General features: G+C 37.1%; 2 protein-coding genes and 2 pseudogenes across 7 annotated transcripts; 3 read left to right on the top strand and 1 right to left on the bottom strand.

The window, feature by feature from the left end:
- Positions 1–6,168: 6,168 nt before the first annotated feature.
- Positions 6,169–27,317, top strand: LOC129521338 (UDP-glucuronosyltransferase 2B31). Its single transcript, XM_055342668.1, has 6 exons — positions 6,169–7,055; positions 12,149–12,297; positions 20,201–20,332; positions 22,248–22,335; positions 23,183–23,402; positions 26,808–27,317. Exons 1-6 carry the CDS (start codon positions 6,332–6,334, stop codon positions 27,085–27,087), a joined length of 1,593 nt encoding a protein of 530 aa, XP_055198643.1. The 5' UTR covers positions 6,169–6,331; the 3' UTR covers positions 27,088–27,317.
- Positions 27,318–31,282: 3,965 nt separating this feature from the next.
- On the top strand, positions 31,283–44,916 carry LOC129521214 (ubiquitin-conjugating enzyme E2 D2-like; annotated as a pseudogene).
- A 93-nt stretch (positions 44,917–45,009) lies between these two features.
- LOC129521206 (UDP-glucuronosyltransferase 2B4-like) lies at positions 45,010–57,933 on the top strand (annotated as a pseudogene).
- Positions 57,934–78,187: 20,254 nt separating this feature from the next.
- Positions 78,188–117,520, bottom strand: YTHDC1 (YTH N6-methyladenosine RNA binding protein C1). 6 transcript variants are annotated; one of them, XM_055342516.1, is made up of 17 exons: positions 117,157–117,520; positions 107,050–107,151; positions 106,376–106,707; positions 105,827–106,259; positions 99,941–100,030; positions 99,416–99,469; positions 98,776–98,870; positions 97,183–97,291; positions 96,985–97,102; positions 89,054–89,138; positions 87,508–87,674; positions 84,950–85,032; positions 83,614–83,650; positions 83,478–83,541; positions 83,309–83,371; positions 81,671–81,805; positions 78,188–79,198 (listed from the first exon to the last, which is right to left on the bottom strand). In XM_055342516.1, the coding sequence occupies exons 1-17, from the start codon at positions 117,182–117,184 to the stop codon at positions 78,974–78,976; spliced, it is 2,220 nt and encodes a 739-aa protein (XP_055198491.1). In that variant the 5' UTR covers positions 117,185–117,520; the 3' UTR covers positions 78,188–78,973. The 6 variants fall into 6 exon arrangements, with proteins under 6 accessions (XP_055198491.1, XP_055198507.1, XP_055198498.1 ...); XM_055342532.1 differs by having other exon boundaries at positions 83,478–83,517; XM_055342523.1 differs by having other exon boundaries at positions 106,379–106,707.
- Between the last annotated feature and the right edge of the window lie 9,839 nt (positions 117,521–127,359).

The following is a 127,359-nucleotide window of genomic DNA, read 5'->3' as shown; positions in this document are numbered from 1 at the left end:
CAATGTATAAAATTTCTTCACACCATTCCCTCATAGAGTAATGTTTCATATCTCATTATCACTGAAAATTCTAGGCCGCATAACAGTTGGGAAAACTATGGAAGAAATGCAAGATAATGTGGATATAGACACTATAAAACAGTCTCTCCCAGTCTCTCTCAGTTGAGGCAAAGTATTGCCTTGTTGCATCTCATACTGTAAACAAGTGTCTCTTTCCCAATATATTTTATGACACTTTATTTTTAATTTTTGTGCTTTTTCTCTGTGATTTCACTGTGTAGAATGGCCCCTGACGACATGGCAGAATACTTTCTAGAGTTCCCAAGAAGAAGCAAAAAGATGTGCCTCAGGGAGAAAACATAATTGTTATCTAAGCTTACTCAGTTCCATTAGTTGTAGCACTATTTATTGGCTATGAGTTTAATGACAATAAATCAATAATACATATTAAATAAGGTGTCTTGAAACAGACAAGCATACAAAACAGGGCTATGTGTGTATCGACTCATGAAAATGTGAGGAGAAGCTGGTAGGACCCTAACCCTGTATTTCCCCTGGGAGGAATGAGTCAGTGTTTGCTAACATGTTCTCTTATAAAACATGAGCACCGTGATAATAAGAATTCACTAAATACGTAAGGCCTCTACCTAGTGTCAAGAACATAGTGCTTCATAAATATTAGCTATTATGGTTTCACCTTTTATCAGCGTCCCTTTGAATAAGAGAATCAATGTTTCAAAACCAAAAAATAAGATAAAAATGTTTAAATCTGTTTAGAAGCTTTAAGAGGTCTCACCAGTAATCTAAACCGGAAGCATCCTTCCTGACATATACATATGAGATAAGAATTTCACAGCACAAAACAGCACAGATCATTGTAGTCTGATAATACGATTCATGGAAATAAGCCGCTCTCAGGAATTATTTGCTCCAGTGCATTAAAAACTCATTCAATGGTGGATAAATTAGGTAATTTTATTTCATTCAATTAACATGCCTCCTATCACTAGCGAGGCTTGAGAACAAATACAATAAGTAAGATATCAAGGAGGAAATATCCAGTTTCAATATTTACCTACACAACAAGCCACAGAGTTAGAAATGCAAACCAAAGTTTTCAATAACTTTATGTCATGGACTCCAGTTAGTATATATATAGACTAATCGGATGTCTTATCCATTAAATCACACTCTCAAGGAGTAAAATCCATTCAACATAAAGAGTTTAGGAGCAAAATTTGTCACATTCATTATAATCATGGCATTAGTTCCCTCAAAATATCTGGGCCAGGATCAGAAATAGAATCAAATTTATATCCATGATTTAAACATTTTATACAAAAATAACGTTAATACACATCATTGCAATTTCTTTAGAACTCTGAGTAAAAATAGGAAGAAACAAAGTACGCAAAGTTGTGAAAAGTTATTTCCTTAATGTGAGGTAAGATTAATATACCATGCCAGATATTGCGAGAGCATGAGACAAAAATAAAAAATAACATAAAACATTAAGAAAAGGCACATGGTGACTCAGTGCCTGCCTTTGGTTCAGGTCGTGATCCCGGGGTCCTGGGATCGAGTCTCGCATCAGGCTCCCTGCAGGAAGCCTGCTTCCCTCTGCTATAGCTCCGCTTCTCTCGGTGTCTCTCATGAATAAATAAAATCTTTGAAAAAAAACACTTAAGAAATGGTGAATTTATTTGTAAATCTTGGTCTTGTTCAGTCAATTCATACAATAACACCTGAAAAAGAGATCAATAGATAAATCTTAGACAAAGTTTCAATTTAGGGAGCCTGTTGACAGTGGGAATTTAAAAACCAGAAAACGTTGTAGTTAATAAATTGAGGGCTTCTCCTTGTGTGCCTATATAAATGATTTAACGAGAGCACTTTCCTTCTTTTCCCAAAGTGATTGTATGTAATCTCATAATTAGGATGTATTGTCATATGTAGCCTTCACGATCTGGAAAGCCTACATATCAAAAGAGACTTCACGAAAAAATCGCCAAAGGGAAATATGAGTCAATTCAATAATAACTATGTTGGACACAGAGTGACATACAAATGCAAGAAGCCTAGTTTCACATTCTCTTTCACTTTATTCCAGGGTTTCTGTGAGGAGGGCAGAACTTTGAATACACAAGTAAACTGCTAACTCTTCCAAAAGCATACAAAAAAAATAAAAGTTGATCAAGCAAAGCTAGGTTTATTTGACATAACAAGAGGGAGAAGCACACCTTGACAGAGTTTTACTATGATTTGAGATGAAGGAAGTCAAGCGAAGATCATCCTAAGTTGTTGGTACTTGGGTTGCAGAACTCAGAAACTTTATACCACATGGAAGTAGTCGGGACTGGCAAAGGTTATGACATAACTTTGGATTGCTGGACATAGCGAAGTGAGATCTTGAAACTGTCTTGCTGAGCAAGCTGAATTTTAATAAGTAAACTATATTAGCTGGTCACGGTTTGGCTTTCACCAACCCTAAAGCAAACCCTTGGGGGCATAATGTCCTTGATCTTATTAGCGATATGACTATAACTCAAACATCTCCTCCTCAGTGGTCTATCAGCATATACTCCTCAGCCACTAGAGCTATAAATGTAGGTCTAACAGGAGGTGAGTTTACAAAGATCTACTTGGAGCCACCCAAGAAATGCTTCTGTCCCTAAGTCCCTTTAGTAAACCATTTGTCTTCAAGCTGGACTTGTCAGCCTTTTTATTCTGTCTTACAGCACTTCCAGCCTTTGGAAGTCATTTTGCATATACCTCCCTCTCATGGAACACATGGCATATTCACAGTGCTGAAAGGAAGAAGCCTACAATCCAAAATACTTTACCTGGACAGGAGATCATTCAGAATGGAAAGAGAGATAAAAGAGTTTCCCAGAAAAAGAAAAAAAAAAAAAAAACCTTGGATAAATCAATAAAGAGCTGAAATATCTACTCAAAACTATGAAACAGGGATCCCTGGGTGGCTCAGTGGTTTGGCAACTGCCTTTGGCTCAGGGCTTGATCCTGAAGTCCTCGGATCGAATCCCACGTCGGGCTCCCTGCATGGAGCCTGCTTCTGCCTCTGCCTGGGTCTCTGACTCTCTCTCTCTCATGAATAAATAAATAAAATCTTTAAAAAAAACTATGAAACATTGATGAAAGTCATTTAAAATGACACAATCAGATGGAAAAATAGACTATGCTCACAAACTAGGAGTAAATTGTTAAAATGCCCATACTGCCCAATACCCAAGTGTGATATCTTACTGTGCTTTTTAACTTGCCCATCCCTAGTAATGATTTTCAGCGTTTTTTATGTCTTCTTCATCTTTAACTTTTCTTGATGGAATATGTATCTTTATGGGATTCTCTTACTTTTCAGTTATAAGAATTTCTTTATTTCGGATGCAAGTTCTTTTTCAAATGAATCTTTTGCAAATATTTTCTTTCAGTATGTATTGCCTTTTTGATTTCTTTTCTTTCCAAGTTCCCCTCCATATTCCTAAAAACAAGGCCACAACAGTGTTAAACATTGAAAATGTTCAGTAAATTTCAGTTCAATGAATGAGACAAGATGTAATTCTAAGTATTTCAAGCCAAGAACATGAAAGGTGACTGCATTTTCAATTTGCCAATAAAAAAAAAACAATCTCTATCAAAATACCAGCAGCATTTTTCACATTATCAAAACAAATAATACTAAAACCTGTATGGAATCAAAAATGACCCCAAATAGCCAAAACAATCTCAGGAAGGAAGAACAAAGCTGGAGGCATCACAATCTCACATTTTAAGATACACTACAAAGCTATAGTAACCAAAACAGTGCGGTGCTGACACAAAAACAAATATACTGAGAAGTGGAACAGAAGAGAGCCCAGACATAAACCCACACTTCTATGGCCAATTAATCTAGGACAAAAGAGGTAGGACTATATGATGGGGGACAGACAGCCCCTTCAATTGATGGTGCTGGAAAAGCTGGACCACTACACATCAAAGAATAAAACTGAACCACTTTCTTGCACCATATGCAAAAATAAGCTCAAAATGGATTAAAGACCAGATGTGAGGCATGAAATCAAAAAGTTAGAAAAAAACATAGGCAGCAATCTCCTTGACATTGTTTGCAGCAACATTTTCTAGATATCCCTCCTCAGGCAAGGGAAACCAAAACTAAAATAAACCATTGGGACTACACCAAAGTAAGTTTTTGCACAATGTAGGAAACCATCAACAAAACCAAAAGGCAACTTACAGAAGAGGAGAAGATACTCAAAAATGGCATACCCAGTAGGAGATTAATATCCAAAATATATGAAGAACATATACAATCCAACACCAAAAAAGTGAAATAATCCAATTAAAATATGGGCAGACAACCTGAATAGACTTTTTCCAAAGAAGACCAGCAATGAAGGGGCACTTGCCTGGCTCAATTGGTAAAGTATATGACTCTTGATCTCAGGGTCATGAGTTCAACCACCACTTTGAGCATGGAGCCTTCTGAAGAAGAAGAAGAAGAAGAAGAGAGAAGAAGAAGAAGAAGAAGAGGAGGAGGAGAAGATAATGATGACAAATAGATGGCCTACAGATACATGAAAATATGCTCAACGTCACTAATCATCAGGGTAATACACATCAAAACCACAAGGAGATATCATCTTACACGTGTCAGAATGGCTAGAATCAAAAAGACAAGAAATACAAGTATTGGCAAAATGGAGGAAAAGCAAGCCTTGTCTACTGTTGGTGGTGCAGCCACTATAGAAAATAGTACGGAGGTTTCTCAAGAAACTAAAAATAGAAATACCATATGCTCCAGTAATTCCACGACTGGGTATTTACCCAAAGAAAATGAAACACTAATTCAAAAAGATATACACACCCTATGTTTACTGCAGCATTATTTGAAATAGCCAGCTAATGGAAATAATCCAAGTGTCCATCAATAGATGAGTGGAAAAAGATGACGTACTATATAGAGACAATGCAATATTATTCCACCACAAGCAAAGAATGATACCTTGCCATTGGTGATAACATGGACAAACTGAGAGGGTGTTACGCTAAGTAAAATATGTCAGAAGGAGAAAGACAAATGTCATGTGATTTCACTTATATGTGGAATCTAAACCAAATGAATAAACAGAGCGGAAAGACTCACAAATATAGAGAAATGATAGCTTCTAGAAAAAAGGGGGAGAGGGAAGGCAAAATGAGTGAAAGGGAGTGGGAGATACGGGCTTCCAGGTATGAAATAAATGGAATAAATGTCAGGAGAATAAAACATAAAACGCAGGGAATATAGTCAGTAATTGTTGTGGCATTGGGTAATGACAAATGGAATTTACGCTTGTGAGCACACCGTAGCAGACAGACTTGCTGAATCACTATGTTGTAACCTGAAACTAACGTAACATTGTGTGTCAACTGTACTTCAATAAAAAAGTAATAAAAATGATTTTTATAAAGTTCTCACCAGAAAGAAAGATAAGTGTGTGAGGTGATGGATGAGAATGGTGTAATCTCTTCACAATATATAAGCGATTCAAGTCATCATGTTGTACACCTTATCACTGCATAATTTTATATCAAGGATGTCTCAATAAAGTCAAAAAATTTCTTTAAATAAAACAGTATGCTAATTAAAATAAACAGTCACAAGAGACACTTCATTTATACGAAATGCTCAAAACAGGCAATATATATGACAAAAAAAGTAGACAAAATGTTGACTAAGGCTGGGAAATGCAGAAAATGAAGAGTTCCATTACAGAGCAAAGGTTTCCATTTGGGGTGATGAAAGTGCTCTAAAATTGATCACCAGAGCGGTTGCACAATTCTGTGAACACACTATGAACCACTGAACTGTACACTTTAAATCTGGCACTTGTGCGGTATGGAAGTACATGTCAACCAAAGTTTCATGAACAAAACAAAAACATCTCCTGAGTCATCATAACCAGAAAGATAATTTACCTGTATAGATTATTCATTCTTGTGTCAAGAGGACTGCAGTCACCTCTCACCACCGTCCTCGACACTCTTCCAAAATATATTACGTAAGACAGATGACTTGCACATTGACTCTTAGCTACATGATAGGACTTATAATCGTCAAACAGACATTACACACATTTGCATACAAATGAAGTCATCTACTTTGGCTTTTTCCACTTGCCGTCCAAACGCTCGGACAGTTCCTATAATGTATTTACTTTGGAAGGTAGGAGTTATATTTTAACTTCCTGATTGATTGCTCCTCGGATATAAGTGCAAGCAATGGTAGAAGAAGGCAAGAATTTCAGAAGAAGCAGCACATTCCACCAGGATGTCTATGAAATGGATTTCAGTTCTGCTGCTGCTCCAGCTGAGCTGTTACTTTAGCTCTGGGAGTTGCGGAAAGGTGCTGGTGTGGCCCACAGAATACAGCCATTGGATCAATGTAAAGACAATCCTGGATGAACTTGTCCAGAGGGGTCATGAAGTGACTGTTCTGACATCTTCAGCTTCCATTCTTGTTGATCCGAACAAATTATCTGCTATTAAATTTGAGATCTATTCTGCACATTTATCTAGAGGTGATTTTGAGGCTTTGTTCATAAAACTGCTCAACATTTGGATATATGATATGCCAAAAGATTCATTTTGGGCGTATTTTTCAGTAATGCAAGAAATTTTTTGGGAATTTTATGAGTGTGCTGAGAAGCTCTGTAAAGATGTAGTTTTGAACAAGAAACTCATGACAAAACTACAAGAATCAAAGTTCGATGTCATTCTTGCAGACGCTGTGGGACCCTGCGGTGAGCTGCTGGCTGAGCTCCTTAAAATACCTTTAGTGTACAGTCTCCGTTTCTCTCCAGGCTACGCATTTGAAAAACACATTGGAGGACTTCCGCTCCCTCCATCCTACGTACCTGTTATTCTGTCAGAATTAACTGATCAAATGACATTCATGGAGAGAGTAAAAAATATGCTATATGTGCTTTATTTTGACTTTTGGTTCCAAACAATAAATGAGAAGAGTTGGAATCAGTTTTACAGCGAAGTCCTAGGTAAGTCATGGTTTTCATTAGTAACATGAAGTCTTAACTCTCCTAGTGCTAGGGAGAGAGTTTGTATAAGTACTAAGGGGGAGGAAATTTGTCTTTTAGAAGTGAAATGATGACATGAAAGTATAAAATGATCTCCCAATCTCCAAACACATGCAAAGACTTATATATGACAGGGCCAGTTAGAATCCCACTGTCCGTTATGGGTACATCACACTCTAGGGAGTCAATAACGACATTAGAGCACTGAGGAATTCTTGAACCAATGACATATCCATTCCATGTGTTTGTTTGTAATATCTTTAAAAAGGGGTTTCTGTGGTTTGCTTTTTAATTTTTTCTCGGTAAAGTATTTTATCCTTCCTTGTTTATGAAATACACACTGAAAATATTACTTATGCTATGCTTTACTTTTTTAGAAGAATTTTAAGTCACAGCATTTTGAATCACTATTCCCTAAATAACGCTCACCCCCACACAGGCATAAGTTTCTCCATTATCAACATCCCCCATCAAAGTGGTACATTTGTGGCAACTCATGAACCTACACTGACACATTATTATCATCCAAAGTTCATAGTTTACGTAAGAGTTTACTCTCAGCTTGGTACATTTTATGAGTTCTAAAAATTTATAACGATACGCATCTACCACTATTATATCAGAGTAGTGTCGCTGCTTTCAATTCCTCTCTGCTGTACTTATTTTCTATATATCCATTTTACTCTACTTTTTTCCATCCTAAAAAAACGGCATTAGAAATTTCACTATCTTGATGAAAGCAGGCATGTCAACTGGGGAGTCATATATTTCTAGTACAACTGTCTATAGTATTGAGGATATTATGTCCAGTTGTTTCTTCAGTTTCCTTAGTTAAGAATTAAAGTGTTGGGATGCCTGGTGGCTCAGCGGTTAAGCGTCTGCCTTTGGCTCATGGTGTGATCCTGGGGTCCCGGGACAGAGTCCCACATCAGGCTCCCTGCATGGAGCCTGCTTCACCCTAATCCTGTGTCTCTGCCTCGCTCTCTGTCTCTCATGAATAAATAAAATCTTTTTTTAAAAAAGAACTAAAGTGTTTACATATTACCTGAAAGATTTTTTCCATAATTTCCAAGAAAACGTCAGAGTTTTCTTGAAAAATTGAGGATCAAGGGAATAACTTGCTGAATTGTAGAAATTAGACTGAGTATTCTAAGGAAAAGTGTTTCCATTGGTTAATTGACAGGGGAGCTTAAATAATTGTTTACATTTGCATCTGTCACTTTTGCAGCATTTCAGAATAAACAAATGCATGTTTAATTTGACAGTGGTTTAGGTTTAATAATGTTTTATGACTGTGAATAACTCCCTCATAATTCCTTCATCCATAGCCAATTAGAAGGCTCTGAGGTACAATGGCTACGTTAGACTCAGGAATCTATAGTATGAAGCTTCTAATGATTACATATTCTTTCACCAGGGCTTATAAATCCTGTTTTAGAGGTCTAAACACACACACGTTAACAAGTTCACATTAAAAAAAAAAAAAAAAAAAACTGTTACTGCCCTAAAGACGTAATGCGCCACAATTAAGAGTGCACGTATCTATTTCCATACTTGTGGAAAATATTCCAGCTGTTACTTGCAAATATTATTTATTACATAAATATTATTAAGCTGTAAATTTTAACTAATTTCAATGGTCAAAACAATCCATCCCCCCCAAAACTCACAGTTTTCTTGGAAAATCTAGGATCAAGGGAATAACTTGCTAAATTGTAGAAATTACACTGAGTACACCGGGAAAGGTGTTTCCATTGCTTAATTGATGGGGGGGGGGGCTCAATAGTTTACATTTGCATGTTACTTTTGCAGAATTCAAGAATAAATAAATACATGGTTTATTTTCATAGTGGCTTAGGTTAACAAATTGGTTGTGAATGTTCTACTGTGATGTGAGAAATGAGTCTTACACTTTGTCTCTCATATTTACATATGATCAACATATATATATGCAAATATATATATTTGCATCAACACATGTTTGTATCATATATGTGTCTGTTAGCAAACTACAAATACTTTTAAGCCTTTTTTCTAACTATGCAAAACTCCTTTCAGAAGATTGCATAGTAAATTCACATTCCATTATTCTCATTTCTTCTACTTGCTTGTAGTAGAAGTTGCTTGTTATGAGTTTTTTTACTTCTTTATTTACTCTTAGTTTTCTACCACGTTTTAATTTTCATTCCAGGATAGTTAACAGAGTGTTATATTACTTTCAGGTGTACAGTATAGTGATTCAACACTTCCATACATCAGTCAGTGCTCATCATGAGTTCACTTCTTAATCCCCATCACCAGTGTTACCCATCCCCCACATTCACCTCCCCTCTGATAACCATCAGTTTTTTTCCCTACAGTTAAAATCTATTTCTTGGTTTCTCTCTCTCTTTTTGTATTTTGCTTGTTTGGTTGGTTCATTAAATTCCACATACGAGTGAAATCATATGGTACTCGATTTTCTCTGACTTATTTTGATTAACATCATAGTATTCTCTAGCTCCATCTGCGTCACTGCAAACCTCAAGACTTCATCCTTTTTTTTCTAAGATTTTTTTTTTTTAATTTATTTGAGAGGGAGAGAGAAAATGAAGCAGACTCCATACTGATTGCAGAGCTCCACTCAGGGCAGGATCCCAAGACCACAAGATCATAACCAGAGCCAAGACCAAGAGTTGGATGCTTAACCAACTGAGTCATCCAGGCACCCCAAGATTTCATTCTTTTTTATGGCTTAGTAATATTCATTGTATAAATATATCATTTCTTCTTTAGCCATTCTTCAGCTGATGGACACTTGGGCTGTTTCCACAATTTGGCTATTGTAGACAATGCTGCTGTAAACGACCAGGAGCATATGCCCTTTTGAATGAGTATTTTTATAATCTTTGGGTAAATACCTTGTAGTGCAAATCCTAGATCATAAGCTAGTTCTACTTTTACCTTTTTGAGAAACCTCCACACTGGTTTCCTGTGGCTTTAATTTGAGCCATTTTGCAAGAGGTGAGGTGATACCTCATTGCGGTTTTGATTTGCATTCCCCTGATGATGAATGATGATGAACATCTTTGCAAGTGTCTGTTAGCCACCTGGATGTCTTCCTTGGAAAAATAACTATTCAGGGCAGCCTGGCTGGCTCAGTGCTTTAGCACCACCTTCAGCCCAGGGCCTGATCCAGGAGATCAGGGATCGAGTCCCACATCAGGTTCCCTGCATGGAGCCTGCTTCTCCCTCTGCTTCTCTCTCTCTCTCTCTCCCTCTCTCTCTGTCAGTGTCTCTTATGAATAGATTAATAAAATATTTTTTAAAAATGCCTATTCATGTCTCTGCCCATTTCTTAACTGCGTTATTTGTTTCCTGGGTGTGGTTGTTGAGTTTGATAAGTTCTTTATAAATGTTGGAGACCATCTCTTTACTGAAAATGGCATTTGCAAATACCTTCTCCCATTCTGTAGGTTGCCTTTTAGTTTTGTTGGTTATTTCCTTGGCTGTACAGAAGACTTTTATCTTGATGAAGTGCCAATAGTTCATTTTTGTTTTTGTTTCCTTTTCTACCACCAATATGTCTAGTAAGAAACTGCTCTTGCTGAGGTCAAAGAGGTCACTGCGTGTTTTCTTCCCAGGATTTTGATGGTTTCCTGTCTCACGCTTAGGTCTTTCATTCCACCTTGAATTTATTTTTGTGTATACTATAAGAAAGTGGTCAAGGCAGCCCGGGTGGCTTAGCGGTTTAGCGCTGCCTTCAGCCCAGGGCATGACTCTGGAGACCCTCCCAACTCAGGACTCCCTGCGTGGAGACTGCTTCTCCCTCTTCCTGTGTCTCTGCCTCTCTCTCTGTCTCTCTCTCTGTGATATCAAAAAAATAAAATAAAATGCAGAATATAAAAAAAAAAGAAAAAAATATGTGGTCCAGTTTCATTCTTTTGCATGTTGCTGTCCAATTTTCCTGACAACAAGAAACTGTCATTTTCCCATTGGATATTCTTTCCTGCTTTGTCAAAGATTAATTGCCCATATGATTGTGGGTTGATTTCTGCATTTTCTATGCTCTTCCATTGATCTATGTGTCTATTTTTGTGTCACGACCATACTGTTTTGATCACTATAGCTTTAGTATAACTTGAAGTCTTGAATTGTGATACGTCCAGTTTTTTTTTTTTTTCTTTTTCAAGGTGCTTTGGTTATTTGGAAACTTTTGTAGTTCCAACAAGTCTTAGGATTGTTTGTTCCAGTTCTGTGAAAAATGCTGTTGGTATTTTGATAGGGATCACATTAAATCTAAAGATTGCCTTGGGCAATATAGACAGTTCAATACTATTCTTCCAAGTTTTGTACATGGAATGCCTTTTAATCCTCAACTTCTTTCATCAGTATTTTATATATTTTATATATTTTATATATATATATATATATATATATATATCAGTATTTATTTATATTTTTTCAGAGTACAGGTCTTTCACCTCTTTGGTTAAGTTATTCTAGATACTTTATTATTTTTGGTGCAATGGCAAACAGGATTGTTTTCTTAATGTCTCTCTTCCACTGCATTATTAATACATAGAAATATAACAGATTTCTGTACACTGATTTGTATCCTGTGACTTTACTGAATTAGTTTATCAGTTCTAGGACTTTTCTGCTTAAGTCTTCAGGGTTTTCTATATACAGTATCATGTCATCTGCAAATAGTGACAGTTTTATTTCTTCCTGACCAATTTGGATGGTTTTATTTCTTTTCATTGTATCATTGCTGTAGCCAGGACTTCTAGTACTATGTTGAATAAAAGTGGTAAGGGTGGACATCCTTGTCCTGTGCCTGACCTTGACGGAGAAGCTCTCAGGTGTTGCCTATTGAGTATGACATTCACTGTGGGTTTTCCATTTAAGCCTTTATTTTTGAGGTATGTTCCCTCGAAACCAACATTGCTGAGGGTTTTTATCATCAATGGCTGTTATACTTTGTCAAACGCCTTTTCTGCATATGTAGAAATGATCATATGCATTTTATCCTTTCTCTTATTGATGTGATCTGTTTGTTTTTTCCCCTTCAGGAAGACCCACTACACTATACGAGTTAATGAGGAAAGCTGATATATGGCTCATTCGATCCTACTGGGATTTGGAATTTCCTCGCCCATTCCTACCACATTTTGACTTTGTTGGAGGCCTCCACTGCAAACCTGCCAAACCCCTGCCTAAGGTAACTGTTTCTTATGTTTTGTTTCCTCTGGGCCATTTCATCAGTATTGTAGCTTAAAAATCTCATTCTCAACAATAGTCATGTGCCCCAACAATATCTGCAGGCAAATCTAATGTTTCCTTGCTGTCATTCCAACTTTTACACAATTCTCATTTGAGATCCGAAAGTTTGATGACTTAGAGCATTAACAGGTTTAATTAATCTATGAGAACATATGTTTTCCGCCACACACTAAGGCCAGACAAAATCTCAGTAAACCTGAGCACAGATAAAGCTACACTGTGTATATAATGAGGACCATAAATTCTGTATATTTAATAAAGACCAAATAATTTTACCACTTATATCTGAAAAAAATCTATAGTATAAAATTGCAATAGTAAACTCAGCATATAAGGTAATAATCTTTATGAAAAAAGCAATGATGTAATAAATTTTAAGTTGATATTGATCCTTCAAGACATAATTGATAAACAAGCATCCCTTACTGAATTCCTTGATGGTCTCTTCATCATGCTGGATGTCTACTAGAGGAATGAGCCACTGTGATTACATTAGCCCTTGCCCGGATTCCACAAAAGGCTAGATAAATAACCTTAATCGTATATAACTAGCTAATGAGTCTGTTAAACTCTGCAAAGGGTCTAATTACTCTGAAACTAAGATCTTATCCAATGGTTAACCTAATATCGATTTTGATTGCAAAATATTTAGGTGTATATGTAACTCTCTCAAGGTCTAAATCCTGACGTAAAACTAGCAAAAGTTATATTCAGTCTAACACAAGGGTCCACCAACAGATAAATCCATAAACAAAATGTATTTACACACAACGGAATATTCGGCCTAAAGTAGAAGAAAATTCTAACACATACTCTGACGTGGCAAATCTTCGGGATATTATGCAAAGTGAAGTGGGCAATCATAAAAAGACAAGTACTGTATGATTCCCCTGATATAAGGTATCCAGATCACTCAAATTCACAGAAATACAAAGTATAATGATGTTTGCTAATGATGGTCAAGGAGGGGGGATTGCTTGGTGGCTCAGCGGTTTAGCGCCTACCTTTGGCCCAGTGATCCTGGAGTCCCGGGATTGAGTCCCATTGGGCTCCCTGCATGGAGCCTGCTTCTCACCCTGCCTATGTCTCTGCCTGTCTCTCTCTCTGTGTCTGCCATGAATAAAAAAATAAAATCTTAAAAAAAATAAATATAAAAAATAATACAGATGTTCAAGGAGGGAATGGGTAATTGTTATATAATGGGTATTGAGATCAAGTTTAACAAGATGAAAAAGTTCTGGTGATTAGTTGACCTACAGTATAAAATATACAAACTATTGGACTGCATAGTCAGATATACTTAAAATAATTTTTATGTGTAGCTTATCACAATAAGGATAAATACAGGCATTACTCTAATAATTCTTGATAATATCTTTTATCTATCTTTAGCTGTTTGTACAAAAATTTTTAAAGATTTATTTATTGGAGGCAGGGCAAGATGGTGGAAGAGTAGGGTCCCCAGGTTACCTGTCCCCACCGACTTACCTAGGTAACTTTCAAATCATCCTGAAAACCTACAAATTCGGCCTGAGATTTAAAGAGAGAACAGCTGGAATGCTACATTGAGAAGAGTCTGTGCTTCTATCAGGTAGGAAGACAGAAAAAAAAAATAAAGAAATTGAAAGCATCCAAGGGGGAGGTGCTCCGCGAGGAGCCGGGCTGAGGCCCCGGCGAGAGCCCCCAGGACAGGAGAGCCTGGGCCCAGAGAAGCAGGAACTTCACCAACCTTCCCCGACAGAACTGTGCTGGCAGGGAGCTCGGGCAGGCTCCCAGGGGCACTAACAGCACCTGCGCCCCGGGGAGAGCTCGCAACACCCCGCAGTCGAGCTCCCTAAAGTGCTGGAGTGCGCTCTGTGGGGCCCCAGAAGCGGCTCAGGTGGTGGCTCCATGGAGAGGGGGCTGCACAGGCTGCAGAAGCTTGATTCCTGTGCTGCAGGCCCTGGATCCCAGGACGTCCAGGGGGCACAGCCCAGGATCCTGCGCTCCCCCCAGGGACAGGCAGAGGCCGGGAGGGCACAGGGCAGCCAGGACGTTCCTGCCCCCGGGTGGCCCCGAGCTGTACAGATCGGCGTCCCCTACCCCCCCGAGCATCCAGGCCCCTGAGTACTAGGAGCTGCGGTAGTTACTGCGATAGTTACTCCAGAGCTGGAGAGCTGGACGCTGCCACTGTTGTTGTTCCTCCTGGTGTCAACTTGTACCTGGGACAGAGCAGGGATGACAGGGAGCAGGGGCCTCACAGGATAAACAGCTCCCACTGAGCCGTGCACCTGGCAGGGGGTGGGGCAGCTCCTGCAGGTGCACACACCTGAGAATCAGCACAGCAGGCCCGTCCCCAAGAAGACCAGCTGGAAGGACAGGGGAAGACCATGTTCTCGACCAAGCAGCACTGGAAAGTTCCAGGGGAATCTGCAACTTACAGTATATAGAATCAGAGGATACCACTCCTTCTTTTTGTTTCTTGCTTGTCGCCCCCCCCTTATTTTTCTCTTTTTCTCCTTTATCCAGTACAACTTGTTTTTAGCCACTCTGCACTGAGCAAAATGACTAGAAGGAAGAACTCACCACAAATGAAAGAAACAGAAACAATACCACAGAGTTTCAGAATTTGGATTATAATTCTATGTCAGACACCCAATTCAGAAGCACAATTATAAAGCTACTAGTGGCTCTGGAAAAAATCAAAAGGATTCAAGAGACTTCATGACTGCAGAATTTAGATCTAATCAGGCTGACATTAAAAATCAATTAAATGAGATGCAATCCAAACTGGAGGTCCTAATGATGACGGTTAATGAGGTAGAAGAAAGAATGAGTGACACAGAGGACAACTTGATGGCAAGGAAGGAAGCTGAGGGAAAAAGAGAAAAACAATTAAAATAACATGAGGATAGGCTAAGGGAAATAAATGACAGCCTCAGAAGGAAAAATCTTCATTTAATTGGGATTCTAGAGGGCACCTAAAGGGCCAGAGGGCCGGAAAGTGTATTTCAACAAATCATAGCTGAAAACTTCCCTAACTTGGGAAGGGAAACAGGCAGTCAGATCCAGGAGATTGAGAGATCCCCCCTAAAATCAATAAAAACCTCTCAACACCCCAACATTTAATAATGAAACTTGCCATTCCAAACATAAAGACAAGATCCTTAAAGAAGCAAGAGACAAGAGATCCCTAATGATTATGGGGAAAAATATTAGATTAACAGCAGACCTCTCCACAGAGACCTGGCAGGCCAGAAAGGGCTGGCAGGATATATTCAGGGTCCTAAATGAGAAGAACATACAGCCAAGAATACTTTATCCAGCAAGGCTCTCATTCAGAATAGAAGGAGAGATAAAGAGCTTCCAAGATAGGCAGAAACTGAAAGAATATGGGACCACCAAACCAGCTCTGCAAGAAATATTAAGGGGGACTCTGTAAAAGAAAAAGGAAGCCCCAGGAAACAATCCACAAAAACAGGGACTGAATAGGTATCATGATGACACTAGGTTCATATCTTTCAATAGTAACTCTGAACATGAATGGGCTTAATGATCCCATCAAAAGGCACAGGGTTTCAGACTGAATAAAAAAGCAAGACCCATCTATTTGCTGTCTAAAAGAGACTTATTTTAGACATAAGGACACCTACAGTCTGAAAATAAAAGGTTGGAGAATCATTTACTATTCAAATGGTTCTCAAAAGAAAGGAGGGGTAGCCATCCTCATATCAGATAAATTAAAGTTTATCCCAAAGACTGTAGTAAGAGATGAAGAGGGACACTATATCATACTTAAAGGATCTATCCAAGGAGAGGACCTAACAATCATGAATATTTATGCCGTGAATGTGGGAGCTGCCAAGTATATCAATCAATTTGGTTGATATCAATCAATAACTTTGGTTATTACCAAAGTTAAGACATACTTAGATAATAATACACTTATACCTGGAGACGTGAACACAGCGCTTTCTACAAATGAGAGATCTTCTAAGCAAACATCCCCAAAGAAACAAGAGCTTTAAATGATACACTGGACCAGATGGATTTCACAGATATTTACAGAACCTTACATCAAAACGCAACTGAATACACATTCTTCTCAGGTGCACATGGAACTTTCTCCAGAATAGACCACATACTGGGTCACAAATCAGGTCTTAACTGATACCAAAAGATTGGGATTGTCCCCTGCATATTTTCAGACCACAATGCTTTGAAACTTGAACTGAATCACAAGAAGTTTGGAAGGATTTCAAACACGTGGAGGTTAAGGACCATCCTGCTAAAAGATGAAAAGGTCAACCAGGAAATTAGAGAGAAATTAAAAAGATTCATGGAAACTAATGAGAATGAAGATACAACCGTTCAAAATCTTTGGGATGCAGCAAAAGCAGTCCTGAGGGGGAAATACTTCACAATACAAGCATCCATCCAAAAACTGGAAAGAACTCAAATACAAAAGCTAACCTTACACATAAAGGAGCTAGAGAAAAAACAGCAGATAGATCCTACACCCAGCAGAAGAAGAGAGTTAATAAAGATTCGAGCAGAACTCAACGAAATCGAGACCAGAACTAACAAAATCAGGAGTTGGTTCTTTGAAAGAATTAATGAGATAGATAAACCATTAGCCAGCCTTATTAAAAAGAAGAGAGAGAAGACTCAAATTAATAAAATCATGAATGAGAAAGGAGAGACACCACCAATACCAAGGAAATACAAATGATTTTAAAAACTTATTATGAACAGCTCTATGCCAATAAATTAGGCAATCTAGAAGAAACAGACGCATTTCTGGAAAACCACAAACTACCAAAACTGGAACAGGAAGAAATAGAAAACCTAAACAGGCCAATAACCAGGGAGGAAATTGAAGCAGTCATCAAAAGCCTCCCAAGACATAAAAGTCCAAGGCCAGATGGCTTCCCAGGGGAATTCTATCAAACGTTTGAAGAAACCATACCTATTCTACTAAAGCTGTTCGGGAAGATAGAAAGAGATGGAGTACTTCCAAACTCATTCTATGAGGCCGTCATCACCTTAATTCCAAAACCAGACAAAGACCCCACCAAAAAGGAGAATTATAGACCAATATTCCTGATGAACATGGATGCAAAAACTCTCAACAAGCTAATAGGATCCAACAGTACATTAGGAATATTATTCATCATGACCAAGTGGGATTTATCCCTGGGATGCAAGGCTGGATCAACACTCATAAAGCAATCAATGTGATAGATCATTTCAACCAGGGAAAAAACAAGAACCATATGATCCTCTCAAAAGATGCAGAGAAAGCATTTGACAAAATACAGCATCCATTCCTGATTAAAACTCTTCAGAGTGTAAGGATAGAGGGAACATTCCTCAACATCTTAAAAGCCATCTACGAAAAGCCCACAGCAAATATCATTCTCATTGGGGAAGCACTGGGAGCCTTTCCCCTAAGATCAGGAACAAGACAGGGATGTCCCCTCTCACCACTGCTATTCCACATAGTACTAGAAGTTCTAGCCTTCAGCAATCAGACAACAAAAAGAAATAAAAGGCATTCACATTGGCAAAGAAGAAGTCAAACTCTCCCTCTTCACAGATGACATGATACTGTATGCAGAAAACCCAAATGACTCCACCCCAAGATTGCTAGAACCCATGCAGCAATTCGGCAGTGTGGCAGGATACAAAATCAATGCCCAGAAACCAGTGGCATTTCTATACACTAACAAGGAGACTGGAGAAAGAGAAATTAAGGAGTCAATCTCATTTACAATTGCACCTAAAAACATAAGATATTTAGGAACAAACCTAACCAAAGAGGTAAAGGATTGATACCTAAAAACTATAGAACACTTCTGAAAGACATTGAGGAAGACACAAAGAGATGGAAAAATATTCCATGCTCATGGATTGGCAGAATTAATATTGTGAAAATGTCAATGCTACCCAGGGCAATTTACACGTTTAATGCAATCCCTATCAAAAACCATGGACTTTCTTCAGAGAGTAAGAACAAATTATTTTAAGATTTGTGTGGAATCAGAAAAGACCCCGAATAGCCATGGGAATATTAAAAAAGAAAACCATATCTGGGCGCATCACAATGCCAGATTTCAGGTTGTACTACAAAGTTGTGGTCATAAAGACAGTGTGGTACTGGCACAAAAACAGACACATAGATCAATGGAACAGAATAGAGAACCCAGAAGTGGACCCTCAACTCTATTGTCAATTAATATTCGACAAAGCAAGAAAGACTATCCACTGGAGAAAAGACAGTCTCTTCAATAAATGGTGCTGGGAAAATTGGACATCCACATGCGGAAGAATGAAAGTAGACAACTCTCTTGCACCATACACAAAGATAAACTCAAAATGGATGAAAGATTTAAATGTGAGACAATATTCCATCAAAATCCTAGAGGAGAACACAGGCAACAACCCTTTTGAACTTGGTCACAGCAACTTCTTGCAAGATACATCCATGAAGCCAAGAGAAGCAAAAGCAAAAATATGAACTATTGGGACTTCATCAAGATAAAAAGCTTCTGCACAGTAACAGACACAGTCAACAAAACTCAAAGACAACCTACAGAATGGGAGAAGATATTTGCAAATGACGTATCAGATAAAGGGCTAGTTTCCAAGATCTATAAAGAACTTATTAAACTCAACAGTAAAGAAACAAACAATCCAATTATGAAATGGGCAAGAGACATAAACAGAAATTTCACAGAGAAAGACAGAGACATGGCCAACATGCACATGAGAAAAATATTCCGCATCACTTGCCATCAGGGAAATACAAATCAAAACCACAATGAGATCCCAATTCACACCAGTGAGAATGGGGAAAATTAACAAGCAGGAAACAGCAAATGTTGGAGAGGATGCGGAGAAAAGGGAACCTTCTTACACTGTTGGTGGGAATGTGAACTGGTGCAGCCACTCTGGAAATCTATGTGGAGGTTCCTCAGAGTTAAAAATAAATCTACCCTATGACGCAGCAATTGCACTGCTAGGGATTTACCCCAAAGATACACATGCAGTGAAACGGCAGGACACCTGCACCCCGATGTTTCTAGCAGCAATGTCCACAATAGCCAAACTGTGGAAAGAGCCTCGGTGTCCACCGAAAGATGAATAGATAAAGAAGATATGGTCTATGTATACAATGGAATATTACTCAGCCATTAGAAACGACAAATACCCACCATTTGCTTCAACGTGGATGCAACTGGAGGGTATTATGCTGAGTGAAATACGTCAATCAGAGAAGGACAAACATTATATGGTCTCATTCATTTGAGGAATATAAAAATTAGTGAAAGGGAATAAAGGGAAAGGAGAGAAAATGAGTGGAAATATCAGTGAGGGTGACAAAACATGAAAGACACCTAACTCTAGGAAAGAACAAGGGGTAGCAGAAAGGGATGTGGGTGGGGTGTTGGGGTGACTGGGTATGGGCACTGAGGGGGCCATTGGCGGGAAAAGCACTGGGTGTTATGGTATATGTTGGCAAACTGACTCCATAAAAATTTTTTTAAAAGATTTATTTATTTATTTATTTATTTATTTATTTATTTATTTATTTATTTATTTATATGAGAGAGAGAGAGAGAGAGAGACTGCACATGGGGTGGGCAGCAGAAGGAGAGAGAGAACACCCAGGAAAGTCCCCACTGAGCACAGAGCTAGACACAGGGCTCAATCTCACAACCCCGAAATCATAACCTGAGCCCAAATCAAGAGTCGGATGCCGAAACGACTGAGCCTCCCACGCAACCTCATAGAAATTCTTTCAATAGTGTTTGCTATGCTGTTTCTCTTTTGTGATGGAGCAAATTTTTTCTTCACAGGAAATGGAAGAGTTTGTCCAGAGCTCTGGAGAAAACGGTATTGTGGTGTTTTCTCTAGGGTCAATGGTCAATAACATGCCAGAGGAAAGAGCCAATGTGATTGCATCAGCCCTTGCCCAGATTCCACAAAAGGTTAGATAAAGTACCTTAATTGTATACAACTACCTAATGAGGCTGTTAAACTCTGTAAAGGGCCGGATTACCCTTTCCTTCATGACATGAACATCATTATGATAGCTCCAGTTTATCTCAAACATGGGGAAAATATAAATGGCAGATGCTAAGTACTACAGAAGTTGTTTTGACAATAACTTTGGCATTAACATTGACATTGGAAAAATATATTTATAGGACGTGCAGAGAAACCTTGGTATTCTAACGTATTGTGGGCAGGAATAGCAATCACCAAATTCTGTCTGTCATTCTTTCCTTTTCCTTACAAGATCTGCATTCCTTTCAAGACTTCCAAGGGCACTGACTACCTCATAGCTGTTCTCAGAAAGGAGTTAAATTTCAACAGTTATGTTAAAGAGGAACTGATAAAAGTCTGAAAAGCACCCTGCAGTTTACACTTACCAGATAATCCAGGTTTCTCTTCCTTCCCCTAAATTTTGAGATAAGCCTCCTCAGTGTGCTGTGTAGAAAAACAATGCCCAGGGCTCACCAAACTATGTCTAGGCTTTCCTCCAGCCAAGATGACTTGGAAAAAGGGAAAAATTGACATGACTGATGGAATGGGCCCTATTACGAGTGAAAGAGTAAAATCAATGAAAAGGGGGAAGATGGGTCCACTCCTCAAGGTGACCCAGTGCTTAGTAATATCTGGTTCCAAAGGACTCTAACTTATTGGAATAATAACTGCTCCCGATGAAGGAAGGAAAAAAAATACATATTAAGGAGTCAACCAGAAACAACCTAGCATGGGAAAGTTTCACATGCCTCTTTCTGCATAAACTACAATAGTAAATTATTTTCCAATATATAGAATGCACCTGGAGTATTTGGGTATTTGTGAGCTACTTTCCGGTCACTGTAATAGTTTCTCCTTATGCTAATTTTTGCTTACTATCGCAAGTTATTTTAACATTCATATAGCAAATATATGCTAACCAATGCAAACTATATTCCAGTTATGAGGATTGCTGGGAAATTCTAAAATCAGAATCTATTTTAATATGGCAATGGAAATTGCTTGGGCATAGATTTCATATCAATCAATGCTGTCAATGCTTTGTAGTGCATCATTGACATGTCAACAACCAGTTCAATAAAACTTAGCACCACTACACTTTTGGAGTTTTTTTGACACGTACACTGTTATTTCTGAAATGCCAACAGGCTTTTCTTCCCACATGTAAAGATCTGCCAAACCAAGAAATACTAATAATAATCTGCATTCATCTAAAAAAATTACCTTTTTCTTGGAAGTAGTGCCTAATCATTAGTAAAGTGAAAGTTAAACGTACTTAGGAGAAATTATTGATATTAATGAATTACTAATAAGCAGAATTACTTGTTTCTCACAAGCAGCAGATTGCACATTTAGCTTTTTTGTGTGTCAAAACATGGAAAACTCAAATAAAAGAACTTAAGGAACAAGTCGCTATGAACAAGTGGATATAAGGGAACGTCCTTCTGTGTCACTTAAAAAGTTGTAAATAGGTTGGTATTACATTGGAAGATGAAAGCAATGATAACAGACAAAGGTGTGGATCTTAGTAATTTCCTACTCGTTTGCACTAGAATTATAATAACTGCCTAAAAATTTCTTAAATGCTTGAATTTGTCCTTGATAATCTCATCTGTCTAATCCTCATGTGTGAAATATTATGATTACATTCATACTTGCTTGAATATAAAAATAAGTAACAAAATGGGGGTATTCTTACTATACTAGGGTTATAGTAGTCTCATTTTTAATATCTTTTGTCCTTGTTATTTATCAGTCAAAGAAAGGAGTCTAACTAGATTATCTCTTAATTTTTAAAATGTTCACAAGCTATAACTTCAAAGTTCAAGTCATGAAATAAGGTATTTTCTTTAACAGGTTCTATGGAGATTTGATGGCAAGAAACCAGACACCTTAGGGCCAAATACTCGGCTGTATAAGTGGCTTCCCCAGAATGACCTTCTTGGTAAGAATCTGGAAAATACTGAATTGAAAGTAATCCTAACAAAATGGTAACAGTTCACCAAAAAGCAATCTGACTGAGCATTTACTACTCAAAAACTCAAAACTAAAACTTAACTTTCTTATATTTATTTTGCAGACCTAGAGGGAAAAAGAAAATCAACAACAGTTGGCATGTTGTTATACACAGTCCCATTCCTTATGGCCAGAATCAAAGTATCTGTATTTCAGCTGTAATTACTTCTCCCACATAATTTGTTACTACCTACCTAGAACATCGCTCTGTCTCTGAACCTTCCCACCTTGTTCCTATCCTTTCTCCTTCTGCATGGGTATTCAGTGCCAATGAAAAACAATAGCCTCTCTTTTATTACCAGGGACTCTACATTTTCTCTAGAAAAATACCATAATCTTTTCCATGAAGTCACAACACATTTCACGATAAAGTGCTATCTTTCCTTCCCCTATTTGAGCCACCACCATCACACTTCCTGCTGCCTTGACACCCTACATGTGAAACTCAATGACTACTGTGTCTTTAAGAGAATATGTTCTAACATGCCACCTCCCTTTCTTTTTTTTTGCACCCTTTCCCCTTTTTTTGGTGATAACCAGAATGTTATCGTTCAATCTGTCTGCCCAGCAATCTTGTATTCATTTTTCAAGTGACAAGTACCACACCAATCTTCATTTACCTCTCCAGCACATTTATGTGCTTTTTGCGCTGAGAGCCCAAAGACATTTTAATGCTGTTTCATGTTTATATAATAACATTTGTCTTATGTTGCCCAATTCTCATTTCATTTCTGAGACTTACAGTTAATAATGTGCTGAGATTCATCCAATCCTAGGTCATCCGAAAGCCAAAGCCTTTATAACCCATGGTGGAACCAACGGCATCTATGAGGCGATCTACCACGGGATCCCCATGGTGGGCATTCCCTTGTTTGCCGATCAAGCTGATAACATTGTTCACATGAAAGCTAAGGGAGCAGCTATCAGACTGGACTTCAGCACAATGTCTAGTGCAGACTTGCTCAATGCATTGAGGACAGTCATTAATGACCCTTCGTGAGTATTACATTTTTTTCAATAGACAGAATTTATCGATAGATTATCAATAGATTATCGATAAACAGTCAATGGTGGCTGTGAGTTTCCTCCCATTCTTAAGAGGCTAATTTGGAAAGAAGCCAAGTGATAGAACTGATCTGAAATCTACTTTTATTTTCAACCAGACATTTATTTCACAGTTGCATTTAAATCCCTTTGACTTAATGGGCAACCAATTATTACAACAATTTTCTACATACACAAATGCAAACGATTATATAGTAACTGTAAGAACATTTCAAAGTTCCTATGATAGAAACCATAGAATGAAAGAATGAAGAACTTGAAGTCATGTACAGTGACTTTCAATTCAGTACCAAAATTTCCAAAGCTATAAATCTCTTTTTGCTCAAACATTGATTTTGGTTCTTATTGTTAATATATTTTATAATATGTAATTTGTGTACCATAAAACTAAAAGTATAAAATTCAAATATGTGTAGTGTATTATGGAATTATGAAACCATCACCATAATCTAAGTTTGGGACATTTTCATTAGCCCAGAAGAAATCACATACGACTGACTTAGGAGTCTTTGCCCATTTCTCTTGCCTCAAGTAAACATTAATCTACTTGTGTCTCTACAAATTGCTGTGTTCTGGGTGTTTCATACAAGTGGAATCATACGACTTATGGGCTTTTGCATGTGGCTTCTTTCATTTGGCATGTTTTTGAGTTTCATTCGTGTGGTCGTTTTGTATTGCTGCATGATAAATATCCTATGGTATGGATATGCAACAGTCTATCCATGTATCAGTTCGTGAACATTTGGGTTATTTCCACATTTAGGTATTATAAATATTGCTACACATTTATGGTGTGAACAAAATTTTTCACTTCTTTTGGGTAGACATCTAGGAGTAGAATTTTGGGTAGACATCTAGGTCACAGATTATCTCCATGAGGAGCTGCCAAATTGATGTCCAAATAAGTTGCACTATTTTACATTTCCGCCAGCTAAGTATGGGAGATTCAAGTTCTCCACATCATTTTCAACACTTGCTATCATCTTTTTTATTACAGCCATCCTAGTGGGTCTCTCCTTGTGGTCTTCATTTCCATTTCTCTTACAGCCAAACTTATTAAACATCTTTTCATGTACTTATTGTCATTCACATATCAGAAATACTGAAAAAAATGTATTATGGGGAGAAAATGGTAGAGTAATTGCATAATAAAAATACCTTAAAACAAGAGAGAAAGGTAAAGAAATATAAGGCAGGTTGGCCAAATAGAAAAGAAAACAGACTAAGACAGTAGATGAAAATATAAATATGCCAAGACATTAAATCTAAACAGACTAAATAATTTAAAGACAGAGAATGTCAGAACACCTTTTTAAAACTATATGCCAGTTATAAGACATGTTCAAATAGAAATGCGCAAAAGATTGTAAGTACGAAGAAGGTAGGAAATGATCTATTCTAGCAGTAACCGCAGAAAGATGTTGGACCCATGCTAATATCAGACACACTAGTCCAGAATCACCAACAAAAATAAAGAGAAGTATTTCATAATGATGAATAGATTGATCTTTCAAAACAGAACAAATTACCAATTAGTGACGCCTACTACAAAAAACATCAAAATGCAGTAGAAGTGGGCCAAAGAACAAACATTCAAATTTACAGTCATAATATTGAATTTTTAAACATCTTTCTCAGTAACATAGAAAAATAAGATCAAAACAAGGGAAAAAAGATAACAAGACAATGGAAGGGAGAAATACTTAAGTGTTTTGAAGGACACAATTTAAAAATGCAACCCATCTGACATATACATAAAACAACAGAGAATACCCATTTTTGAAGAATGGAATAGATACTGGAATTAACTGTACATGGGCCATAAACCAAAAGGAATTTTGAAAAATATAAATCATCAAGAGCACACTGTTCAGCTCTACTGGGATTCACTTAGAATCGTCAAAAAGAAAGACAACTAAAACCTCTCTACATTTTGGAAATTCAGCAATATCCCTCTACATAACTCAGCCGATAAAGAAATCATACTCATACATACACCTCTTCTCAGCAATTCCACTTCTACACATACACAAACACATGTACAAACATGTAAATCAAAAGATACAAGGCTTTTATGGCAGCATTAGTAGTAATGGCCAAAAGATTATTAACACAAATGGCTATTGATCGTTAAATGATGAAATAACCTGTGCTATTGCCAAACAATGGAATACCATACAGTGCTAGAATTACCCAACAACTCTTACACAAAAGACCAAAGGAAATGAGTGCTCACTTCATATTCTAATATATAAATAATAAAAACTAATCTATGATGACTAAAAGGATCAGGGCAGATGGGGTGCTTCTGGGTAGCTTGTGACACCCTATACCAGTATCTTAGTAGTAGGTACATTATTACATCCACTTCACAATAATATTCCAGCTAATTTTGAATGTATGGGTATTCCGTGAGACTATGTGCATGTTTCTTATGTAATACGCCTAAAGGTTATTTTGGAAAATAAAACATGTTTTCAAGTCCTAGGTTGCAAATAGCAAAACACATACACATAGACACAAACAGAACAAATGTCTCAAGGTGCCAGGATAGTGTGGCCCAGAAAAGTCTCTCTGAGACGGGACACAAAGCTGGGTCATCCATCCAGAGGTAGAAGCAGCCTTGGGGTGTGGCAGGGAAGTGTCCAGCAGAGACCGAGGAGCCAGAATGTGCAAAGGTGCTGGCTGAGGTGGGATACGTCTGGCAACTTCAGTGAACTGCTAGCAAGCCTCTGTGCCTACAGCAGAGTGTACCTGGGACAAAGTGACAGGAAACGAAGTTGCCCGGTGTCTGTATTTGCAAGATCCTAGAGTCCAAAATCCATATTTGAATTTTACTGTAGGTAGTGAGAAGCCAGTTGGAAATTTTTAGTAGGGAAGTGTCATAATCTGATGTCGGTTTTCAAAAACCAGACTGGCTACATGATGGAAAATAAAGAGTAGAGGATAGAAGAATGGAAGGACGAGGACCGGTGAGGCAGCATTTTACTCACCATGACGCAATTCCCTTTCCTGCTTCATGAGGATCATTCTAGAAGTGCATTCCCACCATCTCTTTTATAGCTGTTACAATGGCTCGTATCCTTTTCTCTGTTAGAAAAGATCAATTATCCTAACTTCCATTTTTACTTTTCAAAACGTTCGTCACTCAGAAAATTCCAATTTAAAAGCCAAATCTCCTCTGAGGACCCAAATAAAAAACACACGACTTCTGTAATTCTACGGCACTTGTTTTGAATCATTTGTATGGCACTTTTCAAAAACCTTTCATGGGAATTCTTTGATTTGGCAAATTAACTTCCTTTCAATGCCGGCATCTTTACGTTTCTCCCTTAGGTACAAAGAGAATGCTACGAAATTATCAAGAATTCACCACGATCAGCCTATAAAGCCCCTGGACCGAGCAGTCTTCTGGATCGAGTATGTCATGCGCCACAAAGGAGCCAAGCACCTGCGGCCGGCCTCCCATGACCTCACCTGGTTCCAGTACCACTCCTTGGATGTGACTGGGTTCCTGCTGGCCTGTGTGGCAACTGCTATGTTTGTCACCACACAATGTTGTCTGTTTTGTTGTCGGAAGGTCGCAAAAACAGGGAAGAAGATCAAAAAGGAGTAGTCGTATCTGAGGCCTCCAGCTGGTCTGCCTCCTAGGTGGGACTCCTCCAGTTTATGCCAGCAAGGAGTTATGATGTCAAGGTCCCTTCCCCTGTGAAGAAACGACTCCTCACAACTTAGCTTCTGAGATCAACTCTGCTCTCAAGGGATTTATTGCCTGTTTAAGAGTTAGAAATATGTCATGCCAACAGAAAAACTGGCAAAATTAAATTAAATTAAAATAAAACTCTACAGGAATTTACCGAAACTTATTATTCTAAATGAAAAGTCATCCCTCTCCAAAAATTACTGAGCTTACCTGTGTTTCCAACATTGGGCATGGATATAAGAACATTAAGTAGGCTATTCACAGTATCACTGTTACTGTGCAAATACTCCGAATATTTTAACTTCATTTTGGTGCAAAATTTGTCATTTTGTCCTTTGCTAGAGAAACTACAGGTAGTTAAAGTTGTATAAAATGACTTACCCATCCATTTTGTTTTGGGTGACCACTAATTCTCCTGGGCTTTTATTGTGTACCCAGCCTGAGCATCACTCCTTACCCTAGGACATGGCAAGTTGATGGCCTTCTTCCAGTTTACTCATTTTTCAGTGAAATGTTTGTGAAATTAAAATATGACAACCACTACCTGCATCCTATATAAAATGAACTATATGAAAGTCTTTGTTTTCATGACCAAATTCTCTTTTCTCTTCTTGACCTTTAAAAACATTCATCTGGGGGATCCTTGGGTGGCGCAGTGGTTTGACGCCTGCCTTTGGTCCAGGGCATGATCCTGGAGTCCCGGGTTCAAGTCCCACGTCGGGCTCCCGGAATGGAGTCTGCTTTTCCCTCCTCCTGTGTCTCTGCCTCTCTCTCTCTCTCTCTCTCTCTCTCTTTCGTCTATCATAAATAAATAATTAATTAAATATTTAAAAAATATATAAGAATATATAAAAACGTTCATCTTGTTGCTTTCACTCTCATGTTCAGTCTTTGATAATGCATGCAAGGTCTTATTAACTGGCTAGCCCCCTCATGGTTCAACAGAGGCAGCAGACAGAAATGCCCATCTACCTTTTTCCTGAAAAAGGCTCATTTGCATACTTTAAAAGCTGCTGCCCAAGAATTTCGTTTCAAATTTAGCACCATCTAGCAACAGACTTTAATCCTCCCTAGCGTCCAGTGGGTGCCATTTTCAAGATCACCGCTGTCTCACTGGAATGAGAATGTACACATGTCTGGCATGCTGGCTTGTGGCAGCTGCACAGGAGGCATAAGATTTGACCACCTGGCTCTGAGATATTCTTCAAATACATCATATGTTAGGCCACAAAAATATCTAAATAAATTTAAGAAAATTGAAATCATGTCAAGCAACTTCCCTGATTTGGTGGCCAGAAGTGTAAGAAGTGTTGCATTGTGAAATAACAAGAAATACATATATTGATCTTGGCTCCCAGTTCCTAACAAAGAGCTTCTAAAATCTTATGAATTCCTTAGTGATAAGTACACTAGTAGCATCTTTTGTCTGTGACCCTAATCCCCGACATGGAGCTCCTAAAACCCTTATAAAATCCTAAGTGATAAGAGCAGTAAAAGCATCTTTTATTCTAATGAGGTAATTCTCCTGGATGACTGGGGGAGAGGGGTAGCTGGAAAAACCACAGCATAATTGAAGCTAACAATTTTCAACTTCACCCTCCACTTCTTTAGAGAGGGGAAAGGCTAGAATTGAAATAAATATTGATCATGCCCATGCAAGGAAGCCTTCATAAATATTCCCAAAATACAGTGTTCAGAGAACTTTCAGATTAGAGAACATATTTATGTATTTGCAGGTGGTACACCGCAAATTCACTGACATAGAATCTGCTATACTCCAAAACCTCCTAGACCTTGTGTTATGTATCTTTATTTGGCTGTTCATATCCTTTAATAAATTGATAAGTGTAATTTAGTGTTTCCCTTAATTTTATTAGCTATTCTAGCAAATAATCAAATCCAAGGGGGAGGAGGTCATAGAATCTTCCCATTTGTACCCAAGTTGAACAGAAGTTGTGGGTAGCCAGAAGATGTGCTACTTATAATTGGCATCTGAAATGGCACATGAGACAAGAGCCTTCAATCTGTGAGATGTGATGTTGCCTCCAGTAGCTAGTCAGAATCGAGTTAAATTCAGGGACACCCAGGTGGTATCACAGAGAATTGCTTGATGTGGTAGGAAAAAAAAATGCATAGTTGGTGGCCAGAAGTGTCAAAAGTATTGTGAGCATGGTAGTAGTGTACGAGTAAAAGAGAAACACAGGAAGAAGATTGAGGTTTTTTCCTTACATAGTTCTGAAACTAGACATCAATTCAAAAAAGAAAACTGGAAAATTCACAAATACGTGGAGATCAAACAATACAGCATTAATCAGCCCACATGTCAAAGAAAAAATTAAAGAGAAATTTTAAAATATCTTGAGACAGGGTCGCCTGGGTGGCTCAGCGACTGAGTGTCTGCCTTTGGCTCAGGGCGTGATCCCAGGGTCCTGGAATCGAGTCCCGTGTCAGGTTCCCTGCAAGGAGGCTGCTTCTCCCTCTGCCTGTCTCTGCCTTTCTCTCTCTGTGTCTCTCATGAAAAAATAAATAAAATCTTTAAAAAATATATCTTGAGACAAATGAAAACACAAAGTAAGAAAATTTAGAAGATGCAGTAAAAGCAGTTCTAGGGGGAAGTCCATATGGATAAACCTAAAAAGAAAGATCCCAAATTAAAAAAAAACAAAAACAAAAACAATTTTATACTTCAACGAATTAGAAAAAGAATAACTATACCCAAATTAGTAGAGGGAGGGAAATAATAAAGATCAGAGCATAAATAGAGACCAAAAAGACAATAGAAAAGATCAATGAAACTAAGTGTCATTTTTTGGAAAGGATGAACAAAATGTAAAACCTATGGTTAGACTTATGAAGAAAAAAGAGAAAGGGCTCAAATGAATAAAATTAGAAATGAAAGAAGAGACATAACTGATACCACAAAAATATGACAGATCATAAGAGACTACCATGAAAAAGTACATGCCAGCAATTTGAACAACCTAAAAGAAATGGGAAAATTCCTGGAAACACACAACTCACCGAGACTAAATTATGAAGAAATAGAAAATCTGAACTGACCAATCAGTAAGAAGACTGATTCAGTAATCAAATCTCCCAACAAATAAAAGTCTAGAACCAGATAGCTTCACTGGCAAATTCTACCAAACATTTAAAGAAAAATTAATACCAATCCTTCTCAAACTCTTCCAAAAAAATAAAAGAAAACAGTTCCAAACTTATGTTATGAGGCCCACATTAACCTGAAACCAAAACCAGACCAAGAACATACATGTAAAGAAAATCACAGGCCAATATCCCTGATAAGCACAGATGCTAAAATCCTCAACAGAATATTAGCAAGCTGAATTTAACAATAAATTAAAATAATGTATTAAAAGAATCACACACCATCATTAAGTGTGGTTTATTCCAGAGGTGGTTCGACATCTGCAAGTCAGTCAATGTAATATACCACCTCAACAAAATTAAAGATGAAAGTCATATGATCATTTCAATAAATGTACGAAAAAACAACTGAAAAAAGTCAACATCCATATATGATATAAACTCCCAACAAAGTAGGTATAGAGAGAAAACACCTCAACCTAATAAAAGCCATATATGGCAATCTCATAGATAAGATGACATTCCAAAGGTAAAAAGCTGAAAGCTTTCCCTCTAAGATCAGGAGTAAGACAAGGATATCCATTCTTGCCACTTGTATTTAACACAATACTGGCTGGCAATCCTTCCCAGAGCATCAGGCAAGAAAAAATAAAATCAGTCAAATTGGAAAGGAAGAATTAAGACTGTCTCGATTTGCAGGTGACATAATATTATATATAGAAAACTATAAAGACTCCATGAAAAAACAAAAACCAATTACTAGGACTGTGTCATGAGAATGAACCCTTATGGGGAGACACCAGCTTCCCCACAGGGAGGAGACTGAGGCTGCAGCCTGAGTTAGGACCAGGCCTCTTTGTGTCTGGCTGAGCCAGTGTGAGATGAAATGGCAATCCTTCCTGCTGCCCGGACAATCAAGAGTTTTGGCCGGACCTTTGAGTATACACCTTTGAGTATACACCGAGTATACATCTGAGGAGCCAGATGAAAAGCACAGACTATGGCACTGAAATCGATTAGTAAGGAATTTAATGATTTGGCCCATGATCCACCATCAGAATGTTCTGCAGATCCAGTTGGGGATTATATGTTTCATTGGCAAGTAACAATTATGGAACCTAATGACAGCTCATATCAAGGCAGTGTATTCTTTTTGACAATTCCTTTTCCTATAGATTACCCCTTCAAACACCTATGGTTGCATTTACAAGAATTTATTCATCAGGTATTAACAATAATGGTAGCATTTGTCTCAATATTCTAAGATCACAGTGGTCTCCTGCTTTAACTGTTTCTCAAGTTCTTTTATCCATTTGTTCACTGCTATGTGATCCAAACCCAGATGACCCTGTAGTACCAGAAATTGCATGGATCTATAAAACAGAGATAAGTACAACAGAATATCTGAGGAGCGGACTCAGAGGTATGCCATGTCATGCTACCTTAAAGTCAGAATAACCTGCATTATAGCTGGAATAAACTTTAAGTTACTGTTCCTTTTTTTATTTTCTAATCCAGCTGCTCCCTTATCAGACCTCATCTTTTTAAATTTTATTTTGTGTTTACCTCCCTCCATTCATTCATTCACATGCTCATCTGAGAAAACTTAAGTTCTTCCAGCTTTAGACAATAACTGCTTTTAGAAAATGAAGAACAGTTGCCCAAGATTCGGAATTTTTTTTTAAAAAATAGAGCATATTTACTATGTGGCCAAAGTCTTTACTTTAACTTGGTTATGAGACTAAAACCATTCCTCACTGTTCTAACATGCTGAAGAAATCATCTGAGGGGGAGGGAGATGAATGCTTAGTTTTCACATCAAAGGAAGCAGCATTATTCTGGCACCCAAACTTTTTTAAGCCTTCCATTGTTAGAGATTTGAGGTTAACATGATATACTTTATGCTCATAACTGATGTGGCTAGAGAATTGGTATTGTATTTATAGAACAGAATATGTGATATATTTTATGTATGTCAATGAAAGAATGACCTGTCTTGTTCTACAGAGAATGGAAATTGGAAATCAAACACTCTTTGCATTCCAAAATAGGGCTCAAACATTTTGTAATTCTCATTTAAATTGTTAGGAGGCTTGGAGCTATTAATTAATCTATCTTCCAATATACTGTTTATTATAGCACTGAATAAATGATGTAAGATTTTGATGGATGAGTGATCAACTAGTAGCTCCGCTAGTAATTGATTTATTGTTCTTCAATAAAGTTGCATAAACCAAAACAAACAACCACTAGAATAAAGGAAGTCAGTAAAGTTGCAGTATACAAAATCAATATGCAAAAATCAGTTGCATTTCTATACACTAACATCAACTATCAGATGGAGAAGTTAAGCACTTTTTGTAAGCTTTGCTGGAGAAGGTAGTAGCCAGCTCTTACTCAAGATCATGGCTGCCCTCATACCTCTGGTGAAGCCCAAGATCATTAAAAAGAGGACCAATCTAAGGTCATTGAAAAGAGGACAAAGACATTCATCCAGCAGCACCAGTCAGACCCGTATGTCAAAATGAAGCACAACTGGCAGAAACACGGAGGATAATAGGGTGCACAGAAGATTCAAGTGCCAGATCTTGATGACAAACACTAGTTATGGGAGCAACAAGAAAACAAAGCACTACTGCCCGTGACTTCCAGAAGTTCCTAGTCATGAAGGAGCTTGAAGTGCTGCTGATATACAACAAATCTTACTGTGCAGAGATTGCTCACAATGTCTCCTCCAAGAACCACAAAATCATGGAAAGAACAGCCCAGCTGGCCATCAGTCCCCAATCTCAATGCCAGGATACACAGTCAAAGGAAGTGAATACACAGTTTATGTGCATGTTGTACTTGTGTTAGTAAAGCCATAAAACTGCAAAAAAAAAAAAAAAAAGAGAGATTAAGAAAGCAATCCCATCTATAACTACATCAAAAAGAATAAAATACTGGGGTGTCTGGGTGGCTCAGTCAGTAAAGCATCTGAATCTTGATTTTGGCTCAGGTCATGATCTCAGGGTTGTGAGATCAAGCCCTGTGTCAGGCTCTTCCATCAGTGTGGAGTCTGCTTATCCCTGTTGCTTCCCTTGTTTAACACTCACTATCTCTCTCTCTCTCTCTCTCTCTCTCTCTGAAATAAATAAATAAAAATCTTTTTTTTAGAAAAAGAGTAAAATACTCAAATACATTTAACTAGGGAGCTGAGAGATCTATAAATTGAAAACTAAAGAGAGATTGATGAAAGAAATTGAAGAAGACTCAATTGGAAAGATAGTTTATGCTCATGTATTGGGAAAACCAACATTGTTAGAATGTCCACGCTACCCAAAGCAATCTAGAGATTCAATGCAATCCCTAAAAAAATAGTATTTTTCACAGAAATAGAACAAACAATCCTAAAATTTGTATGAAACCACAAAAGACCCCAAATAGTGAAAACAATCTTGAAAAACAACTACAAAGCTAGAGGCATCACACTCCCTGATTTGAAATCACATTACAAAGCTATAGGGACCAAAACAGTATAATATTGGCATAAAAACATAGGTCAATGGAAGAGAATAGAGGGCCTAGAAATAAACTCGCACATATATGATCAATTAACTTAAGACAAAACAGGCAAAAATATGCAGTGGGGAATGGGCACTCTCTTCAATAAATGTGTGTGTGTGTGTGTGAATATTATTCAGTCATAAGAAAGAAAAAAATTCTGCCATTTTTGACAACATGAATGGACTTCAAGGGCATGATACTAAGTGAAATAAATCAGAGAAGACAAATACTATGTGATCTCATTTACATGTGAAATCAAAAAAGCTGAGCTCATAGCAATGGAGAACAGATTGGTGGTTGCCAGAGCTGGAATTGGGGGGAAATGGGTAAAGGTGGTCAAAAAGTATAAACTTATTTATAACATAAGTAAGCATATGGACTATAATTAATGATATTTTATTATTGTATATTTAAAAGCTGTTAAGAGGGATCCCTGGGTGGCACAGTGGTTTGGCGCCTGCCTTTGGCCCAGGGCGCGATCCTGGAGACCCGGGATCGAATCCCACGTCAGGCTGCTGGTGCATGGAGCCTGCTTCTCCCTCTGCCTGTGTCTCTGCCTCTCTCTCTCTCTCTCTCTCTCTCTCTCTCTCTCTGTGACTATCATAAATAAATAAAAATTAAAAAAATAAATAAATAAAAATAAAAGCTGTTAAGAGAGTAGATCTTAAAAGTTCTCATTACAAGAAAAAAATTATACCTGTATGAGGTGATGATGTTAACTAAACTTACAGTGATCAATTCACAATATATACATATGCCAAATTATTAATTTATACCTTATAGTGTTATATGCCAATATATTGCAGTAAAACTGGAAAACAGATTTTAAAAACATAGAAACTAGGGGAAAAAGAGCAAACAAAACCCAAAGCTAGTAGAAGAAAGAAAATAACAAAGATTAGAGCTGAGATACCAAAAAATAGAGAATAACAATAAAGCAAAATAACTGAACCAAAATTTGTTTTTTTTCCCAAATATCAACAAAATTAATAAACCTTTAGCTAGAAGGACACCCAAAAAAAGAGAAGTCTCACATTTCTAAAATAAGAAATGAGACTGGAGATATTACTACCAACCTTAGGCAAATAAAAAGGATAAGAGAATATTAACATAAATTGTATGCCAACAAATGAGGTACCTAGGTGAAATGGACAAATCACTAGAAAGACAAGAACTATGAAATGAACTCAAGTAGAAAGAGAAAATCTGTATAGACCCATAACAACAACAAAAAGAGAGATTGAATTAGTAATAAAAAAAAAAAAAAACTACCACAAGGAAAAGTCCAGGGCCAGATGGATTCACTGAATGTTTCTACCAAGAATTAAAAGAAAAATTAATACTTTTTATTTTTTAAGATTTTATGTATTCACGAGAGACGCAGAGAGAGATGCAGAGACTTAGGCAGAGGGAGAAGCAGGCTCCCTGTGGGGAGGCCTAGTGTGGGACCCATTCCCAGGACTGGAATCATGCCCTGAGCTGAAGGCGGATGCTCAACCACAGAGCCACCCAGGTGTTCCTTAATATTCTTTTTAAAAATCCTGCAAAAAATACAAGAGGAGAAAACACATTCAACAAAACATGATACTAAGACCAAACAATGACATCACAAGAAAACTACAAACCAACATTCCTTATGAATGTACAACAAAATGCTAACAAACAAAATCCTTAACCATATAAAAAGAATTATACACACACAAAAAAAGTAGAATTAATCCCAGGAATGAAAAGTTGTGGTAATATCTGAAAAATCAATTAATATAATACCACATACAATAGCATAAAAGCCAAAATTGCATGATCATCTCAATAAATGCAAACAAATTTACTGTTATTTTATGAACTCCAGCATCTTTCCTGATTAGAATACTCAGTAAACTAGGAATAGAAGTGAACTTCCTCAAATGAAAGAAAGCATCTACCGAAAACTCTTGCCAACATTATACTTAATGGTGAATGATTTAAATATTTTCCTTTCTTAGATAAGAAAAAAAAAAAAAGATAAGGAAAGCCACTCTCCACTTCTGATCAATGTGTTATGTAGGTACTTCCTAAGACATTAGAAAAGAATGAGAAGTAAAATGATTCCTAATTTAAAAGGAAGAAATAAAACTATCTCTATTGTCAAATGACATGATCTTACATAGAGAAAATCTAAAGACTGCCACTATTAGATCAAAACACAAATTAAGCAAGTTTTCAGGATACAAGATCAATATATAGAAATCAACTTCATTTGCAATGACCACTCCAAAATGAAATTCAGAAAACAATTCCATTTACAATACAATCAAGAAGAATAAAATACAAATAAAGTTAACAAAAGAAATTCAAAACTCATATTGTTGCACACTCTAAAATATTGTGAAAGGAAATTAAAGAAGATCTAGTTGCTTCCTGATTTCAAAGCCAACTATCAATCAACAGTACTCAAGAGAGCATGTTACAGGCAAAGAGATAGACATATAGATCAATGGAAACAAGTTTATAATCCAGAATAAATTCTTCTGGAAAAATTAATTATCCACATGTAAAATAATGAAGTTGGACTCCCCCCCACCTCAAACCAGTATATATCTATGAAAAAGATATTCCTACACAAAACTTGTACATTAATGTGACTAAACATTATTAATGGCCAAAAATCAGAAAAAAGAAACACAAATGTTTACCAACTAATAAACAATCTGTAGTACATCTATCCTATATAATATTATTTGACAATAAAAAGGAATGAAGTCCTGATTCATGGTACAACAGAGATAAACCTTTAAAATATTTTGCTAATTTAAAGAAGCAGGTCACAACCACATATTGTATGATTTCATTTACATGAAGTGCCTAGAATAGGCAAGTCTGTAGAAATAATAAATTCATTGTTGCCTATGGCTGGAGGAACGCGAAGTTGGTGAGTAATGGCTAAAGATTATAGGTTTTCTTTAAGGAATGATGAAAGTGATATAATATTGATTATTCTCATGGTTGCTCAATTCTGCAAATATACTATGAACCACTGAATTATGCATTTTTTAACTGGCCAATTGTATGGTAAGTGAATTGCATATCAACAAAGTCTAAGTCTAAAAAAAAACCCAGAAATGTCTGAATATTGATATCCAAGAAATTGTGATTCAGGTGTATAATTATTTCTAATTCTTTTTTCCCAACTTTACTCAGAAATAATTGAAAAATACAATTATGTGTGTGCATATATATGTGTGTTTGTGTGTGTGTGTGTGTATATATATATATATATGCAGCATGATAAATTGATATTTATATTGTGGAATAATTACCATGATCAAGGTAATTAACACATTCATCACATCATTAAAGCTGTATGTGTGTGTGTGTGTCTGTGTGAAATGCTTAAGATCCATCCTCAGCAACTTTCAACTATACAATATTGTATTATTAACTACAGTCATACACTGCGTATTATATTGACTTACTCTCCCTATATAAAAGTTTACCCTTTGACCTACATTTTTCTATTTTCTCTTCCCCTCAAGCATTTGACAACTACTATTCTCTTGTTTCTAAAAAGTCCGCTTGTTTTTTTAAAGATTCCACACATAAGTGATATAAACCCTATCTTTCTCTCCCTGACATATTTCCTTTATCATATTGTCCTCCAAATATATCCATGTTGACTTTTGGCAAATGGAAGAATTTTCTTCTTTTTTACGGCCGAATGACATTTCTTTGTGTAAGTACCACATTTTCTTCTTTACCTATTCATTTGCCAAAGAACAATTGGGTTGGCTCTATATCTTGACTTGTATGAATAATGCTACAATAAATATGGAGGTTCATACATCTCTTTGAAATGGTGATTTCATTTCATTTTGATATATACCTCCAAGTGAGATTACTCGATCATATGGTATCTTAACATTTAATTTTTTGAGGAACTTGATAGTTTTCTTAAATGGATGTACCAATTTAAATTCCCACCAAAACTATATGAGTTCCCTTTTCTCCACGTCCTGACTTTTAAATGTCATCTTTTTGAAAACAGCTCTATTAACAAGTGCAAGGTGATACCTTATTGTGAGTTGATTTGCATTTCCCTAATGGTTCATGATGTTGACCACATTTTCATGCTTCTTGGCAATTCATGTCTTCTTTGGGAAAATGTCTGTTCAGGTCCTTTGCCCATTTTTAATTAGATTATTTGCTTCTTTTGCTATTGATTTGTATGAGTTCTTTAGATATTATGGACATTAATCCCTTATCCAATATATGATTTGCAAGTATTTTCTTCCATTCTGTAGATTGCCTTTTCAATTTTTTTTATTGTTTCCTTTGCTGTGTACAAGATCTTTAGTTTGATGTAGACTTGTTTAATTTACCTTTTGTTGCCTCTGCTTTCAATATCTTATACAAGATCATTGCCAAGACCCAAAAGACCTGAATAGAAATTTCACAGAGGAAGACATAGACATGGCCAACAAGCACATGAAAAAATGCTCCACATCACTTGCCATCAGGGAAAAAAAAATCAAAACCACAATGAGATACCACCTCACACCAGAGAGAATAGTGAAAATTAACAAGACAGGAAACAATGTTGGAGAGGATGTGGAGAAAGGGGAAATCCTCTTGCACTGTTGGGGGGGTGTGAACTGGTGCAGCCACTCTGGAAAACTGTGTGGAGTTAAAAATAGAACTTCCCTATGACCCAGCAATTGTACTGCTGGGGACTTACCCCAAAGATACAGATGCAGTGAAATGGCAGGACACCTGCACCCCAATGTTTCTAGCAGCAATGTCCACAATAGCCAAACTGTGGAAGGAGCCTCGGTGTCCATCGAAAGATGATGGATAAAGAAGATGTGGTCTACGTATACAATGGAATATTACTCAGACATTAGAAACGACAAATACCCACCATTTGCTTCAACGTGGATGGAACTGGAGGGGACTAGGCTGAGTGAAGTAAGTCCATCAGAAAAGGAAAAACATTATATGGTCTCATTCATTTGGGGAATATAAAAAATAGTGAAGCGGAATAAAGGGGAAAGGAGAGAAAATGAGTGGGAAAAATCAGAGAGGGAGATGAACATGAGAGACTCCTAACTCTGGGAAATGAACAAGGGGTAGTGACTGGGTGATGGGCACTTCAGAGGAGCACTTGACGGGATGAGCACTGGGTGTTATGCTATATGTCGGCAAATCGAACTCCAATAAGAAAAATATACAAAAAAATAAATATTAAATTAAATTAAATTAAAAAGATCATTGCCAAGATCGAAGTCAAGAAGTTTTTTCCTGTTTCCCTCCTAGATGTTTTATGGCTTCAGATCTCACATTTAAGCCTTCAATCCACTTTGAGTTAATTTTTGTATAGGGTATATAGCATTTTGTTGAGGATTTTTGATCTATGATCATCAGAGATACTGGTCTATCATTTTGTTTTCTTATAGAGTCCGTATTGAGCTTCAGTATCAAGATAATGCTGGCTTTATAACATGAGTTTGGAAGTTATCTCTCCTCTTTTGTTTTTTGGAAGAGTTTGAGAAGATCTGGTAAAAATATTTTTAAATCTTTGACAGAATTCACCCAGAAATAATCTGGTCCTGGGCTTTTCTTGGGAGATTTGTATTAGCAATTCAATTTTTCTAATTATTGGTCTGTTCAGGTTTTATGTTGCTTCATAATTCAGTTATAGTTAGTTGTATGTTTCTAGAAAATTACCATTTCTTCTAAGTTATCTGATTTGTTGGTATGTAATTGTTTAAAGTAGGTTTTTATGATCCTTTGTATTTCTGTAGTATCAGTTGTAATGTCTCCTTTTCTTTACAATTTTATCCTCTTTTTGCTGAAGATTTGTCGATGTTATCTTTTCAAAACACCAGCTCTACTTTTATTGATTTTGTATTGTTTTTCTGGTCTCTATTTCATTTATTTTGCTCTGATCTTTGGTATTTTCGTCAACTAACTTTGGGCTTAGTTTCTTCTTTTTAATTCCTGCAGGTATAAAGTTAGGTTATTTGAGCTTTTTTTCTTACTATGGGCATTTATTGATATAAATTACCCTCTTAGTGTTGTTTTTGCATTATCCCATAAGTTTTATGGGTTTTTTTACGATTTATGTATTTATTCGAAGGAGGACAGAGAGGCAGAGGAAGAGAACATTCAAGTAAACTCCCTGCTGAGCACAGAGCCCATTGCAGGAATCAGTCTCATGACCCATGAGATCATGACCTGAGCTGAAACAAAGAGTCAGCCACTTAATCAACAGAGCCACCTAGGCTCCCAGCATTTTATGTTTTTATTTTCATTTATTTGAAGATATTTTTTATTTTCCTTTTCTTCTTCAACCCATTGGTTGTTCTGGGGTGTGCTATTTAATTTGCACTTATTGGTGAATTTTGCAGTTTTTTTCTCCTTTTATTGATTTCTTGTTTCATACCATTGTGTTTGCAAAAGATAATGGTTTGATTTGAATCTTCTTAAATTTGCTAAGACTTGTTTTGTGACCTATCACATGATCTATCCTGGAGAATATCTCACATGTGTTTGAGAGGAATGTATATTTGCTGTTGGATGGTTATGTTCGGTATATATCTGTTAGTTCCATTTGTTCTAAAGTATAGTTCTAAAGTATAGTCCAGTATAGTCGATAATTCCCTTTTTGACTTTATGCCTGGATGATTTCTGTGGTTATAGGTTGGCTACCAAAATCCCTCATTATTATTGCATTGCTCTCTATTTTTCCCTTCATATTATGGCTGTTCAATATATTAAGTGCTCCAATACTGTGCTACTGGGGCTGCCCATATTAGAGTATTTTGAGTATGATTATATATTTACTTTTACCAGTGAATTGTATGTTTTCATGTTACTAATTAGTGTGCTTTCATTTCAGCTTGAAGAACTCCCTTTAGCATCTCTTCTTAGAGAGGTATAGTGGTAATAAAATCCCTCAGCTTTTGTTTGTCATGGAAAGTCTTTATCTCATTTCTGAAAGACAAGTTTTTGGGTAAAGCATTCTTGGTGAGCAGTTTTCTTCTTTGGACACTTGGACTATATCACTACTCTCTTCTGGTCTGCTAATGGTCTTATGAGGTTCCCTTGTTCTCTTGCTGTTTTACAAAATGATCTCTGTCTTTAATTTTTGAGAGCTTTATTATAAGGTTTTCAATGAAGACCTACCTCTTTGTGTTAAATCTGCTTGAGGATATTTGAGCTTCATGTACTTGAATGGCCATATATTTTCCCAGATTTGGGAAATTTTCAGCCATTATTCCTTCAAATAAATTTTCTGCCCATCTCTCTCTCTTCTTCTGGGATTCTCATAATGTGAATATTGCTTCCTTGGTAGTGCCTACAATTCACATAAGCTTTCTTCACTACTTTTCTTTCTTTTTTATTTAAGATTATTTTTTATTGAAGTTTGATTTGCCAACATATAACACCCAGTGCCCATCCCATCAAGTGCCTTCCTCAGTGCCCATCACCCAGTTGTCCCATTGCACTGCCCGCCTCCCCTTCCACTACATCTTTGTTTGTTTCTCAGAGTTAGGAGTCTCTCATGTTTTGTCACCCTCTCAAATTTTTCCCACTCAGTTTCCCTTATAATCCCTTTCACTATACCTTATATTCCCCATATGCATAAATCATATGATGATTGTCCTTCTCCGATTGACTCAGCATGATAACCTCCAGTTCTATCCATGTTGAAGCAAATGGTGGGTATTTGTCATTTCTAATGGATGAGTAATATTCCATTGGATAGATGATAGATAGATAGATAGATAGATAGATGGTAGATAGATAGATATTGTTATAGATATTGTTATCTCTCTATCTATATATACACCACATCTTCTTTATCCACTCATCTTTCAATGGACACCGAGGCTCCTTCCACAATTTGGCTATTGTGGACATTGCTGCTATGAACATTGGGGTGCAGGTGTCCTGCCATTTCACTGCATCTGTATCTTTGGGGTAAGTCCCCAGCAGTGCAATTGCTGGGTCGTAGGGCAGGTCTATTTTTAACTCTTTGAGGAACCTCCACACAGTTTTCCAGAGTGGCTGCACCAGTTCACATTCCCACCAACAGTGTAAGAGGGTTCCCTTTTCTCCGCGTCCTCTCCAACATTTGTGGTTTCCTGCCTTGTTAATTTTCCCCATTCTCACTGGTGTGAGGTGGTATCTCATTCTGGTTTTGATTTGTATTTCCCTGATGGCAAGTGATGTGGAGCATTTTTTCATGTGCTTGTTGGCCATGTCTATGTCTTCCTCTGAGAGATTTCTCTTCATGTCTTTTGCCCATTTCATGATTGGATTGTTTGTTTCTTTGCTGTTGAGTTTAATAAGTTCTTTATTGATCTTGTATACTAGCCTTTTGCCTGATATGTCATTTGGGTTAGCTTGTGTTTTTTAGTTTCTTCCAAATTTAGTTTTGTTAACTGTTTCTTTTGCTGTGCAGAAGCTTTTTATTCTGATTAAGTCCCAATAGTTCATTTTTGCTTCTGTTTCCCGTGCCTTCATAAATGTATCTTGCAAGAAGGTACATACTGTGGCCAAGTTCAAAAATGGTGTTGCCTGTGTTCTCCTCTAGGATTTTGATTAATTCTTGTCTCACATTTAGATCTTTCATCAGTTTTGAGTTTATCTTTGTGTATGGTGTAAGAAAATGGTCTATGGATTCTTTCCTGCTTTGTCAAATATTAGTTGACCATAGAGTTGAGGGTCCACTTCTGGGTTCTCTGTTCTGTTCCATTGATCTGTCTGTTTTTGTGCCAGGACCACACTGTCTTGATGATTACAGCTTTGTAGTACAGCTTGAAATCTGGCATTGTGATGCCCCTGACTTTGGTTTTCTTCTTCAATAAAGACCCCGGCCGTTCGGGGTCTTTTCTGATTCCACACAAATCTTAAGATGATTTGTTCCAACTCTCTAAAGAAAGTCCATGATAGGGATTGCACTGAACATGTACATTGCCCTGGGTAGCATAGACATTTCCACAATATTAATTCTTCCAATCCATGAGCATGGAATATTTTTCCATCTCTGTGTGTCCTCCTCAATTTCTTTCAGAAGTGTTCTATAGTTTTTAGGGTATAGACCCTTTACCTCTTTGATTAGGTTTATTCCTAGGTACCTTATGCTTTTGGATGCAATTGTAAATGGGATTGACTCCTTAATTTCTCTTTCTTCAGTCTCATTGTTAGTGTGTAAAAATGCCACTGATTTCTGGGCATTGATTTTGTATCCTGCCACACTGCCGAATTGCTGTATGAGTTCTAGCAATCTTGGGGTGGAGTCATTTGGGTTTCTATGTACAGTATCATGTCATCTGCAAAGAGGGAGAGTTTGACTACTTCGTTGCCAATTTGAATGCCTTTTATATCTTTTTGTGGTCTGATTGCTGAGGCTAGGACTTCTAGTACTATGTTGAATAGAAGTGGTGAGAGTGAACATCCCTGTCGTGTTCCTGATCTTAGGGGAAAGGCTCCCAGTGCTTCCCCATTGAGAATGATACTTGCTGTGGGCTTTTCATTAATGGCTTTTAAAATATTGAGGGATGTTCCCTCTATCCCTACACTTTTAAGAGTTTTGATCAGGAATGGATGCTGTATTTTGTTGACATATAGCTGCTCATAAAACGTTTTTAAAATATTGTATTTCCTTGGTATTGGTTGTGATCTCTCCTCTTTCATTCGTGATTTTATTGCATCTTTTCTTTTTAATAAGGCTGGCTAGGGGTTTATCTATCTTATTAATTCTTTCAAAGAACCAACTCCTGGTTTTGTTGACCTGTTCTACAGTTCTTCTGGTCTCTATTTCATTGAGTTCTGCTCCAAACTTTATTATCACCCTTCTGCCTGGTGTAGGTTTTACTTGCTGTTCTCCAGTTCCTTTAGGTGCAAGGTTAGCTAGTGTATTTGAGTTTTTCCCGATTTTTTGAGGGAGGCTTGTATTACGATGTATTTCCCTCTTAGGACCACTTCTGCTATATCCCAAAGATTTTGAATGGATGTATCTTCATTTTCATTAGTTTCCATGAATCTTTTTAATTTTTCTCTAATTTCCTGGTTGACTCATTCATCTTTTAGTAGGATGCTTTTTAACCTCCATGTTTTTGAGTTTCTTCCAAATTTCTTCTTGTGATTGAGTTCTAGTTTCAAAGCACTGTGATCTGAAAATATGTAGGGGGCAATCCCAATCTTTTGGTATCAGTTGAGACCAGATTTGTGACCCAGTACGTGGTCTATTCTGGAGAAAGTTCCATGTACACTCTTCACTACTTTTCATTCTTATTTTCTTTTTTCTCCTCTGACTAGATAATATCCAGACATCTGTCTTCATAGATGATTTTTTTCTGTTTGATTGCGCCTGATATTGAAGCTCTCTATTGCTTTTCATTGTATTCATTGTGTTCTTCAGTTCCAGAATTTTTTTTATGATTTCTACTGCATTGTTCAACTTCTCATTCTGTTTATGCAGTTTTCCTGATTTCATTGAATCATTTATTTGTGTTCTCTTAAATCTCACTGAGGTTCCTTAAAATAATGATTTTGTTGTATTTTCTTTAAGATTTTATTTATTTATTCATGAGAGACACACAGAGAGAGGCAGAGACAGAAGCAGAGGAAGAAGCGGGTTCCCTACAGGGAGCCCAATGGGGGACTCAATCCTGGGACTCCAGGATCACACCCTGAGCTGAAGGCAGATGCTCAACCACTGAGCCACACTGGCGTCCCTGTTTTTTCCCCCTAATAATTGTTTCAGATCTCCATTTCTCTGAGATTACTGAAAAACTGTGTTCCTTTGGTGGTGTCGTGTGTCCTTTTTCATCTTTCTGATGGTTTGTATTGATATCTGTGCATTAGAGGTTGCAGTCACTTTCTCAGCATTTTTGGAGTTTTTTGGGGAAAGACTTTCACCTGAAGGTTGCTGAAAAGCCACTGGATGTGCAGAGTGTAGTATCTTTGTTCCTGGGAATACACAGTGATATAGCCTCTGTGCAGCTCAATCAGCATAAGCCAAATCTGCAGACTGCAGGAGGTTCTATGGCCAAGGCTACAGAGGCCTTGCAGGTGGCAGTAGCAGCTAGGGGGTATTGAGGTCACTAAAGATGAAGTCTGCTGGGTACACGGTAGATAGTTCTAACCAAAGAAATCCCTCTTAGCACCACGTCTGGTGCACTTGCACTCAGAATGGCAGCAGGGCTGAGGTACTGGGATCAGGCTCATGCAAAAATACTACCTTGCTCTGGCCATGGCATGCAAGTACATTTGCTGTCACAGTGGTGCCAGTCAGAGGTGCAAGCATCTGCAGATTTCCTGTGGAACTGGGGTCTGTGTCTGGGGTTTGCCTCAGTGACTTGGGCCCAGGAGGGCAGCAAGGGTATGGTAGTAGCACAAGCCCTTAGATGACAGGGTTCAGCAATGGCCTGCACCCAGGTAGACAGGATACACTTAGCAGCACAGCCTGAGGATAGTAGATCAAATTTCCAACTCTGGTGCCAGAAAGAGTCCTAGAGCAGCAGCAGCACATATCCATTAATAGCCCCTAAAGCCACATGTCAAGACCAAGGGGGTGAGTTGCAGAGAAGCACCAGCATGGCCCTAGTAATGGTAGTTCAAAGTCCTGAGTTAGGACTCAGGGGTGAAGCTCAAAGTAGCAGCAGTGGCCCCAGCAATAAAGGGTTGAAACCATGAGTTAGGACCCAGGGACAGGGTATAGAGCAGCAAAATATAGCTCTGACTGCAAATTGTTTAAGCTATCTATAACTTTCAGAAGAGTCAAAAACTGAGACAAGATTAGTGAAATTTCTATGTTATCTAACCTCATTTTTGAAAGATTTCCTCATTCAATTTTGAAAACAACTCAATAGGAAGGGGAAAAAGAGGAGGAAGAGAGGGACGAGAAGGATAAATTTCAGAAGGATAAATATTATAATAACTAATAGTAGCTGCTGTTAAGTTGCAAAAACAAGATTTGAATCCATGTGATTGTTAAGAATATATAAAGAAGTGGTTTCTCCAAACTACTTATTTTTCCATTAAGTTCTCAGAAAATTTTTGTATCATTTTTTTAATAAATTAATTTTTATTGGTGTTCAATTTTTTTTGTACCATTTTTAAAGAATTAAGACATTTGGCAAAATGCATCAAGAATCTTAAAAATGCTTTATAGGCTTTGACTTCATAATATACTCATTAAAACATACAGAAAAAAATAATCAAGACATGCAAAACCTATTTGGGGTAATTATTCATAAAAGTAAACACTGGAAGTAATCTAAATATCCAAAATTATGTAATTATTAAACAACTTATATGTGTGTATATCACACCATTATAATAGGTTTAATCAAAGAATGCTTAATTACACTAAATTAGCTGTAATATGCGATTTAGTTGAAAATGGGCAAAATGATAAATAGATCACAATCTTCTTGTAGGATAAAAAAGAATACAAATTAGGATTGAAATTTTCAAAACATGTCATAAGGTAGATTTAATTACAGGAATAAAGTTTAGAATGAAAACATACAAGTTTTTGCATAATGTCCTAGAAATCCATCCCGGTGGTCACAAATGGCACTTAGGCTGTTTCCATTGGTTGTTGGGAATAATATTTCAACAAATATGGTAGTGCATATATCTGGTCAATATCCTGTTTTTCTTTCTTTTCACCCAGAAGTGGCATTGCTGGATTATATGGTAGATCTATTTTTAATTTTTGAGGAATCTCCATATTGTTTATCATTAGTGACTGATCCAATTTACAGTCTCATGTACAGGGTACAAGGATACCCTTTTTTCTCCACATCCTCGCCAATACTTATCACCTCCTGATAATAGCTATTCTAATAGGCATGAGGTGATAGCTCACTGTGATTTAGGTTCACATTTGCCTGATGATTAGTGCTGCTGAGCATCTTTTCAAGCACCTGTTGGCCATTTTGATGTCTTCTTTGGAAAAATGTCTATTTAGTTCCTCTGCCCATTTTTTAATCAGATTTTTTTATAATTGAGTTGCACAAGTTCCTTATATATTTTTGATATTAACTCCCTTATCCATTATATGGTTTTCAAAAAACATCTCCCATTCTACACGTTGCTTTTCCATTTTGTTGCTGTGTGAAAGCTATTGAGTTTGATGTAGTCCCACTTGTCAGTTTTGTTTTTGTCATTTGTGGTTTTAATCTCATGTCCAAAAAAAAATCACTGTCAAGGGCAATATCAAGGAGATTCTTCCCTATGTTTTCTTTTAGGAATGTTACGGTGTCAGATCTCATGTTTAAGTCTCTGATATATTTGGGTTAATTTTTGTGAGTGGTGTAATATAAGCATCAAATTTAATTTTTCTACATTAATACGCTGTTTTCCTAACACCATTCACTGAAGAGATCATCCTTTCCCCATTGGGTGTTCTTGTTCCCTTGCTGAATATTAGTTGACAGTATATACAGTTTGATTCTGGACTCTTGTATTTTTTTTTAAGGTTTATTTATTTGAGGGAGAGTGAGCATGCATGTACATGCACATGAGTAGGGGAGGGGCAGAGGGATAGAGAATCCTCCAGCAGACTCCTTGCTGAGCGTGGAGCCCAACACAGGGCTTGACCCCAGGACCCCAAGATCATGACTTGAGCCAAAATCAAGAGCCAGCCACTTAACTGACTGAGCCACCCAGGTGCCCCTGGACTCTTGTATTCTGTTCTACTGGTCTATGTGTCTATTTTTATGCAGGTTCCATACTATTTTATTTACTATAGCGTTGTAATGCAGTTTGAAATCAGGGAGTGTGATGACTTTGGCTTTGTTCTTTCTGAGGGTTGCTTTGCCTATTTGTAGTCTTTTGTGGTTGCATGTCAGTTTTAGGACTGTTTGTTCTACTTCTTTGAAGAAGGTCATTGACTTTTTTTTTTTTTTTTTTTGAGAGAGAGAGAGCATGAGTGGGGAGAAGAGGAGGAGAGAGGGAAAGGCTGGTAAGCAGGCTCCATGCTCAGCACAGAGCCCAACTTGGGACTCTATTTCATAACCCTGAGATCATGACCTGAGCCAAAATCAAGAATATGACCCTTAACCAACTGAGCCACCCTGGTGCCCCTGTCTTTGACATTTTGATAGGGACTTTTTTCCAGTTGGATGCCTTTTATTTCTTATCTAGTTGCTCTAGTTAGGACTTGTAGCACTATACTTAATAAGAGTATCAAGAGTAGCATACTTATCTTCCGGATCTTAGAGGAAATGCTTTCAAATTTTCACAATATAATGTCAATTATCGGTTTGCCATATATAACCTTTATTGTGCTGAGGTGTGTTCCTTCTATATCTAGTACGTTGTTTTTTTTTTAATGAAAAGATACTATATTCTGTCGAATCCTTTTTTGCCTCTATTGAGAGGATCATGTTATTTTTATCTTTCATTCTATTAATGTGATGTATCACTATTACTGATTTCCAAGTTGAACTATTTTCTCATCCCAGGAAAACTCCCACTTGGTTATGGTGTGTAATCTTTTTAATATGGTCTTAAATTCAGTTTGCTAATACTCTGTTGAGAATTTTTGTATCTATATTCATCAAGGATATTGATTTCTTTCTTGTGTCCTTATTTGGCTTTAGTATCAAGTAATGCTGGCCTCAGAGAATGATTTTGGAAGTGTTCCCTCCTCTTCAGGTTTTTGGAAGAATTTGAGAAGGACTGGAATTAATTTTTCTTTATATGTTTGGTAGAATTCACCAGTGAAGCTGTCTGTTCTTGGGGAATTTCTGTGTTGGGAGGTTTTGATTACTGATCCAATCTCTTTACTCATTATCAGTCTGTTCAGGTTTCTGTTTCTTCATTATTCAGTGTTGGTCTGTTCTGTTTTTCTAGGACTTTATCTATTTGTTCTCGGTTATCTAACTTGTTGGCATATAATTGTTCATAGTAGTCTCTTATGATCCTATGCACTTCCGTATTACCAATTATAATGTCTCCTCTCTCATTTCTAATTTTTTTTGGAGTCTTTTTTCTTGGTCTATCTAAAGGTTTGTCAATTTTGTTTATCCTTTCAAAAAGAGAGAAAAATGAATACTATATGATCACTTGTATATGGAATCTAAATAGGCCAAACTCATAAAAACAGAATGGTTATGATAGTTATCAGGGGCTAACCACCCTGGCAAGTGGGGAAATAAGAAAGATACTGTTCAAGGGTACAAACTTGCAACTAGCAGTAATAAGTCTTAGAGAACTGATGCACTGTGTAGTGAATACAAAAATAATGTATTATAATCCCCCCACTTGCTAAGAGACTAGATCTTAATTATCCTACCACAAAAAAAGGAAATAATTATGAGACATGATAGAGGTGCTATAATTACAATGGCAATCATACTACAATATATAAATGTATCAAGTCAACATGTTGTGTACCTTAAGTTGCACGTTATATGTATTTCAATTTTTAAAAAATAAAGCATACAAATTTTAAACCAGGCATATTCCCAGATAGCATGAGTGAATCTTATTTCCTTTTTTGCAATTTTTTATATTTTTGCAAATTATCTTGCAATAAGCTTATTTTCATAAGAATGTCAGGAAATGAGAGCAACTAGTTCATATCAGTGACTAATCTGCAGAGAATATATTACTATAATACTCTAGGGAACCATCTTCCACAGCATGGATGAAGAAGTTTTAGGCTAATGAAACAAAACACTGAAAATAGGTCATCTTAACTGTTGCCACAGGTCACTGGAATCACACACACTACCCGGATGCACTATATGAGACACAGGAAAGTTCAGTATCTTCATATTAAAATTAATGCCATCAGGGTGGAACTATTCTTTTGAAGAATGCTCTACAGTATATAGTCTACTAGACCACTGAGGTTTAAAACTGTTTCCTTTCTCTGTAAAAATGATTTTGAAAAGAGGTTTTATGACAATGATTAGGATGATCAAGTATGTATAGTTTTTATGATGGAAAACTAGATCATTATGTTCGAGGGGGGGAGGGGGAGGGAGGAAGAGTGGGAGGGAGGGAGGGAGGGAGGGAGGGAGGAAGGAAGGAAGGAAGGAAGGAAGGAAGGAAGGAAGGAAGGAAGGTTGGCTTTGACTGAATACCCAGGAAACTGTTGCTCCTCTACATTTTTCTTCCCCTTTGGTAGGAAAGTACACTGAACAATGTGGAATTATTCTAGCATAGAAAGTAATAATTTTTTTTAATTGCCATGGATCAGGGACAAGACAGAATGATTCTGAAACAATTCCAGGCAAACATCTTCAGCAGGAGTTTTATATACTTTGAACTGAGCTACTCAGGAGGGTGACCACATCTCTGCTTAAGAAAACCCTGCTGTACCTCTCCCACTGTGGTACAAGTGCTCCCCAGGGCACTCACTGTGGTGATGACCAGGGCCCCACCCTCACTGCCAGTTACACAGAGCACATCCTAATGAGACATCAATTTTACAATATGATTTCAGGGCAAAAGGGCATCGTATGTAAACAAACCCAGTAATATTGTCACTCAAATATGCAACTACACAAGTATATCTCTGGGTTATAAAGAAGACTCGTAGGATGATTTCACAGAAATTCCAAAGTACAATATCACCCCCCTCAATGTCAGCAATTAGTAATTTATGGAAAGCGTTTGGGAAATTTTGACAAAGTTTAAGTAAGGAATAAAGGACTCTAGGGCTGAGATAATGATAAAGTTACTTTAATCATAAGTAACCTTTTCTTAGTGCTCATAAGTCAGGGAAATGAAATACTAATGACTAAAATAATTCTCCAGAAAATCTGCCTAGAATAAACACAAATGATTTAGTAGAACTGTAACAATAAAGAATTAAAGGTAAGTTAAGATCTTGCTGCGTGGCCTGCTTCCAAGAATCTACATATATTGTCTATTATTGTCTAAAAGTATCTGTCTCCCCCTCACTATTGTACACAGGTTCTATTTCATTTCTTGCTTACACACACACTCATTTGTACAAAGAGAGATAATAAATTGACCTCGTGCACATATCTCTTTCTCAAGAACCTGAGGACTTAGGTCTGTTAAAAAACAGCCATTACTGAGAATAGTAAGGAGTTGCCTGAAAAAGTTAAAACAGAATTACCACATGATCCCCCCACCCCATTCCACTTCTAGGTATATATCCAAAATAACTGAGATCAGGATACAGAAGAGATATTTGCAGACTCATGCTCACAATAGCATATTAACAAGTCCAAGAGGCCAAAGCAACCCAAGAGGCCACCAGCAGTTAATAAACAAAATGTGGTATATACAAACAACGGAATATTAGTCTTTAAAAGGAAAGAATTTCAACACGTCACAACGTGGAAGAAGCTGTTGTGAGTAAATGAGTCAGTCACAAGAAGATAAATACTATACAATTCAACTTACAAGAGGTTTCTAGACTTGTCAAACTTATAGAAACAGAAAGTAGAATGAGAACTGCCTAGCGCTGGGGAAAAGAAAAATAGAGAATTCTTTTAATAAGCATAGGCTTCTAGTTTTAGAAGATAAAACAGTTCTGAAGATTGATTGCACAATGAATATATTTCCATTACTGAACTGTATACTTACGTACAAGGTGGTAACATTCATATACATTATGCAATTTTCAATTTTAAAAAACACAGATGCTGCTTTAATTCCTGACTATATTTGATTTTCTCAATTAGTTTATAGTAATCCTTTCGATAGCGTTTGCTTTGCTGTGCCTCTTTCATGATAGAACAAATTCTTTGTTCAAAAGAAACAGAAGAGTTTGCCCAGAGTTCTGGACAAAATGGTATTGTGGTTTTTACTCCGGGGTCAGTGGTCGGTCCTTAACGGGACAGAACAAAGAGCTAATGTGATTGCATCAGCCCTTGCCCAGATTCCACAAAAGGTAGAGAAAGCACCTTTTGTGAGCAACTGCTAAATGAGTCAAACTCTGTAACAAAGTTTTGATTACAAACAATCCCTACAAGAAAGGTAAACTATACAATTTATCTCAAATATCAGGGGTTTTGGGGGGGTGGGGATTTATTTACTCATGAGACATACAGAGAGAAAGGCAGGCTACCCAGAGGGAGCCTGATGAGGGACTAGATCCTGGATCCTGTGATCATGCCCTGAGCTGAAGCCAGATGCTCAACTGCTAAGCCACCCAGGTGCCCCTCAGATATCAGTTTGAAAACCTAAACATGGGGATCCCTGGGTGGCGCAGCGGTTTGGCACCTGCCTTTGGCCCAGGGCGCGAACCTGGAGTCTCAGGATCGAGTCCCACGTCGGGCTCCCTGCATGGGCCTGCTTCTCCCTCTGCCTGTGTCTCTGCCTTTCTCTCTCTCTCTCTCTCTCATGAATAAATAAAACCTTAAAAAAAAACCCTAAACATACACAGCAGATGCTAAAGTAGTCAGAGGGTGTCTTTTATTGACAATAACTTTGACATTAAACGGTGATATACATCCTTAGATATACATATATAAAGGGGGTAGTACGAAATTTTGGTATGATAGTGGTATTGTGAGCAGGTACAAAAATCACCGAATTTTGCCTTGTCATTTGCTCCTTTTCAATGAAGGATTCCTGAAGGCACTGTACACACTATAGATGTTATCAGGAAAAAGTTAAACTTTAACAGTAGCTGTCCCAGCACAATATTAAGCAATATTGATAAAAATCTGAATGGGTCATGCAGTTTTTGCGCTTCCCATGTAATCCTGCCCTCTTTTATTTTCCCTAAACTTTGGATATGCCCATTCAGTGTCTTTTCAGGGTGCTATTCAGAAAAGGATGGCCAGAGCTCACCAAACTGTGTCCAGGTGCCCAAGCCAGCCACAATGATTTATAAAAAGAAAAATTGGTCTGCTCCAGTTGGCCGGGCCCTACCAAAGTCTGAGATAGGAAGATAAAAATAGGGATCCCTGGGTGGCGCAGCAGTTTGGTGCCTGCCTTTGGCCCAGGGCGCGATCCTGGAGACCCGGGATCGAATCCCACGTCGGGCTCCCGGTGCATGGAGCCTGCTTCTCCCTCTGCCTGTGTCTCTGCCTCTCTCTCTCTCTGTGTGTGTGTGTGTGACTATCATAAATAAATAAAAAATTTTTAAAAAAAGGAAGATAAAAATAAAGGGTGGAGATGGGTCCTGTCCTAAGGAGAACCCTATGCATTATAAAATCTGGCTTCAAATGGACTCTGCTTCTAATCAATCAGATTAACTACTACTGATTCAAGAAGGGAATAAAAGGAGTCAAGCAGAAGGAAGACTGGCATGAAAAGCATTCAGATGCCTCCTTCATAAAATGTATTAGTTTTACTAATATATAAAATATCTAAAAATAAATAAATAAATAAAATAAAATAAAATATCTTTTTCCTATCTGATAGCATCTTCACCTAATCACCGATGTTAATTTTTTGCTGAAAATCGGAAGTTACTTAACATTTACGTAACAAAAGAAGTTAAACACTAATAAATCATAATCCTGTTTATGCAGATTGCTTGGGAATTCCAAAATTGGCACTTTATTTTGGTACTGGCATATAAATAAATTATATTAATCAGTACTGTCAATGTTTTATGCCTTATTTTTGAAGTGTTAAAAGCTGAATAAATTTTAGCATTCCGATTCTGGAATTTTTTCCAACAGCCACATTGTTATTTATGAATTACCAACAAACTCTTTCTAAATCAAAAGAATTCCCAAACCTAGCAATAGTGATAATATTCTGGGTTCATGTCAAAAATTATCAACTGAAATTTTTCTTGGAGGTAGTGTTTAACAATTTATGATCTAAGAGATACTTACTAAGCAAAATTATTAATAAATTATAAGGAAACACAAATATTTCTCACAAGCAACTGATTGCATACATTAGCCTTTTGAACATCAAAAGATGTAAATCTTCAATGTCAGAACTTGAGAAACAAGTAGATATAAGCAAATTCCCTTCTATAAGTCAAAAAGAAATAGAGGTTAATAATAAGCAAAACAAATGTGTAGATTAATTTGCCACTGTTTTCTGCACTACAATCATGACTGCCTAATAATTTCTTTAATGTTTGAATTTGTCATCTATGCCACTATGATTTGTCTATGCCATGATGTGTGAAATGCCATGACTTTATTCTATACCTGAACATGAAAAACATGTACATGTTATATAAGCATTTCTATTACATCAGTGTTTTATCGGTTCTCATTACCTAAAAGCTCCTGTCTTCATTTCCTCATCTGTCATGTGGAAGGCATTTAATTAGATATCTTTAAATCTCTCCAGAATTCTAACACGCTGTAACTTTGAAGTTCAACTCATAGAATAAGTATTTTCTTTACCTAACAGGTTCTATGGAGATTTGATGTGAAGAAACCAGAAACCTCAGGACCCAATACTCGGTTGCGTAAGTGAGTCCCCCTGAATGACTTTCTTGGTATGACTTAGGAGAACAAATACTGAAAACATGAGTAACAGCTGATAACCCCCGGGCAGAATGATAGCTCAACAAAAAACAAATTTATTGAGTATTATTGAAATACTAAAAAATAAAACTTAAGTTCTTTGTATTATTTCCAGTCCCAGGAAAAACAAGAAAACAATATGAGTTGGCATTTTATTACACAGTCACACTCCTTATGGCCAGAATCAAAATATTTTTATTTTGGGTGTAATTACTTCTCATAGATGAATTTTTCATTAACATCCTAAATTGTTGCGGTTTTTTTTTTTTTTGCTGTCTTTTAAGTATCTCCTTATACTTATCTTTCTCCTACATGCAGAGGTACTTCAAACACTATTGAAAAATAACTCTTTTATTGCCAGTGATTCTCCATTTCCTATAGGAAAAAATCTATAATGTTTTTCATTAATAATACATTTTATGATTAAATGTAGCTTTTTCTTCCTGTTTCCAGTACCGCCACCATCATCACCCTTCCTGCTGCCCTGACACCCTTCATAATCAAACTCAATGACTTCACCATTTCTTTGACAATGTCTCTAACATGCCCCCACCTTTGCACATATTTTTATCCAAAATGTTCTTTCAGTTTGTTCACCTGCCAATCTTGTGACATGTCACATCTACCTCCCTAGCAGACTTACATGATTCTTGCTCTGAGTTCTGAAAGCAATTTAAATGCAGTTTCACATGTATACGGTTATCTAAAATACTGCCTCTGAATTCAGTGCATTATAAGGCTCATTTCTCATTTCAAAGACGTATAATTAATAATTTTAGTGAAATTCACTCAATCCTATGTCATCCAAAAACCAAAGCTTTTATACCTCATGGTGGAACCAACAGCTTCTATGAGGCCATCTATCACAGTATCCCCTACAGTGGGCATTTCTTTGTTTGAGGGTCAACCTGATAACATCCTTTATATGAAGGCCAAGGGAGCAACTGTTGGTTTGAACTTGAACTAATGTCAAGTACTGATTTGCTCAATGCATTGAGGACACTCATTAATGATCCTTCACTGGTACAACTTTTTTTTTTATTTATTTTTACTAGATATTATTTCTAGAGAGATGCTCATATGAAAGCCAGGCAGGCAGCAATGAGTCCTGATACGAAAACAATTAAATTATGAGTAAGATTTGCTCAATGCTTTGAAGACAGCCATCAATTTACATTGTGTCAGAGTAAGTTTTTACCAGTGGTTTCACAGGAAAAGTTTGTAAGATGCTTAAGGATAGTAGAGAGATTTTGACTTAATAAAATGAATCAGAAAAATGGTTAACAGAAAGATTAAAAGGAAGCACTGAGAATTAAGTTGAAGGAACCGTGAATGTTATAACAGTACTAATCTGCACAATTATGACTTTCAACATGAGAACTCAACTGTCTTAAACTCTTCTTAAAGTGGTTTATTTCTGTAAACCAGTATGACATTATCAATCTCAAATTCCCATTAAACACTTCCAAATTTTCTATGCTAATATTTTGATCCCATCACTGATAAAGAACTACAACTTTCAAATTTATCCAATTAAAACGATGTGAATACTACTTTTTTAAAAGATTTTATTTATTTATTCATGAGAGACACAGAGAGAGAGGCAGAAAAAGAAGCAGGCTTCTCACAGGGAGTCCAATGTGGGACTAGATCCCTGGACCCAAGATCACACCCTGAGCCAAAGACAGATCCTCAAGTGCTGAGCCACCCAGGCGTCCCTGTGAATACTACTTATAAATGCAGTTATAGTCTTAGTAATTTTGGTTATTCTTGTTTTATTTGATAGAACTGTAAAATCAAAAAGCAAGTAACTTGGAAGAGATATATTGGAATATTCCTATTTAAAAGCCAAATTATCTGGACCAGAAATATTTCATTTCCAAAGTATTTGAGGATATACATTAATTTGCTATACTCTTCCTATTATTAACATAGTTATGTATATATATTTTCCCCTTTTTGTTTCATGACTTTAGAAATAAAACTGAGATTAGAGATGCCTGAGTAGCTCAGCAGTTGAGCATCTGCCTTTGGCTCAGGGCATGACTTGGATCCAGGGATTGAGTCCTGCATCAGGCTCCCTGGGAGGAATCTGCTTCTCCCTCTCTCTCTGTCTCTGCCACTCTCTGTCTCTCATGAATAAATAGGTAAAATCTTTAAAATAAATAAATAATAAATTTTGAGATTATTTGGTTATATTATCATAGTGAACATTCGCATTTCAAAAGCAATGTTAATTTTAATTTAGCCCAACTGTTATTCATTCTAAATAAGTACACGAGAAGCACGTATCTTGTTTTTCCAAGGACTGTAGTTTTCAATTGGTAATTTTATGTGAAAGCACATCTTTCTAAAATAGATGTCTTTCTACATTTTTAAATGTTTAACAAGGTTAAGCTGTGCTCAAAAATGAAAACTTATTAGCTGTTAAATAGTGAATGTTATTATATTGGTACACACTGTACCCAATTCTTTGTAGAGATTAAGTAACTGTTACAAATATGTTTCAGGATTACTTCCCTCCTTTCAAAAACCCAGTGCTGTCACCATGGTTTTCACAGGACAGGGACAAAGGTTACCTCCATGGTTATTGCTACAGTGCTGGACTATAGCGCTTCATGATTTAGTTTGTAAGCCCTCTCTCTTTATTCACCCTTCTCTTCCTTGTCTGTTATAGTCCATGATCATTTCAACAGTAGAAACAAATGCAATTGGCAATGCCCTCAAGTGAAATGTTGAACACTTTCCAAATTCTAAAATGACAGTACTAACAAGAAAAACCACAATACCAAACACAGTCTACAAATGACAGGAACTCCTGTCAATACATTATTCCTCAAAATAATCAGATAAGATACCATTCCTATCCACTCAAAAGTGAAAAACTGAAGAACAGAAATGATTAAAAAAAAAAAAAGCATACAAGGTGTCAGAGTCAAGACTCAAACGAACACAATCCACTTCCACGCTGGTAATCACTAATTTACTGCTATACGGTCAATACCAGCTCCTGATCAGCTCTGCCTGGACACATCCCTGAACCTCATTATGGATTTGTCTCCTATCTCTGGATTATGATAGTATTTTGAAACCTGCTTATTAGATCTATTAATAATTCCTTACTGGATAATTCAAAACTTGTGTGTCAAGATGTTTTTTGTTTTTGCCTTTGGGACTTAAATCATCCTACTTTCTAAGCTAGAAATACTTGTCATCTCCCATCTTGTTTTTCTTTACAGCTTCAAGTCCTAGATATCCAACAAATTCCAGTCCATAAAAATCTCTGTAATTGCCTCTAAAAAAAATAATATTTTTCTTCTAGTGTTATGTGGCACTCATTTTTATCATCCACATGAAAATTTCGCTTATGTATTTTTTCTAGTTCTACAAATTATTTGATTTCCCTTCAGCTATAAAGAATGCCATGCGGTTATCAATCGTTCATCATAATCAGCTTACAAAGCCTCTGGATCAAGCAGTCTTCTGGATTGAGTTTGCCATTCATCACAAAGGAGCCAAGCACCCATTATGCCCAGCTTCTTACAACCTCACCTGGTTCCAATACCACTCTTTGGATGTGACTGGGCTCCTATTGGCCTCTGTGGCAATTGTTACTTTCCTCGTCATAAAATATTGTTTTGTTGTCAAAAGTTCAAGAAAAGAAGGGGAATAGACTTTTGAGACATAGTAGGCATAGTAAGCATAAGTAAGATCACTTCATTTAATTCAACCACTGTGGATCAAGTTGTGACAGACTTTCCTCCATATAAGACCTGTACCTCACCCAATATGTTTACTCTTGGCTAACCATATTGTTAGTTAATCCATTCTACCCTAAGAGGGAAATAGCCCTATATATTTTTTGACTACTTCCTTCAATATTCTTCTTGAGAGTCTTCAATTCTGTTCATCAAACCAAAGAGAGCATGGTACCTATAAAGATGGATTACATTCTACTTATAATTCTAATTTTATAAATCCTCAAACAGTTCTACTTTACTACTGACATAATTTCATAACTGAAAAAAACTCAGTAGAGCTTTAGTCTTTGACTTAAGAAGCCTGATTGTTTTTATTACACATCTTCAGAAAACATCTGTATATGTAAAATCAATCAAATAGAATACATGTGTCCCTGACAAAGCAAAACACAGCTGAACACTTGTTAAAAATGGACAATTTTTATTCATACCACTGTAGCAGGGGAGATCACAGTATAAACCGAGTTCAGGGCAGCCCTGGTGGCGCAGCGGTTTAGTGCCGCCCGCAACTCGGGGTGTGATCCTGGAGACCTGGGATTGAGTCCCGCGTCGGGCTTCCTGCATGGAGCCTGCTTCTCCCTCTGCCTGTGTCTCTGCCTCTCTCTCGCTCTCTCTGACTGAATAAATAAATAAAAATCTCAAAAAAAAAAAAAAAGAAACTTCTAAACCGAGTTCAACTCCAACTAAGACAAAGGTGACTGATGTTTTTAAGGGATGGCAGATAAAGAACAAAAAAGATCCTGGGGGGCTATGTGGAAATGGAAAATCACAGAAAATCACAGAGTAAGTAGAAAATTACTGAAAATGGCATGGCAAGATGAGTTAGACAATGTATGTGTTGTTGTCAGGATCACATTTTCTTGAGCAAAGATTCAACATGGAAGGTGGGGGCATTTTTAAGGACACAAGCCATGACCTAAGTACAAATGGAAGAGAAGTTAAAGTTTGGTCAAGTCCCTTAACACAGTGTTCAAGCAAGTCCTTGTGTTTGTAGTTCACACAAAAATATTCTTTCCTGTAAATTTCCTTTGTTATAGGAATTCTGAATGGTTCTAACTGGCTTCCTACCTAAAACTATGCAACCAGTAAAATCTTTGGTTAAAAGGACTAAAGATATTTTCCCCCCAAAGCTTTGGATGTCTGAATTCCTGTTCTCATTTTATTGAACAACTCTTTATAACTGGATAGGAAGACACCAAAAAAAGCAGAGTAATAATGATAGGTGGGGCCCAGTGAGATTTAGTCCAATCCCTATGGATTATAGTGTTAGATTTCCCTCCCCCTCCAATAAGATCTCCCATTTTTTGGCCTTACCTTGTCAAGTCAAATATTTCTAACTCCTTTAATACCTGGGATACTGAGGATATCAATACAGAAACTTAGGGACGCCTGGGTGGCGCAGTGGTTGAGCGTCTGGCTTTGGCTCAAGTCATGATCTCAGGATCCTGGGAATGAGTTCCACATCGGTCTCCTCACAGGGAGCCTGCTTCTCCCTCTGCCTGTGTCTCTGCCTCTCTCTCTCATGAATAAATATATTTAAAAAAAAAACCAACAGAAACTTATATAACCTTTTATTAATTCTTTTCTCACATCACATAGAAATATAAATTGCAGATGGCATAAAGAGCCAAATACTGTAACAATTTTTGAAGTCCATGCATAACAAAGTATTTAAATAGCAAAAAGGTCTCCAAAGCTTTCCTTCAAATACTGGCAATAGAGCCTTTATTTTTTTTTTAAGATTTTTTTATTTATTTATTCATGAGAGACACCGAGAGATAGAGGCAGAGACACAGGCAGAGGGAGAAGCAGGCTCCATGCAGGGAGCCCAATGTGGGACTCAATCCCAGGACTCCAGGATCACGCCCTGGGCCCAAGGCAACCGCTGAGCCACCCAGGGATCCCCTTAGAGCCTTTAGACTTAGAACACAACTTACAAAGTGAATCACAAAAAGAAAAAAGAAACCAAGTTAAGAGCAGGTCTTCTGCCTGACAAGAGATGTATTTAAACAGTTGGATGTGGCAGCCCGGGTGGCTCAGCGGTTTAGCACCACCTTCACCTCAGGGCGTGGTCCTGGAGAACTGGGATCGAGTCCCACGTCAGGCTCCCTGCATGGAGCCTGCTTCTCCCTCTGCCTGTGTCTCTGCCAATCTCTCTCTCTCTCTGTTTCTCCCATGAATAAATAAATAAAATCTTAAAAAAAAAATAAACGGATGGAAATGAGGCACACTTAGCACTTTTGATTATATGGAGATTTTTATAGCATTCTTCTATACAACAAAGATTACTTTTAGCAATAATCACTGATAAAACTAATGATAATATCCAGAAAGGAAACGATGAATATTTTTATTAAACTTGGAATATATAATTATGTCACTAAAAATTAAAAAATAAATAGCAAAGTACAAAGAAAAAAGTAATGTATTAATGTTCTTCAATTGCATTAATATCTTCTTAGAAAAATAGTCAGGTAGGGGAGGGGACTGAGGAGAGAAACCCTACACATACACGTTAGCCTGAAGCACAACTCTGTGTGTACTACCTAAGCTGAATTTGAATTTACTTGTTTAATGAAGTAACTTCTACAAATAAGATAATGACCTTGTCAAAGTTGATCTTTGCAATTCATAGACCACATAGCCAGATACATAAACCTATGTCCAATCACAGGTGATCAAGAATTCTCTCATTCCTTTTAATTCTGAAAGGCTTCATATAAAGCAATATAATACTTATAGTTAGGAAAAGATGTAAACATAAAGATACATTTAGCAGAGTCACAAAAATCCCATTATAAATTCTAAAGATTGCAGTACTATCCATGTGTTTCTTCAAGACTGATTCTAGCAGCTTTCAAATGTCTAAAAAGTCCAAAAAACTTAAACACAAAACTCCAAGTGGTTACACAGAATGACAGAACTGATGCAATTTTTTCATCTTTATAATCCCTGTACTAGTATTGTTTATTTCAAATATATTGCTTACAATCAGAATTATGTAAGCACCATCGAGGTGGAAGACAAAAATCAAATGATTATGAACTTAATGATAATGCAGGAAGCTGGGTCCATTAAGTCAGGAATTGTGTAACTAAGAGTTTTAACTTCCATATTCCATATATGGAATGTCAAAGGATAAGTAATTCAAATATACTACTAGTTTTTTCTCATATTTTTAACTACATATTTAGGATTTCTTTTATTGTTAAAAATTCTATTTACTTGAGAGCTTGTGCACAGCGAGAGAGAGAGAGAGCGAAAGAAAATAGGCAAAAGCAGGGGGAGAAGAGAGGCAGACGGAGAAGCAGACTCCTCGATGGGCAGGGAGCCTGATGGGGCTAGATCTCAGGACCTGGGATCATGATGGGAGCCAAAGGCAAATGCTTAGTGGATGAGCCACCCAGGTGCCCCTCAGATGAGTAATTTCAAAATGAAGTTTATGAAATGGCAGCTATATAGAAGTCCAGCCTCAAAGATGGGGCTGAAGAAGGCCCATGGAGTCTGCAGCCTCACTGATCTCAAATGTATAATCAGAATAGACACACTAGCAGGCTAGATTTTAGATTCTTTGTATGAGTGGTAGCTAGCACAGTAGTGGTTAGAGGGAGTCATTTTGTTAGGCCCCCATGTAACCATCTCTGTATCTATCACCAATCTGTTCAAACAGCCATCATAGTAGCACTAGAGTGATCAGTTACTTGGTGCCTCTCCTCTGGTGGAATCATTCTATTGCTTCATTCTTAACTATAAATGGATAACCAAAGGTGAGCAAACATTTGGAGAAAACTAATAAAATGGCAGAGGTAAGGCTAAAATAGACACACACACATATAGCCCACCCCCTCAGAATTGACATAAGAATTTTGAGAAATGAAAGATTAGTAACTTCAGATACCAAAAATACTTCATTCATATAAAGAATAATATACTAATATAAAGAATATACTATAAAACAAAAAAGGGAAGGCTCTTGTATATTTTACCCCTCTTATGACCCATCTCGTATCTTTTCAGTCCATTTTTCCCTCCAGTTTTTGCTGGGACAAGGAGCTTCTGAACGGTTACAACCTAACAGCACAGAACTCTCACATTCTCACTATGACTGCATGCAACTACTGACAAAACTCACCTGGCACTCACATGTGTATAATCTAGCAGTATGTTCAACATAACCTCTCCTACCCTCTAGGTAGTCATTTGCAGGTATATTCCACACAGTTTTTCACTGGGTCTCAGTGAGATTAAAGCCCAGATGTTCAGGGATAATCAACTTGGTAATATACTTGTACTGACTTTCCTACCTCCCCTGGACTTCCCTGTTGCACCTTTCCCTGTCCCTTACTCCTGTAACCTTCGGATTTCTCAAAATACACTACTGCATTCTCATCTTTATCTCAGGCTCTGAGAAGAACACTGAGATCTTCTGTACCAGAACTGGCTTTGTTTTTATTCTATTTTATTTTATTTTATGTTTGTTTATTTATTTATTTATGAGAGACAGAGACAGAGAGAGGGGCAGAGACACAGGCAGAGGGAGAAGCAGGCTCCATGCAGGGAGCCTGATGTGGGACTCGATCCTGGGACTCCAGGATCACGCCCTGGGCCAAAGGCAAGGCACTAAACCACTGAGCCACCCGGGCTGCCCCAGAACTGGCTTTATTTTTTTTTTAATGAATTTATTTTTTATTGGTGTTCAATTTGCCAACATAGAATAACACCCAGTGCTCATCCCGTCAAGTGCCCCCCTCAGTGCCCGTCACCCATTCACCCCCACCCCCGCCCTCCCCCCCTTCCACCACCCCTAGTTCATTTCCCAGAGTTAGGAGTCTTTATGTTCTGTGTCCCTTTCTGATATTTCCCACACATTTCTTCTCCCTTCCCTTATATTCCCTTTCACTATTATTTATATTCCCCAAATGAATGAGAACATACACTGTTTGTCTTTCTCCGATTGACTTACTTCACTCAGCATAATACCCTCCAGGTCCATCCCCGTTGAAGCAAATGGTGGGTATTTGTCATTTCTAATGGCTGAGGAATATTCCATTGTATACATAGACCACATCTTCTGTGTCCATTCAGCTTTCGATGGACACCGAGGCTCCTTCCACAGTTTGGCTATTGTGGACATGGCTGCTAGAAACATCGGGGTGCAGGTGTTAAAAGCAGATCCAGGGCAGCCCGGGTAGTTCAGCAGTTTAGCGCCGCCTTCAGCCCAGGGTGTGGTCCTGGAGACCTAGGATCGAGTCTTGCATCCAGCTCCCTGCATGGAGCCTGCTCCTTCCTCTGCCTGTGTCTCTGCCTCTCTTTTTCTGTGTGTCTCTTATGAATAAATACATGAAATCTTAAAAAAAAAAAAAAAAAGCAGATCCACAAGATGAAACTTGGGAATTGGACAATTAACTAGTAATTGGCAATAATCATCTCATTGCTGATGACATGTGCAATGGTGACACTCCTAGAATTCAGTAAAATCACAATTTATGATTCACATAGAGGAGTAAAGAATAGGGAAGGTAAAGTACTGATTTACGGACTATATGGACATAATAGTAATTACATAGTATATAGAACGGGAATTTTTTTTAAAGATTTTATTTATTTATTCATGAGAGACACACACAGAGAAGCAGAGACAAGGAAGAGGGAGAAGCAGGCTCCATGCAGGGAGCCTGATGTGGGACTCAATCCTGGGACTCCAGGACCACACTCTGAGCTGAAGGCAGATGCTCAACCGCTGAGCTACCCAGGCAACCCCACAAAAATGGCTTTTGTTAACAGTTTTATTTTTTTTTTAAGATTGTATTTATTTATTCATGAGACACACACACAGAGAGAGAGAGAGAGGCAGAGACACAGGCAGAGGGAGAAGCAGGCTCCATGCAGGGAGCCGACGTGGGACTCGATCCCGGGTCTCCAGGATCACGACCTGGGCTGAAGGCGGCGCTAAACCACTGAGCCACCAGGGCTGCTGGTGTTAAAACTGTTAACATGAGAAGTTAACTGCTTCTCCCTCTGCCGGTGTCTCTGCCTCTCTCTCTCTCAATCCTCTCTGTGTGTTCTCATGAATAAATAAATAAAATCTTTAAAAAAATAAAAAAAATAAAAGGCTTGTAAAAAGAAAACAACAGCTCAGTTTAAACAAATATCAAATCGAAACATGCTGTGAAAGTCAGAAGTTCTCCTTGGCAGTATTTAGACTTCTTCTGAAGGAGCAGAAAACCAAATTTAGAATTTAATTGCAAAGATAACAGAGCTACAATGGAGACCCAACTCACAACTTCAACAGGCCTCCTACACCAAAGTCAGCCCCTGGCTAGAACCATGGAATCCTGAGATCTAGAGCGGGGGAACAAGCCTGAAAATATTGAATCCCCATATTTTTCTGGGTTCTGCTTCTGGGGGTAGGGTGGTAAAGAAAAATCTATCAGGGAACACAGTAAGGTTTCTACTCAACTAAACCTATGACTTGGTCATTCTGGACTCATATCAGTGAAACAGAAAATAGTTATTATAAGTGGGGACAAAAGACTCTGACAATTACCCTGATTAGGATCACAGTTCCAGGATAGAAACAACAGGGATTTTTCCACAACCCAGAAGATGTAGAGGAATGCCTAAAATTCAGAGAGGTAAGAACTCGGTGCCAAATGATAACTCTTAAGGGTGTACTTACAGCAACCACGATCCAAGAAGGATAAGGTAATAACTTGGGAATGAAGGCTCATGTCATCCCATTACACTAATAATTTAGAACAGCCAAACTGGTGGCCCAGAGAGGGAAATATGAAATTGGTAATAGAGGAGGAGGATGATAAATACTTATTCCCTCAGGCCCAGGTGCATAATGAGGACAAAAGTTTTTTCTTAACACCCCTTTGTTGTAAAAGCTGAACTTGGGCACCATTTTGAAAACTCTATCATTGATTGGACTTAATAGAGGGCACCGAGGGATAAGAGTTTGCAAAATGTGGACTATATTTATCATTCATTTTGTCCCACCTTACCTCTTCATTGATTTCTACCTCACCACCACTCTCATTTTCCTTCAGCCATTGCATTGTCAACCAATTTCCTTAAAGGGATAACCAGACACTGTCACTTATCACCTGTCCTGACAATTTTGCTTTCTGCCCCAAGTTTCTCTGTTACTGTGTAGAGCATCTAATAAGAAGCTATGCTGACCACATGAATATCCAAATATGGCAGAGAGCACCATACGCAAGCCTTGACAAATGGGACACAAAAGCCAATAATACATTCTCTTCTTTACCATTTTTTAGGTGGCCTAACCTAAGAAGAATTCTACACACCACTTTAGATGGTCCCAGCAGGACAGAAACCACAGCAGGGACCAGGATGATAATGAAACTTGGTACTGGCTTTCCCTTCATCCTTTTCCTACACACCTGTTTCATAGGATCAGTTCTAGAAACAAAATAGTAATATGCAAGCCCCTTTCTTAACTGCAGCTTTCCACAGGAAAATAAGCTCAGAGAGATACTCCTAGAAGATAAATTATAGTAGCTGAAATGGAAATACATGAAAACAAGACATGTTGAAACATAAAGAAATCTCTGAAAATGTATAAACAAAAAGACAAAAATGACAGAAATTGTGAGAAAGTATTACTCTAGGTAGGGGTCCAAGTAAGATAAAATGAAGAAAAAAAGAACTGAGAAGAAAAAGAGCAGCAATTAGCAAAACAAAGCAATGAAGTTTTCCAGAATACAGACATGAATGTGATCTTCAAAAACAGCCAATGGAGAATCAAGCTGGATGCATAAAATATTCATCACCATAAAATTTTAAATGAGGATAAATGGAAGATCCTAAAAGATTTGAGAAGGAAAAACTTTTGATTACCTGCAAAGGAATAGGAATTGCACTTCCCTAAGCGTCTCATCAGCAACAAGAAAGGCTAGAGGACAACAGAGCAATGTCTTTATTTTTCTGAGAGAAAAGCATTTTTTAATCTAGAGTTTTATATCTCTCCAAGTTAACTATCAAGTATTCAGAAAGTAATACAATTTCAAATATTTTAGAAATTAAAACAAACTCACATATCCTTCCTATATCAAAATATATTGTTAAGCTGCAATAACCCAAAAATCTTCCAGTCTTCAAACAATAAAGGTGTACTTCTCTCTTATGTTTCATGTCCACTGCAATTAAACTGAAAGTTCTGTCAAATTATCCTCATCCCAGAAACCAGGCTGACAGAACTGCCATATCTAGAAGATTTTTGGTAACTCTCACATAAGACAAGAGGCTTTTTCACTAAGGGAAAAGCAAGTTAATTTTAGACAACAGAAACATACAAACTTACAGTGTGCCTGGAAGGTAAGTGGTGTGTGCAGGGGAGAAAAATATATGGTAAACAGCACTGATGACCATTAAACTTTCTAAAGCAGTTATGTGAAGAATTTGATCCAAAAAAAAAACCTCTAAATCAAGAAACAAAAAGAAATTGGAACCACTAAACAGTGGACTCTTGGTGGATATGCTGTGCCAAGTCGTATAGTTAGGTTGGAGAAGGAAGATACACATGGCTCCAGGTAGAAGACCTCTTAGTTAAAAATGAATAAAAGAGGAGATGACTGAAGAACTGGAAGAAAGGGAGGACATGACCAAGAAAATTATGGGGGGGCGGGGCTACAGGGAGTTTGAGGAGGAAGCAATGGCAAAGAAAGAGGAAGAAGAAATATGGGGGTAGAGGGGTGAAGGAGTAAAGAAATGCAATTAAAATTTACCCTAGGAATATTATCCATTCAGGAGCATGGGTGTCATGACATGTGACACGTACAGAAGTAAACAATATTATTTGGCTTCGGAGTGAATAATAGTTGCAATATACAAAGCAAAGCAAATTATATTTACTGACTGTTAAGAATCAATCTACAAGGGATAGAAACTTTAACTATGGTTACAAAACAATATAAATGTTATTAACCTTGACAATGTAAAAGCAGTACATTGTAGAGTAGTTAGTTGAAGGCAGGAGGTTAATGGAGGTACAAAGATAGGTGCAAGGACAGAAGAACCAATGTCCTCATCTCACAAAATAAAGAGATGGGTGAAGTTATCTCTAAAAAAAGACATAGTGGTTGCAGTTTCTCAGTGAAGGAATAGAGACGAAAAATGTGGCTGATTTGGAAAGAGGCAGTAAGTTTTATGAAGGTTGGGTAAATTTATTAAATACATGTACATTATCTAAAATACAAATCTTGAAATAGCTATATATTATTTAGCTTTAGAGATAAACAACTATCAGCAAAAAAAAAAAAACAAAAACAAAAACTGAAATGGTTAAATAAGGCTGATTATCAGAAGATACATCTCTTTCAATATAAGCCTATTATAGATACCATTTTATCTGTCTAACCACATGGATGAATTCTTAAGTTTTTGCTAAGTTGCTTTCTTTTTCTTCCCCCTTCCCCAATGAAGTATTATCATTAAAATCAAGAATTAGACAAGAATGTTTAGTTGTTAGTCTCTTACTCAGTATTATACTGGAAGGCCTGGCCAATTCAAAAGAAAACTACGTAAAAATAAAATTTGGAGCACAGGAAGAAAATTTGTCCTCACTTGTGGGTAATATGGTATCAAGAAAAATCAAACACAACAAATGAAAAGTTATCACAGGTTATTTAAGTTCTCAGTATTAAAACAGTGTATTTCTGGGGCACCTGGGTGGCTCGGTGGATTAATAAGCTCGTGATTTCGGCTCAGGTTGTGATTTCATAAGTTGTGAGATTTAGCCCTGCTTTGCTTTGGGCTCCACATTCAGTGGAGAATATACTTAAAGATTCTGCCCCCCTACCCCTCCTACCCCCGCACCTCTAAAAATAAATAAATAAATAAATAAATAAATAAATAAATAAATAAATAAATATCAGTATATTTCCTAAGAGAAAATAAGTCCATCATAAGGTATTGTAGAATTTGTCACAATAGCAACAGAAACATAAAATAAATAAAAATAATCCTAATGAGGGCAGCCCGGGTGGCTCAGCGGTTTAGTGCCGCCTTCAGTCCAGGGCATGATCCTGGAGACCTGGGATCGAGTCCCACATCGGGCTCCCTGCATGGGGCCTGCTTCTCTCTCTGCCTGTGTCTCTGCCTCTCTCTCCCTCTCTGTGTTTCTCATGAATAAATAAATAAATTAAAAAAAAATAGTCCTAATGAGAAATGTGTAACACAAACTGGAAGAGAATATAAAGATTTACTTAAAAACATAAAGACATGAAAAAAAAATGGCAAGAACTACCATGTACCTGGATGGGTAACCTCAACATTTAAATTATTCTCTCCAAATAATTAATGGGCTTGATGAATTTATTCAAAATCCTGAAAATATTTTTAAAAGGCATAAAAATGTTATAGTTATTATGGAATAATCTTAAATGCACAAAAATAAAAGGAAGATTGAAAGTGAACAATACACAGTTATAAAACACTGTGGCCCCTGGTGCAAATACAGATAGGTAGATCAAAGAACAGACTAGCATCCAAAATTGAACCAGGCGTATATAGATACAGTATAAGAGGCTTGGAAAATCATTCAGACATGATTACTCAATGATAATGGTGTTGGGACAATATGCAATGAGATCTCAGAGCCATATTCTTACAAAATCAAATTTTAGATCTGAGTATTACAGATTTAAATGTAAAAAACAAAAAAAAACTTTAAAATTTAAAAATTTATGAAAAACTGAAAATGAAAACAGCAGAAAAATCAAGAACCCATAAATGAACTAATTACATATTTAAATGTATGAAAGATTTAAACTTTTCAATGAAGGATGATACCATAAAAAAAGATAACCTATCATTAGTAGAGAATATATATCAGAAATCATTAATATTCATACATGTATTATTCATGTGCATAAAGTACTCCCAAATGTATGAGCAGAGACTAGGAAAAGGCAATTGCCAGGAAAAGAAATATAAATGGCTAAATGAATTTATGAAAAGATGCTCAAATTTATAAATAAATACAAATTAATACAGAAATGAAATGCTGTTTTTCTCCTGTTAAACTGGCAGGAATTTTTTTTTAATATTTTATTTATTTATTCATGAGAGACAGAGTGAGAGAGAGAGGCAGAGACAGGCAGAGGAAGAAGCAGGCTCCATGCAGGGAGCCCGACATGGGACTCAATCCCAGGTCTCCAGGATCAGGCCCTGAGCCAAAGGTAGGCGCTAAACCACTGAGCCACCCGGGCTGCCCCAAGACTGGCAGGAATTTAAGGGCTCTAAATATTCCAGTACTGACAAGAGAATAGGGGCCAGTCCCAGAGACTATTTAAGTAAATTGTACAACTGTCTCAAGAATGACTTGACAATGCCTATCAAAATGTAAAATGAGGGATCCCCGGGTAGCTCAGCAGTTTAGCTGAGCAAATATGAATTTGCTCACCATTTTTAACAGAAGCTCTAAGACTAGATATTTGTGTTGGGACAGTATGCAATGCAGTTCAAGACGGTAATGCAGAAAAGATCCTGAACTTGCCTCCTCCCACAGACACATGGAATCTACAGCTACATATGTAATAATTTCCTCTTTTACATAGGGCAAATGAGAGAGGTCACACATTTAATAAGGCAGACAGGAGAGCCTGAGATCCAATTCCACCATAAACCCCACCCCCAGTGCACTGAACCACAATTAGAAGGGAACTCACAACCCCAAAGCTTTTTCCTGAAGAGCAATAGCTTAGTTTCCCAAAATTGGATACCCCAACTTTTAAGACCCCCAAAACATACAGTCTGAAAGCTCATAAAGGACTGTAATGAACTGAGAATAGCTCTTAAAGGGTTTGCATGCTGACTCACCCACCAGAGAGCCCAGCACAGAAGCAGCCATCTAAAAAAACCTCTAAACCTATGTGAAAGAAACATTTGCTAACCTTAGAAGCACTGGCCAGGGGGCAGGAGTTTTTTGGGATACTCTCAGGGGATGGAGGTTGCTGAGAGCCACTTTTGACACTTTATCTCCCCTCTCCTCTCATCACCTTCAGACTCTCTACCACTCTCCAGAGAACCAGAACCCCCCAGAAGGAAGCTTTTACACTCATCTGATCCCCAGGTCTTACAGCTGGTGTCCCTGATTTTATGGCTGCAACTCAAGGGAAGCTCTTGATTACTTGGCCCTGGGAGGCCTGTGGGGCTTGCATTTCTGGGTTCCCTGGGACTTAACAACTGGAAAGGCAGCTAGCTCTTGGAAGATTATTATCCCAAGGGTACTGCACTGATAGCAGACAGAAGCACATCCTCTTTGTGAGACAGAGCCTATCTCCAGGAGCTTTGGCTGAAGGGCCAGCTTCTAGTCTGGCACACTTCTAGTGGCTTATGGAGATGCTCTCAGGGAACTGTTAAATAAATTCAGTAAAGTTAATAAGCTACAAAATCAGTATAAAAAATCTGCATTTCTATACACTAATAATGAACTATCAGGGAGAAATTAAGAAAAACAATCACAATTACAATTGCATAAAAAATAAAATACATAGCAATAAATTTAACCAAGGAAATGATAGGCTTGTGTACTGAACACTACAAGACATTGCTGAAAGAAACTGAGGAAGATGCAAATAAGTAGAAAGATATTCTATACTCACAGATGGGAAGAATTAGTATTGTTAAAATGTCCATACTACCCAAAGCAGTACACAGATTCAGTGCAATTCTTACCAAAATTACAATGGCATTTATCACAGAAATAGAACAATCATAAAATTTATATGGAAACAAGTCTCTGAATAGTCAAGGCAATCTCTTAAGAAACAAAGCTGGAGGCATCACAATCCCGGATTTCAAACTGCATTAAAATGCAATCATAATTAAAACTGTAGGCTATTGGTGGGGCACCTGGGTGGCTCAGTCAGGTAAGCATCAGATTCTTGATTTCAATTAGGTATTGACCTCAAGAGTGGTGAGTTCAAGCCCCACCTTGGGCTGTTTTACATCAAATGCAAATTAACACAAGATGGATTAAAGACCTAAACTTAAGACCTGAAACCACAGAACTCCTAGAAGAAAACAGAGGTGGCAAGCTCCTTGACATTGGTCTTGGCGACGATCTTTTAAATAGGACTCTAAAAACAAAGGCAAAAATAAACAGATGGGACTACATCAAAGTAAAGAGCCTCTGCACAGCAAAGGAAATCAAGATGAAAAGGCAACCTACAGAATAGCAGAAAATATCTGCAAGTCACTTATCTGATAAAGGGTTAGTAACCACAATATAAAAAAGAATTCATAACAACCCAAAAGCAGAAAAAAGAATCCAATAGGGCAAAAAGAGGCACATGGGTCGTTCAGTCAGTTAAGCATCTGCCTTCAGATCAGAGTATGGTCTCAGGGTCCTGGGATCAAGCCCCACATCAGGCTCCCTGCTCAGTGGATAGTCTGCTTCTTCCTTTCCTCTGCCCCTCCTCCCCACTCACGCTGTCTCTCAAGTATATAAATAAAATCTTTTTAAGAAAACAGGCAAAATATCTCAATAGACATTTCTCCAAAGAAGGCACACAGATGGCCAACAGGTACATGAAAAGTGCTTATATTGGGGATCCCTGGGTGGCTCAGCGGTTTAGCGCCTGCCTTTAGCCCAGGGCGCAGTCCTGGAATCCCAGGATCGAGTCCCGCGTCGGGCTCCTGGCATGGAGCCTGCTTCTCCCTCCTCCTGTGTCTCTGCCTCTCTATCATAAATAAATAAATCTTTAAAAAAAAAAGTGCTTATATCACTAATCACCAGAGAAATGCATATCAAAACCACAAGGTATTACCTCTTATCTGTTAGAATGGCTATTATCAAAAAGTCAAAAAATAACAAGTGTTGGTGATGATGTGGAGAAAAAGGAAACTTGTGCACTGTTGATGGGAGTGTAAATTGGTTCAGCCACTGGAGAAAACAATGTGAAGGTCCCTCAAAAAATTATACAGTTGGGCAGCCCATGTGGCTCAGCGGTTTAGCACCACCTTCAGCCCAGGGCGTGATCCTGGAAGTCCGGGATCAAGTCCTCCGTCAGGCTCCCTGCGTGGAGCCTGCTTCTCCCTCTGCCTGTGTCTCTGCCCCCCCCCCCTCTCTGTCTCTTATGAATAAAATTCTTTTAAAAATTATACAGCTACCATGTAACCTAGCAATTCCACTACTGAGTATCTACTCAAAAAATGAAAACACCAGTTCAAAAATATATTATGCACTCCCATTTCACTGCATTACTTATAATAGACAAGACATGGAAACAACCTAAGTTTCCATCAGTGGACAAGTGGGTAAAGATACGATACACACACATATATGCATGTGCGCACACACACAGGAATATTACTCAGCCATAAAAAGAATGAAATCTCATCATTTGCAACAACAGAGAAACCTTGATGGTATTATGTTAAGTCAAATAGATCTAACAGAGAAAGACAAAGATCACATGATTTCATTTATGTGAAATCTACAAAAAAAAAATCAAAACTCAGACTCAAATACAGAGAACAGATTGGTAGTTGCTAGAGGGGAGTGGGGTAGTGGTGGGAGAGCATGGTGACGGTGATTAAGTACAAAGGTCCGGTCCAGTTATAAAAGTAGTCATGGGGGATCCCTGGGTGGCGCAGCGGTTTGGCGCCTGCCTTTGGCCCAGGGCGCGATCCTGGAGACCCGGGATCGAATCCCACATCAGGCTCCCGGTGCATGGAGCCTGCTTCTCCCTCTGCCTATGTCTCTGCCTCTCTCTCTCTCTCTCTCTCTCTGTGACTATCATAAATAAAAAAAAAAAAAATAAATAAAATTAAAAAATAAAAAAAAAATAAAAAATAAAAAATAAAAGTAGTCATGGGAATACAATGTATACCACGGGGAATATAGTTATATATACAACACACTGCATTAACTTTGTAAGGTGAAAAAAAAAAAAAACTTTGTAAGGTGACAGACAGTAACTGTTGGTGGTGACCATTTTGCAATATATACAAATGTCAAATCACTATCATGTATACCTGAAGCTAATATGTCATATGTCAATGATACCTCAATAAATGTTAAAATATGATTATTGGCTATGGAGTCAAAACAATGAGGCTTAAAATAAAACAAAAACAATGAAGCTCAAAGCCTGACTTTATTAAATGCAATAAAGTCTGAAGCACCCACCAGAAATGCTATGATGGTTAAATGACATCATAAAAAGTTTTTGCTTTTCCTAATTTGCCTTGTGCTGAAAACCTTTCCTCCACATCCACACTTGGATCTGATGGGTCTAGTTATAAAACATATCGCTGTAGGACTTCTGGATGAGCTGAAGTGTACTTTAAAATGATGTTTGTCCCTATTGATCCTGTGCCCTCACCCTCTATTTTATCCAGATCCATGACCTCTTCCCAAATGCTTGACTGTACTTTAGACTTTGTTTCAAGGTCTAGTGAAAAAGCAAAGTTCCTCAAATATTAAGAAAAAAAAAGTTCCATTCTATTCTATCATGCAACATAATTTTGGCTTTGTCTTCTTGCTTGTTGGATTTATCTTAAACCAGTTTCCTGAAGCTGGCAAAATAGTTTAACAATTCCAGGCTTCAGTCACATAATTTAGTTCCCCAAGGTAAAAAAGTATTTCTTCCCTGAATGTCTCCTGAGAGCAAGTAAACCTCTTTCCCGGAAATCCTCAAAACTCCCATGGCATTTCACTGGCCTATCTATGTATGGTAAACTGCTCAGTTGTAAGCCAAGCCCTGGCAAAAGAAATGCCATGCCCTGATTTAGGAGTTCCTAGGGAAATAAACTAATATAGGCCAATCAGGTCTACTCTGATGATGGGGCTAGCTAGTTTTGAATGACATGGGTTATAGTGGGACCAGATATGTAAGTGATAGTTAAAGAACTGTTTGGATAAAAGAATGAAGACCATATAGGAAATCAGTAACCCCATTAAAATTATTTAAAACTCATAAATAAATAAATAAATAAATAAATCTTATTAATACAGTCAGTAGTGTCTGTTCTCAAAGCTCTCAAAACTGTGTGCTCTCATGGCAGCAATGACAGACAGCTGCTATACTACAATGTATAGTTCTAAAGATGTCTACTTATAAAGTATAATAGCCCGTTTTTGAATGACGTTTCCTTTACTCAGAACATGGGTGTGTAATTTTGAAATAAGACACGACAAAAATGAGGATTTAACCTTACCCAAAATCCCCAGAAGGAAATCTCTATGTAGTACATATAGATTTCATGTGCACTTAAAGTTTGAAAATACAAAAATAAGAGCAAAAATTAATCTCAATTAACATTCTATCCCCACAGATTTCAGTTAAAAACTCTTTAAACAGATGGAAAACATTTCTTTCATCTGAAGAGAATGTTCTATGAAAACCACTTGTCTTAATTTGTACCATAATTCTCATCCACTTCTGAAACATACTACAAACTGGGAAGCATGCAGTTTTACATTCTATAAACTAGTTATTTGCCAACGGATATATATCAGCCAAAAACTGAGCTTATATTTCAGAATTAGAGTCCCTTAGAAACTTTGAGAGGCTAACTGCAGCTTCCTGTCTTCTCACCATATAATTTAAAAACAAAGTTCCTTTCACTATCATTCAAAGCCATATCTCTAACAAGCATTTACTGACCTGTTATACCCTGAATATCACTAGTAGGATTGAACAGTCTTTCGGATGTCACACAGAGACACACAGAAAGAAGAAACTGAAAGGGAAACAAAAGTGGAAGATTTAGAAACAAGGAAGAAGCAAAAAATTAGATGATTTGTATGACTTTATATAAATCAAGCTTTAAGATTCCTCCTATTCCTACAATGAACTTGAGGTCTAAAGTTTGCATCCCATCCCACAAAAAAAACGTCTGGGCCAATGTCACACCTCATTTTTAATAACCATATCAAATTGGATTAGGCATTTTTTCTATACGCTATCTAACCATTTTAAAAATCAGGATAAAATGATTTATATTTCAGTCACCCTTACCTTGAAGTCAGGGAATTCTAGAATAGTCAGTGAAACGCAGGCAACAATTCTCATTTCCTTCTTATTCCATACATCCAACATCCCCTGGGATAGTTTTAACAGTATGACAAACAGAATCTATGTCCTTCAGAAGACTGACCAATGCATTCTACAGCAGGATGAAAAGAAATATCCACAAAGAAGCTATGCCTATTACAAAATATTCTCAGTGAGTGTAAAGTCAGACATTCAGATATTAGTTCTATATGAAATCATGCGTTTGATTACACATCTGTTACTTTGATTTGGAAACTGTGCTTTCTGATGTAATTTCCCTGCAGCTGACCATATTATCACCTGCTTCTTTTGCTTTCCATACTGCTGGTCAAAGAACCCCACTTCCCTGAACACACATTTTATCAGAGCTGGCTCTGTGAAACTAGCATGGCTATTCAGTCCTTTTGAGGAAATGATACAGAAATTCAGCGGAAAACTGACACTGTTAAGTATATGGATGATGGAAGCCTGGAGGTGGTGATAGACTACAACTAAGAATAAAGCCATTATAGGAGAAAGCAAAGCCAAAAGAGAAGTGACATACCTGAATTCAATTTCATTCCCTTGAACTTTTACTCTAGCTAATAAAATTCCAGACTGATTTCTAAATTTTGGAGGATCCCTGGGTGGCTCAGCAGTTTAGCGCCTGCCTTTGGCCCAGAGCACAATCCTGGGGTCCCAGGATCGAGTCCTGCGTCGGGTTCCCAGCGTGGAGCCCGCTTCTCCCTCTGCCTGTGTGTCTGCCTATGTCTATCATTAATAAATAAAATAAATTCTTAAATAATAAATAAATTTTAAATAACTGAATCTTGTTTTTGACTTGAACATGTTACAATGTATGCTACTGATAGAGATTTTTAGGCTTAACATAGAGTTCATGGAAGAAATCATGCCTCTTACAGTAAGAAAAACTATCATGTCTTCAACTAATCAAACATTTCAATTTTACAGGTCTATTATTTTGACTCCTCTTCACAGGGGGTAAAAAATTTATAAAGCAATCTTTTACACTATGTTCCTGTCAGTTTTGTCATCCGAGAGAGAGAGAGAGAGAGAGAGAGAGAGGTTATTGGGAAAATTAAATGAGCTAATAGAAGTATACAGAATAGTTAGTAAGAAATCAATAAATGTTAGCTCCTTAGAATTAAATGGAGAGTTAATAAGCTTAACACCCAAAATACAAAGCATAGGGTAACATCTATGTGACTGGACACGTCAGGAAAAGCCTCTCCTTAATAAGAAAGCTTGAAGAAAATATGTTTAATATCCTTAATAGAACCTACCACCATTGTTTTAATAGATGTTCTATAAATTTATGTTGTTTCTTTCCAAAACAGATGAGGTAACTTCTTTAGAAACACCAAATTAGATAAAATATGGATGGAAACTTGCTCATCAATTGCTACTTTTGTACTATGGGGCAAGTTTAATCTCTCTGACTCTGCCTCTCCATCTGTAAAAATAGGAAGTAGGATGTTACAGAATGAAATAAGCCAGTAATGGAAGCAGCACAAAGTACCTTTACATCCTGTCAATTTGATTTCTAATTTATTACTATTATTTCAGGGACATGACTTTAATATTACCTATTTTTGTATAATTGGTTATTTCTTAAAATAACATTTTTGGGGATTCTTGTACATCTCAGAAGACTTCAGTTTAAAGATCCTTAGCTATTAATTTCTGTAACTTATTGATGAATACAAACATCAGTGAAGTAACCTCCCTTATATTACTATTTCCAGGCTAATTAAAGGCAATGCTGCAACTAGAACCCAGGTTTCCTAAAACACCCAGCTTTATGTTCTTTCTTCTCTACCACTCTGCACACATTTAAAATAAATCCTTAGGCTAAATCAATTAAAAAAAAAAAAAAAAAAAAAAAAGGGATCCCTGGGTGGTGCAGCGGTTTGGCGCCTGCCTTTGGCCCAGGGCGCGATCCTGGAGACCCGGGATCGAATCCCATATCGGGCTCCTGGTGCATGGAGCCTGCTTCTCCCTCTGCCTGTGTCTCTGCCTCTCTCTCTCTCTCTGTGTGACTATCATAAATAAATAAATTTAAAATAAATAAAATAAAATAAAATAAAATAAAATAAAATAAAATAAAATACTTAGGCTTTATTTTTGAAACACGTAAGTAAAACTACTAATTATGAATGCATGGAAAAAAAAATTTCTAAATGCCACGGAGAATATAAAGCAGTAAACTGATAGTTTCAAATTTCTTTCAAGAGTTAAGTTCCCTCAAGTCCTTTTCAGACCAATAGAGATTAAATGTAAAATTGTGATCGTGACTTGGAACAGAGTGCAATGTAAATAGGTAAACAGGACACTATGTGAAAAAAGTGGTCAAATATTTATATATCCCAAATGTTTAAATATTCAACCTAATAAAAGCCAAACTTTCAGGTATAACTCAAGAAACTGAAATGCAAAAAAAGGCTTTCATAAACTACATTCTAGCATGGCCCTCTATTTTATATACCTTGTTACCACTGGGAAGGATTGATGGTTAACTTAAACTATACAACTGTAAAAGGTTAATTTAAAAGTGCATTTTAAAAGTAAAATAGGGGATCCCTGGGTAGCTCAGCAGTTTGGCGCCTGCCTTTGGCCCAGGGTGTGATCCTGGAGTCCCGTGATCGAGTCCCGCATCGGGCTCTGCATGGAGCCTGCTTCTCCTTGGGCCTGTCTCTCTGCCTCTCTCTCTCTCTCTCTCTCTCTCTCTCTCTCTCTCTCTGTGTGTGTGTGTGTGTGTCTCATGAATAAATAAATAAATAAAATCTTTAAAAAATAAAGTAAAATAGAAAAACAGCTTTAAGGTAATTCACTTATCAAAGATGAAACAACAAAAAACCTGAAATAAAACAATCCTGTGACCAGAGTAGATCCAAAGCTGTTATCAGATGAATACTTAACCAAATATCAACATAATCCCATCTGTGCCATTAGTTCTTATATTAGAATAGAACTAAGCTTTTAATATAATTTGCCTAAGTCAATCATTTCTGCTAAATAGGCAAGGGAGGGGAGCAACCAGGGTTCCTACAGTTCCTAAACACAAAGCATTATTTTATGCCAGTAATGGTTAAAACAAACTTGCAACCAGACAAGAAAGAAGTACAAAAGGTAAGTGTCAATCTTTACCAATTTATTTTATACAAAACAGTAGCAATGTAGAATATGGGAATTATTTTCTGCTGCCACACACGCAAGTTGTGAACATTCCAAGCCAATGTATACAGTTTGGAGGGGAAAGCTAAACGAAAGCATTAACCATGCTACTGAACATAGGAATTTTTTATTTAAAAAGATTAAAAATTAGATAGCAATGTCTTCTTAATATTGCTCTCATCATTGAAGACTGAAGAAAAATAAAAAGTGACTTTTTAAGATTAAAAAAAGAGGAAAAGGGAGAAACAAAGAGGCTGCTACAACACTGCCATACTGTCAAACCATCATACTTCAATATTTGCATACTTGATAGCAGCATTATTTTTACTGAACCATGTGCAACTACATTTAGAAACACATCAAAGCAAAGTATCATGGCAGTCATCAATCAAGATCCAAAAGAAAGAAAACAAACAAAAAATAACTCTAGGATAAACACATTATAAGTAGATGAACATTTATGGAGAATGAATCAATATCTACATTCTTGGACTGTTCCACTCTGCTCCAATAAAAGTGTCAACTCAAATTGTTAACTGTGTATTTTTGGAGGATCTGAGTTTTTCCAGTTCTTATTATACTGCATGCTTGGAACAAAGAGGGATATAATAAACCCTTCTACACAATGAACTTTAAGTAGACCGCTGAAAATAAATTTACTACTTGTAAACACACACAAAAAAGAAAAAAAATACAGGATTTTTTTTTTTATCTTTAAACAATCAGTGCTTCCAAAAGCGCATTATCTTCTATATCGACCTCTCTCCCCTCGGTCTCTGTCCCGGTCACATAATCGCTCTCTTTCTCTTTCTCTATCACGTCCTCTATCTCGTTCTCTGTCTCTTCTGTTATCTCTAGGGCGGTCTCGCTCTCGCTCTCGATCTCTTTCACGAGGTCTACTTCTCCGACCACTGACAACAGCTTGTGTGCGACGAAGGAAATCATCCACCCTCATGTCATAATCATGCTAGAAAAGGTTAAGAAATGGGTTAGCTATGTCAAAAGTCAAATGGAACTTATGAGTCCCTATATTATGAATTACTGTACGGTAAAGAAAAAAAATCTACAAAAAGGCACTAATGCATTAATTTGCAAATGCAATTTTGACACTGCTTAGAAAAAAGACCTTGATGTCTTACTAACTAGACACCCACAACAGAGTATTTAAATCTTATTGAAACTTACTTCATGCAGTTTCCTATATAACTTCAGTGATTTTTCCAACCAATCTTTTTAATAAGATTTAGGTCAAAGTAATCAACCTAGTGATGATCATTGATCATCAACCATCATGGATACAAGCCTTATACCAACTATGCTAAGTATCATCAGTGTTTTTTCTACAACTGAACCCTTTTTTTCTTTCCTTCTTTGATTCTACAAACTAACCCGAACCCAGTCTGCCCTCTTATGGTAAAATCAGGAATTCTTACATTACAGATTTTCTTTCAAACTAAACCACTGTTAATGACAAACAACTTATGAAATACAATAGAATTTTAAGAAAATAAGTACTCTAGTAAGATTCTCCACATAGATCTACTCCACATAGATCTCATAATACATAAAAGGCTGATAATACATAAAAGGCTGAGGAAGACAAGAGAAGGTAAGATGAACAACTGTCCAAGTGAGGTACAAATTCTAGTGACTACTTCTAAGCTTGAGCTCTGCTCTAGCTTTTTACTCTTAGTTCTCATCTTTACTTACTGACCTTGGTATTTTTTCAAAAGTCATCTTAAATATTCAGAATATAAGGTTCAAAAACACAATGCCACCTTACCTCTCACACACAATGAATACATGAATATTAGCATAAAATATATATACTAACCAAAAATTTACACAAAAAAGACAAATACCCTTTAGTAAAAGACTCTTACAAAGAATTCCTATTTTGAAAATAATGTAATCATCTATATAAAGCATTTTTTAAAATACAACTCATTGGGGATCCCTGGGTGGCTAAGCAGTTTGGCGCCTGCCTTCAGCCCAGGATGTGATCCTGGAGTCCCAGGATCGAGTCCCGCATCGGGCTTCCTGCGTGGAGCCTGCTTCTCCCTCTGCCTGTGTCTCTGCCTCTCTGTGTGTGTCTCTCATGAATGGATAAATAAAATCTTAAAAAAATAAAAATAAAAATACAACCCATCTAGCCAACTAAGATTTCATCATACATAGGCTGTGTATGTCTTCCTGTGTGAATGAAAAAAAGCCTCTTAGGATTCTCAAATTGTTTCACTATTAAAGAACCTAATATGATTTGGTTTTGAATTAATATCTTTATGAGAATAAGAAAATAAATAACATAAAAGTATTTCAAAGATAGGCTAGGCTGCTCTGACTGGCCCTCTCAAATATGCATGCTCTTCAACTAAGTGGGAAGATTAAAAAAAAAAACTCATCACCTCAAGGGCGGGGGCGCACAGGTGTCCAAACTGTACATCCTATTTTTAACAACAAACTACTTTTCTAAGACTATCAAATTTACACACAAAGGAACTGTAATAACAAGTACAAGGAGACAATTTCAGTTTAAAAAACAAAGTACTATTAAGGGGGAAAAAATGAACATCAATCATTTATTTAATGAACACACACCCAACTAGTATAATGAAAACCCAGAAATCTCAAACTAGAGATTGCCTTTCATTCATCCTGTTTTGAAGTGATCAAAAAAGCTTTTCAAATCAACCATATCAAATTATTATTTTTTAAAAGACTACTTATTCATGAGAAACACAAAAAGAGAGAGGCAAAGACACAGGCAGAGAGAAGCAGACTCCATGCAGGGAGCCCGATGTGGGACTTGATGCCAGGACTCCAGGATCATGCCCTGGGCCAAAGGCAGACATTCAATCACTGAGCCACCCAGGGATCCCCATATCAAATTATTAGAACCAATAATTACTAAATGACAACCATCCATCTGCCTTCCTTAGTAACATGTTTATCGTTTGTTAGCATCATCTTAAGAATCAGATACAGGAGGTGAACTGACAAAATTTGGAAGAGAAATAATAAGTAAATGAGACTAGAGATGACCTGTTAATTTACTACATACCATCTATCCTATGAAAACTGAGTCAAAATATACAGAAATCTTAGAAATATCTATTTGCAATAATAATTAGTTATTAATTGAAGACCCCTATACAGAAATAAAATATCCTAGTATACTTTATCTCTAGGATATTACCTACGAGTTATATGTAGGAGTTGCCTCAATGTATACATCTGTTTGATCAGTGGAAATACAGCCTATTTAAATAATCCAAAGGGATTAGCCATTTCTAATAAAAACAAGTTGTAAATTACTTCAAAACAGTATGCACTATGAATATGAAACAGTCTACCACTCAACATACTCTGGTATCCCTATAGTTATTATCTACAGAATTCAAAGTAGTTCCCTCACACTTGAGCCTTCTCGTGCACTTACTACTCGTTTATCTCTGTATCTTGCTTCATGTGGTACTGGGTGATGTCCTGAGTAAGGGGGATGAGCTTGAGGAGGTGGAGCATGGTGCTGATAGTAAGGATGGTGTGGAGGTTGTTCCATTCCAGGATAAGGAGCCTAAAAAAGAAAACCACTTCCATAAACATCTATCGAATTACCTTGTAAATAAACTGTTCTTAGAATTCCCCTACCCAAACTACCTATCCCAAATAAATAATTTAATAATCTGTACTATCCATTTACTTTGATGGCATTAAGGTTCTTCAAAAACCTTCCTAACGTACTTGTTGAAAATATATGTGTGTTGAATTAATTATACATCCTTTAGGATTTAACATGCTTACGCTTTCAGACCATATCATTTAAATAACAGAACACAATGAACCCTCACACAGTGCTTACAATGAGCCAGGCACTGTCCTAAGTAAGATCTTTCCACATCTTATTCCTCACATCAACCCAATGAGATTGGTACTGTTATTCCTAGGTTGCATAAAAGAAAACGGAGCCACCAACTGGTTAAGCAATTTGCTTAAAATCAGACTGCTAGTAAAAAGGTGGAGCTGAGTACATCATCAGTATCCTGCCTCTAGAATCAATCTTGACCACTATGTAAACATCTACCCTCCAGGACCTAATTAATTTTTAAATGCCATTATAAAATAAGTAAAAGCAAATCAAAGGTTACTTTGATTGGCACCAAGTTAGTTGGCACCAAGATAATATTTTGGCATTTTAAAACTTTCACAGAAAAGGAAAGTAATCTTATAATTCATCTATCTATATACAGTACCTTAAGTGAAATAAGTCAGATGAAGAGACCACATTACAGGCAGCATTTAAAAAAAAAAAAAGATAAACACAGTAAGAACTACTTAAACATCCAAGTTCTTTATTTCTCAGGAATTAATGCTTCAGCTATCCTCAAAACCTTAAAAGATACTCTAAGAATAAAATTCAGCTTTCTTACAGAAAGAAAAAAATTAAAAATTATATATGGGAAAAAGTTATGTGCAGGATTTAATCTTATTTTATAGAAAGAATTTACTAATAAGCACTGGGATCAAGCACTATGCTAAACTTTACATGTATTTTGTAAATTATCTTCTCAACACTCGGCATGAGGTAAACATTGATATTCATTATATTTCAAACCATACAAAGATAAGCACAATGCCAGTTTAATTCACCAACCCAGTGTAAAGCAGAGCACCTTGCACAGAATGAGTGCTAAATACTAATTTGATGGGCCAAAAAATGGACAAATACCAAGTTTTATAGATAAGGAAAACTAAGGAACATATGAAACTTGCCCAAGGGAAGAAAAGGGAATTTGCAGAAAAGGGAAGGCATTTGAATTCAGTCAGTTTGCAACACTAGCCACTACAATAAACCATAACACTTATCAAGCTTGTATTAACACAAATCAAATTATTCATTAGTCATTTTTTTTAAAAAAAAAAAGCCTCCAACTATTTATCACTGAAGATATTTATTTTAGGTCTCTTAATGGGTAACTTAACAATCACATTCTAAATAAGCATTCAAAATAAATAAATGAAACTGTGAATGAAATTAAGTAATTTGCAAAAAAAAAAAAAAAAAAAAAAGAATACAAACCATTCCTTGCCAAGGTGGTGGTGGTCCCATGTTATGAAACTCCCTCACATAATCATTGTAGGACTAAAATGAAAAATATTACTGTCAATAATAAAAATCCAACCCAGCACTATAAAATAAATCAGATCCTGGTTTTGTGAACATTAGATATATAAAATGAAATACTTACCCCATTTAAAAACACATCTCGGCGAACTCCTGAAAATCGTCTGTTGGGAATAAGATTTGTGAAACTAAATTCAGGTAATTCATAAACTAGTTCCAAGAATGTAATTTAAAACTAAGCAAGAGTGAACCCAACTTACCTGTCTACTTCCTGGTATCGAGGATCCTTTAAATACCCTGTTCAAACATCAAGCATTTTAGTAAATCAAATTTATATTTTTTATTATGGCATTACAATTAAGCCTTCCTTACCACTCATTTCAATTCTTCCCATGAAATATAGTGATGCTATTATTGTATTATTCCATTTTCATTTTCTTCTCAGATTACATGATAATCTAGGAAGTAACTAAGTAACTTACTGATATCACAGAATTATAAACTGCTAGAGAGGTTTTCATATGAATCTTCTAAATCCATACCCCAATTCTCGCTAGATAGAAAATTTCTTCATTCTGCACCATAAGGAAAGTAAGGGCAGAGGAATTATCTTGAGGACACTGTAACAGGACTTCCTTAAAACAAATGTTTACCGTCCATCTTAGGTATACACAAGCTTTGCTAAGTCAACCAGATAGTTTTAAAAAATGCAAACTTAAGGGGGAGGAAAACAAAATTGCAAAAGTCACAAAAACGAAGCTTATACATTAAGTGAAAGAGCCATAGTGAAAAAAGAAATATTCTTTCTCAAAAGAAAGAAAGAAAGAAAGAAAGAAAGAAAGAAAGAAAGAAAGAAAGAAAGAAAGAAAGAAAAATATTATTTCTCCCCTTCTTTAATAAAGGACTCAGCAAATTAAAATGTAAAACATCTGCGTGGCCATGTTACTCTCTGGAATATCCCACTCTGAAGAATGAGGTTTTGTTTATCAAGCCACTTGTTAGGTAAAAATGCTGTTATGCTAACACCAATTTTCAAATTACCTAAATTTTATAATACGGTTTTAAGTATTATCTTCTCTTAGTTTGCCTTTTTAAATTCTGATTAGAGGAAACACTAACTGAAAAGCTGCTATGTAAATTACAAACCAAAATATTTCTCATTCCCTCTAAAAACATGTTAAAGATTTTTTTTTGTTTAGAAAAATATGGTATAATTTCAGTTTCCAATTAAAACTATGCATCTCTTAAGATACTAAGCATATTAGGAAAAATAAGCATAATAAAGTGTAAAATTACTGCTTTCCCTAACCACTTTTAATCTTGAAACATTTGTGCAGTTTCCATTTGTGAAATAATTATAAATTAGCAACCCTGGGTAATTAACGAATTATGATAATAAGTCACACTAAAATAGATTAGATAACCTTCACAAAGTAGAATTTAAGTGACAACTATTGATAATTTCTTATGTTTAAGTAGTCCTGTCCTAAAGTTTTCTCACTTTTAGAAATACAGGATTACAATAAAATGGTTTTGTGTTGTTGTTGCTGTTTCATAATTTTAAGTCAAATATCTGCAGGATTATAAAATATTAACCTGGTCTCTGGTGAAACTCAGGGGCATAGTCAATCCTTGGTTTCTTTCTGCTGTTATGAATATCATAATCTTCTGGTCGACGCCTACACAAATTAGACACATTAGAAATTAAACCAAAAACTGCTGGGAGAACAAACAGCAATGCAAGAGTTTCTGACAGAAGTACGTAGAAAGAATAGCCCATTATTTCCTTTAAAATAACATCCTAATTTCTGGTAAACAAATCTTAAAATTTCTAAATTTTACTTCCTCTAATTATTGTGAATCAATCGTTGAATGTATTGCTGGAAATAGATATTCTCTACAATCCTCATACTATAATGAAAAACTTGGAAAAAGTAGTCTGCTCAAAATATATAAATCAAATTTCAGTATTCTAAACAAAAGTAAATGAGCCGCCCTCAAATTAATGTAATTTCCAGTTTAACAGAACATTTTCTCAAAATCTCCATTCAGATGAAAAATAAATTTAAAAAAACTATCATCATTACACAACAGGTAACTCTAAAATCTATATATTCAAACTTAATACCATTTTAGAAGAACTCTAAACAAAATTAAGAATTTCTTAGTTCTTTTTGTTTTGCACAAAATTAAGCTTTTCACATGATCATACAGAAAATTTGATACTTATTAGAAGTGATTTTACAGGAAAGTTTTGAAAATCTTAATATTTGGAAAAACTAATTTCTATAGTTAATAACATTTAGGAATTAAGGGAATTTTTTTCTAGAGACAATGTCTTAAGATAAAATTGGAAAGTAATGGGCGGTTTTTAACAGAGTTCATAAAACATGTTCAAATTCTTTTACTGTCTTCAGAGGGCTGCTCCTTACGATCTCCCATGAATCTCAATGGTTAATGTAATACATCATCAGTATACTTCATTTTATTTAGCATTTTAATAAAGAGCTACACAAAATAAAAATTCCAAGTATTTTTGGTATTAAATATATCTTTTTACCCTTAATGTCAAATAAAAACTCTATAATAACCTGGCATCACTAGTTTTCCAGCTATTTCTTTGAGTTATCAACTGCTTTCATTATCTTTTCCAACACAAGTTCACTTAAACTTCAAAGTGCAATAACCCCAATCCCCCCAACAAAATAAAAACAGTTGCATCTACAATAAATAAGACTAAGAAAATTAAAAGCTGGTTTAAAAAATAAACATACCGCTTTCTTGTAGTTTGGGGAGTGCATTTACGACCGGTATAAAACATGATAGTAACAGTTCATATAGTAGTCCAACTACTGACTTTAAGCTGTAAGCCACATACATATATGGAGGCCCTGGCAGGCTTGAGAGAAGGTGTAGTGGTGTAATAAGTATAGTTTGCAGTCCATTGCAAAACTGAGGTAAAAACTTCACTTGTATATATTGTATTGCACTGGAAACCTCTTAGCTTAAAACTTCAAAAGACATCTTGGTGTTCAGTCCTTTAAGGCCAAAAATAAGGGGGCTCTGCCAGGTTTCCTCCTACCTACTCGACAGTGTCCTTTTTAAGCTCAAAGAAATGGGGACTCTCTTGTTGGATTATCTGTACCTACCACAGGATGTTTCCACCAAAAGGAAACTTAACCAAAGGTTTCATCCCATCAACCATACATCCAACAGTCTTTAGCAGAATATTTTAGGTTTAGCTGTATGCAAATCTACACAGGGGAAGGTGTTGGGTAGAAGGGCTTAAATCAGTCCTTTGCAAAGACTTCTCCAATTCTGTAACAAGTTAAACCCCCTTTTCCTGGAAAATGCTGCTTAGTTCATAAAGTAGTGATCAATAACCATGGCGATCCTCTAAAAAACACTTTAAGTCCACAGGTACTGCCAGCATCTGGAAAAGTTGTAAACAGACACAGCAACAGCCCTTCTTTTCGGTTTGTTGCCGGGTCTCCCAGGGCCACTTGATCCCCTTTGGAAAGAACCTATTGTTTTCAGAAGCTCAGCAAGATGTGTGAATTCACTGGGTACATGTTAGAGAATATCTGGCAATGGGGTTAACACATCACGGTGATAAAATTTGAAACAGTCCCAATAATGCTCCTCTTGAATATCAAAATAACTTAAAATATTTTATCCTCTAAATGAGGCGTCATCTTCTGAAAAAACATTAGTGATCCTTTATAAAAGTCCCATATCTGATAAGGCTTATCCAGAGACACACCTGAAAGAAAAGGCTTTTTACAAAATATTAACAATTTTTGCAAATAAAGACTTCCTCCTCTTCCTCCTTTCTAGCCTGTTCTGAGCAACAAAGGCCTACCTCATTTCAATCGTATACATTGTATAATCAGATTATCTAATTTAAACTGGTTATCACTCTTTAGCAAATTATTTTTCTGCATAAGGAAAGATCCCCATTTTCCTCTTGAAAAATGACTGAGACCAAGGTGACCATGTGAAATCCTCAATGAAGCCACAAACTAGTCCATGCAGCTTGATTTGAGGATTTTCTCTTTCTTCTTTACCGCAGGACAAACTTTTGACGAATCACATTCCTCCATCATGTTATTCTGATACATGTGCCTATTATCAGTCCAAAGAACGTTTCTAACCTTCCCACATCCCGGACTGGTTCTCGACGGGATGGACGTCCTCTTGATCGGGGCTGAGAATGCATTCTTCTCTTGTGACGCATTTTATGAATGACCTGATACAAGTCAATACTTTCATCAGGGGGAAATAGAAGACAAAGCTGGGTTCCACATTCAAGTTCAATTTCCTAGAATAGGAAAGTAGTAATTTACAAGACGAGAACAGGAGAAACTTTCAATAGACTTGTATTTTCCTGAAGTACAAGAACAAAAACAGACTGACTTGGAGACTTCCTTCTCAAGGTTGATGTTCATACAGGATTCCAAAAACTTCCTTAAAAGATTTTGAAAAAAACCTTTCAAAAGTGTTTCATGGGGACGCCTGGATGGCTCAGCGGTTGAGCATCTGCCTTCGGCTCAGGACGTGATCCCAGAGTTTCAGGATCAAGTCTGGCATCAGTCTCCTGCATGGAACCTGCTTCTCCTCCCTCTGCCTTTGTCTCTGCCTCTGTGTCTCTCTCATGAATAAATAAATAAATCTTAAAAAAAAAAAAAGTGTTGGGATCCCTGGGTGGCGCAGCGGTTTGGCGCCTGCCTTTGGCCCAGGGCGCGATCCTGGAGACCTGGGATCAAATCCCACGTCAGGCTCCCGGTGCATGGAGCCTGCTTCTCCCTCTGCCTGTGTCTCTGCCTCTCTCTCTCTCTCTGTGTGTGTGACTATCATAAATAAATAAAAAAAAATTTAAAAAAAAAAAAAAAGTGTTTCATATATTCATAGAAGGATAAAAACTAAAAGTGTAGAATCTCCAAAAGTGTAAATACACCAATGTAGCTGCTTAAAACTCTGACAGTTGTCCTCTGCAAACAAAGGAACATTTCTTTGTGCAAAATACAAAAATATCAGGACAAAGTTATCTACTTTAACTCAGCGGGGGTAAAGAGCGTTAGTGTGTGCCAAAAACTTTGATAATTAGGACTGCTAAATACACTAATGCAGTAGATTAACTACAAAGACTAATGTATGGGCTTTTTTAAATGAATTTTTAACTAACAACAGTTTCATCTATGAGCAATGAGAGTATACCACTTCTGGTTCAAAGTTACTTATAGAAACTATGAGGGTCAAAGATTTGGGTTTATTTTAAGCCACCACGCTTTTAACTTCGTTTGCAGACTTGAAAACCTGGGCACATATACTTTTCATACAGCTTCCTTCTTATTGAGAAAACCTCAGTGAAGATGGCATATATAATGGCATTTCTAAAATTATACAAAGTGCAGTAAAAACATAATGAAAAACAATTTAAAATTAGGACCAGAATTTCTCTTCAAAAACTTTTCTTTCAATTGTATTAATGAAAGTAACATATAAAGATACCTATCTTTCAACATTTATGGAGATCTTACTAAATGATCAAAATCACAGTAATCATGAATTCCAAAGAGAACATTTTCCTGTAATCTTTTACATGAATTATTTAAAAATATGGCTTAAAAATGTCCTTCAATAAAAATCTTTAAAAGGATTAAATGTGTGTGTTTTAAATAATCAATTAAAACAACAAACCTGTCCATCACGTCCAATCTTTACTGGTTTATGTTCATTCCAAGGATTGGTGAGATGAGCTGACTTAGTGAAGGGTAATTCACGCCTAAATACAAAGTAATATCAATTATATTCTTTTCTAGAATCCTTTAGGGACCTTATACTACACTTCAGCAGTTAATCCTGATTTAAATGTGACTAAAATTTAAAGAATCACTTAGACTAGTAGCACTTATCTCCCATAGAGGGAACCCCTTTAGAGATGCATTCCTTCTGCATTCTCCAGGGTTCTAAAAAAAATTTTTTAAATAAAAAAAATAATAAAAAGCTAAATAATATAGTGCTTAAGAACATGAGCTTAAAAACGAAGACAGTCTGGGTTTAAATCTCCTAACTTCTCTTGAGCCTGAGTTTCTTCCGCTTATAAACAGGGGTATAACTACCTACACTTCAAACTTGTTCTAAACAGTGTGCAAATGAAATGATATATAAAATGTTTAGCTATCTCTTGCTTCTGTGTTCTCAAAAAATTGTTTGTATTAACTTGTCAACAAAAAGTTGAACCTTAATCAGACAGTTAATACCAAATGAAAGTAAGCATCCCCTATCCTTGGTTCAGAGCTGCTCTCCCAGATTCAAATATCCTCCTCCTCTTTTTCAAAATAAATACTTTATTTTACTTTTTATTTATTCGAAAGAGAAAGAGCAAGAGAGAACACACTCATGAGCATGAGGGGAAGAGGGGGGGTGAAGCTGAGAGAGAAGCAGACTCCTCGCTGAGCAGGGAGCCTGACATGGCTCCATCCCAGGACCCTGGGATCATGACCTGTGCCTAAGGCAGAAGCTTAACTTCTGAATTAACGACTGAGCCACCCAGGCACTCCAGTCCTCCTCCTTTCAATAATGCAATACTTCCTACCACCCATGGAATGCCTCTTGACAATATATTTACTTATAAATTCATGTATCTCCACACATTAATTATGCTCTTCACTTATATTATAGTGCAGTACCTATATAACTTAAATCCTGGCTCTAAACTCTGAGCCACAGGGCAAAATGGTCTCATCTCACCAACATAAAGATATCCTATACTTTTATATTCTTTACCAACCTAGCACAATGCTGAATGCAAACATGACATGTAACCTGTTACTTGTCAAGGAATAATCAAATTAACAACACCTGATAAGGTTTTATCTATGTGTGCATAAAGGCCAAATTAAATAAATGCTTTAAGGAACTATTCATTATATCCATGATACACATAAAATTGCTCAGCCCAAAGACATACAAAGATGAGTAAGAAAAAGAGCTGTTTGAAGGGTGGCTCAGTTGGTTTAACAGCCAACTCCTGATCTCAGCTCAGGTCTGATCTCAGGGTCATGAGCTCAAGCCCCATGCTAAGCTCCTCACTGAGCATGGAGCTTACTTTAAAAAAAGAAAAAAGCTGCTTGCATCCCTTAATTTATTTTCACAGTTACCAAAAAAAGGATAAATGAACATACACAATTACTTGGGTAAAAGAATGGGTACCACAAATAGAACAGAGAAGTTTTGTTGTTTTTAATACGGATGGTCATATCTATTTTGGAGAGAAAGAAAATAATCAAAAGATGTTTCCTGGAAGTAGCATATAGAATATGGCTCAAAGAAGAGTGACCCAGGAAAAGTCAAATGTTAGTAGCTAAGGAAGGGTCACATTTGAAGCAATGAAAGAGCCTGTGCAAAGGTATAAAATAGAGAAGAAAAAACACAAACAAGTGATTTGATCCAGTGGATAAGCTATATAACCATTTATTCTGATCTTATACGAATTTTCTTAAAAGTGAACACAGAATGCTAAATTTTTTAACTTCTTTAAACCTTGGGAAAAAAGAAAAGTGTATCTAAAGTCAAAGTAACACAGTGGCATACTCTGTGGTGGTGGTGATGCGAACGTACGGGGGAATCGGTTATGAATGCTGAAAATGCTCACTAGGTTTTAAAGCTTGAATTCCTAGTGTAACACTCATCTTACTTCACACATCAAGAGTGGTTCAAGAATACATATGTCTAAAAAAATAAAAAATTTTAGAAAGAATATATACATCTACAAAATATATACACTTTTTTTTCAACTTTTCAGGCCATCAGAAGTTAGGAAAAATAAGACTATCACTAACAAGTCTATACACAGCCTAGAATATCCAGAGGGAAATCTCCAGTTAACGATTCTTTGTATTTTAATACTTTCTTAGATTTCCCCTCTAAACTGCCAGTTATTTTGTTTCAAAGATTTTATTTATTCATGAGACACACACAGAGAGAGAGAGACAGAGACACAGGCAGAAGGAGAAGCAGGCTCCATGCAGGGAGCCCAACACGGGACTCCATCCCAGCTCTCCAAGAGCAGGCCCTGGGCTAAAGGCAGCACTAACCTGCTGAACCACCCAGGCTGCCCTAAACTGCCAGTTAAAAAAAGTTACAGGAAAGGAATAAATAACCTACAAGCCACCAAAATTTAGGAAAATTACAATTATTACTGCAAAAAGTTATTAGTTATTTAAATATTAATGGAATACTGAAGGTCCAAAGTAAAACCATGTTATGCTGGTTGAGTCTCTTGGAGTTATTAATCTTTGGTGGCACTGGTTCTAACTAGCTAGATTCCAGAGACATTTTACCATGTTGACAAATCTCCACCAGCTATCAAGTGAGAATTATGAGGTCCTTGGAAAAACAGGACTCTGAATACATTAAGAGAAACCGCAGAACTGCAATCCTCACAATTACAGAATAAGCATCCTAAAAGTTACCTTTGGAACAGATGTGTAATGACGAAGCCTACAGATGACTAGCTTTACTGTGAGTACTTTAGAGAACATTGAAATAACTCACTGATTTAAGGGGCCTGGTTAAATGGGCCAAATTTAACAAAAGAACATGTAACCATACAAAGGTTCTATTGTACTAGGTAGTGTTTGATTATTCAAGTTAAAAGAAGTAATGGAGAAATTCTAAGAGAAGAGAGAAAATGGGTTATTTGGAATGGACACTAAAGGGGTGAGCATAAAATATCAGTAGATTTAAATCTGGATAAATGACATTTCATAGCGCACTGCCTTATTTTGAGCTAACTCTTAGTGACAACTTAAGTAAGTCACTTTTTGTGGTTCCTCTTGTATCTAACATGTATCATGCTGTTGTAAACTTCAGTGTGTCCACAAAATACCTGAACTATCAGAAATTCAACAAGTGTGTGGTGTCTATCAAGATACGGCATTTTGACAATCAGATGCTACTGATGCAAGTTATCTATGGACCACACCTAATGAAACAAGTTTAGTTATTAAATTCAAAGGGTACTTAAACAAGTCTATCATGACTTTTGTATCTGAAAAAAAAAAAAATACTGAGAGCAGTTACTGTTACTGATAGCAAAGCCTTACTTGTTTATAGTTTGATACAGAAAACTTAAGAGTACAAGAGACTTACCCTAAAGAAATACCAATGTAATAATTACATGACCCTCCAGAACTTTTAAGTATAATAAAACTACTCTTGAACATAAGTATTTTAAAAATTAAAGTTACATATACAAAAAAATTAAAGTTATAATTTTATTTAAGAATATTTTTTTCAGGTCAGCCTGGGTGGCTCAGCGGTTTAAGCGCCTGCTTTGGCCCAGGGCGTGATCCTGAAGTCCCGGGATCGAGTCCCATGTCGGGCTCCCTGCATGGAGCCTGCTTCTCCCTCTCCCTGTGTCTCTGCCACTCTCTTTCTCTATCATGAATAAATAAATAAAATCTTAAAAAAAAAAAAAATATTTTTTTTTTCAGGAGGTGCCTATCTACTGGCTCAGTCGGTTAAGTGTCTGACTTTGGCTCAAGGTCCTGGGATGAAGTCCTGTGTTGGGCTCTGCTCAGTGGGGAGTCTGCTTCTCCCTCTCCCTCTGTCCCTCCTTTCTCAAATTAATGAAATCTTTAAAAAGGTGGGGGGGGGGGTCCTGGGCGGTTCAGTCAGCTAAGTATCTGCCTTCAGCTTGGATCGTATTCACGGAGTCCTGGGATAGAGCACCCCACACTGGGCTCACCACTCAGCAGGGAGTCTGCTTCTCCCTTTCCCTTTGCCTCTCCTCCTGCTGCTTCTCTCTCGATCATTGTCTCTCACTCTCTCGCTCTCAAATAAATAAAATCTTTTATTTTTTTCCAAAGATTTCATTTATTCATGAGAGACACAGAGATAGAGAGGCAGAGACATCGGCAGAGGAAGAAGCAGGCTCCATGCAGGGAGTCCAATGCAAGATTCGATCCCAGGACCCCAGGATCGTGACCTGAGCTGAAGGCATATATTTAAAAGATGCTGAGCCACCCAGGCATCCCTCAAATAAATAAAATCTTAAAAAAAAAAAGAGCATTCTTTCGGGGGATGGGGTGGCAGTCAGTTAAGCATCTGACTCTTGGTTTCAGCTCAGGTCATGACCTCAGGACTGTGAGAGCAAGCCCCAAATCAGGCTCTGTGCTCAGCACAGACTACTTGAGATTCTCTCTCATACTCCCTCTGGCTCCCTCCCACTCATGCACGCATGAGCGTGCTCTCTCTCAAGTAAGTCTTTTTATTATTTTAAAGATTTTATTTTTTTGAGAAAAAAAGTGAGAGCGAGCAGGCACAAGCAGAGGTAGGGGCAGAGGAAGGGGGGCTCCCTCCTCGCTGAGCAGGGAGCCAGATGCGGTGCTCTATCCCAAGACCCTGGGATAAGGACCTGAGCCGAAGGCAGATGTTTAACCAACTGAGCCACCCAGGTGCCCTCAAATAAGTAAATCTTTAATAAGAAAAAAATAAGAAAGGGCAGCCTTGGTGTCTTAGTGGTTTAGTGCCACCTTCAGCCCCGGGCATTATCCTGGAGACCCAGGATCAAGTCCCACGTCAGGCTCCCTGGAGCCTGCTTCTCCCTCTGCCTGTCTCTCTCTCTCTCTCTAATAAATAAAAATAAATCTTCAAAAAAAAAAAAAAAGGAAAAAAAAAACAATTTGGAAAAAAAAGAAAAAATAAGAAAAAGGAAATTCTTTCCAGGTAAACCTAAAACTTAATTAAAATACAATAAAGAGGGCAGCCCCGGTGGCGCAGCGGTTTAGCGCTGCCTGCGGCCCCGGGTGTGATCCTGAAGACCCGGGATCGAGTCCCGCGTCGGGCTCCCTGCATGGAGCCTGCTTCTCCCTCTGCCTGTGTGGCTGCCTCTCTTTCGCTCTCTCTGAATGAATGAATAACTAAATAAATAAATCTTTCAAAAAAAAATACAATAAAGAAACTTTACAACCCAAAATCTTGTACAGAAAGTTAGTAAGATGGACTAGCTGGTTTTGTACGCCTTCTGCTGGTATACACATTTCAAACAAGTTAATAAAATAGCTAATACAATACGTCAATGGAGAGAAACAGGAATACAATAATATATGAACAAATTAAGCTCATCTTCTGAAATTAAGAAAAAGGGCAGCCCAGGTGGCTCAGCGGTTTAGCGCTGCCTTCAGCCCAGGGTGTGGTCCTTTAGACCTGGGATCAAGTCCCACATCGGGCTCCCTCCATGGAGCCTGCTTCTCCCTCTGCCTGTGTCTCTGCCTGTCTCTCATGAATAAATAAATAAAATCTTAAAAAAAAAATTAAGGGATCCCTGGGTGGCGCAGCGGTTTAGCGCCTGCCTTTGGCCCAGGGCGCGATCCTGGAGACCTGGGATCGAATCCCACGTCGGGCTCCCGGTGCATGGAGCCTGCTTCTCCCTCTGCCTGTGTCTCTGCCTCTCTCTCTCTCTCTCTCTCTCTCTCTGTGACTATCATAAATAAATAAAAAAATATATTTAAAAAGTAACATTCAAAACAAAATTTGCTGCAACCAGTCTAAAATTGGGTATTTTGCCTCCTAATCCTAGGACATCATCTCCAAATATTTTCCAGTAACATCATTAACATTTCTAATCATAAAGCCATGAACTTCTTTGGCCTTCACAGTTATAGCCATCCAAATAAATCAGTCAATCTGCTAAGAAATTGGAAGCATTTTGTTTTCCCTATAAAGAATTTTTTAGTTTTATGATTTTAATTTGATTATAATTTAAGTATAACTTAACTACAATCCTAATTTCTAAACAATCACAAATTTATACTTTAAAACTGTTAGGTGTAATGGGAGTAGAATAATATGACCTACAGTCTCAGCACCAACACTGCATTCCAAAATTATAATTATCCAATTTTTCATTATGTTTTTCTATGTTGTTACATGGATAATTACTTTTGCATACTACATTTAAGTAATTAATTAATTACTTAACCAATTTCCTATATGGAAGAATTTAGATTGCTTCTAATTTTACACTATAGAAAGTAATGATGGGATGAGGAGCAATGATCTATTTATGCAGATAGCTTTTTACCACTCTATCAACAATCAACCTAATGCACTATTTTTAAAAGTATCATTGCCCACGTATCTTCATAGTCCTTCACTGTCCCTTAAGTAAAAGTTTAACTCCTAGGGTGGCCCCCGTTACTGTTCATCTTTGCTTTTTTTTGTTCTCTTTAACATCTGCTTCATAAAAAAAGGTGGCTCCCTATTCTACTCACATATCAACCCCCACCTTCCCACCTCCTTACCCCCATGGTTTGTGTTTTCATGCTCATGGGCTGGTTTGCCTTCCAGAATATTAATAGCACTTTTTATTCTTATTATCCAATCTCTCCATCTCCATCAAATCCAACACCTAAGCTAACTTTAACTTACAAAAAATACGTATCATCTGTTTCAGATTTTTTTTTTTTACTGAAATTAATTTTACAGGCAACAGATGTGTGCATGCCACATAAAGTTCACTCAAATAACTAGCTTTTTATGTTAAAATAACTTTCTAGGTCCAGAATAGAACTGCTTGTGTCCAAGGAGCCATTTCAGCAAGCTTATTTAACTTTTGTATCCCTGTTAAGTGCTCGGTTTGACAGAAATGCAGTATATCCAATCAGCCAATTCCCAAATACCAAGCCACCTCAGTCTGGAGTTTCTCATCCCAAACAAGGCTGACAACGTAGCCGTATCCAAACATTTTCTATTTGTCTCTTCCCTTTTCCTCATTCTTTATCCTACAAAAAGCCTTCTACCTTCTGCCTCATCCTATAGTTCTCCACAGGACACTGACCTGAAGTGTTAAAAGTTTATATCACCTAAATTTAATTTAATCATTTTTAAACAATGTACAATCATTCAATAAGAATATAAAAATAGGGATCCCTAGGTGGCTCAGCAGTTTAGCGCCTGCCTTCAGCCCAGGGCGTGATCCTGGAGTCCGGGGATCAAGTCCCACACATCAGGCTCCCTGCATGGAGCCTGCTTCTCCCTCTGCCTGTGTCTCTCTGCCCCTCTCTCCCCCCGCCTCATGAATAAATAAATAAAATATTTAAAAAAAAAAAAGAACATAAAAATATTGGTAATAACTAGGAGCTCAAAATGAGTCTATTCTTCTGATACATTTAAATCTTAATTACATCAGTATCAAAATATTATGCCAACTAAACACGATTTGCCAAATTAAGCAGCCAGTTGTTCACAACTAAATTAGTCACCTCCAAAATGTTAGCCATGTTAAAAAGTGACTATTTTCCTATTCCAGTTACAAACTTACTATTCTATTACTAACATAGAGAATGGAATACATAAAACTCCTGACTAAATAAAACTTTTGCCCTTCAATTATATTAGATTATGCAGACAGTGAACAAGACAAGCAAACACGGTGGAATTAGTTTTATTTTAGTACTGCCAAACTTTCTGGATCCAAATCAGACTAGGAATGAGACCAAAAAAAGAATAGTAAGTAAAAATAAATTAAAACCAAATGACTGTGGAGTTTTAACATTACTCCCAACTGGTAGCCTATTCAAAACAAAGGCAAATTTAATCATCTACACAACTGTGTAATTTACCTGCAAATCCAGTCAATTTTAAAAACTCCTCCCAACATTTTAGCATTCATTCCAGCTGGCAGCACCCAATGTATAGGGGATCCTCCATGATGTGATTCTGAAGAAAGCCTTGCAAATCCTAAGGGAATCAAAATAATATTAAAATATACATGCTACTATAAATGATGTTTTTATATATCCACATTATTGTCTTCTTACCTTGAAATTTTCCACTCTCTCTGACAGAAAATATTAATATAACACTCCTTGCAGATCGGAATGCAGCATTTAATTTCTTCTCATTTACAGGCAGAGTGGACCAAACACCCTACACAAATGATGTAAAGATCAGACAGAAATTAATGCAAATCTTTCATCTTAGCAATTTTATCTGCAATAGACCAAGACTACTGACACTGTTTTGCTTTAAATTCAAGTAAGCTATAATAAAGAAAAGTCTTATCAACTGTCAAAATAATGTACTAATTTATTAAAAACTCAAGAAAAATAGGGAGAAAATTCTCAACCTTCACAAAATCATTAAAGTAACTAGAAAACACGTTGGGTCAGGGGTGTCAAAACTTTTATGAGCTAGAATTCTATATAACAGAAAGAACCACCTATAGCTATTTTAATATCACAACCATTTACTATGGTAAAAATAAGATGTTTGAAGGTGAATAATACATATATATATTTCTCCTTTAAAAAGTGCCTAGCCAAAATAATTAAAAAATACTGTATTGGTAAATCCATCAGTGAAGAATTTGTCCAGTTCCTAGCCTTTCTCATTTTTTCTATTTAAGTTCAAATTTTTATTCATCAATAGTTTGACTAAGAAACCTGTGTTGTACATAGAACCAGAAAAAAGCTATTAATTTCTAAAGCACTTTAATTACTTATTTGTAACAAGATTAAAATAGAACAATAAAGTAAGGCAGAAACTAATTCAGTTCAATCTGTTCATACAATCAAGATCTCATTCACACTAAGTGCTTAATACTTTTGCTTTAAATTCAATATAGCAGAGCAACAGGATAAACTTCCAGTACACAGCTATTTAATATATTACTCCTTCCATTTAAAAAGTTTGTTGGGTAACCATTAATGTGAAATATACGAGATTTTTACACTGACAAAAATAGGGTTGGAAAAATTACTTTCTAAAAATCAATAGAAGCTGTAATGACTCCTTTTAAACCAAGAAAAGAAATATTTTATAATGCTGTAACAAACAGATATATGTTTGTAGCAAAAACGTAAGCAGAAAATTAGTATCTTACAATATCCTATAGCAACTGGACATATCATTTTTGCAAAGCCTTGGGTGGGCGTTTAAGCTAACCTCTCCCTTTTCTTCTAAATCCAAGTGATGTTACTTCTAAATATAAAAAAATAAAAAAATCTCTCCATAATAGAATGATTTCTTCTCAAGAAGATCTCAAGGTATAAAATCAGCATTGATATAAAACAAAAAATGTTAATTGCATAAACTTTTAAAGTGTTAGTACAGTAACTTAGCAACCAAATTCAGAAACACAAAAATCAAAAGAAACACTATTTTACAGTACAAAGTATGAAACACACATATTCTTCAATATCAAGTATTTTGACTTCTAATATCATCTTTAAAAGACTTAAATTACTACCAAGATGCCTCATCAGCCACAAAGCAGACCCTAAATGGCAACTGGACTGTGAATCCTGAAAGCTTTAATGAAAATCACAGTATACTACTCAAAATATTTTAAGTCTACCTTCCATTTAAAATTTTCAAGATTGGGATAGTTTCAAAGGAACTGATGCTAATACCTTAGCTTTGGCAAGAGACACATTCTCATGGTTGTTACTCTTTATGAGAAAAAATCTTGCATCCTGTAGGACATATTTGAGTTTACTGGTTTGATCTGAAAAAAAGAAATCCAAAGTGATTAACCGGAGGCCATTATCACAAAGGGGTAAAGCTGTACTGAAATTAGCCCTCCACAACCCAACTAAACTTAAAATTCATCATCGCCCATTCGACCTGGAAAGCTGAGCCACAACACATAATAGAGCAAAGCTAAGAAAAGACACCAGCATTCTGTAAGAAGTTAAATCTAATCTAGTGATGTTCCGATATATCAGATTCACATTTAATTATGAAACGGCTATAAATTTTATTGATTTCTTTTACAAGATTATTCATTTAAATAGACCGTTATATGCTATTAAAAATATATATTCCATCTACTATGTCCAAAACTAAAATACCTTGCTATCGTTCTAAAAGATATGCAGTAAGTATATGTGGAGCTGTACCTTTTGTAAGACTACATTATTAACCCTTTTTTTTTAATGTAATATATCAGAACATTACTACATTAAAACCAACCATTAATGGAGAACTAATAAGGCAAAATAATGACTTTATGCAGCATGCAATGAAAACAATTTCAAATTTAAATGATACCTTTTCGGACAGCACGAACGGAAGATGATAATTTCTCATGCTTCTTTTCTGAACCTGTATTTAGCCAAAGTACATTTGTTCAGATTGAGCTTTAATAGAGATAAGACAAAATTTCTACAGTCTTGTCACATAAAGTTCTCATTCAAGACAAATTATTCTTCCTGGCGCACCCACACACACAAAAAAAAATACTTCTCAATGTGTACGAGTGTTTTGTTTTTTGGGTTGTTTGAATTTTTTTTAAGTATGTATATCTGAACAGTTTCCCACTCAGAAAACTAGTCACTGAATCATCATCTTCCAAGAAAAAAAAAAAAGTGAAATTCCACTTAAGCAGTAACAGAACAGGATTAAAATAATAAGAAAAAGCTTAGTTTCCTCTAGAAGTATTACACTGAACATGCCAAAAATCAATACTAATGAACATCAACAAATTCACACTAAACTACAGCCTCCACACTTTCTACAGCAAATTATATTAGAATCAGTCAGATATGATCACAAATAAAAGTAAAATGAGGATACCTGCGTATGATTCCGATGCAGAGCTTCCACTTCTATCAAAAACAATTGGAGAAATTCCTCTAGCTCTCTTCCTTTCCTTCTTTTTCTCATCTAAAAAGAATCAAACAAGATTTTTGAAAACATTACAATATAGGTACAGGTACTCAAATAAGAATATATCATATGCCTGGTTTTTGCACAATCCCTAAATACTACTCATTGCTAATCTCTTCTCTAATCCCTTAGGTTCCTCAGAAGGTATTCCATTTCAAAAACACTGTTCAGGGCAACCCCGGTGGCTCAGCGGTTTAGCGCCACCTTCAGTCTGGGGCGTGATCATGCAGCCGCGTCCTGCATGGAGCCGGCTTCTCCCTCTGCCTGTGTCTCTGCCTCTCTCTCTCTCTCTCTCTCTCTCTCTCTCTCTGTCTCTCATGAATAAATAAATAAAATCTTAAAAAAAAAATGTTCAAAAAACAAACATGTTGTTTCTCCCATCAACTTCAATCAAATTAAAAGCACATGGTCATAACTGAGAACTACTTATCCTACATAAAAGTAGTACTGAATAACATTTTCCAAGAGAAGGAAAAATCTGCAAAGCAAACACAGCTTTAATTTCAGTAAAAAAATAGTGTTTCTTTCTATATACCAGATACCACTGTTCTAGTCATCTCTCTAAAAAAGTATACTATCATTGTTCAGTACAATTCCAACGCTGATTCTTAGATGTCTGACAAACCCCAGAACTCAAAACTTTCCAACTGTCAAAAAATAGTAATACACTAGAGTAAGTTAGGGATTTCTGTTCTGGCTGCCACTGCTTGCTTTTATGTCTTCAATTCCATTCTTCTTGTCCATTTCCCTCTTGGATTACTGTTCTTTTCAAATTGAATTTAAAATTTACTTCTAAAATGTTATGAATAGCCTATACGTTTCTACTAAAAAGCTGAGAATGTCCAGTCGACAGAAGAGGTCTGCATTACCCGTCATTTAAGAACAATTTCAAGCTTAATTTGGAACTTTATAAGCATATAAACAAAGACTTAAAATGGAATTAGGCTCTCCTGTCTACGTTTATTGGTATTTTAATTATATCATTATAAGTTACTTTTCAGCCAGGAGAGAAGGAATAAACATGGCAGAAAATGCACACATTTATTTTTATAAAAATAGCAAAAGCTAAAACGAAATGATCCTGCATACAATTTTCTATTATGTAACAAAAAGGAGTTACCTATTTAAAAAGATTTAGCTAAATTACCTCCCTAATCCTCATAATAAGCTCATAAGATCCTTAAAGCTATTATTCTCATTTACAGAAAAGAGGAGTAGCTAGGCAACTTGGCCAGGGTCCCATGTTCCTGGATGGTAGAACCTAGTTTCAAATGCAAGTTCCTCTACCTTGAAAGTACAAGACCTGAGCTCTCTTCTGATTGAGCAAATAGAAAAGATATTTTACTTCTACTCCTGAATTCCAAGTCTAATTCGTTTGAAGATGGAAAATTCCAACAACATTCTACATTCCTTTTCTTTAAATATCTTCTTTCCTTTTATTATGTACTGCTGTCTGTCCAAACAGACATAACACGAAGTTTGTTACGTGATGATTTTCCTAACACAGGGCTGAAAGAAGAGCAGGGCAGTAAATACTGGCACAATTACAAAACCAAGCTCATTTAAAGCCAGCAACCATGGGGGCATAATAATATCTCAAAACAACCAGCTACAGAGAAAAGCATTTATTTCCAGGCTTGCTTGCTTTGAATGATGTCTGAACTTCTAAAAATTTTAAGAATCCTTTTCCTCAGGGCCAACTATAAGACTTCAAGTGAACAGACTAAAGCCTTTTTAGTGTAAAATTACTAGAAAACCTCACCCAAATAGATGAGAAACAGAAGATTTTGTCAAATCCTCAATCTCTTTCTCATACATGTGTTTTGTTACTGGATACATATTCCTATATCGTGCCTAGCACTCAGCAGAAACCCAATTCAGTGCATCAATGAATGACAGAGACTAAAAAGTAAAACCTTACTAATTTTTTATTTAAAAATTTTAGTATGTTTCTTATCATTTTTTCTCTGCGCATGTAAGAGTCTAATCATTATGAATCGACCACTAATAATACACACCTGATGCTGATTAAAAACAATACCGTTTAAAGTACTGAAAGGATCTCTCACTAATGTGATACAGAAAAAAAAGGAACAAAGTTGAGGATCCTGCTCAACTGTTTGGTTTTCTAAGAGAAAATTTCAACTTTTAAAAATAAATTATCATTAGAAATCTCCAAGGATTTTTCGTCTGTTTTTGTATAAAACACTCCCACTGCTCTTAAGTTTATGATCTCCTCTATTATTCTCAGGTCAAAAGAACAATGAAAGTGATCTAACAAACTTTGAATGACCACCAAAGTATACCCCTTCCGAATCAAAAAAAGGTACTAGAAAACTAGAATCTAGAAAACTCATATTATAGAAACTAAACCATAATCCCTTGTGTTCAAAAATAGACATCTCCTGGGGTGACTGGGTAGCTCAGTCAGTTCAGTGTCCAACTCTTGATTTCAGCTCACGTCAGGAACTCAGCGTCCCGAAATTAAACGCAGGGTCAGGTTCCACACTTTGCAGGGAGTGCTGGAGATTCTCTTTCCCTTTACCCACCCCAGCACCCCCAGCCTGTCCCTCATACTCTCTAAAACTAAAAAAATCTTGAAAAAAAAATAGACATCTCCTACTTAAGGAGTTCCAAATTCACCCCTTTTTCTTTCACACATTTTTATGAGAAACTACTCCCTGATTAAAAATAGTAACTTCCAGGACACCTGGGTGGCTCAGCAGTTGAGCATCTGCCTTTGGCTCAGGGCATGATCCTGTGGTTCCTGTGGTCCCAGGATCGAGTCCCACATCAAGCTCCCTGCAGGCAGTCTGCTTCTCCTCTGCCTATGTCTCTGCCTCTCTGTGTCTCTCATAAATAAATAAATCTTTAAATAATAACTTCCTGCACACTAGATACAGTCTCTAAAACATGTTGCACATAAGGAATCTTCCAAGGAAAACCCAGTTTCCTTTATTTTTCTTTCTTTTCTTTTTTTTTTTTTTTTTTTTTTTTGGTAAAGATTGTATTTATTCATGAGATGCAGAGAGAGAGAAAGAAAGAGAGAGAGAGGCAGAGACACAGGCAGAGGGAAAAGCAGGCTCCATGCAGGGAGCCCGATTGTAGGACTCCATTCTGGGACTCTGGGACCATACTCTGAGCCAAAGGCAGACGCCCAACCGCTGCGCCACCCAGGCATCCCCCAATTTCCTTTAATAAGCAAAGTAAGAATTCCAGATATCACTTTTAAAACAATAAATCTCTTCTAATAAACAGTTTTAATATCAAGGTTCATGAAACCATGGGCTACCATTCAAGTTGAAATATCTTATTCACAAAAAATATGGATTATCAAGTACCTTGCTAGTGATTAACATCACCTAGGAGCTTGTTAAAAATGCAGATTTTTTAAAATGCAGATTATTTCAGATCTTACTCATTTAAGTAAGTCTTCCTTGTTTGACTTATATTAAGACAAATAAGAATTCTTAACATGGATATACAAAAGATTCCGATAATAAAATGTCCCCGACACACATTCATCACAATAAATGAACATTCACTGTCATGTACTTTTTGTTCTCTATCCATTATTATCAATTATTAAAGATATGTTATCCCATCAGTTTGAAAAAAAAAATGTGATGGGAGAGTGCAATTAAAGGTTCTACATAGTTTGGGGCACCTGAGTGGCTCAGCTGGTTAAACCTCTGCCTTCAGGTCAGTTCACAATCCCAGGGTCCTAAGGTCAAGCCTCGCATTCGACTCCCTGCTGGGGGGGAGGGAGGAGTCTGCTTCTCCCTCTCCCTCTGCACCCCCACCCCTGCTCACATTCTCTCTTGATTTCACTCTCAAGTAAATCTTTAAAAAAAAAAAAAATTCTACAAAGTTTTATATCAACTGCAACTACTCATCTACTCAGTTTAACTCTTTAACCCCCTTCAAAATCCTCACTAGGGGCACCTAGGTGATTCAGTGGTAGAGCGTCTACCTTTGGCTCAGGTTGTGATCCCAGGGTTCTGGGATGGAGTCCTGCATCAAGCTCCCTGTAGGGAGCCTGCTTCTCCGTCTGCCTATGTCTCTGCCAATCTCTCTGTCTCTCACGAATACATAAAATCTTAAAAGAAAAAAAAAACTCCCAAACCTAGAATTCCAGTGAGCAAAAGGTTGAAAGCATTTCAGTTACCAATCTCTAGAAAATAGCTGGCCATCTGCTCTATCATCTATTCAATTTTAAGAATATGATTTACTAACAATGTACTATTAAAATGATATTAATAAGAATGTACTATAAAAATGATAAAATTTTATAACAATGAAGTTATGGGCTGCCCTGGTGGCACAGCGGTTTAGCGCCGCCTGCAGCCCAGGGCGTGATCCTGGAGACCCTGGATCGAGTCCCACGTCAGGCTCTCTGCGTGGAGCCTGCTTCTCCCTCTGCCTGTGTCTCTGCCTCTCTCTCTGTCTCTATGAATAAATAAAATCTTTAAAAAATAATAATAATAATGAAGTTATAACGATCCTATATAAAAGAATGCATTTTTTCTTAATATTCCAACGTTTCATTCATTTAGCATATGTAGCATATCTGGCTGTATCCTGACAAAGGATAGCCATGACAGTAAGCATAATCATCATAAAATGGGCAATAGATTTCTTAAGTACCCTGACCGCTCCTTGTTGTTGTACACTCTGAATTTCCCTTCAAAAGATCCCCCCACCTTAAACTAGTGACAACTACCTACCATTCCTATTATTTACATCTCGTAGATCAGATAGGGATAAAGTGGTAGGACATGTAGTACTGAAGGAATGACCCAAGAAAGCTCTTAATTTCTCCACAAGAATTTTAAACTCCTATTTTCCACCTCTTGTACTTTTTACACCCAGCCTTTGGGAGATCCTGCCCAAGTCAGTCAGCCTACAGATAGAGAATTGGAAAAAGAGTGTGTACGCCCAAGAGAAAGAATAAGTTGTTTTAATTTCTATTACCATAAGACAGAAATCTAAAGGCACTGAACGTGGAAATACTGCAATACCTAGTAGACAAGTTCCATATCAATATATTTCAAGTACATGGGCAGCCCCGGTGGCTTAGCGGTTTAGCGCCGCCTTCAGCCCAGGGCGTGATCCTGGAGACCCAGGATCGAGTCCCATGTCAGGCTCCCGGCGTGGAGCCTGCTTCTCTCTCTGTCTGCCTCTCTCTCTCTCTCTCTGTCTCTAATAAATAAAAAAAAAAAAATAAAATAAAAAAATCTTTAAAAAAAATATATATATATGTATTTCAAGTACATCAGACATCAGTGTTTAAATAACCTGTTCACTAGTATGAAAATCTAAGAATTGGGACACCTGGGTGGCTTGGCAGTTAAGCACATCTGCCTCCAGCTCAGGGTGTGATCCTGGAGTCCAGGGATCAAGTCCTGCATCAGGCTCCCTGCATGGAGCCTGCTTCTCCCTCTGCCTGTGTCTCTGCCTCTCTCTGTGTGTGTCTCTCATGAATAAATCTTTAAAAAATTTTAAGAATTTATAACATTAAAACCTGAAATACATTTCCATATAGTAATCAGATTTGTATTCATTTAGAATACAATCAATAAGAAGCTGGGAAGCAGATTTACTAAGATATATAAATCTTACTCAAATGTATATATAATACTCAAAAGCATATAATTATAAAAAAAAAAATCACAAGACAACCTTACTAACATCCCACATCTCGAAGTATTTCATAATTCAACTAAAGCATGTTCAGAAAAAAATCAGGTATTTTTTTTTTAAAGACAAACTTGTATATACAAAAATTAGTACCTGATCCATCTGTGCCTGAACCAGATCTAACAGATCCATCTGTGAAGGAAACGGATTCAGAATCAGAGTCGCTAGCTTCACTTCGAGTATCATAATCATTTCCCTCTTCCTTCTGGTCTCTCTCATCCTGTTCATATTCTTCTTCCTCCTCCTCCTCCTCCTCTTCTTCCTCCTCCTCCTCCTCTTCTTCCTCCTCCTCCTCCTCTTCTCCATCTTCATCTACTTCTTCATCTTCCTCTGCATCTTCTTCTACTTCTTCATCTTCCTCCACATCTTCTACCCCTTCCTCTTCATTCTCAGTATTATTGCCTTGTTCATCAGAAGAACCACTGCTGCCAGTCTCATGGTCAGAGCCATATTCTTCAGAGTTTACTTCTTCCTTAGAAGATTGGCTGGATCTGCTTGCACGTCTATCCACTTCAAGCCCAATTCTCTGATGTTTAAAAAAAAAGGGAATCAGCAGTCATATAACAGACAAGGTCAGAGTGAATAAATAGTTCTAAAGCCTCAATAAGAATTGCTTTGTTTTACATCTGCAATAACACTTACTACCTCAGAACCATCTGGTGTAGGGGATTTGGTCCTCCTTTCAGGATCTCTTTTCCGTAGACAAGTTTTTTCAGGTTGACTCTTATAAGGTTCTCTAGAAGCACTGCTAGACAAACGAATCTTCCGATCAGCTTCTAAACGCTTGCTTCTTTCAGATCTTTGATATTCCTCATTTTTATACTCTCCAACTGACTTTCCCTTTGTACTAACTATTCTTTTGTTGTTGCTAACAGATGAGCTCAATGGCTTAGAAATCAACTGTCTTGAATGAACAGAAGGTTTTTGTCGCTTGATGTCAGTAGATTCCATTCGGTCACTTTTTCTTTTTGATCCTTAAAAATACAATTTAAAGAAAGCATATAAAAGTGTTTTAGGCATTCTATTTGCTTCACCAAAGACTGACAGATAATATGTACCAGAGGAAAAAAAAAGGCAAATTTCTTTAAAATGTTTTCTAAAATGTTAATCATTAAAAAAGCTTGCAAATATAAATACTACCCATTTGAAAAACAATAGATCACTTTTATTCATATAGAATTGGGTACCATAGTTTGTTATGATTGTACTTTTGGTGTTAACAGATTCAAGGAATAAGAAAAAAAACAAAGTCACTTTCTTAATAAATTAAATCTCTATTTAAACTTATTTTAACAAAATTTAAAAATATTACATACCCTTCTTCTCGTTTTTATCTTGTTCACTCTCTGGATTATAAAGTTCATCATCCTGTTCTGGTACTTCAGTCAAAATATCATCAAGAACATTAAGTTCTCCATCTGAAAGCAAAAAATTAAAAATAGGGAAAAATCATTACCATGAAGCATTTATATTTTACTACTACTATGTTGGGTCTAAGTAAATATGAAAACATAACCCTCAAAGACCTTTTATTTCAGGACCAAATACAAGACTAATTCTATAAAACCATTCACAGTAAAGAACATGATACAGACCTCCTACGAAGCCAGGAGTAGTAGTATACACCCACCCCATAGAATATGAAAGGATAAACTATGAGAAAAGAAAATGTCAAGAACTTCTATATCTGTATCCCATCATATAATTTCTCATTTTTCTAACTGCTCTAAAACGTACACAAAATATTAGTACAGAAATACATGCAGGTAACATAAACACACACACTTAAATAAGGATGTGTACTCAAGATACTTCTTGATTACCAAGAAAAAATAATTTTAAGTAGAGGAAGATGACAGATTCAAACTTAACCAAGGTGAGTCAAATCAGTATCACAGACCACCTGGCATGATGCACACAACACATCTGTGATATTCCTTTTTTTTTTTTAAAGATTTTATTTATTTATTCATGAGAGACACAGAAAGAGAGAGAAGAGAGAGAGAGGCATAGAGAGAAGCAGGCTCCATGCAGGAAGCCCGATGTGGGACTTGATCCTGGGTCTCCTGGACCAGGCCACAGGCCAAAGGCAGCACTAAACCGCTGAGCCACCCAGGCTGCCCCATCTGTGATATTCCTAAAAAAATGCAAACTCTGAACTTATATGTGACAAAATATCAAATAAACCAAAATGAAAGGTCATGCACTACAAGCAGTAAGAAATTACTCCAGATTAAAGGAGAATAAAAAAGACATAACTGAATAAAAAACATAACTGGGAAGCTAGTGAAATTATAATAAGGTCTGTAGATTATAATAAATATCACTGTTTCCTGATTTTGATAGTACTATCATTAAGTGAATGTCCTAATTCTTAGGAAATACATACTTAGGTATTCAAGAACAAAAAAGTATCATGCCTGCAACTGACATTTGGTTCAGAAAAAGTGTGTCTGCATGTATCCACAGAGAAAATTAGGGGCAAATGACCTCAAGAAAAACAATATGGGAAGTTAACATTTGTGGAGTGGTTGAAAGGTTAAAAAAAAAAAACAAAAACGCACACACACACACAAAGAGTACTTTTGTGCTGCACAATCAAAAACATTTCAGGCTGCTGATATAAACTACGAAACATGTTAACTTGTTTAGACAAGAGAACTATTGACTATAACTGACATACTAATGATCATGAAAACCTGTAACTCAGTATTTGCACTGCATCCTTAATTCCTGCCACATCCAACAGAACAAAATAAATCCTAGAAATACATGCAAATATTTACTACTTTAATTTTTTTTTAATAGGGGTGCCTGGGTAGCTCAGCTGGTTAGGCATCTGCCTTCAGTTCAGGTCCTGGGACTGAGCCTCAGGTCCAACTCCCTCCTGTGGGGGGGGGGGGGAGGTCCTGCTTCTCTCTCTATCTGCCCCTGCTCATGCTCACTCTCAAATACAAAAAAATCTTTTTAAAAATAAAATAAAATTGATTTTTTTTTAATAATACACTAAAGCTAACGGTAAATGCTTTGAACCTAAGCATTCTGGTGCTTATCTTCCCAAATTTAAAGTGTGGTAAAGGGAAATATAAAGTCATGAACACTGATGAGATAGGACAATTACATTTCCAGTCAAAAAGCAAAGCCCATTCAAAATTATAGCAAGGGCTACTAACCTGACTTAAGGTCTATAAACAGGATAAATGAAACTAAAGTATCTCCAAAGGGGGACAGAAATCAGTGACTGAAGAGAACTAAAATATTTAATGTAGGTATATGAAAGAAAACAAGGTTACACAGGGTACAGAAAAAGTAACATCTCAGTATTTGGAGTCAGACACAGTTGCTGTTTAAGAGCACATCTTCCTTAGTATTTTGAGTCAGACACAGTTGCTGCCAAGAACATCAAGGGGGCACCTGGGTGGCTCAGCTGCTGTGCACCCTGTCAAATAAATCTTAAAAAAAAAAAAAAAAAAAGAGTGGACTTTACTATTTTTCTAAAATGAATATACATACTATATGGATTTCCTTACTTTAGCTCTCCAGTCAATAAAAAAGTAAATCCAACAGATCTTCACAAAAATTACATTTCTAAACCAAAAAAAAAAAAAAAAAAAAGCCTATCACAATGAAATAGGCAATTAAGTAAATATAGTGCTACACAAATCTTTCCATGAAATTACTAGCTCTGTATTACAGAATCAACCGGAAAGCCCGAACATTTACATGAAGTTATATACTTTATATATGCTAAATCTAACACAGAATGAAGGAACTGCTCAGGTTAATTTAAATCAATGCAAATTTCAGGCATATTTAAATCATGGGTTCCCTATAAAAAGGTATTGTTTAAAAAAGTCTTAACTGTATTAAGTCAAATGCAGAGACTAGCTGCTGTTTTTAAGCTACAAATTTTTAGGACAACAAATATTAAGCAATACTTACTTTTTTAACATTTGGCACTTTCACACATATCTTATATACATATATGAAACACCTAAAGTATGGTTTTTCATCTATTACTTCACAGATACATAAGTATAGGGTGGCCAAATTCATGTCTAGAGATAGATAGGTACAAGCCTACAGTTCAGGTTTTCTAAATCTAGAGTTAAATTAGATGGGGAGTATTAAAAAAAAAAAAAAACCTTTAAACAAAGTATAACAAAAATGCAAAATATTATTAAAGAGTCATGTTTAGGGGATCCCTGGGTGGCTCAGCGGTTTGGCGCCTGCCTTTGGCCCAGGGCGCGATCCTGGAGTCCCAGGATCAAGTCCCACATAGGGCTCCCGGCATGGAGCCCGCTTCTCCCTCCTCCTGTGTCTCTGCCTCTCTCTCAATCTCTGTGTCCATCATGAATAAATAAATAAATCTTTAAAAAAAAAAAAAAACTAATGTACCACAGAGCTCTGTATAATTGACATTATAGCATTTTGAAATTTACTTTAAGATCAAACACTACATCCTAACTTGATGGTCTACTTATTTTTATCCATTTTATATTTCATGATATCAATAATCGAACTGTGGGGGCAGCCCTGGTGGCGCAGCGGTTTAGCGCTGCCTACAGCCCAGGGTGTAATCCTGGAGACCTGGGATCGAGTCCCACATCGGGCTCCCTGCATGGAGCCTGCTTCTCCCTCTGCCTGTGTCTCTGCCTGTGTGTGTGTGTGTGTCATGAATAAATAAATAAAATCTTAAAGAAAAAAAACATTTAAAAAAAAATAATCGAACTGTGGTATTTAATCCCAATACTGGCAAAAGACCTGCAGAACAAATTCAGCCTATGGTTTATTTATCAGTAATGTTTTTTGCATCCTAAAGAGGTTATGTTTAAGGGGGGGAGGGGGGGCATAGAACATGTGACAAACCCTATGTGGCCCCCAAAGCCTAAAATATTATTTACTATCTGACCCTTTACAAAAAATAGTATGCCAAGCCTTAATATAAATGACATTTTAAATTATTTTCTCCATTACTAAAACCCCTTATATATTCACTTAAATATAATATACAGGAGAAAGATCTGGATCTAGAAGAAAGAAAATCCAGGTTATCATATAAGAGCTAGGTATCTTCAGGAAGGTCCCAGTCTGAGCTCCAGTTTCTTCACTTCTGGTAAGAGGCATTTAGAATAAAAAGACCAGTGTTTGGGGAAAGGAAAAGGAGCACACTTATTTGAATGTGTTTTAACCTATAAGCCATTCCCTATCACTATCAGATTCTAATAAGCCCTGCCTGCCACAAACCTTTGTGCTCATGACTAGGGTACATGATAACACAAAATCTGGTCCAGAACACAAAAATCCTCTTCTTTTTTTAATAAATAAATACATGTTCCGAGTACCTATTGCTGTATAACTACAAATCCCCAAACTTAGTGGCTAAAACAATAAATCATTTGTTATTTATTTCTGCTGATGGTTCTGGGCTCAACTAAGGTCTCTCATGTGGTTGCAGTTCAGAGGGTGGCTAGGGCTAGAATCACCTGAAGCCTTGTTCATTCCGTGTCTGGCTGGCACCTATACTGGGAAGACTCAAAACAGCTAAAGCTTCCAGGGCGTTTCTTTCTGTGGGCACTCTCCACCATGGCAGCTTCAAGGTAGGCAGACTTTTTACATGGTGGTTTAGAACTCTAAAGATGTATATCCCAAAAGAGAAAAGGCCAGGTAGAAGCTCAGGTCAGTATTTTATTCAGAGGTAATTACAAAAGTCAACCCGAGTTTCAAATAGAGGAAAACAGACTCCACCTAACAGATGGTAGAAGTGTCAGATACTTGGTGGGTGTTTTCAACTATCACCAACCATCAACTTAGTTTTGTTTAAACTTAAGGATTTTAATTACAAATGTAAGGTGTGTTTTTAAAAACCGAAATACAGTTTTAAAAGGTTGAGTACTTATAGTACTGAGCTATTACAAAGCTAATTTAAGCTGCTTTCTCTGACCACTTCTTTCATGGCTAGGAAAAGTACACTTTGTACTTATTTCACTTTTTCAACCCAGAATGAAGTAATTATAAAGTAAACATATTTTTTAAGATTTTTTAAAATTTATTTATTCATGAGAGACAGAGACACGAGCAGAGGGAGAGGCAGGATCCACGCAGGGAGCCTGACGTGGGACTCATCCAGTCTCCAGGATCACTGGGCTGAAGGCGGCGCTAAACCGCTGAACCACCCAGGCTGCCCTAAAGTAAATCGTTATTTTAATTTCTCAGAAGCTACTGCTGCTGAAGACCAATCATCACTGGAATATCCTTTTTGGGGAAAAAAATTCTCTTAAGAGACAAAATAACACCCAGTAGTTCTCTAGAGTGATATTTAAAGTACCTTAATAAATTTAATTTTATTTAAAAAAAACTTAATTTTTATTTTATTTTTAAAACAAATGTTTAATAATTTTGAATCACTGTCTTAAAATATACTGTATATTGTATTATTATCATTCTGTGCATTTTACATTCAATTCCTTCATAGTAGCCTAACAGCTGCACCCCAACCTAAGACTATTAAGAGTGAAATGAACAAAGGTTAACAAATGTCAGATTAAGAAGAATTCTATGAACATACAATTCACATACTACAAAAATAACTAGTAATATTTGAGATAAAGCACTTCATGTAGTTTTTGGTTAAGTCTGTATAAAGAATACAATATTTTGGGGATCCCTGGGTGGCTCAGCGGTTTAGCGCCTGCCTTCGGCCCAGGGCACGATCCTGGAGTCCCAGGATCAAGTCCCATGTCGGGCTCCTGGTATGGAGCCTGCTTCTCCCTCTGCCTGTGTCTCTGCCTCTCTATGTCTATGATGAATAAATAAATAAAAGCTTTAAAAAAAAAAAAAGAGTATTTTTAAAAAATTATTTTAAAAACTCAAAACTGTTTAAGATGCCACAAAATGAATTTTGTCACAATTAGCTCAAAATTATTCATTAAATAGTACTGCTATTTACAACTAAAATTCATCCAAAAGTTATACCCTAACAATTATAATACGATATAGCTCTTAGACACTGTTGTGAAGACTACAAGGATTCAATACAAAAATGCACACACCTTGCATTTTTAGAAGGGCTATTTGGTCATTCAAGACCCAGATTCTCACCTGCAAGCAACCAGCAGGAACAGTGCTGATACAGAGAAGGTGGAGTATGTCAAGGTTTACAAAAGACAATCTGGGTTTATGCCTGGTAAATATGTGTGTGTGTGTGTGTGTGTGTGTGTGTGTGTGTGTGTGTGTATATATATATATATATATATACACAAATACTGCCTGCACACAAACTATCCTTGCTCTTTTACTTTTCTTTAGCCTAATACCTACATTAACTATCAAACAAGTACTTTATCTTTATCTGCCTGACCCCAGGATGCAGTAACTCCCGAATAATGTTAAATAGCTGCAAAAAAAAATTGGCATGTAAGAGACTTTATGAAATAGAAATAGCAAGGACAATCCTACACAATTCTAGTGGATTAACTACTTCAACAAAATTCAAGCACCATGTTGTCCAATCTTCCAAAGTTTCAAGAGGATTCCCAAACTCGTATTTCCATTTGAAATTGACTGACTTAAATGTTGCTTCAAAAATAAAACAAAAATGAAAAAAAATAAAACAAAAATGCAGGTTGCTGCTAGCTTGACTCCTCTGGGGAAGTGCAATCATCTGTGAAAAATTCAGTGCTCTTAGCATACCAGAATTACACCTTAATCTTGAAATTCCTGGCCCAGGAAGGCCACAAACCTTAACTCTGGGGTTATCAGTGTAGAAAATTAACCTTTATCTGAGACACAGCCACAGTCCTTTGTTTAGGACCCTAAAGCTTCTGGATCAGGAGATACAAAGTATTATTTATTTGAGGGTCCAGAAACAAACTAAGACCTAGTGTACTTAAAGAAAACCTGGCAGTTAAATATACTACACATCCTGTTTTACAACACAGAACACCGAAATACACTGTATCTTTTAATTCATTTAATATAGTTTTAATGGGCTTTGACACCAAGATTTTCTGGAACCTCCCCTTCTGTTACATTTAACATTAGACCAGTCTCAGTTAGTGTTTTGTTATTCAAAACTGTCATTCCGCTAAATGAAGTATAGAGACTTAACATTTTCCACCCCACCCAAATTTGCTGCTCTCCAATAAGCATACAATCTGAAGCCTAAGGAGAGCATTTTAAATTTTTTATCCTATTTCTATTGAGTAGAACAAATACACTGGAATACCAAATACATAGTCTATGCTTTCTAAAACTCTAAAGTGGACCAAAATAAGGTCAACCTTTGGGGCATCTGGGTGGCTCAGTGATTGAATATCTCTGCCTTCGGCTCAGGGTGAGATTCCGGGGGTCCTGGGATAGAGTCCCACATGGAGCTCCCCGCAGGGATCCTGCTTCTCCCTTTGCCTGACTCTCTCTCTCTCTCTCTCTCTCTCTCCCTCCTCGTAAATATATAAATAAATATTTTAAAAACAGTCAACCTCTTTCTAAGCACTCACTACAGTGAGGGCTATACTACGTACATAGAACATGTGTATGTATATATACAACTGTGTGTGCATATTTATATGTACTTGCCTGTGTGACTGTGTGTACAAACAAATTAAATGGAGAAAACTCTTAGCTTTGGATAGCAGTAACAAACGTCTCACAGTTACCAATGGAGTCCAACCTTGGAAGTCATTTATTCAAGGCACTGAGTCATGATTAACTGTTGTTCACCAAGAATCTGGTGAACAAGAGAGACACACTCTTGGCCCTGATGGAGCTTTCAGTCTGGTAATGTGGAAAGCACGTTACTTATTAAAGTGGTAACTCATTATCCTCATTTTGGGTATATTAAACTTTTACATTGTTTTTCGGAGAGAACTTCCTAAGAGCTTAAGAAATAAAATGAACACAAGAGGTTTAAAATAGAAAAGACATGCATTCCTTACATAGAAAAACTACCATTAGTTAACACCACCAACATTCCAGTATCTTTCAAATCCACTTTTTGGACATAGAATCACCACAGGAATCAGAGGGAGTTGGCAATTTGTCATATATAGGTTTCAGCTTCTAAGTACGGGTATTATAGAGCATTATAAAAGTTAATGTCTGTTATACAGTTAATGTACAAAGCCCAATAATCCAAGGACTCTATCTATAACCAAGTCTTTTAACTGTTCTGTGACTAACAGCAAATTTCTGCAACTTAAGTTCAGTTCTTATCATGATTCTACACCATTCATGAAATCATCTAAGGCCTGTGACAAGTCTAAGATTCTTAGAGAGCTTAACTTTATAATTTCATAATGTTTCATATAAGATTACTAATGACAGTAAGTACTTCACTTCCCACTTTTTCTTGTTGAAGTATGGGAAGGAAGAGTGAATTAGGTATTCTAATTCTGCTTATTATTCTAGTTGTGTGACAATGATTAAGTGAGACACCTTGGACCTTAGTTTCCTGATTTGCAAAATAAGTTATCCTAGAAATCTTACTACACAATAAACAATTCCAAGTTTGTATTTGCTAGCTTTCCCAGTTAACTAGAGACAATCTTTGATCTAAACTATAAAGGTAAGCACTTATATCAGAGATTTTAAAATAGATGTAAATTCAGCTACAGAGATTAAGTTTTTTAAAAACTACACAAATGTAAGATCTTTCAAAAGCTGGATGACTTATCCTAAGTATTGCTAATAGGTGGCATTTTAAGTCCCTAAAAATGTTATAAAGTGTGTTTGGATTGCACTAAATCCATTTCAAAAAAAAAAAATTTTTTTTAAACATAGCCTACTTCTTTCCACAATGTACATTACATTACTGTATCTACTTCATTACTGGCAACAATTATGTTCGTTTTAACAATGAATTCTTGGGAAGTACTTGACTTACTCATTTTGTATTTGGTCTATTTCACCCACCACAACCACCACCCACTCCCACACACACAGCTCATAGATTACATACACTCTGATACAAATGGTGACCGAAATAATTTGTTAATTAAAATCATCTACTTTAATAACTGACTTTACTAGTAATTAAAAGCAGTTTCTTCTCATCACTATCACCGTGCAACCTGAAGTGCACATTCCTTTCAAACTTCTCAAAGGGGGGGTGGGGGTGGGGAGGGGTAAGATTCAATGAAAATTCCTTACACTAGTGCAACCTAATCACTAAATTGCCTTAAGACAGCATCAACATCTGAAACATATTCCCACGTGCCACTTCCCAAGCCTGTCCCTATTCTTGAGCAGTTTGCTGAAGCATGAAGGCTCTTCTTCCTCTTAAAGAGAAAAAATAAAGAGATCATGGCCTACGTGCAACTTGACCCTAGAATCCATTTAACAAATCCCCCACCCCCAAGTTAATTAGCCACACAGACAAGTAGATCTGTGAGATCCAGAGCAGCAGCTGTGCCGTATTTTTTTTTTTTTATCAACTATAACCTTTCCAAAACTACCAAGGTAATCTTGAAGTTAGAAAAAGACCCCCCCCCCCCCAAAAGCAGCATCCAGTGCAGATCACTCGCTAGACGGGTAATGATCCGGGATATGTACTCCTACCTGTAGGCCTGGGAGGTCGGTATTTCAAAGCACATGACATTCCACTCTGCCAACACCAGTTCTTCCTGTATTTCACTGTACTGTTATTCCTACAGCTTTCTATAAATTACTCCCATTTGTTCCCGTCGTATCCTTTGGGGGCTAGCACAATTTGTTTCTATCAGAATAGCGGCCAGGATTTTCTTTCCTTTTTTTTTTTTTTTTGTGTGTGTGTGTGTGTGTGTGTTTGTGTGTGTGCGTGTCCGCGCCAAGTCTACATCAGATAAGTATCTTTCCAAACATAACGTCTTCCAAAACAAGGGTCCGAAAAACCAAAAGAGCAATTCTTGCCACTTTGCCCTATTTAACAGGAAGCGCCGTAAGTGACTTGCAGGTATTTTTTTCGAGACCACTAACTGCACCTGTAACAAACTTCTTAAAACACTGCTCTCCCAACTCGGCTGCCAGTCTTGATCGTGGCATTAAGGGCTCTCGGAATTCTGCCTAAAAGAAAGAGTCGTCCGGAAAATACGCATTACATCTGCATCACCCTACCAGGAAGTAAACCTGGGGGCCTGCCCCTCAGCCGCGCCCAGGACTGCGAAACGGAAAGGCAAGAGGGGGAGCAGGATTAAGAACCACCACCCGAGGCGACGCGGAGTACTAGGTCGAACGGACACCGAGGACGAAGAGGCAGGCCCGGTTGGGCTCTTCCAGGGAGTCCGAGTGCCCCGGATGGGCAGCACCGGCCGGGCGCGGGGCAAGCTGACCTCCCCGCCCCCGCCCCCGCCCCCGCCCGCACCCCCACCCCCACCCCGCCACGACGCCGCGGCTCACCCACCACTCCAGAGCGTCGCCTCCGCCCGGTCACCTTTCTCCGCACTAACCTTTCTCCTCCCGGCTGTCGGCCGCCATTGCTCCCCTCCTATTTCCGCCGCCGCCGCCGCCGCCGCCGCTTCGATGCGACTCGCGCGGGCGCCGCAGCCGCGGCAGCCGTGGCTCGGGCACGTCCGTCAGTCCGGCCGCTGGGCTGCGCGCTGCTCACTTGGCCTCCGCCGCTCACCCTCCTCACTCGCCCTTTCCCTTCCTGCTCCTTCCCTTCCTCCTTTCACTGCAACCCCTGGCGCCCCAGGCCCGGCCCTGTCGTTGGGATTCGGGGACGGGAGGGGGCGACGGGGAGGGAAGGGAAACAGATGGCGACGGCGGGCGGCGCTAAAATGGAGCCTGCTTCCTGCGCGAAACAATCCCGCTCCCGAAATGCCCTGCGCTGTTTACGCTTCGTTCCTCCCTGGAAGCGTCACAGTGCGGAGAGGGGCGGGGCAGGGGAGCGTGGTCACGTCGTCACGTCGTCACGTCGCCCCGTCTCCCGCAGCCCGGACGTCCGCCGCTTGAGGCTCGGCTCGGGGACTGGGTCGCCCGGGTCGCCGCTTGCTGGGCGGTGGGCCGCGCGGGGTGCGCCCGGGTGGCGCCGCTTCCTCCCTGGAAAGGCAACAGACGGGCCCCCGTCGGGGCGAAGGCGCTTCCGGCTGTGCCGCGGGACTGCAGACTCCGCTCGAACCCGGGGGCGGGAGAAGCCTGGGCCGCTCCTTGGCGGCCGCCTCTTCCCACCCGGTGCCCGAGGCCGAGCCAAAGGCAGCGCAGGATGCAACCGGCTGACTCGTCCCCAAAGAGCCTGCTGCTTTTGCTGTTGATTTGAGGGACTTAGTTCTGGTGTATCTCAGTATAGCTTTGTGATGCAGAGTCCCAAATGTGATTTAAACACTTACCGAGGCGCTGGGGGGCACACGGTCGGCTTAAACAGACTTTTGAGAAACTGAAACCACAGAAGTGGCCGAAAGTTACCTAACTACATGATACGGTAAAATCTGGGAGGAGGGGGAAAAAAAAAATCTGCAAGGAAATCTTCATAAAGTTCATAGTCCAAAAAAATAAAAAAATAAAAAAATAAAATAAAAATAAATAAATAAAAATAATTAAAAATAAAGATGAAAAATAAAAATAAATAAATAAAAATAAAAATAAATAAATAAAAATGAATAATAAAAAATAAAAATAAATGAATAAAATAAAAATAAATAAATAAAAATAAATAAAAAATAAAAATAAATAAATAGATAAATAAAATTAATAAAATGGAAAAATAAAAATAATAAATAAAAATAATAAATAAAGTAAATAGATAAATAATAAATAAATATATACAAGTTAAATAAATTAATTAAAATAAAAAATATTAAATAAATAATAAAAAATAAAAATAAATTAAAATAAATTAAAAAGTTCATTGTCCAAAAGATTGAAAATGTCCCTTAGCTTCACTGTCCCATAACTGAGCTCACAAGGGAAGGAAATTTTGAAGGGAAGAAAGGGCAACATTGTCACATAAAAGCTAACAGCTTGTTCAAAGGAAGACAAGTAGTGTAGAGTGCCTTGGTTTTTTGCTGGCCTTTGTAACAAATTGAGGCCAAGCTCATGTCAGTGGGAGGAGCCCAAAGAGGGCCTGCAGGAAAAAGAGGAAGAAGAAAACAGGTAATGTAAAACCCAGCTGCTTATCAGACTCTTAGGAATGAAGGATAAACAACAGTATTTCTGCCCTTAAGGAATTCTCCAGTAAAATGTATGGAAGAAACAAGATAACAGAAGATTCGTGTGTAATAGGAATAGCTGAAAATTGTGTGTTCTTACTGTGTGCCCAGGTAGTGTTCTAAGTATTTGGCCTAGACAATCTAATATCATCTTCCAAAAGCCCGATTTTATTATTTCTAGCTTTATGTTACATAAAGGGAAAGTGAGGTAATATGAAATTAAAGTGCTCAAGGTCCCCAGGAGTGGTAACAAACATAATTCAAGTCCAGGCAATTTACCTCCGGCCCCCACCCAATTGATAGTAGAGCCTCAAGTAAAGGCAGTGTTACTGGGACTTTCAGGGGCATGTCACTCAGACTGGTGGAGGGTACAGAATAGAGTCAAGGAAAGCTTTCTGGGGAAGGGACAATTAAGCCTACCTGAGAACTGAAAGACTATTATTAACCTAGGAAGAAAGGGTAGAGGTGGTGGGTAGAACGATGTTTTTCAGGAAAAAAAGGTCCAAGGTGGCAGAGCCGCCCTGGTTGGATTCAGGTTGATATTCAATGGTTAGGTAAGAGAAGGCTGAATCAAGAAAAGCATTATATCATGTTCTACTCGCTTATTGATTCAGTCAGCGAGTGTTTTATTAAATTCCTGTCCAGTCCCAAATATTGTTACAGACTCTAGGGTTTAAAAATTCATTTATTATATAGAATCTAATTTCTTCAGGGAGTTCAACTTTACATTCTAATTAAGGAGACAAGACATAAGTAAACAAAAAAAATTAAAAAATCATGATGAACTCTATGAAAGAAACAAGTAAGAGGCAATTATAGCGAGGCAGGGTTGGGGAGGGGAGCTTTTTATGTGGAAAAACTAGTAAAGGCCTTATTGAGGTGCAGTTGAGACTGATACCTAGTAACAGGTGAAGAAAAGAGTCTTCCAGGAAGAGAACAGCACATACAAAGGTTCTGGGGGAAAAAGAGGCCATGGTATGGTCAAGGATGTAAGAAGAATGCCAATGAAAGGGATCCCAAGGGCCTAATCAGGACCTCGCCTGAAACAAGAGCAGTACAAGATTTGAGGAGACAGAGTTTCAAGGTTGAGCCCACTGGAGGGCAGGAATGGAAAACACCTTGCACCTTCCAAAGATTAATGCCTAGGGATCCCTGGGTGGCGCAGCGGTTTGGCGCCTGCCTTTGGCTCAGGGCGCGATCCTAGAGACCCGGGATCGAATCCCATATCGGGCTCCCGGTGCATGAAGCCTGCTTCTCCCTCTGCCTATGTCTCTGCCTCCCTCTCTCTCTCTCTCTCTGTGACTATCATAAATAAATAAAAATTAAAAAAATTTAAAAAAAAGATTAATGCCTATAAAATGTAAAACCAGTCATACATAAGTTCAAAGTCATCAGCACTCCTCAGAGGAAAACAAAATCTGGAGTCTCTGAAACATATTTTTCACAATACTCAACATTAAATCAGGCAAGACACAAGAAAAAAAGAATCAATAATCAGGCAAGACTAGATTACATTACACAGCTTGCAAATTGATGCCTGCTGATCTAAGATTTTCTTCGAACCAACACGGTGTTTGTGTGCTTTTGTTGACATGTAATGCTTTTAATCACTTTTCAATAAGAATCATCCCTCTCAATTGCCTTTACCTGGCCAATATTACTGATTGAAGTGTCTATGTATCAAGTGTGCGTTTGCCCTGGAAAAGGTCTGTAGAGTAAGGAAGACTCAATCCCAAGTCTTAAAGAATATCAACATAGGGAAGGCAAATATACAGTGTGAATCAAAGACATCTGATCATACCGGAAAACTGATCAGAGAATGCTAGGATCCTGTCAAAATGACTCAGAAGAGCTGCTAACTGAAGTGGCTCCCACTAGCCAAATATGAGACATTTTGTTCCTCTGTAAAGATAAAATTGCATTGGATTATGTTTCAATCGATAAATTCTATAATAGTTAAAAAGAAACAGGCCCCTCACTCCTCTTTGGATGATGCTAACTAAGGAACAAGTTATTTTAAAAACTTGTAAACAAAGAGAAATCATCATTAATCTTGTGTTTCCAAGTAGAACTGTATCTTGGGGTTACCAAGCAAATAGTTGATAAAGTTTCTCTATGAACGTATATGAGCTAATACATGGCCGGGGTGAAGCAATGATAAACCTAGGACTGCTATTTTATGACTATTAATGAAATACAGATCAAGGCAATGATTATTAAAGGTTGCTAATTTATATATCAGAAAGACAATCAGATTTTATGTGCCCCTTGATGGATATACATAACATTATCTATGAAATAATCTTGCCAAAAAACTAAACCCAGTGGTTTTTTACCAGGGAAAATTCTGTGCCATGGGGATATTTGGCAATTTTTGGAGAAATTTATGGTTGGCCCAACAGAAGAAATGCTAGTAGCTCATAATGGGTAAGAGCCAGGGGTACTGTTAAACACCCTATAATGTACAGAAGTCTAAAGCTATCCACATACACACCCCTACCCACTAACAAAGAACTATCTTACCCAAACGCCAATAGTGCTGATGTTGAAAAATCATGCTCTAGGGGATAGGAAAAGCACAGGTGAATAAGTTAAGTAATCCATACAAATACCATTAGCAAAATCCAGACAATAGGAAATTCTACAGGAGTAAGTATTCTATACATTAAACATATGAGAGATGTGAAAATATAAACAAATTAAAATATAAACCAGTACATGGATGTTATAGGTTGAATTGTGTCCCCCAAAAGAATATGTTGAAGACCTAAACTGAAGTACCTCAGAATGTAATCTTATGTGGATATAGGGTTTTTTCATATGTAACTCATTAAGGTGACGTAATAGTGAAGTAGGGTGTGCCCTTAACTCAGTAGGACTGGTGTTCTTACAAGAGGAAAAGAGACACAGTGATATACACAAGGAAACACGCACGTGACAACAGAGGTGGGTTGGGTGATAAAGCCAAGGAGCTCCGAGGATAACGTGCTAAAACCAGAAGCTAAGAGAGCCAAAGAAAGAGTCTCCCCTACAGGTTTCAGAAGGAGCGTGACCCTGTCTACATTTTGATTTCAGACTTCCAGCCTCCAGAACTGTGAGAATAAATTTCTATTGTTTTAAGTCACCCTGTTTCAGGCACTTTTTTTTTCTTTTTTTAGCAGCTCTATGAAACTCATACCTTGGACCTTATTTAGACGCTGATTTTAATACATGAGTACACACACAAACACATATTCATACTCACGTATACCTATCACAAACTTCAAAAACTGAGTGAATTAATTTTAAAAACTTGCTGTTGATTTTTTTTTTAGTTGTAATAAGTTAAAACACATATTCATACTCACGTATACCTATCACAAACTTCAAAAACTGAGTGAATTAATTTTAAAAACTTGCTGTTGATTTTTTTTTTAGTTGTAATAAGTTATGTTTTAAAAAGAATTCTTATAATTTCATGACACCCACTAAAATATTTGCAGATGGTATGATGCAGAATCCAAGATTTGCTTCAAAATAAGCGATATAAGAACAGAAGTTATAGGGTGGTTAGCTATGAAACAAGCATGCTTATGAGTTGAAAATGGGTGATGCATACATAGAGACACATACTCTCCTCTCTACTTTCTTAAAAATATACTTGAAAAGAAATATATTTGAAGTTTTCTTTTATAATCTTAAAGAACAAGAGAAACAGCCAAAAAAATTGAGATGATATCAAAATACCATTTGATAATCCATGATTATGTTATCAGAGCTAAGCAGGAACTGAAAATATCTTCTCTCATGCATCCTAAAGATGAGATCTTTTTATAAAATAACACAATCAAGAAGTTAGAGAGGGAATGTCCTGAACCATGGGAGATAGGTTTATAAAGGTTTAAAGAGGAGGAACGCCTGAGTGGCTCAGTGGTTGAGGGTCTGCCTTTGGCTCAGGGCGTGATCCTGGGGTCCAGGAATTGGCTCAGGACACAATCGAGGATCAAGGCTCACATCAGGCTCCCTGCGAGGAGCCTGCTTCTCCCTCTGCCTGTGTCTCTGCCTCTCTCTCTGTGTCTCTCATGAATAAATAAATAAATAAATAAATAAATAAATAAATAAATAAATAAATAAAATCTTAAAGAAAAGATTTAAAGATACCTTGATGGGAATCAATAAGCATATTTCAATATGTATTCTGCACCATCTTCTGGAATCAGACTGAATTCAAGTCTGGTTCCTAGTAACACTAGGTCCTTTCTGGTTAACAAATTGTTTGAAACTCTTCCAGAACTGCCAAAGAATGAGGAAGGATCACATTTACCAAACCACAGTAAATATTGCTGAACAATTGAATGTAATGTAGCAGAGTGCTTGGTGTAGCGTGTTCTGGCTTGCACAATTCAGCATATTATATAGTCTTAAAATAACATATGACTGGCACGTTTACTTCGAACTTTTCTTTCACATATATTATCTCATTTAAACTGCATGCTCAGCTGGTGGAGTTATTTACTATAACAACCAACTTTTAAGTTGAAAAAGTCAATAAAAATATGAATACTAATTAAATATTACACAGTATTCTTACATTTGAAATTATATTAGTCTTCTGATTTGAAACCAGGTACCTGAACCTTTTCTTCTGCATCTAGATATCAACATCAAGTTTCTTTTAGTGTTTGTTTTTGTGTGTACCACAGAAGACTGCCTTGCCTCCTTTAACGAAAATTATATTGGTTTAATTCTTGAAATAGGAAACAGATTTTCGAAATATAGTATTAAAAATAACCAGGGTTTTGCACAGCATTTAAAAAATAATTACTCCTAGGGTATTTAAAGATTCTGAGCTTCTAAAATTGTTCTATTTCTCAATAATATCAGTAGCTGGCATTTACTCAGTACTGACTGTGCAACTCAGCTACAAATGCTGGCTATATTCTTCCTCACTTAATCTGGATTCCACAGCACTACACTAGGCTAGAATGAGAAAATTCAGGGTGAAGTTACCAGAATCCAAATAGGATAACTGTATAGTGTTGACTGCTAGGAATTGGGGCCATGGATAGAGGGACAGAGCCAACCTCTGGTAACCCTACAGGGAGGGAGTCATGAAAATCAACAGGTAACCCTTACTTTCCTCCTACTTAACCCTGAATATAGGTGTCCTTGCTCCAATGTCAATCTCAGTCTTCTGTTTGTTTGTTGGGGGCTGTAATGGGAATCCAGGCTGGCAGAGCAGGAGCGAGTTAGGGAGCAGGATTCAGGGAGCCCTTACAAAACCAGTAAACCAGTAGCAAGTGCTGTGAAAGGCACAAGCCAAAAAGTAAAATGGACTTGAGGTACTAAGAGCCTCTCATGACCCGCTTGGGCTAGCCCAGTGACGAAGGAAACCGACAAACTCATGTTCCACAGAATTAAATCTGTAAAGCAGAAAAGACCTGAGTTTGAGACCAGCCCAGTCCTCCAGCTCTGGGGTTGTGCAGGTCTGGAAAATCTAAGGAATGTGCCTAATGGTGCTCTATTTCCAGTTCTAAAAAAAAAAGAAAGAAAGAAAGGAAAGAAAGAAAGAAAGAAAGAAAGAAAGAAAGAAAGGGAGGAAGGGAGGAAGGAAAGAAGAAAGAAAGAAAGAAAGAAAGAAAGAAAGAAAGAAAGAAAGAAAGAAAGAAAGAAAGAAAGAAAGAAAGAAAAAGAAAGAAAGAAAGAAACTCCTTTTGTTCCCTTCTTCCTCTTTGAATGGGTACAAATTTAGTTCTCTTTAGTACTGGAAGACATTCCTCCTACCCTTTCTCCCTCTTGGCCAAAGAAAGCACCCACAAAACAGTCAGACCTGGTCTCCCAGGTATTAGGGACAGTTGGATCACTGCTTGGATTATGTTTCAAAGTAGGACAGTAAACGCATTGCATGCATGATTTACCCTCTCCTCCCCCATCCTATTCCCATGTCAGGCCTCTCTGGTTATTACAGAGTTTCATTGATCCCAGCTGCAGCTGTCTGGTGATCTGGTCATTGTCCTCTGGATAGCCATATGATACATTGGGGGCTGAAGCCTGTTTTTCTCGTCTGCTCAACACGATGTCATCATAGGAAAGTGCGAAGAGAATGTGGTCTGTGGTCTCTCTTGTGTCCCTCTCTACCTCTCACTCACTCTTGTATATTCCCCATCTGTGTCTCTTGTTCAAAGGAAAGGAAGAGGCAATAAGGAAGAAGACTCTGTATTACTTATCCATTTCTAAATAAACATTTGTTACTCTTAAAAACAAACAAACAAAAAACAGGGAAAAGATAGCATGTTTAATATATGGTGCTAGATATCTACATGCCAAAGAATGAACCTGGGCATCTATCTTATACCATACACAAAAATCAGCTCAAAATGGATTAAAGACTTGAATATAAGACCCGAACCATAAAACTCCTAGAGGAAAACATAGGGGTAAGTTCCTTGACATTTGTCATGACAATGACTTTTTGGATTTGGCAACAAAAACAAAAACAAGTGGGTCAGCTTGGTGGTCCAATGGTTGAGCCTCTGCCTTTGGCTCAGGGCATGATCCCAGGATCCGGGAATCGAGTTCCACCTCGGGCTCCCTGCGAGGAGCCTGCTTCTCTCTCTGCCCATGTCTCTGCCTCTCTTTCTCTCATGAATAAATAAATAAAATCTCATGAAAAAAAAAAGTGAAACTACATCAAACTAACAAAGCTTCTGTATTGTAAAGGAAACTATCAACAAAATGAAAAAGTAACCTATGGAATGGGAAAATAATATATCTGATCAGGAGTTAACATTCAAAATGTATTTAAAAAAAAAAAAACCCTTACAACGCAAGAGCAGAAAAAAAAGACCAAAAAAAAAAAAAAAACAACCGTCCAATTAAAAATAGGTAGAGGAACTATATTTTTCAAAAGAAGATGCACAAAAGAAGATGCACGTAGCCATCAGGTATATGAAAATGTGTGCAACATCACTGATCATCAGAAAAGCAAGTCAAAACCACAATGAGGTATCTCACCTCATACCTGTTAGAATGACTATTATCAAAAAAGAAATAAAGAACAAGTATTCAGTAGATATGGAGAAAAGGGAACCCTTGTGCAATGTTGGTGGGAATGCAAACTGGTACAGCCACCATTGAAAACACTATGAAGGGGCAGCCTGGGTGGCTCAACAGTTTAGCGCCGCCTGCGGCTCAGGGCGTGATCCTGGAGACCTGGGATCAAGTCCCAAGTCAGGCTCCCTGCATGGATCCTGCTTCTCTGCTTGTGTCTCTGTCTCTCTGTCTCTGTCTCTCTCTGTCTCTCATGAATAAATAAGTAAAATCTTTAGAAAAAAGAAAACAGTATGAAGGTTCCTCAAAAAATTAAGATAATATTACCATATGATCCAGCAAGTCCACTTCTAGTTATTTATCTGAAGAAAATGAAAACATTATCTTGAGAAGATATCTGCACCTCCATGTTCATTGTAGCATTATTTGTAATAGCCAAGATGGAAAAGCAACCAAAGTGCCCATGGATTAATGAATGGATAAAGAAAATATTGGTATGTGTGTGTGTGTGTGTGGTGTGTGTGTATACAATAGAATATTATTCAGCTATAAAAAAAAAAAGAAGAAGAAGAAAGTCCTGCCTTTTACAACATGGTTGGACCTTTGGGACATTATGCTAATTAAAGTAAAATAAGTCAGACAGAGATAGACAAATACTATATGACATCATTTATATGTGGAACCACATTTATATGTGTGAACCACAGGCACCTAGGTGGCTCAGTCAGTTAAGTGTCTGACTCTTGATCTTAGCTCAGGTCTTGATCTCAGGGTCATGAATTCAAGCCCCACAATGGGTTCCACACTAGAAATGGAACCTACTTAAAAATATAGAAAATAAAATTAAATAAATATAAGTAAAATTTAAAATAAAATAAAATAAAAATGTTTAAAGCTGAATTTATAATTATAGTTATATAATATATAGTTCATAATCAACCAGATTGATGGTTGTCAAAAGCAAGGAGTAGGAAGGTAGGCAAAATAAGGATAGGTGGTCAAAAGGTACAAACTTCCAGTCGGAAGATAAAAAAGTCCTGGGAGTGCAATATATATCATGGTGACTATATTTAACAATAGTGTATCGCATTTTTCAAAATTGCTGAGAGAGTAAAGCTTAAAAGTACTCATCACAAGGACAAAATTTGTAACTGTGTGGTAATGGATTTTAACTAAGTGTCCTGCGGTAATTATTTCACAATATATACATATATCAAATCATTATGTTGTACACCTAAAACTAATACAGTATTATATGTCAATTATAGCTCAATTTAAAAAAAAAAAAAGTAAAATCAGCAGAAACAGAAACAGATAAGCCAGAGGCCATGAATAAAAAAAAAAAAAAAAAATCCACAGGGTCAAGACCAGAAGACTAAAATGCTGTTTATGGCATAAAGAGCAGCCAAAGTAAAAAAAACAATCAACACTAACTCCCCATAATGATGACTTGATTCTGGGAGAAGGAAATAAGAA

Source organism: Nyctereutes procyonoides, unplaced genomic scaffold (genome assembly GCF_905146905.1).
Source record: "Nyctereutes procyonoides isolate TBG_1078 unplaced genomic scaffold, NYPRO_anot_genome, whole genome shotgun sequence".
NCBI lineage: Eukaryota > Metazoa > Chordata > Mammalia > Carnivora > Canidae > Nyctereutes > Nyctereutes procyonoides.
This window is presented reverse-complemented; position numbering and strand designations above follow the sequence as displayed.

What these genes read in the sequence shown, in the direction of transcription:
- LOC129521338 (XM_055342668.1), top strand. Translation starts at nt 6,332, where the DNA reads ATGTCTATGAAATGGATTTCAGTTCTGCTGCTGCTCCAGCTGAGCTGT. An exon ending in CTGCCAAACCCCTGCCTAAG is followed by an intron (nt 12,298 to 20,200) that starts GTAACTGTTTCT and finishes TTTTCTTCACAG; the next exon opens with GAAATGGAAGAGTTTGTCCA. An exon ending in TCCCCAGAATGACCTTCTTG is followed by an intron (nt 22,336 to 23,182) that starts GTAAGAATCTGG and finishes ATCCAATCCTAG; the next exon opens with GTCATCCGAAAGCCAAAGCC.
- YTHDC1 (XM_055342516.1), bottom strand. Translation starts at nt 117,184, where the DNA reads ATGGCGGCCGACAGCCGGGAGGAGAAAG. An exon ending in TGAGTTTCACCAGAGACCAG is followed by an intron (nt 83,651 to 84,949) that starts GTTAATATTTTA and finishes ATGTTTGAACAG; the next exon opens with GGTATTTAAAGGATCCTCGA. An exon ending in CACCACCTTGGCAAGGAATG is followed by an intron (nt 81,806 to 83,308) that starts GTTTGTATTCTT and finishes TTTCTTTTTTAG; the next exon opens with GCTCCTTATCCTGGAATGGA.